Below are 144,179 nucleotides of genomic sequence, written 5' to 3' on the forward strand. Positions count from 1 at the left end.
GGTAGTATGACTGAGCTTCCAGATCAAGCCTTGCCTTATGCTAGTCTTCCCTCTGATCCTTCCAGATATATTAGCTGACACATTTACTGTTTTAGCTTCTTTGAGGTGGAATTCCTGGTGCTTTTAACAAAAACATAGCAATTGAAACTTTTTTTTTTTTTTTTTGAGACGGAGTTTCACTCTTGTTGCCCAGGCTGGAGTGCAATGGCACGATCTCTGCTCACCGCAACCTCCACTTCCCGGGTTCAAGTGATTCTCCTGCCTCAGCCTCCCAAGTAGGTAGGATTATAGGCATGTACCACCACGCCCAGCTAATTTTGTATTTTTAGTAGAGACGGGGTTTCTCCATGTTGGTCAGGCTGGTCTCGAACTCCTGACCTCAGGTGATCTGCCTGCCTCGGCCTCCCAAAGTGCTGGGATTACAGGAGTGAGTCATCACACCTTGCCATAAATTTCTCATGCATAGTCCATGCCCACTGGCTCCATTCCCTTATCACTTCCTCTTGACCTACCTAAAATCAGCTTGGCTAAGGGGTAAAGATATGAACCAATTGCCTCTCTATGGGTCCATAGCCTTTTATTTATTTACTTATTTTTTATTTTATTTTATTTTTGAGACGGAGTCTGGCTCTGTCGCCCAGGCTGGAGTGCAGTGGCCGGATCTCAGCTCACTGCAAGCTCCGCCTCCCGGGTTTACCCCATTCTCCTGCCTCAGCCTTCCGAGTAGCTGGGACTACAGGCACCCGCCACCACACCCGGCTAGTTTTTTGTATTTTTTTAGTAGAAACGGGGTTTCACCGTGTTAGCCAGGATGGTCTCGATCTCCTGACCTCGTGATCTGCCCGTCTTGGCCTCCTAAAGTGCTGAGATTACAGGCTTGAACCACCACTCCAGGCCTATTTTTTATTTTTTTGAGACAGAGTTTTACTCTGTCATCCAGGCTGGAGTGCAGTGGTGCGATTTCAGCTCACTGCAACCTCCGCCTCTCAGGTTCAAGTGATTCTCCTGCCTCAGCCTCCTGAGTAGCTGGGATTATAGGCGTGCACCACCACACCCAGCTAATTTTTGTATTTTTAGTAGAGACGGAGTTTCACCATGTTGGTCAGGTTGGTCTTGAACTCCTGACATCATGTGATCTGCCCGCCTCAGCCTCCCAAAGTGCTGAGATTACAGGCGTGAGCCACTGCACTCAGCCTTTTTTTTTTTTTTTTTGAGACAGGGTCCCACTCTGTTGCCCAGACTGGAGTGCCATAGTCTTTTTCACAACGGCATTTATTTCACTTTGTCATGTGTTGTCTAAGTCTAGCATTCCTTATCTACAATTTTGAAATCCAAAATGCTTTAAAAAAACAAAAAGCTATTTTAAAAAACATAAGTTTGCACTTTCACAACAAAACTTAACTGAAGGTGGTGTAGAGATATGTATCTCTCTTTATCCCACTTAGTGTGAGTATGTATGTGCAGAGATGATTTCACTGCAGAAATATTAAGTTGTTTGATTCTGAGGTGCTCTCTCACATCCTGCTGGGGATGTTATGGATTATAGATACCTAACTCTTAATCCACAACCTTTGGGGCCTGGTGCATTTGGAACTCAGTATTTCAATAACTTTCGGAAAGTTTTACAGTGCACATCACATATATTACCCTGCTGGGAGTATGACATAATATTCAGTAGTTCTTTAGGGAGAAACTGCCTGCAAAGCAGGAAGAACATGCAAAGCTTCTGGCAGAACACTGGGAATCCACTGATAACATTACAGGGACAGATACCTGGTAGTCAAAGAAAATTCCTTCATTGATACAGCAGTAGTCTGCACTGTCTCTGAGAAAGAAATTAATGTCTATGTGATACTGTAATGGTGGATGTATGACATTAGTCAGAATCCACAGAGTGTACAACACAGAGTGAACTCCAATGTAAGCTATGGACTGTCAAATGCAGACATACTGTATTGGGTAGTATATTGGATCAGATAACTGCAAAGATACCATCTAGCCTGTCCACAATTCCCCTCTGTAAGCCCCCCACTCTTTTAGAATATCTCAGACTCATCTCATATCTGTAAGCCCTGCCCACACATTCTGTCGAAACTCACATACGCCTCTAATCTCCAACTTGAACTCTTCTCTCATAGTCTACACTATACTTCCAGATGTGCTTCTCTAACCTACTGCATGCTTCTCCCTCCTTCTTCCTCAAGACCTTCAGTGACTCTATTGCTTACTGAGCCAAGGCCAGAGAGTTCCCCTGGGCATTTAAGGTCTTACGGAATTCAGTAGGTATTCCCTTACCCATGCAAACTTTTAGATCACTCTTCCTCCACAAGGGCCCTCTATTCAGAGAAAATACCTAAGAGAATATTTGTCAAAGGGGCCCTGACCCCTATTCCTCTCACACCTCTCCACCATTTACCATTGACCGATTTGAAATGTGTCCCTTTAGGTTCTTTTTGTCATTAGCACGGTCACTCAATTCTTTTTTTTTTTTTTTTTTTTTTTTGAGGCAGAGTCTGGCTCTGTCGCCCAGGCTGGAGTGCAGTGGCGCGATCTCGGCTCACTGCAAGCTCCGCCTCCCGGGTTCACGCCATTCTCCTGCCTCAGCCTCCTGAGTAGCTGGGACTACAGGCGCCCGCCACCGCGCCCGGCTAATTTTTTGTATTTTTGGTAGAGACGGGGTTTCACCATGGTCTCGATCTCCTGACCTTGTGATCCGCCCGCCTCGGCCTCCCAAAGTGCTGGGATTACAGGCGTGAGCCACCGCGCCCGGCCAATTCTTAGGCATGAATCTTCTCTTAGCTCCTCCGAATTGCTCTACCCTTTCAAAAACTGTTTGGTTGTTCTAATCTAATATTTCTCTCACGATCATTGTACTTACTGAAGTAGTGCTCTCTGAGCTTTTAAACATCGTTTTCCATAGGGGAATCCTTGGTGAATTATACTCCCTCTGAATATCTGGTCTGTATAAGAAACTCTAAATTTGCGTTCCACACATTTAACAGTGCATTTTATCAGATTCATCATTAGGAAAAATTAATTATCCCACTGTTTTTAATAGAAGATCAGGGAGAGAAGGGATCATTTTCTTGACATATAAAAGCACCATTCAATCATGAACAATTTAGCTAAAAGAAAAGAATTAACTTGTATTTGAAATATGTCATTTTCTGTCATTCCTGGAACATAGAGAGAAGACTTGTTTCCTGAGATCAAAACTCAGAATGCCATTTTTCTTGATTTTGGTGTACTTCATCTTTCATCTTTGTCACCTACATGTTTTATTGTTTTGCTTTTTGTCGAAGCACATGCCAATAAACTAATACGAAGCTTTAGGCTTCTGTAGCATCTCATCTAAACATAAATCTAAGATTTCAAAGAGTGAATCAATGTCCCTCTAGTCTTTAGTGTTTTTTTTTTTTTTTTTTTTTTTTTGCTTGCTTGCTTGAAGACAGGGTCTTGCTCTATCAGCCAGTCTGGAGTGCAGTGGTGCAATCATGGCGCTCACTGCAGCCTTGAACTGCTAGGCTCAAGCAATACTCCTGCCTCAGCCTCTTGAGTAGCTAGGACTTCAGACATGAGTCACCATGTCTGACTCTTTTTTTTTTTTTTTTTTTTAATAGAAATAGGGTCTTGCTTTGTTGCCCAGGTCGGTCTTAAGTTCTTGGCCTCCAGTGATCCGCCTGCCCTGGCTTGCCAAAGCGCTAGGATTACAGGTGTGAACCACCATGCCCAGTCCCCAGTCTTTGATTTTATTTACTTTGATTGCCAAAAATAAGCCAGAGGAAAATTATTGTGAAATTTCTTTTAAATGTCAACCCATTTCTTGACTGATTTGCTATAGAAGAAGACTTGAGGATTATTCACATCCAATAGCCTCAAGAGAAAAGAACTTTTCTAAAAAATAGCCTGGTCCTTCAGCAATTATCACCCAAACTTTTTCTAAGCAAATAAAACCAATGTATCAAGAATTTGGACAATATTGAAGGAAGATCTGCCAATGACATACATTGACACAATTAGAATAAAGTAATGACTTCCTAGATGGGATGGTTAATTTTATGGGTCAACTTGGCCAGGCCCCAGTACCCAGTTTTGGGTCAAGCACCAGTCTAGACATTGTTGTGAAGGGATTTTTATTTTTATTTTTTGAGACAGGGTCTTGCTCTGTCACCCAGTCTGGAGTGCACTGGTGCGATCATAGCTCACTGCAACCTCAACTTCTTAGGCTCAAGTGATCCTCCTGCCTCAGCCTCACAAGTAACTGGGACCACAGGCATGTGCACCATGCCTGGGGCTAAAATTTTTTATTTTGTAGAGACTAGGTCTCACTATGTTGCCCAGGCTGGTCTCTAACTCCTAGGCTCAACCTATCCTCCCACCTTGGCCTCCCAAAGTGCTGGAATTACAGGCAGCAGCCCCCATGCCTGGCCAAAGAGATTTTTTAAAGTTGTGATTAACATTTAAATGACCAGACTTCAAGTAAAGCAGATTACTCTCTATAATGTGGGAGGGCCTCATTCAATCAGTTGAAGGTCTGAAAAGACTGAAGTCACCAAAGGACTTAAGACTACAACATCAACTCTTTCCTGGCTCTTCAGCCTGCTAACCCTGCTCTGCTGATTTCAAACAGCCAGCCTCACAACAGTGTGAGCCAATTTCTTCAAATAAATCTCTCGCTTTCTCTCTCTCTCTCTCTCTCTCTCTGTGTGTGTGTGTGTGTGTGTGTGTGTGTGTGCGCATGGGTGCGTTTGACTCCTTGGAGAATCCTGACTACTAAAGCAGATATGCATACTTACAGTTGAAGCATACAAGTGAGAACATAGCAATGTGATACAGAACAAACAAACAGTAGTGCTTACAAGTAGGAAAATGTCTTGAACTCATCCCCTTCTCCTCCAGCTAAGGTCCACACTTTGCTATGATGACAGTACATTATTTCATAAAATAATAAGTATTTGAAATTATTATAAAAACTGGAATGATCTCTTCAAATCAACAAATGTGCTGCCCCTGAATTCGCAGGTTCATACTGCTTGCTCGGGTACTGCCCCGAGTCACCTTTGAGCCAGCACTACGCTGTCACTGAGTCGAATCTTGCAGCTTCTGGAATGTAGGAATTTACTTGGTGAGGCACAAATCTGGGTTTTCAAGTTGTGGATTAATGGACCAAAGGAAAATCAAGAAATGAAAGAGCATCAAACTTGTAAATTCAATAACTAGAGGTGAGAGGAATAGAGACATCTGTTGTTAGTAATTGACAGTTTGTCAAAGAAACACGCATTTAGAAGTGAAGGTGATTATCTCAGTTTTTAACATGAGATAGACGTCCTGGAAAAGTCTACACAAAATTGGGAGTACAGGCAGAAACAGGAAGTATAGTAGGCACAAGCTTTTTTTATCTGCTCAGAATTTCTTTAGGCAACTACCCTTCCCCCAGTCCCAGTCCCCATCATTCTGAGACTGACTCAGTCTCCAGAATTCAGGAGTCCGTCATCCTTTTGGCCATAAGTGATTGGCATAGGGATTAGCTTGCCAAGTTCAGCAAATAAAAATACAGGATGTTCAGTTACATTTTAATTTTGGGTAAACACAATTTTTTTAGTATAAGCTTGTCTCAAATATTGCATAAGGCATACTCATAGTAAAAAAAAGTTGTTTTTCTGAAATTCACTTATAACTGGGAGTTCTCTATTTTATCTGGGAATCCTACTTAGTGATGAAAATGTGACATTAACCAGGCCAATCAGAGCCCTTCCAGAATTGGTACCGGAACTCCTGGGAAAAGTCTTTCTCTTTTCCTTAGACTTTCTATCAGGACAGTGAAAACCTAGAGCTGCCACGGACTATATTTCCCACCACAGAGAGCGAGCTTGCTGCAGGTATGAAGCCAATACAGAGAAAAGCACAGTCAAGTAATGGAGAAAAAGAGCAATTCCTGGAGGTGTCATTTTCATCCCACGATTGAAGCCAGAATACATTTTGTTTATTTGTTTGCATCACATTGATTTGAGTTTCCATCACAACCAAAGTGTCCTAACTAAGTACAGGGTAAGCAGCCAGGGCTAGAAAAGATTTTAAAATTCATTCATGTTGATGGAAGCTGCCAGGTATAGCAAGTTCTTGAATTCAGAGAACCCTTGGGTTTCTAGATCTGGGACTGGTTGCATTTGGGGATGGCTATTGTAGGTCTATACCAGGAAAAATAGAAATGCTTCCTGTCTTAGGGGGGCTTCTCAAGAACTCCATGGTCTTTTCACCTCTGAGTGTATATTTCTCCTTCCTGATTTTATAGCCCTGCTCTCTCTGGGCTTTCAGCTTTTGGGGATTCGCTGGCTTCCAATTTTTGTCCTGGCTGTACACAAACTCTCTTCTCAGCTTGCTTTGGAATCCTCTTCCTACCTGTAAAAACTTTTTTTTGGTTCTCCTATCCTGGATTATTGCCATTGTTATGAATCCACTGTAGGGGTGAAGGGAATTTTCCTTCTCTGTCCCCCACACCTTGAAGATTTGGTAATTTAAATCTACAAAACAAAATTGCAATAGATAAACGGGAGAAAAGGCCTACAAATTTACTACAAGCACATATACACGGAAGCCACACAAAATATGAGACTCAAGGGAGGGTCAGATGACTGAAGGTTTTATACTGTACAGAAAGGGACAGGGGCTTGGGACTCCCAGAAGGAGGTGACAATACGTCACAGGATGGTGACGGAGGAAATACACTGCAAACAAAAGTAGTTGTCTTATGTAAATGAAGCCACTTGGCTGACAGTCCTCAGAAAGAATAGATGGTACACTATGCAAGTTTCTCTGTCAGATCTTTAAAAGGTCAGAGTTCTGTCTCCTTTTCCTCTGAGTTAATCTTTCCTAGATCCGGACAGGGGAAACTCAGAGAAAGCCTGGGCATCCGCTGTTTACTTCACTAATGTAGATTTCCTCTACAGATGTAAATCTCCCCCACAAAAGGATAGCTTTTCAGAGCTATTCCTGCGTCTGCAGCCCCTCTGAATTGCCATCTTGAAATATGCCAAAAGAAGCGTACTTTGGGGCGTCAGATTTTAATCTCCCACACCAGAGTTCCCTATATTCTAATTCAGGGGCATATTAAAGGACTAATTAGTTCCTTATTAGAAATTAATCAGGACTCAGTAGCTAGCCCTAATTCAAGGACAGATTAAGATTCTAGAAGCTAGGCACTGAAAAAAAAAAAGATGACCCTTCTATATAATTAAAATAAAAGGGAAAATGGAGGACACCCAATATAAGCATGCTTCTTTTAAGGGGAAGGATTCACACAGACCTCTTTGAATCCTAGCTCTGCCCCTTCAAACTGGGCAGCACTGAACATGTTATTGAACCTCTCTAGGCTTTAGCAGCATGTTGAAAAAAATCAAGAAAACGATGCCCAGCAGAGTGAAAATCAGGGGAAAGCCTGGGTATGAAGGACCTGGTATGTGGTAGTTACTCAGTAAATGTCAGTTTGACTTCAGTCTCACAGTTTGCTTCAACCTTATTGGCTTTTCTTCATTTAAGTGATGGCTCCTTGCCAAACATGTATCTGACAAAGAACTCAGCATATATACATAGGAGAGCACGAGTGCTGCTATAGCATGGCCATCCAGCAGTTCTCCGCCAATCCCACTCTCTTCCCTCATGACTGGTTTCACAGAATGGAGAAATGTGTCCAGTGAAGTTCCTCTTTCCCCAAGTTAGTGTGAACGATACTCACGTTGGCTCACTCAGCATCTATTCCCAACCTCATCATCCCACGTCATCCTCAATGATGGAGGTCGGAAAGCCAAATGCGAGCTTTTCCAGCTTCTCTTGGTACTTGTGGTAGCCACGTGATACAATTCTGAGCAGTGAGATGCAGCTGGAAGTCGGGTTGTGAGGGTAAGGGGCAAAAGGATCTGGGAAACCTTTTGCTTTTTGCTAGCCTGCCTCCCAGCGTTTGGCCTTGAACTTAGATGTGATGGCTGAAGACAGAGAAACTCTCTGGCAACTGTTAGCAAGGATAAAGAACCACACGCCAAAAAGGGCAGAGTGGGAAAATAGTCTTGAAAATACAGTCAAGGATTTTATGAGTGCTAATGACATTGTGTCTACTTTTTTCTTTTCTTTTCTTTCTTTTTTTTTTTTTTTTTTTTTTGAGACGGAGTCTCGCTCTTTCACCCAGGCTGGAGTGCAGTGGCATGATCTCGGCTCCTGCAAGCTCTGCATCCTGGGTTCACACCATTCTCCTGCCTCAGCTTCCCGAGTAGCTGGGACTACAGGTGCCCGCCACCACACCTGGCTAATTTTTTGTATTTTTAGTAAAGACAGGATTTCACCATGTTAGCCAGGATGGTCTCAATCTCCTGACCTTGTGATCCGCCCGCCTCGGCCTCCCAAAGTGCTGGGGTTACAGGTGTGAGCCACCGCGCCCGGCCCATTGTGCCTACTTTTCTAGGAGTCTTTATCTTTTCGTGATCCATACTGAAATATTTATAGATTAAACGTAATGTTTACAACTTGCTGCAGAATAGCCCCATGGGGGCTAGTGGTAAAGTAGATGGAAGTATAGATGAAATAAGATCAATAATTGTTGAAGCTGGATATAGATATGTAGGGGTTAACTATACTGTTTCTCTACTTTTGTGCATGTTTCAAATTCTCCATAATAAAAAGACTGAAAGATCAGTGATCAAGTTTAACATTACCGGCCGAGTATCACAAGGTTAACATCACTAGTGGTGAGTCCTTCTGATATCAGGACCTCTGGCAATGAGTAGGGCACTCCACCCCAAGTGGTATTGCCTGCCAACCCACAATTCCAGTCTAGTTATGAGAAATCACCAGACAAGCTCAAACTGAGGGACATGCTACAAAATACCTGAGCAGTAGTCCTCAAAAGTGTCAAGACGATGAAAAACAAGTGAAGATCAAGAAACCGTCACAGCCAAGAGATACCTATGGAGACATTAGAACGAATGGTACCCTGGATTAGATTCTGCAACAGGACAAGGATAAGAGAGGAAAAACGGATGAAATCCCAATGAAGTCTGTACTTTAGTTAATAGTAATGTACCAATATTAATTTCCACTTTTGACACGTGTACCAAAGTTATATAAGATGTTAACATGAGAAAAAACTGGGTGAAGGGGATGTGAGAGGCCTGTACTGTCTTTGCAACTTTCCTATGGATCTAAAGTTATTCCAAAAGAAAAAGTTCGCTTGGAAAAAAAATAGTCTGAAAGAAAAGAAGAATTTGAGTTCCCAATGGCATTACTGAACCACTGAGCTCACATCAGCAATGGTCTATCCCCAAGACTTCTTGTTATGTGGAAAAAAAACCCCACATTTTTAAAAGCAAATGTCACTAAACTAGTCTGTTACTTGCAGCTGAATGAATATCAACTGATAAAATGTGTTTATCTTTGTCTTATTTTTTTTTTTGCTGATGCAATTAGCTCTTAAAACCCACAGCTGAGAACAATGGAACCAAGCACCTAGCAGCAAATGGTGCCCATTTCCTACCCTCAGGCATCCAGAGGTGTCATTTCAGCAGAACTCTCATAACTGACTGCCACTCCACTCCAGTCCCCTAGTTTATATAAGGGAAAGGCAGGAAGTGAGGAGGAAAGCATGGTCTCTTCTGGAACCTGCCTGAAAGCAAACAACTGTTAAGACCGTTTAGTAAGTAGTTCTTTACAAAATCAACACCCAAAAGCAACAGTTTTCTTTTCAACCTCAATTCATCTTCAATTATTTCTTTTCAACTTCAGTCCATCTACTATAATGAATTAGTAAACATAATGGAAAACAAATCTCATTCAAATAGCAAAAAAAGGGTACAAAATACCTAGGAATAAACCAGGAAAAAAGTGCAAGAAACATGGGAATAAAACCATCAAACTTTATAGGACACAAAAGACTTGAATAAATGAAAAAAGTATTATCATGCTTCCAGACATAAAGATGCTACATTGTAAAAAGTCAGTTCCTCCAAAATTAATTTATAACTTAAATCTCTTGCCAATCAAAGTTTCAATGTAAAGCCTAAATCTCATAAACTAGACAAAAATTAACTCCAAATGGATGATGTATCTTAATCTGAAACAAAGTGATAACAAATTTACAAGAAAACAGAAGTGAAACTTTTCATGATCAAAGAGCTCCTGGACATGACACCAAAAGTGCAATCCAACAAAGAAAAATTTGATAAACTGGACCTGATCAAAGTTGAAAACTTTGTTCTGGGAAAAGCACTACTAAGGGTATGGAAAGACAAGCTAGCACTGTGAACGTCTATTTGCAAATTCCATATCCAACAAACAGGACCAGCTACCTAATTTATGGGGCTCAGTACAAAATGAAAATGTGGGACCCCTTGTTGAAAAATTATTAAGAATTTCAAGACTGCAACTGTAGAACATCGAACAAAGCTCTGGCTCCCTTTGAGTGTGGAGCCCTGTGCGGCAGAACAGGTCACACTCCCGTGAAGATGCCCCTGCTAACAAAGGATTTGTATCCAGAAGATATAAAGGACTCTCAAAGTTCAAAAGTAAAAAGACAAATAACCCCTTTTAATAATGGGCAAAGGATTTGAACAGACACTTTACCAAATGAAAACATGTTTAACATTATTAGCCATTAGAGAAATACATATTAAAACCAAAGTGAGACACGACTATACACTGTTCAGAATGATCAGAATAAAAATATACTGACCATATTGAGTGCTGTAAAGGATATCAAGGAGCTGGCACGCTTATATACCGCTGGGGGAATGCAAAATGGTATAGCTACTCTAAAAATGTTTTGCAGTTTCTTACAAAGTTACACCTATGCTTATCATTTAACCCAGCAATCCCACTCCTTGGAATTTACTCAAGAAAAATGAGCTTGCGTTCATACAAAAACCTGTACATGAATGTTTAAGACAGCTCTATTCATAACGATCCAAAGCTGCAAAAACCTAAGTGTCCTTCAGCAGAGAGAAAGAATAAACTGTAGGACCTCCAAACAGTACAATACTACTTACCAAAAAAAAAAAGGAACTACTGATACAGTCAAGAACTTGGATGACTCTCAGGGCATTCTGCTGAGTGAAAGAACAGTCTCGGCCGGGCACGGTGGCTCACTCCTGTAATCCCGGCAAAATCTCGGCTCACTGCAACCTCCACCTCCCAGGTTCAAGTGATTCTTCTGTCTCAGCCTCCCAAGTAGCTGGGATTACAGGTGCCTGCCACCACACCTGCCTAATTTTTGTATTTTTGGTAGAGACGGAGTTTTACCATGTTGGCCAGGCTGGTCTCAAACTCCTGACCTCAGATGATCCGCCCGCCTTGGCCTCCCAAAGTGCTGAGATTACCAGGGTAAGCCACCTCACCTGACCTAGATATCTGTTTTTTAAAGTAAAGTTAAATTTTTACGTCACGTTACACATAAAAATAAATTTTACCTGCATTGAACAACCACTTGTATAAAACAAGATTATAAAAGTATCTTCCAGATACGTATGTGTATAAGTGTATATGTGCATATGTGTGTGTGTATAAGTGTAGAACAGAGTGTTGATTGGCGCATTGTTTGTAATAGCAAAACGAGAGAGAAAAAGAAGAAAGAGAAAGAAAGCAATGTTCATTGGAAGTTAAATAACATGTTTATAATACAGAATAGATATATCAATATATGTTCTGACATGAAAAGATTTTTGAGATGTTGAACAAAATGTTCAGAGTGATCTCTTTATTAAATTTTTTTGCATGAGCATAATAAAACTGCATAGAAATTGATCTGAAAGGCCACGTTCCAAACTGCTAAGAGTGGGACGAAGCGGAGAGAGGGAAAGGAGGACATTCACTTTTTAACTCTATATGCTTATATACTTAATTTTTACAACGTTATCATTGTGTATAGCAATGTATTGTTTATTGCAAAAAACCCTAAGTAACTTCCCCACCACATAATCAACATCAGAAAGCGATCTGAATAAAGGGCCATGTCCCACTGGAAAAAGGCTCAGTGGAGTCTGTGAGAGGCTGTCACAAGAGATGGGACATTTGTTCTAGGTCACTGCCAGATCCCTCTTGGACAGCAGGGCATTTTGCTCAGACCTGTCCCTCTGCCATCCAAGGCTTCAGTTCCCCAGTTAAGAAGTAGTTGTCAAGGAATAAGAGGATTCTTCTAGCTAAGATTCAGAGTCAGTAAGTGTTTACCAATTTGCCTTTTCCAATACTTTCTATTAAAAAAGAAAAGCAAAAAGCAAGACAGTGTTAAACTGTGAAAAGAATATCTTGTGCTTGCAAATATGAAGACCAACCATATTCAGTCTTACTAGCTGAGGCTTAGGGAGTGAATGACTAATGACTAGGTCCACTGAAATGCTTTGATAACCATTTCCTGTGGGATTTATAAAAGCAAGCCATTAAAGAATATCAGCAGCAATAACTTATATATGTGTATATTATGTAATATATATATATGTATACAGTCATGTACCACATATGGTTTCAGTCAACAATGGACCACATATACAAAGGTGGTCCCATAAGATTATAATGGCGCTGGCTGGGCATGGTGGCTCATGCCTGTAATCCCAGCACTTTGGCAGGCTGAGGCAGGTGGATCACGAAGTCAGGAGTTTAAGACCAGCCTGATCAACACGGGGAAACCCCGTCTCTACACATACACACACACACACACAGACACACACACACACTAGCCAGGCATAGTGGTGCATGCCTGTAATCCCAGCTACTCAGGAGGCTGAGGCAGGAGATTCACTTGAACCCGGGAGGTGGAGGTTGCAGTGAGCTGAGATTGCACCATTGCACTCCAGCCTGGGCAACAGAGCCAGACTCCATCTCAGAGAAAAAAAAAAAAAAGACTATAATGGCGCTGAAAAATTTCTATTGCCTAGTGACATTGTAGACCTTCTAGTGGGACAAGATGTGGAGATGGAAGACAGTGATATTAATGATCCTACGTAGGCCTAGGCTAATGTGTGTATTTATGTCTCAGTATTTAACAAAAAAGCTTTAGAAGTCAAAAGAAATTAATTTTAAAAATAGAAAAAAGCTTAAAGAAACTATTTTTTCAAAGTTGTACAACGTGTTTTGTGTTTTAAGCTGTGTTATTACCAAATAGTCAAAAAATTATAAAGTAAAAACGTTATGGTGAGCTAAGGTTAATTTATAACTGGAGAAAAATACATTTTTATAAATTTTATGTAGCCTAAGTATACTGTGTTTAGAAAGTCTGCAATTATATACAGTAATGTCCTAGGCCTTCACGTTCACTAACACTATTCACTCGCTGACTCACCCAGGGCAACTTCCAGTCCTGCAAGCTCCATTCATGTAAGTATCTGATGTTGGTCTACCATTTTTTAATCTTTTATGTCATATTTTTTACTGTATTGTTTCTATGTTTAGATATGTTTACATAATAAATACTTCCCATTGTGTTACAAGTGCCTCCAGTATTCAGCTTAGGAGCCTAGGAGCCTGGGAGCAATAGGCTAGACCATATAGCCTAGGCATGGAGTAGGCTGTACCACCTAGGTTTGTGTAAGTACACTCTATCTGTTTAATTATTGCTAAAAGGATTTTATTGTTCACTGCGCCCAGGCATATAAAAATGAACTTTGAGGTTATAAGATTTGGGTCCCTGAACGTACCCTTTCTTGGTTTCAAGCAGCAACCACTGTAGAACTTTAACCAGATAGACTGTTAGTAAAATACATCTGCAGTGATTGCCACTTCTCCGCTATCTTTATATGAAAATAGCATTTTTCTAAAAGAAAAACTGTTTATTGAGTATGATATAAAATGCAAACAAGTAAACATATCATAAGACGACAATTTGATGAATTTTCACCAACTGAGTACAACCAGCTAAGAAGTTTGATTCCGGGCCTAAACAACTATACAAAGAAATAAACATGCCTGTTGAATACATGGGCACTATAGGGATATAAAGGAGTATTAGCTTTCTATGGCTGCTGTAACAAATTCCCACAGACCTGTTTAGTGTTATGATGAAAGAGTGCTACTATATATATGTATATATATAGAATATATATGTATATATAGAATATATATGTGTATATATATAGAATATATATGTGTGTATATGTGTGTATATATATGTATGTGTATATATATGTTGTTATACATACACACATGCATAGGTATATATAGTTTTTCCGCTTACAAAACCCTTTGTCTTTCTCTGTTTCATGTTATAACAGTATATCCCAGACTGGATAATTTATGAATAAGAGAAATTTATTTCTCACAGTTCTAGAGGCTGCAAAGTTCAATATTGAAGCGCCAGCATCTACTGAAGATCTTCTTGCTTGTCATTCCATTGTAGAAGACAGAAGTGGAGGAGATCAGCAGAGAAGAAAGGAAAAAGATGCCCAACTTATCTCATCCTTTTATTAGGAACCCACTCTTGCAATAACAGCATTAATCCATTCATGAAGGCAAGGTCCTCATGTCCTAATCACCTCTTAAATGTCTCACTTCTCAATACTGTTGCATTGGGAATTAAGTTTCCAACACATGAACTTTGGAGCACACAGTCAAATCACAGCACCCTTATACACAATTTTTTATTTGATCTGTAAAGCAGGACAGGTGTTACAATTCTGGCCTTACATATAGGGCACTAGAAGCTTGGAGAGTTTCATGATTTAGCAATTCTCTCACCAGGTCTCATGGCTGTCCCAGGTGGTGGCTAGACATCTCACTACCAGAAGATACATCTCCCAGAACACATGAGAAAGAACCTTGCAGCTTATTTAGAAAAACTCATAGAAAAGACCATCTCATCTCAGCAATGGGAAGAAAAAGTTTGAAAAACACTGTTCTAAAAATACTAATTTAGTGATTATATAAATATAACATATATATTTATATATACCCATAAATACTTTTTGTTAGAATTATTGATGCCTATGATAATAAGAATGGAATTTAAAAGTACTTTGATAGACTAAACAATAATACTCTTAAGGTATATAAGTCTTGCCTTGTGTTTTAAAGTTATTCTCAGTCACTTTAATTTTACTTGTAAACCCAAGGAGGAAATTCCTTTAGCTGTGCTCCTAATTTTAAAAGCTCTCTAATATTGCTTGGGTAAATGTGAGCTATATTTGGAAGTCATGGTGAGTTAATTATCACAAGGTTGTTGGGTAAAATTATCCTCTTATGAAAAAGATAGTTTACCACTTTAAGGGAGCTAACACAACTTTCTACAAAAATAACAATAGGAAAATAGATTTAATGTAACATATATAGTTTTTCATAAAAATATTTGTAATTTCAAGGTTATAAGCGAGCAGTCCTTGGAATTAGTAAAATACGTTTTTCAATATTATGGGACATTTTTTGGTTTATCTTAAATAATAGACTTAGAGAGAAATTAAACTTCAGGTGAGGCAATACAGAGTAAGTATCACAATGGAGGGGCAGCAGAAGCTGTCAAAAGTTAAGCAACATGGTTAAGACCACACAGCAGCAAGTTTCAGAACCAAGACTTGAACCCTGCAGATCCATGTGAATCCAGAGCATGGTTCTTCATCAGTGAACATGAAAATAAATGCCTCAGAGTGGGATCTAATTTTTTTTTTTTTTTTTTTTTTGAGACGTAGTCTTGCTGTGTCACCCAGGCTGGAGTGCAGTGGCATGATCTTGGCTCACTGCAATCTCCGCCTCCCGGATTCAAGTGATTCTCCTGCTTCAACCTCTGGAATAGCTGGGACTACAGACGCGTGCCACCAGGTCCGGCTAATTTTTGTATTTTTAGTAGAGATGGGATTTCACCATATAGGTCAGGCTGGTCTTGAACTTCTGACTTTGTGATCCACCTGCCTCAGCCTCCCAAAGTGCTGGGATTACAGGTGTGAGCCACCACGCCTGGCCAGGATCTAATAGTTTTAAAGTAGTAATTCATGTGTTTAACTTTGTGTTTCCTTCTCCAGCATTCCATTTAAGAAATATTTATTGTGTCCACCAGCACCAGGAAATATCCTCAGTGCCGGTCAGATATGGTGGTAAATGAGATTTCCTTGACTTATGCTCTAGTGAGGAGGGAAGACAACAAACTCACCAATAAGCAAACAGATAAAGAAAGAAAAACATTGGAAAGGGCTCTGTCGAGCACTAAGGAGGATAAAGAGGGATTGTAGTTATTTGTCTTCCCTGCTCTCGTTTCTCTTCTTTGTTGTGAGCTCTTTGAGAGAAGGAACACCTTTCAGCATTCCCTGTTTTATCTTACACCACAATTTGCACGTAGTAGAATCAATGCATCAATGACACGCTATTTAAAGAGCAAAGTACACTCTCTGGCAACTTGCTATTTGAATATATATAATGGTCTTTTGGAAATCGGAGTCTGCTGTAGCTTTAGTTTATTCTACCTATGTTTTGAAGGTGAAAGGCAGAAGGATTTTCTTCCTTTATTCTGTAGAGTACAAGAGCTCATATTGTCCTCACTGTAGTCAAGAAGATCAGAAAACCCCAAAGAGCTCAACACGGCAAGTGGTCCTGATAGAACAAAAAAAAAAATGCAGGCCGGGTGGGGTGGCTCGCGTCTGTAATCCCAGCGCTTTGGGAGGCAAAGGCGGGTGGATCATCCGAGGTCAGGAGTTTGAGACCAGGCTGGTCAACATGGTGAGACCCTGTCTCTAGTAATGATACAAAAAATTAGCCGGGTGTGGTGCAGGCGCCTATAATCCCAGCTACTCCGGAGGCTGAGGCAGGAGAATCGCTTAAACCCAGGAGGTGGAGGTTGCAGTGAGCTGAGATCACGCCACTGCACTCCAGCCTGGGCAACAAGAGTGAAACTGTCTCAAAAAAAAAAAAAAAAGAAAAGAAAAAAGAAAGCAAAGTTTCCTTTACTTCGGTGAAGGCATTTAGGTTTCTAAATGCTGACCTTTTGGCTTGTTTTTCAAAATTCTCTCATAAGCCAAATCACTAGTTGGAGCTACTAGATGAGCCACAGGTGCATCGTTTGTTAAATAATTGATGTCTTGCAATAAATAGCACCTTCAAAGGGAATATTTATCTTCCAAAGGACTTGTATCTAATTTCTATAAAAGTCAGCAGACGCTGAAAAAGATAGTTGCGCAATACATGGGCCTCACAAATTGCGTTTCTTTCTTTTATTCAATAAATAGTTTCTGGCCGGGCGCGGTGGCTCAAGCCTGTAATCCCAGCACTTTGGGAGGCCGAGACGGGCGGATCACGAGGTCAGGAGATCGAGACCATCCTGGCTAACACGGTGAAACTCCGTCTCTACTAAAAATACAAAAACTAGCCGGGTGAGGTGGCGGGCGCCTGTAGTCCCAGCTACTGGGGAGGCTGAGGCAGGAGAATGGCGTAAACCCGGGAGGCGGAGCTTGCAGTGAGCTGAGATCCGGCCACTGCACTCCAGTCCGGGCAACAGAGCGAGACTCCGCCTCAAAAAAATAAATAAATAAATAAATAAATAAATAGTTTCTAGTCCAGACCATGTGTCAGGCACTAAGACAGGCCCTTGAGGTATAATAGTGAGGAAAATTGGACCCTACCTTTGACCTCATGGAGTTTCCCAGATGATGGTACTTTTTCCGTAAAGTTTTCTGAATTCCGCTCCATTTCTTCTGGATCAGAGTCCTTAGGACAATGGTTCTCAAATTTTAGTGCATTCCAAAATCATAGACTGCTGGGCCCTACCCCCCAGAGTTTCTGATTGTGTTGGTTGTAGGTAGGGCTTGGTAAGTTGCATTTCTAAGAAATTCTCAGGTGATACTGATGCTGCTGGTCCGGGGATCACACTTTGTGAACTGCTGGCCTGGGAAATAGAACCCAAGCATCTGCAGGTGATTCTGATGTGTGTTCAGGGTTGAGAACCACTGGAATACCAGATTCCCGTCAGTATGCTGGTTGCAGTTGAGGCAGGGAATTTCAAAATAAGCAGAAGTCCAGTGCCTGCTTCCAAGAAACCTGCACTGGGAAAGGAGAGATGAAACACAAAGTTGAAATGTTATGAACAATTGAAGCAGCTTGCTGGGTGTTATTACTATATGGACACAAAGGCTTCAGAAATGTGGAGTCTCAGTGGGGATTGCAATGGGTGGATAAATCTGCTGGTTCTTGAAAAGTGAGCAGCCTTTGGACTGGGAAAATAGGAAGTTATTAAGAAACAATTAACCTGCAGTTCATTTCCTTCTAATATGGTATAGGAACAAAACCCAAGTACTAGCAGTAGTGCTTGTGACTTCGTCACTTTATCAGTCACGGTTCTCCAGAGAAACAGAACAACTGAATATATGTGTGTGTCTGTGTATATCTACATCTATACTTATATCTACACCTATATCTCCTTGGCCCAGTCAATTTGATGCATTAAATTAACCATCACAGTCACCAAGATAAATTATAGTCATCAAGATAGATACTCATGTCATATTTCAGTAGTTGTAAATATTTTATTTTGTTTTTTTGACAGAGCCTTGTTCTGTTGCCTAGACTGGAGTACAATGGCATGATCTTGGCTCCCTGCAGCCTCTGCCTCCCGGGTTTAAGTGATTCTCCTGCCTCAGCCTCCCAAGTAGCTGAGATTACAGGTGCCCACCACCATGCCTGGCTAATTCTTGTATTGTTAGTAAAGACAGGATTTTACCATGTTGACCAGGCTGATCTTGAACTCCTGACCTCAAGTGATCCACCCGCCTCGGCTTCCCAAAGTGCTGGAATTACAGGCGTGCCCAGCCAGTAGTTGTAGATATTTAAAAATATTATTTATAGGCATCAACACTTTGAAACTATAATACAGTCATGCACCACGCAATGGCACTTCAGTCAGCTGATAAAAACTTTCTGTTCCTAAGTTTTTGCCCACGAGACCTGAGTAGCTCAACCAACATCACGAGATTCAATTGAAGATAATTTCCAGAATTCAATTTATTTCACTTAAATTATTGATTTTCCTGAATGCCAAGTTAGAATCATTTGCTTTAATAAGATCTTAGCAGGGAGCACTTATCTATCTAAACACCCAGCTACCCCCTGATGAGTCTGAATCATCCAAGAACAATAAGTAGCTCCGCTGTTCCTGCCTTTCTCCTAATTGCAAAGGGCACTTCGAGTCAAGCACATGCATGAGTGCTGGGCACACATAAACACACAGCGCACCCACATGTACACACGCCAGCATCTGATCTTTGTTTCATCCATTCTTTCCATAATTTTTACTTTGAAGACTGTTCGAGATCGGCCAGGTAATATTTTCCTACAAGGATATGATATCTCTTGGGGGTTTCCAATGATCATTTTTGTTCTTATCACTCAAAGAAGAAAAAATTTAGAACATTAAGCTAGAGTCTTCCACAGAGCAATCACAACAGAGCAAATGCCTGTGTTCATGAAGGTTTATAAAAGGGACAAAGGGTGAGAAAATCCATGAAAACGTCTGCCATCATGGTTTTCAACTAGACCAGAAGAACGACTGGGTCTCCAGCCTTTGGCTTCCTGAAGCTTGGCCTTTGGCCGCATTCCTTTTGAAGTGCTTCTTGAGACATGCCAAGTAGCAGCTTCTGCAAAGGACTAGTACTTTGGATGACATTACCATCCTTTCCTTCAAAAAAAAAATTCTTCCTCAAGATCTAAAAATACTCCTCGGCCTTGGAATACAGCCTTGTTTTCATCAACTCCTGTCCACTGGACCAGTTGCTTGACCTGGGACAAACCAAAACCACAAAGAAAAAGCAGCAGTTTTGAGGAAGCTGATTCACATTTGGGTCTCTTTGAAATGTCCAGCTCACAGAAATAGCAAAAATCTTTCCTCCCTCAACCATGAGAATTCCATTCCCACTCTAATTCATACTTCTTTTTTTCTTTTCTCTTTTGGGATTTGGGTTTGCATTTGTTTGTTGGTTTATTTGTAGGGGCATAATTTTGGCAGGACAAGATGAAAATGATTTTGATCCAGTTTTTATTCTTGCAACTGAGAGAAGGAAAATAGAATTGGGTTAATTGAATACTTTTTCCATTCCTAAAAATTGACTTTAAAAGGCATCATAGTCAAGCAAAATTAAAATTTCTCAAAAAGTGTTGGTAGATTTTATTTTAAAGTAAGTATGAAATAATTTTGGTCCCCAATGATACAGCATTCTAAATTCATAGAAGTGTTGTGTTGGCTAATAGCCTCATATTTAGGGGTTAACTTTTAATTTTTGTAGAGATGGGAGGGGTCTCATTATGTTGCCCAGGCTGGTCTTGAACTCCTGGACTCACACAGTCATCCCACCTTGGTCTCCCAGAGTGCTGGGATTACAGATGTCAGTCACCGTGCCCAAGCCAAGAGGGTTAAATATTTTATTACAGTCACACCCTGGTGCCAAGCATTCAAGGCTCGTTGTTGTCACAAGCTGAGTGGGCCTGGCAGGGCAGGAAACACAACCCATAACTGTTTCCAGCTTCTACAGGCATCAGCAGGAGGAAGGACATTGGTCATGGAAGTAGGAGAGGGGTTAAGTGCCCTGACTAATAGGATCAAGTATGGTCAAGGGTGGGAGATGAGCAGAAGGAGGCCAAAGGAGGAGGTCAAAGTGGCTGTGTGGATATGGGGGATGGAAAACTAACCTGAGAGTGTAGAACTGAGTGAAAGATAAGGAAAGAAGGGGTCTGTGGTCTGAGAACAAAGATAAAAAGAAGCTGCTCTGGTCAGCCTCATTTGGAGTTCTGGGCCAGAACATTTCTTCTTAACGAGTGAGGCCTGACAACAGCTTCTGATGCATCTGGCCTCAACTGTCTCCCTAGACTTCTTCCTTACACTTATGTTAGACTCCAGTCAGACAAGACTGCTCTCTCCTCCTCAAACCAACTTCAACTTTTCTTCCTCCTACCTCAGTTCTTCCGGTTTCTGTTCTTGCACCTAGAACTTCTTTCTTCCTGGATCCCCATCTGTTAAATCCTACCCATTCCTTCATGGACTATCTCAGATGACACTTCCATGAGGCCTTCCCTGATCCTTCAACAAAATGCGACTTCTTCCTTAAAGAAATCTGCATATACTCTCACAGTCAATGTGCTAATTTTGAAGAGACTGAGCAAACAGGATAGCAAAGGGTTTGTGGGGAATGCCCTCTCCTTTGGAGATTTACACTTAACATTTTCTACATTCTGGAATAACTATTGGCATATTTATCATTTTATCTTCCCCACAATATTGTAAGAAGCCTGAGTAAGGCTAGCAGTTTATGAATGTACATCCTAACAGTCAACCTAAAGGCGTTAGAGCATTTCTGGAGTGAACAGCACTCAGGGTTAAATATATTAGGCATTAAAAGCGATGGAGAATGGGGCAAGAAATCTTTGAGTTCCGCCCTGATTAGGTAAGCCATATAATACCCCTCTAGGCCAGGCGCGGTGGCTCAAGCCTGTAATCCCAGCACTTTGGGAGGCCGAGACGGGCGGATCACGAGGTCAGGAGATCGAGACCATCCTGGCTAATACGGTGAAACCCCGTCTCTACTAAAAACTACAAAAAACTAGCCAGGCGAGGTGGCGGACGCCTGTAGTCCCAGCTACTTGGGAGGCTGAGGCAGGAGAATGGCGGGAACCCGGGAGGCGGAGCTTGCAGTGAGCTGAGATCCGGCCACTGCACTCCAGCCTGGGCGACAGAGCGAGACTCCGTCTCAAAAAAAAAAAAAAGAAAAGAAAAGAAAATGAAGAGAATTTATCTGTGCTATCCGTACCTCAGAGCTGTTGAAAGAGGTTCATTTTACAGGCTATAAAATGCCAGGTAAGTAGTGGCATTATCAGAACAATGCTTACTCCTTTGTTATCCAACCAACATGTATTGATGCCTAATATTTGACAGGCATGAGGCCTATAGAGTTCATATACATACTGATTATGCCTCTTAATTGCCTAATCAAATTAATCTAATAAAAGATGGTAAGCGAATGTTGAAAGGTGCAGAAATGAATGCATTTTTTTCTTCACTCACTAGTAAGAAATCATTTCTCTTAACTTTCACTCTTTTGCTGTGCTTTTTCCAAATTTCTAGAATATCCATGTACCTATTTTACTTTTGTGGATAGAAAAACAAACAGACATTAATTTTAGTCTTAAGGGAGTTAGTTTTGCTTCTCCCAAATTTTTCCATGAAGGATCACCACACTCCCTTATTTACATGCAGATTAAGTGCTTTGTGCTGGTGGAACTGCTGAGAGTTAGGCCCATCTTCCTCTCTCCTAAGCACTTAATAGAATGCTTTACATATAGCAAGTCTTTGGATTCTTGGATTTTGATATAGCACCCCCTCCAGCCACTTCCTGTGCAGTTCTACCCAAAAGTGCAAACAGATACAAACTTTCCTTTTTCCACTTATTTCAAATTAGGACTAAATAATGTATTCTTTGAAAGCTAAATCTGGAACTAAAAGGAGTAATGCAATGTATGATAAAAACTATATTTGTAATTTATATATAAATGTATTTAAATACTTAAATTTGAATATATGCATATATTTTTATTCAAATTATAAATGGCTCTAAATTATGTCTCTCAGTAACTTCAAATTATGAGCTCTCCTACAGGCCTCTTACTAGCCAAGTTTTTTCTTTATAAAGCAAATTTTCAGAAAGTTCTATGACTAGACATTTGGATGTATAGCTCTCTATCAGTGGGGCTTTATACATGTGGGTTACTGGTGCAAATGTACGAAGTTTGAAACAGAAAACCAATGCATTCCTAGAAAACAACACCAACACTCATTAACAATGTGGATTGATGGGCCTGGAGTTTAGACTATGGAAAAAAGACAGAAGTGGTCACTGGGAAACTTTCCTCTTGAGTCCCGACTCTTCTAGGGCTTAATCTGCCATCTCTTTAATTCTTCTTTTAATCCCATCTGTTCCTTTCTTCCAATATTTAGGGGGGATCCTGTTTTGACAAATCATCACTTTTAATTTTTAAAACAATAATACATGTACCCAGCATAAAATTTTGAAAATACAAAAATGGTATGGTATGAAATGTCAGTCTCCCCTCCACCAAGTTACCTAATATTCAGTTCCCCTCTCCAAAGATCACCTGTTAACAAATTTCTTGATCAGTTTTCTATTTCCACCACCAACTCCCTAGCCTGGGCCCTCATTTCTTCATATCTTTCTTTTTTTTTTTGAGACAGAGTCTTGCTCTGTCACCAGGCTGCAGTGCAATGGTGCCATCTCGGCTCACTGCAACCTCCACCCCCCCCCAGGTTCAAAAGCGATTCTTCTACCTCAGCCTTCCGAATAGCTGGGATTACAGGTGCCAGCGATCACACCCAGCTAATTTTTGGATTTTTAGTAGAGATGGAGTTTCACCACGTTGGCCAGGCTTGTCTCAAACTCCTGACCTCAGGTGATCCACCCATCTCAGCCTCCCAAAGTGCTGGGATTATAGGCATGAACCACCACGCCCAGCATCTTCACACCTTTCTTAATGTAATAGCTGACACGAGTTTGTCTCTCTGTCTGGGCCAAACTGCCTTTTCTCTATCTGATGGAATAATTGAGAAAAATGTCTGAATAGGAGCTGCATTTTGATAAAATCAAACAATAATAGGAAAGAGAAGAGGGCATGCCATGGTGGCCGTGGGGAGTTTACCCGAGAGCCTGCCATGTAGTCGTGCTGTGCAAATGTTTATTGAGTAACTGAAATGATCAAGGGGGCACGTCTAGTTATAGAGATCAGAAAGAAAACTAGTTTCACTTCCGCAGAGACTTCAGAATAAGAACTAACAAACTGTGGGGGGCAATAGTAATCACAATTGTTAATATCAGTTGAATGAGTGATGGGTACCAGTCACTGTTTTCACCTTCTAAGCACTTTCGTGTCTTACTGACTCATCACAAACCTCTATGAGGTAGCACTTCCTTATCCCTTGTATAGAGCAGGAGGCTGAGTCTTGAGAAGGTTTAGCAAGTTTCCAAAGATATCCAGCTGGTATGTAGTCAAAAGTTAAATTCAGGTCCCAATTTCAGTGGTTGGGGACAAGAATGATTAGGATACAGAAACCTGGAACATCTGGGAATTTACAAACTAGAATTCCGGGGCAATTTCTACATGTTAGCATTACCCTAAGTGTTGATGAGGATCGAGTAGATGCAGAAAATAAAGATCCTTTTCTCAAAGGATTTATACATTATATCTTTTAAAGGCCGCTGTCACTTGTTCTGAAGGTGACTTGAGCCATCTATTAGTGCTCTCTTGATTTCTCAGATTGTAATCTTCCTGAAGACCAGATCAGTGGCTGCTACTCTCTCTGAATCTCCTTGCATTGTCTATGCCATGCAAGGAGATTCAGAGAGAGTAGCAGCACTCTTAAATTAGCTCATTCCCAAGCTGTCACCACACCAAAATGTGACAGATATTCCCAGGTGCGAGCAATGCAAAGTAGAAAGCCCCTGACTTATTGCAGCAGTGGTAAAAAAATACAATGAAATCAAGAAAAGGACACAAAGTGAATGTAAGTCTTTGACCTGTTTACATAGTGGACATAGTGGAAAAGATGATCCCGAATGACATATTCCTTAAGCCCTCGTTCTCTGAGAACATTTAACAGTCACAGACCATGAGCCAAGTGGCACGGGAACAATTAAGTTGTATCTCTCAACCACTGGGAACAAGGCTTTGCATTTTCTTATTTACAGTCAAAAACAATGTATTAGACAGCTGCTACCTATAGAAGACAGTATTCACTGAAGGAGTTTACCAACTGAGGAAACAGAATACAGAACCATGGATTGGCTTAAAAGTGGAAGATCGGGCTGGGCGTGGTAGCTCATGCCAGTAATCCCAGCACTTTGGGAGGCTGAGGCGGGTGGATCACAAGGTCAGGAGATCGAGACCATCCTGGCTAACACAGTGAAACCCTGTCTCTACTAAAAATACAAAAAATTAGCCAGGCATGGTGGCATGTGCCTGTAGTCCCACCTACTTGGGAGGCTGAGGCAGGAGAATTGCTTGAACCCAGGAGGTGGAGGTTGCAGTGAGCTGGGATCATGCCACTGCATTCCAGCCTGGGCAACAGAGTGAGACTCTGTTTCAAAAAAAAAAAGTGAGGGTCATTTTGTAAATAACATAAGAAATATTTAATAAATCATAAGGAAAATGTCCATCGGCAGCAGAGATGGACAAGAGAATATTAAACTATTGCTGTGGGCACTAAAAATGGCTGTTTAGTTTGAAAAAGCAGCTCCACAGCTCACCTTAAAACAGAGCTTCCCAACCAGTGTGTCTTGGCATCAAAAAGATAACTGATGTGCCATAAAATGTTGATCTCTTCAGTCTTAGAATGGCTGGATGGGCAGGGGGGACCACAGCCTTGGGAGGTGGCTCCTAGCTGGGAGAAGGCTGACCAAGGTTTCCTCAGAGTGTTGACTGGGCTGCATTCCAGTTTGACAGCATAACCTATGATGTCCATGGGAGGCAAGCACAATGGTGGTGTTTGCCATGTGCTGGATGGACTTCAGCAGCCAGCTGAGAATGGAATGCTGTCTTCTGCAGTCAAGAGACCCCTGGAATTGCTGGGAGGATTGGTGTTCCAGGATGCCTGGGACAAGGCATGCTGCCCAGAGAGCACCAGCCAGAGTAAAGGTGCCAGAAGACTAAGTAGGTTGTACTGGAAGAGGTAGCTCATGGTAATAGTTCCAAACCTTAGACTTTGAATAGATCAGGTACTTCTGTGTATTTGCGACTAGTGTGCCCTTTGACCAATCTAGCAACTGATGAGTCCTTTAACCCATGAAGTTTTTGAAGATTAGAGCTTCATTATCCTTGGAAATATTTGATATGAAAGAGAGCGTTCAAATGGATTAAAAACTTATTTTCATTATACTAGAATATTCAACATTATATTTTTCAATGAAGGAAAAGAGCTGGTAAATTTTTAAAATACTTCAACAGTTGTAAATTCCTTGGTTTTCCATTTTCATCCCTCTTTCTTGGACAAAGAGCCCCACTGTGGTAATTATCAAGAACGCAGATACTGTTTGTATCATTTTTGAAAATCTGATCAGGAAATTTGTGTCATATTTCAAGAATAAAGTCAGATACAAACAAGTTTTATTTGTGGGATATAGCTGACATTTTTCCTTAGGATTTTCAAGAAGATATTATTTGTAAGTTTCCGACATATTCAGTATTTAATATTTTCCTTAATGCTATGCGTATCATAGTTATTATATTTATATTACATAAAGGAATGTAAAAAAATTAAAAATATTCTCCCCAAGCCCTTTACAGATACAGACAAATCCCTTCCCCATTACTCTAGCATGCGACACTAATATTGTCATTTTTTTCTCAGTGGGCTATGACATGAAAAAATGTTGAAAAGTACTCTCTAAAAACACCTCTGCTACTAGAAAATATTCAGCCTTTTTTATTGCAGGCAAGTCAAATGGGTAGGGGGGACAGGAAATGGTGCGCGGAGTAGAGTGAACAGCTTTGGCAAAAGCAAAAAGGTGAGACAGCAAGGAAATTCTGAAACTACAGAAATATTGGAACAACAGAGAGGACTTTCTGTCTCTTTAAGTTTTTGAAGGCACATCGCTTAATTTTGCAGGGCTGGAAAGAAAAGATCCACAGGTAAAAATTAACTGTCCACAAAATTAAAATACATAGTTGTATTTTATTTATGTGACTTAACATGTGAAATATGCAAAAGTGATGCAAGGCAAGCCCGAATGGTATGCCCAGCAAAGCCAAAAAGAAGTTCCGAGGGAAACCAGGTATCCTGGCTGCCCAGCCACGGCCTTTATCCCCCAGCTTGACTCTTTCTTTCAGATCATCTTCTCAAATTATCCATTGGAGATTTATTCACATACTCAATAAGAAAAATATTTCTAATTATATCCAACCATTCTTAATATGAATGAGAATTATGCGGGGACGCTAGATTGCCAAGAGGTATTTTGCCAAACAATTCCTTTTGACTTAAGAAAGAAGAGGCAGCTGCATTGTTTCCATAGCTATCCATATAAAAGAGCCCTTGGAATGAGGCTGACTCGTCCTGCTTTAAAAAGCTCCAAGGTAAGTGGGAGCAGGACGGGCCTTTCAAGAGGGACACCGGTCACACCGCCCAGTGTCAGCAGCAGCTGCTAGTTCTGGTACTGCTCCTTCTGGAACTGCACATTTTACCTCTATGAATTTTGTTACTTCTGTTTACAATAGCAAGTAATGCCGTAAATGGGATGTTTTTCCCTCTCTTTTTGGTTAACTAATCAAGTGCTTTTCCCTTTTCTTTTATAGAACTGTCTCACTCCCAGGCTGCATCTTCTCACTTGGTAACAAGGTAAGATTTGGACTAATCAGTTCCTGGAGGAGAATGTAAGAGGCTCTGGGATGGATTTCTGTCACTTAGCAACCTTTCAGAAAGTGCTTGTCTCAGTAAATACTGTCTAACAACTGTGCTTCAGGAAAGGGGTGAGAAAGGGAGGACTGTCTTTTCAGGACAATGCACACATCCTCATTTATGGCTCAAGCATTGGTGGGGTGACATTTGAGCAGGGGAATTGCTTTGAATAAATATACTGTCTGTGCAGGAAAAAAAGAGTCTACCCTCAGATTCCCTGGCTAAAAATCTCAAATTTGATAAAAATGCATCCTGCTGTTAGAATTCATTTAGTAAACATAATATCCAACAAAGTCAAAAGGAAGTAAGTAGGACAATCCTTCCTTTAAACTTCTTAAAGCCCTTGTAAAAAGTCGCCTTACACAATGCTGAGTGCTGTGGCATTTTTCTTATATATAATAGAGGTATTAATATGCCCTTCCACTACATACTGCATTTCTAAAGGGAAAGACTAGGAGAGATGATTCAAATGAGTTTCAAGTAATTTGATCATGTAATGACTGCGGTAGCGTTATTTTCCAAACCTTTCATTCTACTGATTCCACTGGCAATCTGCAGATCACATAGAATGGAGCAAACAGGGCCTGCATGCTTCAAAGAAAAATTTGGAATAGCAAAGGGAGCCCTTTGATGTAGAAGAATGAGGTTAACGTCGGCTACTGTTTTTATCCTTAATTAGTTTAAAGGGGTTAAACTGGTGAACTGTATTTAATATGCAAAAAATTGTGTCAGAGAAACTATACTAAGCACCTAACCTAAAAGAAAAAAAAAGGGAAACAAAATTATAATCTCCAATAAAACACTGAACTTGAACAAATCTGGCTGAACAGGTAAAGGAGGAAATAAAGTTCTCCTACATTACATTCAAAACATGGAATTTGGTGACATGATAATTCATGACATCTTATATATAAATGGTAGCCTGAACAATTTCAAATAACTTTCTCAGTCATCATTTGAACCTCTTCTTCAAAGTATCTTCACCATATATCATGGGTTGTGAATTAAGAAAGGCAGAATTTATAATCCCTATTCTAAAGATGGAGTCACTTAGGCTCAAAAAAAAAAAAAAATCAAGTGACATACCCAAGGTCACAAGCTACTTGACAGCAGCACTGGACTGTAACTCAGTTCCCGATGAGGATGTGAGTCTTGGAGGATGAAATAAGACAACAGATGCAAAGCCCTGAATACGGTATTGGGTACACAGAGACCACCTGATGCATTTTCACTCTTGTGATTATGTTTGTCTCAGTAACTATAGTATGGTGAACAGTAGACCTGTCTTAATGGAATTTCCAACTGGGCCTATGAAATACCACAAATATTAAGATTTATTGGTATACATGGCAATCCAGACTCTCTAATGTGAAATGTTTTATCTCCTTTAGGACCTCAGAGTTCAGCAGCCATGAGTTCAGACTCAGAAATGGCTGTTTTTGGGGAGGCTGCTCCTTACCTCCGAAAGTCTGAAAAGGAGCGCATTGAGGCCCAGAATAGGCCCTTTGATGCCAAAACGTCTGTCTTTGTGGCGGAGCCCAAAGAATCCTTTGTCAAAGGAACCATCCAGAGCAGAGAAGGAGGAAAAGTGACAGTGAAGACTGAGGGAGGAGCGGTGAGTAGGATCCCAGGAGCTTGCCACGTTTTATTGATTTTTGTTGTTGGTGTTGTTTGGTCACTCAATTAATGTAAACGGTTATCTTTCCTGTTTACCAGACTCTGACAGTGAAGGATGATCAGGTCTTCCCCATGAACCCTCCCAAATATGACAAGATCGAGGACATGGCCATGATGACTCACCTGCACGAGCCTGCTGTGCTGTACAACCTCAAAGAGCGTTATGCAGCCTGGATGATCTACGTGAGTACCCCCGGCCAGCGCTCTTTATAATCATCCTCATGTACTCTACCATCCCGCTTCTTCCACTGAGCATAAACAGGTCACAGGTAGTGACCCATTTCACTTTCATCGTAGCATAACTAGTTAAAAGGCTTCATGATTGCTATTGTAAAGCACAGCTCAACAGCCAGCACTTCCTTGTTTTTCCATCCAAAGCTGGGGAAGGCCACTGTCCATGTTGACTGGGTTTGCCATGAAACCCTTAAGCAGGCATTTGAGCAGCTACTGCTTATATTTCAATCACAGGTCATCTTCCCCATTCCTCTTCCCCACTCCAGCCGCAGAATCATCCAGAGTGAAAAGATAAACATGTTTTAACACTTGAAACTCTTTTAATTTTTTTTTTTTTTGAGACAGAGTCTCACTCTGTGTCCCAGGCTGGAGTGCAGTGGTGCGATCTCAGCTCACTGCAACCTCCGCCTCCTGGGTTCAAGTGAATTCTTGTGCCTCAGCCTCCAGAGTAGTTGGGATTACAGGCATGTGCCACCATACCCGGCTATTTTGTGTGTGTGTGTGTGGTGTGTGTGTGTGTGTGTGTATTTTTGAGCAGAGACAGAGTTTCACTATGTTGCCCAGACTGGTCTCCAAACTCGTGGGCTTGGCCTCCCAAAGTGCTGGGATTACAGGCATAAGCCGTCAGGCCCGGCCTAAAATGTTTTTTGTTTTTGTTTTTTTGAAAAAAACAAATTTCACTCATTTTCACTCCCCTAAAATAACAGCAATCTGTATCTGTGTGTTCTGGTACCTTCTATCTGGAATGTCACCTCCTTGATGAAACCTTCCCCACTTCCCCAAGCAGTGAGATGTTCTGTCCTTTTATTTCTGTCCCTGCCTTAACACTGACCATGTTTCTCCTTGATCATTCATTTACATGACTGTCTCCTACATAGACTGGGGATTCCTTGAGGGACATAATCTCATTTATCAGGTCTCATTTCTACTGTCTGGCAAAGACCTGCACATAATACACACGCAGTAAATATTTTTAAACCCAATTTATTATATTACATTAATATTTTTGCATAGTTTAGCCAGTGCCGATATTTAGCTAGGCAACACCTATACAAGTGTACCTAGTGTTGATGGTGGTCAGCATCCAGTCTAACTGGTTGGCGCCTGTCTTGAACCAATTGTCAAAGATTTTTAAAATCCCCCTATTGTAATCATGATGTATATATATCATTTTGTGTTCTGTTTCCTTATAACTTAAAAATGTTTTGTAAATATTTTCTGAGTGCTGCTGTATACTTTCATGTTTGCTTTTTTAAATGCCTGCATCATATTGTCTTAGAAGATTTACCATAGTTCACCTAACCATACCCTTACTGTTGGCCACTTAGCTTATGTCCAAATTTATGTTCTCATAAATTTGAATTGTCTTAATGCTGTAAAGAAAATATAAACCATTTCCATAAAACAATAAAAAGTTTCATAGCACATGTGTTTAATAACATGTATTTCTTCTTCTGCTATGCAAAAATCACTGTGAAAAGCCTTGAGGAGAGCAATAAGAAATCTGAGCTGTAGTCGTTTCCCTCAGGATTCTGCTATCACATTGTTGAACCCACCAACTAGTTTTCATGCTGATACCTTGAAGAAATAAGAGTACTCACTTAAAGTGCTCCTTTTTGTTAAAATTCAATTAATTTCCAGACTAGCCTGGGCAACAAAGTGAGACTTTATCTCTACAAAAAGCCTATACAAAATTAGCTGGGCATGGTGATGTACGCCTGTAGTGCCAGCTACTTGGAAGGGTGAGGTGGGAGGATTGCTTGAGCCCAGGAGGTCGAGGCTGCAGTGAGCTGAGGTAGCACCACTGCACTCCAGCCTGGGTGACAGAGCAAGACCCTGTCTCAAAAAAACATTCAATTCATAAGTTAATTCCACAAATAACAGGAAAGGTCTTTGGGTACTTATTCTTTCTTTTTCCTTCTCACAGACCTATTCAGGTCTCTTTTGTGTCACTGTCAACCCCTACAAGTGGCTGCCAGTGTACAACCCTGAGGTGGTGACAGCCTACCGAGGCAAAAAGCGCCAGGAGGCCCCGCCCCACATCTTCTCCATCTCTGACAACGCCTATCAGTTCATGCTGACTGGTGAGTGAGCCGAATGTTTTGCGAGTGCATAAACTTTTAGAGCAGAACCATAGGAGAAAGAGACTCGAGGCAATCTCAACACATTCTTTGAGATCATCCCTTTTAGTTGAGGCTGGTGTATTTATGAAGCAGAAGGTCCAGGAAGGGGAGAAAGGCTGATTTGTAATCCTTAATATCACATAATTGCTAATGATCTCTTAAACTTTGAAAAGATCAACAGAGGCTGGCCATGGTTAGTTAGTATACTTTTGAATGACTCAGAAACTCAAATAAATATGAGCAAAAATACAAATATTTCTGTGTATGTATACACACTCGTACACTCATGCACACACAATCACACGTACAAACTGTGTCTCTGTTACTATGAGCCAAAAAACGGAAGAGTAAAACTTGTCTCTCTAGTTTTAGCCTCAGCATCCTAAATTGTGACAGATTAAACAGTCTCTCTATATGAAAGACGGCACAATGCTATTGCCCTTTTCCCAGAACCAACCTGAACAGGCTCGAGATTTAAGGTGTATTTGGTATTAAGATAGTTAGATGTTGAATCTGCTTCCTACAATATTGTCTTACCCTAGCTAGACCAATCTAAACTACCTGTGGCACCCTGAGAAGGGGCTTAGAGAATTCCTGTTCAGAGAGAGTAAAACATCAAAACAAAATTTTACCTTTTCCTAAAAATATGACCAAAGCTGTATTTCTACAGCTATCACCTTCACTGTACTTACTCCTTCCCACACACTAGAAATATCTCTGATGCTCATTCTTCAATACTTCTTGGACCCACAATATATAAGGCCTAACTTAAATTGTCATCTAAACCTAACCAAAGAGCCAAGTCTACTTTCACTGTTTATTTAGTGATCGAGTATTAAAAAGAAAAAGTCTGGTGCTTCAGGAATACACAGCCATGTGGTCATCACTTACACGGTGGCTTTCAAACATTTTCCCTCATCTTAGAATTTTTTTCCTCAAATGAAATATTTCTTGGAAGATTTGAACATAAAACCGATAAAAGTGGTGGTGTTCTGTTTAAATGGGTAGATGTGTGCTGAAGTTGGGGAGGAGAAAGTGGCAGGTCTAGAGCCTGCCAAGCCCTAAAGGTTGCAAAGCCCAGACTGCATAATGCTAAGTTCATTTCATTTGACTTTACTTATCATTTGCAAATATGTAAGAAAACAGTATTAAATGCCTATAATTTCTTTTGTAGACCGAGAGAATCAGTCAATCCTGATCACGTAAGTACATTTTATGCTTTCTTTACACGGCTGTGATAGCTGCTAGCTTTGAGACCATATCTGATTGAGTTTTGATCTGACAGTGGAGAATCTGGTGCAGGGAAGACTGTGAACACCAAGCGTGTCATCCAGTACTTTGCAACAATTGCAGTTACTGGGGAGAAGAAGAAGGAAGAAGTTACTTCTGGCAAAATACAGGTGAGTCTGATTGTCACAGTCACAATCCAGGCTCTGTTGGGACTCTCAGGTAGGAAATTCCCAAGCTCCAGATGCAAGGACTGCTCTTGCCTTTGCAGGGAACTCTGGAAGATCAAATCATCAGTGCCAACCCCCTACTGGAGGCCTTTGGCAACGCCAAGACCGTGAGGAATGACAACTCCTCTCGCTTTGTAAGTCTCTTGGACACTCGAACAGATACTGCTCACTGGTGAACCTTTATGAGATGTTTGTAAATACATTCTCTGAATCTTGTTCGTTCCCATTGTATTACATCATTGTTCTTTCCTTTTCCTCTGAGCATGTAATAACGTGGATCAAACCCCATCTTGAAAGATACATGGCCTTTTTCCTGAGTTCTTTCTTACCTGTCGTGATCTACAATTATTCACAATTTAAAAATTTTTAATTTACAAATAATAATTGTACTTATGAAATACAATGTGATGTTTTGATATATGTTATGTGTACATTATGGAATAATTAACATGCTAATTAACATATCCATTACTTCACATACTTAATAAATGTTTACGATTTTTAAATCAAAGATAAAACTCTTCTACTTATAAGACGGGAGATACACCTTTTTCTACCTGATATTCTCTGAATTGATTTAATATTAAAGCACTAGCATCAAATGTTTTGAATTTCTCAAAGATTTAATATTATATAAAAACAAGGTAGTAATATTAGTTTTTCTTTCAAGGGTAAATTCATCAGAATCCACTTTGGCACTACTGGAAAACTGGCATCTGCTGATATTGAAACATGTAAGTGTTCAGATATCTTTAAATTCATTCCTGATTCTTATGACCTAAAAAAACTGACCAAAAAAATCAAATTCACATGTCACATGAATTTTTACACTTTTCTTATTTGTTATTTGTTTCCTTCCAGATCTGCTAGAGAAGTCTAGAGTTACTTTCCAGCTTAAGGCTGAGAGAAGTTATCATATTTTTTATCAGATTACATCGAATAAGAAACCAGAACTAATTGGTAAGAAATGTCATAATTCTTTTCCAGAATTACTGCATCAGTACCTATCAATGCATAGTCCAACCTAGTATTCTGTGACTGAATTTTGTCAAGTTTATATGCCATTTTATTTTTTAAAATAGCTTTGTGAGTTTGGTAAAAATTTATATGCGCTTATTAGAAAAATTCAAAGGAAAGTAAAAGGAAAAGTAAAAATAACATCTCTAATTCCTACTACTATGAAATAACCACCATGAACACTTGGATGAATATCACTCTAGTTATTTTCTATATACATATCTCTACATATAGACACATACATACAATTTTCATAACTGAAATTGTGGTTACATGCTCTCCTGTAATCTACTTTTTTACTGAGCAATTATATATCATAGCTTTTTCCATGTCACTAAATACAGCTCCACATCATTATTTCCAATGGTTGCATAGTGTTTTATTCTAGAAATAAGCACAATTTACTTAACCATACCCTCTTTGCAGATAGATTATTTCCAATTCTGGATTGTATATAATCAACACTATAGTGATACAACTTTTCCCACTATGTGATTATCCTCTTTGGATTACAATAATTTTGTTTGTTTGTTTGATGGTTGAGACGGAGTCTCGCTTTGTCACCCAGGCCGGAGTGCAATGGCGTAATCTCAGCTCACAGCAACCTCCACCTCCCGGGTTCAAGCGTTTCTCCCTGCCCCAGCCTCCTAAGTAGCTGGGATTACACGCATGCGCCACCACGCCCGGCTAATATTTATATTTTAGTAGAGATGGGGTTTCACCATGTTGTCCAGGCTGGTCTTGAACTCCTGACCTCAGGGGATCCACCTGCCTTGGCTTCCCAAAGTGATGGGATTACAGGCATAAGCCACTGTGCGCGGCCATTTTTTTTTTTAATAAGGATTTATAGGGGCACCATGACATCAACTTCAAGGCGTTTGCAATGGTACCTAATATCCTTTAAATGCCTCTTCAGTGCCCATCAATCATCAACCAAGCACCATATAGTGCCTCACAATTTGTCTAGAAATCTCTTGTTTTAATGAAGAAGATAATTATGCTTATCTTTGCTCTGTTTCCTGTACTTAGAAATGCTTCTGATTACCACGAACCCATATGACTACCCATTTGTCAGTCAAGGGGAGATCAGTGTCGCCAGCATCGATGATCAGGAAGAACTGATGGCCACAGATGTAAGTAGAACACAAGAAAGTCGGAATTATTATGGTCGGTCAGAGTAATGGTGATCCAGATAAATATTCAGTGTCTAGTAGAAATGGCAAAGGAAGATTCCAGGATGCAAATGGACATGCCCCATGGAGTCAAATGAAGAGAGTACGATGTGCCCCTACAGCATTTTACTTACCCGTTAACAGTCTTCTAAAGATCTGTCATTTCTGAATTTCTAAACAATTTTTTTTTTTTTGCAATTGACTTGCCTTAGATTCCTACCATCTCTCAAAATAACAAGTTCCTTAGAGTTACTATCCTTATTCTCTGTTAAGTTCACGTTTTGAATCTTCAGAGGGTGTGCACCTATAATTCTAATGCTCTGTGCTGGCCTTTGGTTGACCAACTCTCTATATACCCAATCTAAGGGGTTCCTTGTCTCCCATGAGTACTGATAATTTCCGCAGGCCAGCGACGGGAGCGTGCACTATTAATAGTAAGCGTGCGGATCACAACCTAACAGCTATCCTATTGGTTATATTGACAGAGTGCTATTGATATTTTGGGCTTTACCAATGAAGAAAAGGTCTCCATTTACAAGCTCACGGGAGCTGTGATGCATTATGGGAACCTGAAATTTAAGCAAAAGCAGCGTGAGGAGCAAGCAGAGCCGGATGGCACAGAAGGTATCAACTAAGTCACCCACACGATCTTGCATTTGTTTGAAAATCACATTCTTAACTTGTTACCCATGCATCTTCCTAGGGAAGGTAAACTCACTTTTAAGAAGTAAGTTTGAAAGTATCTGTATACCTAAATAATATGCCACGGGAAACATAAGCACCAGGTAGATGTTTCTTATAATAATTGAAGTTCTTTAGGGCAAACTACCCCATAATCAAAAACTTGAACTTAGTGAAAACATGAGTAAGGATACTCGGAAAGTATGTGAAACACTGCACAAAATACTTGTAGTTTAAAAAATATGCTTAAGGAAGTGGGTTTCTTTGGACCACAATAACACTGTTCTACTCTTTCTTCTTTTTAGTTGCTGACAAGGCGGCCTATCTCCAGAGTCTGAACTCCGCAGATCTGCTCAAAGCTCTCTGCTACCCTAGGGTCAAAGTCGGCAATGAGTTTGTCACCAAAGGCCAGACTGTAGAACAGGTAGGTGCATAATTCAAATTAACTGCCAAGGATGAAAGCATTTTCACAGGCCTCTAATAACTTCGAGAGTTATAACTTTGTCTTTTAAGGTGACCAATGCGGTGGGTGCTCTGGCCAAAGCCGTCTACGAGAAGATGTTCCTGTGGATGGTCACCCGCATCAACCAGCAGCTGGACACCAAGCAGCCCCGGCAGTACTTCATCGGGGTCTTGGACATTGCTGGCTTTGAGATCTTTGATGTGAGTTGGTAGCTGGTTGGTGACAGGATTTTATAGTAAGGCAATGGAAATATCTATATGAAGGAATTAGTGAAGACTATGACCTTTTCTTACCACCGTTGAAATTATTTTAAGCCTTAAAAGAGAGTAAGTGGGCAGTTACTGTAATAGCAATTGCACTTCTTTAAAAAAACAACAATGCACTTAATAAGGACTCCCCAACTTGCTATATGATCCAAAGGGAGTTCTGAATTAGCTTAGTGCAGTGGGATTGAAGGTCTATTCTAAGAAATACTCAGAGACAATAAGAGCTGAGAAACAGCCGGGCGCGGTGGCTCACGCCTGTAATCCCAGCACTTTGGGAGGCCGAGGCGGGCGGATCACAAGGTCAGGAGATCGAGACCATGGTGAAACCCCGTCTCTACTAAAAATACAAAAAAATTAGCCGGGCGCGGTTGCGGGCGCCTGTAGTCCCAGCTACTCAGGAGGCTGAGGCAGGAGAATGGCGTGAACCCGGGAGGCGGAGCTTGCAGTGAGCCGAGATCCGGCCACAGCACTCCAGCCTGGGCGGCAGAGCGAGACTCCGCCTCAAAAAAAAAAAAAAAAAAGAGCTGAGAAACAGGCCGGGCGCGGTGGCTCAAGCCTGTAATCCCAGCACTTTGGGAGGCCGAGACGGGCGGATCACGAGGTCAGGAGATCGAGACCATCCTGGCTAACACGGTGAAACCCCATCTCTATTAAAAACTACAAAAAACTAGCCGGGCGACGTGGCGGCGCCTGTAGTCCCAGCTACCCGGGAGGCTGAGGCAGGAGAATGGCCTGAACCCGGGAGGCGGAGCTTGCAGTGAGCTGAGATCCGGCCACAGCACTACTCCAGCCTGGGTGACAGAGCAAGCCTCCGTCTCAAAAAAAAAAAAAAAAAAAAAAGAGCTGAGAAACAGTAATAATTTAGAGTCAGCATTAACAAATGCAATTAGCTTTTAAGACTGATTAGTATGATATCATGAAATAAAAATTCATATTTGATTATGAAATATATTTTTCTTGATTATAGTTTTTAAGAAGTTTACTTTTTTTTCTAATTATACAAGCAAAACTTAGGGCATTGCAGAGGACATAGAAGGTCCCAAGGAAAAAGATTTCACATAATTCTACTATTTATATGTGATATTAACATTTTGGTGAATACCAAAATGGTGTATTTTGGTGTATTTTCAAAATATAAATGTGTATTGTCATACTTTATATAATACTTGGTATCTTGATCTTTTTTTATTCATTTCACATTAAATAACAACCCGGGTGGCAATTATTGCTCACTTGCCATGCTGATCATGTGATTGCCATGCAAGATAGACTCCTCCCAGCCAGCTTCTCAGGGGTTGCAAGTTGGCTTCTAAATGAGTCAACAGAAAACTGTAAACCTTCTGGAAAATGTAGAAGATAATGGGAATAAACACAGAATGATTAAGTAGGTACTCAGGAAAATACCTGAATAAATTTAAGCAAACACAGGAAAAGAATATCATAATGGTAGGATTTTCTACAAAATGACAGCAGAAAAATAGTAGCTTCCATACACCCTCAAATCTTCCATACTTTTCACCTTTCATTTCAAAGTCTCTTTAATCCAATGATTTTAACATCTATAATATGAAGGCTCTTGGACACACATTTTTAAAATGGAAAAATTCTGTATTTTAAAAGATGCTCAATTTGCTTAAGAGAGAAGTAAACATATCTATTTATTTAGTTCAACAGCCTGGAGCAACTGTGCATCAACTTCACCAACGAGAAACTGCAACAGTTTTTCAACCACCACATGTTCGTGCTGGAGCAGGAGGAGTACAAGAAGGAAGGCATCGAGTGGACGTTCATTGACTTCGGGATGGACCTGGCTGCCTGCATTGAGCTTATCGAAAAGGTTAGTTTTGCATTTCCGAAACCATATTTTGTGGCAACTATATTATTCGCTGCTTTTTATTTTAATTCTACAGACAGAAAGAAAAATAGAAGTGTGGTATTGTGTTGTGGTCTGCTTTTTAGCCTATGGGCATCTTCTCCATCCTGGAAGAGGAGTGCATGTTCCCCAAGGCAACAGACACCTCCTTCAAGAACAAGCTGTATGATCAGCACCTGGGCAAGTCTGCCAACTTCCAGAAGCCCAAGGTGGTCAAAGGCAAGGCTGAGGCCCACTTCTCTCTGATTCACTATGCTGGTGTTGTGGACTACAACATCACTGGCTGGCTGGAGAAGAACAAGGACCCCCTGAACGAGACCGTGGTGGGGCTGTACCAGAAGTCTGCAATGAAGACTCTAGCTCATCTCTTCTCTGGGACTCAAACTGCTGAAGCAGGTAATGCTCAAATGTTAATAATACTCTCTAGGTATTACAAAACATGATGTTAAATTTGAAGCTAGTGATCTCTTAGGCCTGCAGAAGGGTTGCAGACCAAGCCCCTGATTCCTCCAAGTATTGAATAGATAGTCAGCCTTGTAATCACATATTTGTGGCTCACTCCACTACTGACAGGAGCCCTATTGCAGAGTCAGAGAGGAATTATCAGACTGTCAACCAATGAAAAGCCTCAGCTTCTACGATTCTCTCCTACTTCTTCCTCCACATCTGCAGGATATAGAGTATCTGAGGGTATAAATCTTAGGCAACAGAGTGACAAACTTCTGCCTCTCAGTACTAGCTTCTATCGATGAATTTTGAAGTTAGTGCTCCCCACGTGAACTAATATTAGGGAATCCCTCTCTATACGGTCAGGTGAATATCCCTGGCCTCATTTCCCACTGGAGAAAGAATCACAGATAAGTGGCTGAAACTTAGTTGAAAAATAAGATTCATTCAGGCTCTATCAGAGAGGCCAGCTGGGTAGAAAAAAGGCTCCACTCGATGAACATGGAAATCAGCAAATAGCAAAGAAGTAGCCCTGCCAATTCAAAGCTGTAATTATTTTCTTCCTTTTTCTTCAGAAGGTGGAGGGCCCAAGAAAGGCGGTAAGAAGAAGGGCTCTTCTTTCCAGACAGTGTCTGCCCTTTTCAGAGTAAGGAAGAAATTGTTTTTGACATTCTCCAATTACTTTGAGATTTTTTTTTTTTTACATGGGTCTGTTTTTCTGAATTTCTATTTTTGTTCTAAGGATATATTTATCTATTCATGTACTAATATCACATTACATTTATTAAAATTACTTTATAATATGCTTTGACATCTTCCTGGGCAAAATTCCCCTCGTCTTTTCTTTTTTAAAATTTATTTTTTATTTCAATAGGTTTTGGGGGAACCGGTGGTGTTTGGTTACATGCATAAGTTCTTTAGTGGTGATTTCTGTGCTTTTGGTGCACCCATCACCAGAGCAGTGTACACTGTACCCAACGTGTTAAAATTTGCTTTGAAAAGTACAAGATCATTCCATGAGTAGTTTAGAAAAGGACTGATAGTAACTAGTGACTCTGTTGATCTAACTTTGGAAAGAAGGGATTTAAATTACTCAGAAATTATTAGTTCACTTTTCATGCTAAGTCAAATAATGAGAAATATTTTATAGAAAATTTTATAGACCATAATACTCTGTCATTCACAATCTAGCTGAGCCATGAAAAAGAGCAATGACATGAACTCAGCGAGACCAAAAGACATCAGTATGGCTAATGAACTCATGAATTCTAGCAGCAAATCTGTAGTGCAACTAATATAGTATCCTTGCTCTTCATCGAGTCAATTTTCAATTACAATTGGTAGGATTGCTCCCCTGTAGATAATCTTTATCCCCTAAAACTTGATAGAGCTGGAAAAGAGGAGCTGTACTATAAGGAAAAAGTCCAAATGTGGTGCAGGCTTCCATTTCCTTATTGGAGAACTATGGAATTGAGTAGAAGAAAGAGCGATCATCTTGCATGGGAAGGCAATGGCCTTGTAAATGTATGTGTATGGCCAGGGACCAGGGTAGGAAGAAGGATGGTGTTGGTATAAACTGAAAAGAAGCACATGCCAGGATGCTTTCTGTGTGTAACTCCTGGAAACTCAAGTGCAGAAAGATCTATTGAGGAGGAAAGTGCATCTCAGAAGAAGCATTCAAAGTGTTGCCTTATATGAACGCAGTCCATACTGGTCATTCAACTCAGCTATAGATATTGATTTTATAGACATCAATGACTGCTCATATGTATGTCTAGAGTCTAAGATGACAGGATTTCTCCCGATTTTACAGGAGAATTTGAACAAGCTGATGACCAACCTCAGGAGTACCCATCCTCACTTTGTGAGGTGCATCATCCCCAATGAGACTAAAACTCCTGGTAAGAAGTTCTATAATGAAAGGGCAAAGGGTGACTGCCACACCTCCTTTTTAACAGCTCTGCAGTGAAATAAATATGCATTTTTAGGTGCCATGGAGCATGAACTTGTCCTGCACCAGCTGAGGTGTAACGGTGTGCTGGAAGGCATCCGCATCTGTAGGAAAGGATTTCCAAGCAGAATCCTTTATGCAGACTTCAAACAGAGGTCAGTTTCTCCTGATGATGGTGTATTCTGAAGTTTAATATGAACAAATTTAATGCAAGCAAAACAATTTAGTGAACCACCTGCCTCTACTTGTTAGTTTTGTCACAAAAACAAGTCAAAAAATTACAAGCCTCAAGTCTCAAACACTTTTTTTTGAGACAAAGTCTTGCTTTGTCGCCCAGGCTGAAGTGCAGTGGCGTGATCTCAGCTCACTGCAACCTCTGCCTCCTGGGTTCAAGCGATTCTCCTGCCTCAGCCTCCCAAGTAGCTGGGACTACAGGCACGTGCCACCACGCCCAGCTAATTTTTGCATTTTTAGTAGAAATGGAGTTTCACCATGTTGACCAGGCTAGTCTTGAACTCCTGACCTCAAGTCATCCACCGGCCTCGGCCTTGGCCTCCAAAAATTTTGGGATTACAGCCTGAGCCACCATGCCCAGCTTCAAACACTTTTAAAATGTAAATATGCAACTTTTAAGCACCTTGTGGAATTTTAATTGGATTTGCCAGGCTCTTGGCTTAGCTCATAGATGTACACGTCACCTCTAATAATGATAAGAACGACCTTTTTGAGTGCTTAATATGTTTAGATTATCTTGTTTAATCCTCACAAAAACACAGCAGAGGTAGGGACTATTAAGACTTCATTTTATAGATGAATAAACTGAGGCTCAGGGAGATTAAGGTACTTGCCCAAAGTAACAGTTAATAAGTGGTTGAGCTAGAAACTCTTCCATACAAACATAACTATTCATTTTCTGTCATTTCCTTTGGTATCATCTATGTTTGTCTTTTTCTCTCACATATTAGATTCCCAGTGTTTCCCAGACACAGAAGGAACATGTCATAATGACTGTTCCTCAGGTCCCTTTTCTCCTTTCTAGATAAGCCCATCTTGAGAATCAAAGAAAAGGCAGAGGTGGGGAAGGACTGGGTAGCAGCTGCTAGGAGCTGATCTCTCCTAGGTTTAGGTCAGGTGGCACTGACAGAGAATTCCAGGGCTCAAGATCCAAAGCATGTCTAAGTTTGATTTTAGGTGATTAGGATAGATCCAAACACCTAAAGTGTACTCTCTACCAAATTCTGCAATGAAAAGTAGCTCTCTTGGATTCAGGGCCTTAAAAAGCAAATGTATCTAGTAAAGATAACACATTGCATTTTATTGGTTAGACACACCATAATGTGTGCCTTTCCTAAGGCAGAACCCTTTCCTAAGAACAGGGTCTGATGAGACAGAAAGGAAAGTTGCAACTGTGAGGGAAAGGCAATGGAGTAAAAATTGGTTGCCAAAGGGATGACCATTCATATAAACAATGTTCTCCCTGTGAACAAAGAATAATATTTTTTAAAACCTCTGCTTTAAAAAGTGAATCATTTAATGTTTAGCTACTATTTGTGTCATCAGTAAACTAGTTTTTAAAAGTTATATATACTTTAACAGATACAAGGTATTAAACGCAAGTGCAATCCCTGAAGGACAATTCATTGATAGCAAGAAGGCCTCTGAGAAGCTCCTTGCGTCCATTGACATTGACCACACCCAGTATAAATTTGGACACACCAAGGTAATACTCTGTAAATCCTACCTGATGCTATTCCTGTTCTTTTGAACTTCATTAAAGCTTCTGATCTGCAACTCTTACCACACATAGGTCTTTTTCAAAGCTGGTCTTCTGGGGCTCCTAGAGGAGATGAGAGATGACAAGCTGGCCCAGCTGATTACCCGAACCCAGGCCAGGTGCAGAGGGTTCTTGGCAAGAGTGGAGTACCAGAGGATGGTGGAGAGAAGGTATAAAACATTATGTTTATTCACATAGTCCATCTTCAAAAACATATTTGAAATGGCTTACAATTAAGACTCAGCTTATGATAAGGACACTAAAGAAGAAATGAATAAGAGTCCTATAATGAAGTGGGAATATACATGTACCAGAAAACTTAAGAAAGTAACCATCACCTTCTGATTGTATGGGTAAAAACTTGAGAAGCATAAAGTGTGTGTACTTTCTTATCTAACAAGATAAAACACACCAGTGAGTAAGCAGAAGCCAACTTTTGCCCTAGCACTCGTTTCTAATATGAATTTATTGGACAGAGCATTAGATAAGAATCAAAGAAAAGGCAGAGGTGGGGAAGGACTGGGTAGCAGCTGGACATTGACCTGCATTACAGACAGTACAGTCAAGAGTGGTTTTAACACAGGATGCAGAGACAACTTTTTCCTTCCGATCATTTATGTTATCAAACTATCATGATTTAAAATATTAGGGGCCATTTATCTGTGAAAGACTTTTTGCAGTAAGTTAGCAAAATGTCATCAGGGAATGTAGCTTTTTGGTCATCTAATCTGATGCAAGGACAGAATTCAAAGACTGTAGAGCCAGGTGTCTCAAAGTACAGGACGTATGTAACAAGGACTATTACTCCATGTTGAGAAAGGCATTTTACATTGCCACCTATACATCTACACATATACATATGTGTATGTAGATATATAAATAATTTACATGAAGCAAATTTTATTTTTACCACTTGTGATTATGCTGATGTTTTCAACTATATTCCATTTCATTAAAAATAATAAATTTTGATCCATGATATATATATATATTTGGGTAATTGTCTATATATGTGGTGATTAGTTGTAAAAATCATTTAGATGAAAACAAAAGTGGTATTAGAGAGTAGAATGCAACATTCACACAACATCAATATATAATGCCAGAGATTTTTGAAGAAATTCTGAGTTTTTAAAATCTCAGGCCCCACATATCCCTAAAGAGCTGTGTTCCCCCTTCACTGCCCTTAGTGGTGTTTTAGTAGCAACGTTTGAGAAGCACTGATGTACAGCAAGGCTCCTCAAAGGGTGCTCCTTGGACTTGCAACATCAGCGTTCCTTGCAAACTTGTTAAAAGTGCCAATTTTCAGGCCCCATCCTAGAACTTCTGAATCTGAATCTGTGGAGGTGAGGGTCAGGAGTCAGTATTTTCACAAGTCCTTCAGGTGATTCTTATGCATGCCAAAGTTTGAGAAGCAGTGATGTAGAGAAATGAGTGACCTTAGCAAGACCTCGACCATCATCCCAAAATAGAATTTCTTTCATCTGCATGTTTGAAAGCAGAGTAGGAACAAGGTGGAGCCAAATCTCCAACTCTCACTGCCAAGGTTTCATCTCATTTCATCAGCCACACAATACTAATTTGCATCAATTAAATTTCAGGGAGGCCATCTTCTGTATTCAGTACAATATCAGAGCCTTCATGAATGTCAAGCACTGGCCCTGGATGAAACTCTTCTTTAAGATCAAGCCTCTGCTGAAGAGTGCAGAAACTGAGAAGGAGATGGCCACCATGAAGGAAGAATTTCAGAAAATTAAAGATGAACTTGCCAAGTCAGAGGCAAAAAGGAAGGAACTGGAAGAAAAGATGGTGACGCTGTTGAAAGAAAAAAATGACTTGCAGCTCCAAGTTCAGGCTGTGAGTTGGAATATCACCCTTGGTATCACTAACCAGGATGCAAGTGCTAGGACTTTGGCCACTGTGGGCCATGAGTTTGGTAATTGCATGGGAGACACTCATTGGAGGGAAAAGGTTAAAACACTCCAATGGCACGAAAAGGTCCAAACGTTCCTCCATTGCCCAATAACCCCCAACAAACCAGTACCAGGGCAGTAGGTAGAAAAGTCCCTCATTTTCCACTGTACACAATTTCATCAAACCACAAGATTTTTGACTTATTTTCCCTTTAAATACAGTCCTTAAAAATGATTTTAATATAACACAGTCCCAAATAAAATATGAAGGGGAGGATAGCATGGAGAGAGTAATATTTTTCTGAAACTTCCTTGAACTTCTAGATGTCCACAGGTCTTAAATTAGAATAGGAACAGCTGACAGCACTCTACATCAAATTTTACTGAATTATCATGTGATATTGATCTCAAAAACTCAGACTCCCTTTCTAATCTGTCTCCACAGTCAGTGTCCCATCATGTCACACCCACATTGTTGTATCAGCACCAAAGTTGCTCAACCTACTTCCCAATTCTCTCTTCTTCCATTCAGCCTGCTCACTGTCCTCTCCTGAACTAATCATTTGAGAACTGCTTCCATCAACTTGAGACTATAATTTATAAGACTATGTTTTATTTGGAGTGAATTGAATTGGTCTACTTATCACAAAGTCATATTTTTTTCTGTTAAGATTGGTCTCTCTGTCAACGTTGAGCAGTGTAATAACTCCTTCTAGATTACAGAAGGAAAGAGAGCCCTCCCAATCTATCCTGTATTCTCTTCTGCTGCCCCCAGAGATTTATGCGGAATCTGTACTAAACCACTGTATTCATGACATGGTTATACACAGCACCCTGCATTCCTTAATGTATTCAAAGGCTGATATGGAAGATTACTGATGAGTATATATTCTAGTGTCTCCTTCATTTCCTGCCTGCCCTGACCCCCTTAATTGGAAACAGCAGGTTGCCAGGAATTTCTTGATTACTTTATGTTTCAACTTGAATTTAGTACATCATAATCAGGAGCATCCTCCAGTACTACAAAAAAAAAAAAAAAAAAAATCAGTAGCAGCTGTATCTTGAATTTGTCCTGCTAGAATGCTTCCCCACACCCCTCCTGCTCCTCTCCACAATAAGTTGATTTCTGCAAAAGCAAATCCTGCCCCTCTCTCAAGGCCCAAATCAAATAGCGGTTCTTTCATGAAACCATCTCTGATCCAAATTCTCTGATCTGTTATGTCACTAATTACTTTCTACATTCATGGTAGCTTTGGGGAAATAGGTTTTCTAATCTACTGTAGAATACATTCTTTTAGGGGAACAGAATAACAACTGGTACATTTTGGCTTACCCACATGTAGAAAATGTACACAGTAGGGTGGTTCATGAAACAAAAATTTGTGAAGGCATAAATAAATGAATGAATATAAGAAAGTCAAAAGATCAAATGCAGAAACATACACTCTTATCATTGTAAAGTATTTCGTTCTTTCTTCCCAATTTTGATCTTGTTTCCAACTTAAGGAAGCTGAAGGCTTGGCTGATGCAGAGGAAAGGTGTGACCAGCTGATCAAAACCAAAATCCAGCTAGAGGCCAAAATCAAAGAGGTGACAGAGAGAGCTGAGGATGAGGAAGAGATCAATGCTGAGCTGACAGCCAAGAAGAGGAAACTGGAGGATGAATGTTCAGAACTCAAGAAAGACATTGATGACCTTGAGCTGACACTGGCCAAGGTTGAGAAGGAAAAACATGCCACAGAAAACAAGGTATCAATCATATTCTACAATATTGTATAGAGGTTCTGCCACCCAACTAAGCTGCTTTAGAACAACTAAGCTGCTTTCTTCACCTTTGTAGGTGAAAAACCTCACAGAAGAGATGGCAGGTCTCGACGAAACCATCGCTAAGCTGACCAAGGAGAAGAAGGCTCTGCAGGAGGCCCACCAGCAGACCCTGGATGACCTGCAGGCAGAGGAGGACAAAGTCAACACCCTGACCAAAGCTAAAATCAAACTTGAACAACAAGTGGATGATGTAAGTCTAGTATCATCAAGGACGTTATTTTCTTCTAAAGGAAGATAAGCATTCCTTCTGATTCAACATTATTTATATTTAGCTTGAAGGGTCCTTGGAGCAAGAAAAGAAACTTCGCATGGACCTAGAAAGGGCTAAGAGGAAACTTGAGGGTGACTTGAAGTTGGCCCAAGAGTCCATAATGGACATTGAAAATGAGAAACAGCAACTTGATGAAAAGCTCAAAAAGTAAGAAAGAAAGAATTGCTTATGGATTTGCTTCCAACATTGGATACGGACTAAATTGTTGTCCTTTGCTATTTTTCTAAAAGGAAAGAGTTTGAAATCAGCAATCTGCAAAGCAAGATTGAAGATGAACAGGCACTTGGTATTCAATTGCAGAAGAAAATTAAAGAATTGCAAGTAAGTGCATGATTTTCATCAGTCTGGCTCGGAGGCAGTTATGATACAAAGAAGCTGAGTTTGTATTTTGCACCATTTCCAGGCCCGCATTGAGGAGCTGGAGGAAGAAATCGAGGCAGAGAGGGCTTCCCGGGCCAAAGCAGAGAAGCAGCGCTCTGACCTCTCCCGGGAACTGGAGGAGATCAGTGAGAGGCTGGAAGAAGCCGGTGGGGCCACCTCAGCCCAGATTGAGATGAACAAGAAGCGGGAGGCTGAGTTCCAGAAAATGCGCAGGGACCTGGAGGAGGCCACCCTACAGCATGAAGCCACGGCAGCCACCCTGAGGAAGAAGCACGCAGACAGTGTGGCCGAGCTTGGGGAGCAGCTTGACAACCTGCAGCGAGTGAAGCAGAAGCTGGAGAAGGAGAAGAGTGAGATGAAGATGGAGATTGATGACCTTGCTAGTAATGTAGAAACGGTCTCCAAAGCCAAGGTACTACAAGTTCTGGGAAATTGTTATTGAAAACAATGCCTTACGGACACATCATAGTTTACACAGGGCACTTTTTACACATAAAGTCATTTGTTAATTGCAGTAATTCAGGGAAGTAAGCACAAAAAAATCAGTATTTTTACTATTTCCATTTAACAAATAAAGGATCAGAAATTCAAAGAGGCCAGGCACTTTGACCCATCACACCATTAATAAATGACAACACCAGTTTTTGAACATAAGCCATCTGTGTTCTCCAAGTCTCCAGTTAGAGAACAAAGGTCTCCAATAATTTCAAGGCAATTGAAGTGAGGAAAGTTTCATCATACATAAAAGCAATGAAGTATTTTGGAACATGCTTTTAGAAAATGTACACTATACAATTTTAACAAAATCTTAAAATTAGAACATAACCTTAACATTTTCAAATTAATATTGAACAGAGCTTCATGATTAGCTTTCATAAAATATAAGAAAAATTAGCCAGACATGGTGGCGCGTGCCTGTAACCCCAGCTATTCAGGAGGCTGAGGCAGGAGAATTGCTTGAACCCGGGAGGCGGAGCTTGCAGTGAGTCAAGATCGCACCACTGCACTCCAGCCTGGGGACAGAGCAAGACTCTGTCTCAAAAAAAAAAAAGAAGGGCCGGGCACGGTGGCTCACGCCTGTAATCCCAGCACTTTGGGAGGCCGAGGCGAGTGGATCACGAGGTCGGGGGTTTGAGACCAGCCTGGCCAACATGGTGAAACTCCACCTCTACTAAAAATACAAAAATTAGCTGGGCGTGGAGGTGTACGCCTGTAATCCCAGCTACTCGGGAGGCTGAGGCAGGAGAATTGCTTGAACCCAGGAGGCAGAGGTTGCGGTGAGTGAGCCGAGATCACGCCATTGCACTCCAGCCTGGGCGACAGGACGAGACTCCGTCTCAAAAAAAGAAAAAAAAAAAACTTTTATGCATTACATTACATACAAGACAATTTGGTTTATTTTCTATATTAAGATAAATTTGTATTTTTTATTTTGGGGAGAAGGTATAGCAACTGCAAAGGTGATTATTATTTGTTTAAAAGGTCTCTGTTTTCTTCTTTTACTTTTTCTTCCATAGGGAAACCTAGAGAAAATGTGCCGGACTCTAGAGGATCAAGTGAGTGAACTGAAATCAAAGGAAGAGGAGCAGCAGCGGCTGATCAATGACCTGACTGCGCAGAGGGGGCGCCTGCAGACTGAATCTGGTAACTCTCCCCTCTTCTGTGCAGCTTCAGGGTGGAGAGGATGCGATTAAGAACAACTGATTTGGTGACGTGGGAGCCTAATAATAGCAGCTGAGAACATGTCTGATTCACCAAACGACTCAGACACCTGACCTGTGTGCAAGGTCATCTTGGGACAATGCTGGAGATAAAGGTTTCAATTGAACAGGATCAAGCTCTGTTCCAGAATGTCCTTGAGTATTTGCTCATTGTGAGGACGTTGGGATTAGGGGTTACTCCAGCATGAGTCCAGGGCTTCTCTTTCAGGCCAAGTTTCTCTTTATTTTATGTGGGTCAACTAACTTCCAGAATGGGGCAACGAATAGCCCAGTCTCTCAAAAGTCTTATGGAATGGGGACTATGTAGAATTAGACATTTTAGCTTACTTGTTGACAGTCATCACGAGGTTTCATACGATATTATAGAATCCTGAAAGAATCAGTTATGGAAAGGACAAAAAGAATTTAAGCTGTATTTATTCATCCTGATGGATCTGAAAGTTTCACCATAAAAACTGAAAACTTGGCACTGAGCATGAAGATGTCAGCATAGAATTCAACCATCTGAGCACTCAATTTGGGAAAATAAGAGTCAAAATTTCTTTCTAACATGGGCTTGCAGAATCTTCTTTTTCACTTAAAAAATGGTGCCATTTCTTTTGTCCATCAGGTGAATTTTCACGCCAGCTTGATGAAAAGGATGCTCTGGTGTCTCAGTTATCAAGGGGCAAACAAGCTTTTACTCAACAGATTGAAGAATTAAAGAGGCAACTTGAAGAGGAGATAAAAGTAATTATGACTCTAAGACAGACTTTTCCCATATGAGCTGATTCTACATGGAGCCTGTTATACCAGCTTTCAAAAGGTTTTGAAAGTTAAGAGTTAAATATTTAAATATCCAGTAAAACGAAGGTGTAACTGTCTCCATAGGCCAAGAACGCCCTGGCACATGCCCTGCAGTCTTCCCGCCACGACTGTGACCTGCTGCGGGAACAGTACGAGGAGGAGCAGGAATCCAAGGCTGAGCTGCAGAGGGCGCTGTCCAAGGCCAACACCGAAGTTGCCCAGTGGAGGACCAAATACGAGACGGATGCCATCCAGCGCACAGAGGAGCTGGAGGAGGCCAAGTATGTGCACAGATAGCAGAGAATGAGCAGAAAACTTTGCATATTGAATCAGAAAGACATGACCTTTGAAGATTCAGTGAATTAGTCCACAGATGCTCGTTAATTGGCTTCTATGTGCCAGTCACAATCAGGCCCTGAGAATAAGATATGAATAAGTCAAATATGGTCCCTGCCTTACGATCCTAAAATCTAGTTAAGAATACAAAGAAAAGCAAATAATTACACTGATAATTAGGGGCCTCACTGCTGTTTGTCAAGCACAATGAGTTCATTGCTGCATCAGGGGCTTGTACCTGCTGTTCCCTCTGTCTGAAATACTCTCCCCACAGACTTCCCTGTGGTTCACTCTCTGACTTCTTTTAGCTCTTGACTCAAATATTATCTCTTCATGGAGGCCTTCACTGAACATCTAGAGTAGTTGCCCGCCATTTACTCTATTTTATTTTGCTTCACTGCACTTATATCTGTAAGGTATTATTACGATGTTCTGATTTGCTTATTGTTTACCTCTCTCACTTGTTTGTGATCTTCATGAGGCAGAGACCTTTTTTGTCTTGGTCACTGCTATGTAGCCAGTGTCTGGTTCATAAAAGAGGCCCATCGATATATGTTGAAAGAATGAAAGGTGGCTGGGTAGCATTATTGTGAAGTTTCTAATACTCTTCAGCGTGTGTGGTAATAGCTCATAATTCATATTATGGTTCGCTTCTCTCTGAAAACATGTATAATCTTCAAGGAAGAAGCTGGCCCAGCGGCTACAGGCTGCTGAGGAACATGTAGAAGCTGTGAATGCCAAATGTGCTTCCCTCGAAAAGACGAAGCAGCGGCTGCAGAATGAGGTCGAGGACCTCATGCTTGACGTGGAGAGGACAAATGCCGCCTGTGCCGCCCTTGACAAAAAGCAAAGGAACTTTGATAAGGTAATTCCTCCAGCATCCTCTGCTCTGTACTCTACTCTTTTGTCTTTACAGCAGGTAACAGGTCTTGGTTTTTCAGATCCTGGCAGAATGGAAACAGAAATATGAGGAAACGCATGCCGAGCTTGAGGCCTCCCAGAAGGAGGCCCGTTCCCTTGGCACTGAGCTGTTCAAGATGAAGAATGCCTATGAGGAATCTTTGGATCAGCTAGAAACCCTGAAGCGAGAGAACAAAAACTTACAGCGTGAGTCCCTATCACATTCAATAATATTCATAACTTGGAAGAATCTTTCCCTTACGTCACGTGTTTAACCAAATACCTACCTGTCCTTTACTCAAACAACAGAGGAGATTTCTGACCTCACGGAGCAGATTGCAGAAGGAGGGAAACGTATCCATGAACTGGAGAAAATAAAGAAACAAGTGGAACAAGAAAAATGTGAACTTCAGGCTGCTTTAGAAGAAGCAGAGGTATATGTAAAATTGTGCATTATAAAAAAATTTGGAAAAAAATTAGGTACATCTGCAAAGAGTGAATAAAAAGACACATAGCACAAAATTATTGGTGTCCAGAAAAACCTCATAAAGCTTTTGGTTCCTTACTAATGTCACCTCTTGCTGTCATTAAGGCATCTCTTGAACACGAAGAGGGAAAGATCCTGCGCATCCAGCTTGAGTTGAACCAAGTCAAGTCTGAGGTCGATAGGAAAATTGCTGAAAAAGATGAGGAAATTGACCAGCTGAAGAGAAACCACGTTAGAATCGTGGAGTCCATGCAGAGCACGCTGGATGCTGAGATCAGAAGCAGGAATGATGCCATCAGGCTCAAGAAGAAGATGGAGGGAGACCTCAATGAAATGGAAATCCAGCTGAACCATGCCAACCGCATGGCTGCCGAGGCCCTGAGGAACTACAGGAACACCCAAGGCATCCTCAAGGTAAATGGGTCCCAAGAGATGGTCCCAGGACAATTGGGGTGCCTGCAACCCTGAGAACATGGTGTCTCAATGACGGTTTGTTTCACAGGATACCCAGATCCACCTGGATGACGCTCTCCGGAGCCAGGAGGACCTGAAGGAGCAGCTGGCCATGGTGGAGCGCAGAGCCAACCTGCTGCAGGCTGAGATCGAGGAGCTGCGGGCCACTCTGGAGCAGACAGAGAGGAGCAGGAAAATCGCAGAACAAGAGCTCCTGGATGCCAGTGAGCGTGTTCAGCTCCTCCATACTCAGGTGGGATTCAGCACAAAGAACTCTCCTGTAGTGAATTTTGTATGTCCCAGAATAGATAAGCCTGAGTTTTTATAAGACCTAATATGTCTATCAAATTTTCTTTTCAAATAATACAGAATAGTAATTCTGCATTATTGAGAAATCTTTCCCTGTTTTGCTTTGAAAAACTATTGTTGATTTGCTTCCTATAATAGTCTAAGGCTGCCCATATTCTATTGTGTTAATATCTTTATTGGCCCTCATTATCAATATTCACATTTCATTCTGGAGAAATGGAATGTTATGTGCATGTCCATTATACTTTTATCCCTGTGAATGGTCTATGGGTAAATGATAATTATAAAATTATAGAGCTATTTGGTCTGCTTGTGACCTATGCACTTGAAGATGCTGAATATTCTGTAATATTTCTATTTTATTTAATTGTACTACAAAACACAATCCTTTAATTCTTTAATATTAAAAGGCATTTTTTGACTTGCAGATTTCTATCTGAATTTTTTTTCAAGAAGTGGTTACCAATAAATACTATGGTAATACAATTTTTAAAATGTACGAACTCTTTTTAAACAGAACACCAGCCTGATCAACACCAAGAAGAAGCTGGAGACAGATATTTCCCAAATGCAAGGAGAGATGGAAGACATTCTCCAAGAAGCCCGCAATGCAGAAGAGAAGGCCAAGAAGGCCATCACTGATGTGAGTGGCAGGCACACTTGCCCACTGATTTAGCAGTAAGATTTCCTGACATCTGTAACTTTCTTGGTTTTCTTGATTTATTTGCTATTTAGGCCGCCATGATGGCTGAGGAGCTGAAGAAGGAGCAGGACACCAGTGCCCACCTTGAGCGGATGAAGAAGAACATGGAGCAGACGGTGAAGGACCTGCAGCTCCGACTGGATGAGGCTGAGCAGCTGGCCCTGAAGGGTGGGAAGAAGCAGATCCAGAAACTGGAGGCCAGGGTGGGTCTCCCAATATCTGTCTATTTCCATCTGCTTTCAGTGCCTGATTGGATCAAAGTTCTTAAGAGCCTACTTATTTGTAGGTACGGGAGCTGGAAGGAGAGGTTGAGAGTGAGCAAAAGCGTAATGCTGAGGCTGTCAAAGGTCTGCGCAAACATGAGAGGCGAGTGAAGGAACTCACTTACCAGGTACGGCAGTAGTTTTTAGCAGCTAAGCGCTGGTCGAACTCTATGTGAAACACTCATATGCAATGATGCAATAGTCATGTGCTTTAGTAATTAAGGTCCTGGACTTTTTATAATCTTTCAGACGGAAGAAGATAGAAAGAATATTCTCAGACTTCAAGATTTGGTAGATAAACTTCAGGCAAAAGTGAAATCTTATAAGAGACAAGCTGAGGAGGCTGTAAGTATTTTTAAGACTGAAGTCCTCAAATTAAGCTAATAAATAATTACTACCTCTTGTAGTGAACAAGCTATTTGCTTTATAGACTTCTGCATGTGTACTTAACATTTGTTTTTGTACAATAATTATTGTGTATCATTTGTAATATCAGTAGCTTCACTTTAAAAGTAAACTTTCAATCCACTAAGAAACCTGAAAAAAATTAAAAGCAGAAATAATACAGGCCATATTCTCTGGCCACAGTATGATGGAGTTGTAAAGTGATAACAAAATATAAGCAAAAATTCTTGGGTACTTACATATTTAAAAAACTAACTTTCTTAAATAACTCTTGGTTTAAAGTGAAAATAAAAATATAATTACTAAATAATTATTAATTATAAGTAAAAATCACAAGGAAGATGCTACTTTTACAAACCTACAGAATGTAGTCAAAGCTGTGCTTGGAGGCTGATTCATTGCTTTAAATGCTTTCATGATGAACCAAAAGTAAAAATAAATAAATAAACGGACAGTCCAATAAAGAAATTATAAATAATAATAAAACAGTAGAAGAAGTACTGTTAAAAATAAAAGTAGAAATTGGTGAATTAGAGTATACTATTTTCTATTTGATAACTTCATTAATATTTGTAACTTCTGGGGAATTAATAAAATAAATGTATTATAACTAGTTTAATCAAGGAAAATGAGACAAAATGCAAACAACATTAGAAGTGATAAAGGGAATAAGCTATACACATAGAGGATTACTTTTTAATATAAAACATACATCTATCAATAAAGTTGAAGCCCTGAAAAAAATTGATGATTTTTCTAGGAGAATATAAATTACCAAGTTGGCTGACTTACTTCTGGAAATGGACCCAAGTCCAGATAGATCTTTCAAAATTTCAAGGAACAGATAATCCCCCAGCTATGTAAGCTGTTCAAGAGCATGGGAAAAGATGGAAAGCTGTCCAATTCATTTTAAGAAGCTCACATAGCCCTCATACCAAAACCTGTCCAAGAGAGAACAGAGGGAGAAAAACTAAAGGCAGTTTTACTCATAAAGACAGTTACAGCAAAGATAAATTACTAAGTAGTAAAAGTCTTACTTTATTAAAGGAATCGTCTTCCAGTGACTAAATAAGGTTAATTCTTACAATGTAAAGATTACCTAATATTAGGTAATCTGTCAATAGAATCATTACATCCAATGCAGGTGGAAAAAAGTAACCATTTTGAAATGTGCCAAAATGATACATTTATTTCAATTAAAAAAATTTTTTAAAACAATAAATTCATTCTTTTTTTTCTTTTTTTTTTTTGAGACGGAGTCTTGCTCTGTCGCCCAGGCTGGAGTGCAGTGGCCGGATCTCAGCTCACTGCAAGCTCCGCCTCCCGGGTTTACGCCATTCTCTCGCCTCAGCCTCCCGAGTAGCTGGGACTACAGGCGCCCGCCATCTCGCCCGGCTAATTTTTTGTATTTTTTTTTTTTAGCAGAGACGGGGTTTCACCGTGTTAGCCAGGATGGTCTCGATCTCCTGACCTCGTGATCCGCCCGTCTCGGCCTCCCAAAGTTCATTCTTAATAATGATAAAAAAAACTAACCCAAGTGAAAATCATCAACTTACAGCAAGCATTAACAACTATGACTTTAATATTCTTGCCTTCCTCTCTAAGCTTATATTTTTCTTCTTATTCTACTTGTGGTACATATATATTATGTGTTTTGGTTGCCAAAATAGAGATGTAAGATATATATCATATAATAATATATATATATATGACACCAATAAATAAATCTTAAAATTAATTTCAATGATAAGCCCTAGATGTTGCTTCTCCATAGATGCCTTTCTTCTCTTAGGTCTAAAGAAGAATCCTTTCTTCTCTTAGGTCTAAAGAGTCTAGAAAGATGCAAGTGTGAGTTCCTTACAATTCCATTTTTATTCTCAGGAGGAACAATCCAACACCAATCTAGCTAAATTCCGCAAGCTCCAGCATGAGCTGGAGGAGGCCGAGGAACGAGCTGACATTGCTGAGTCCCAGGTCAACAAACTGCGCGTGAAGAGCCGGGAGGTTCACACAAAAGTCATAAGTGAAGAGTGACCATGTCCTGATGCCATGGAGTGACTGAAGACAGGCACAAAATGTGACAACTTTGGTCATTTCCCTCTGTCATTATTGTGTATTCTACCCTGTTGCAAAGGAAATAAAGCATAGGGTAGTTTGCAAACAATATCCTTAGACTGGTCTTGTCTTTTCTCTTTCCTGAAGCCATGTCAAAGTTTGAATAGTCACAGAGCTGCCAAACAATCACGTTTAGTAGGTGACGAAGTATTTATGTACTCACTTTTATTCTGGGTCTACAGCAACACCTTAAGGCTGTAAAGGTGTCACTTATCAAGAAAGACTGCTCTAATGAACAGAAATCTGGAAGTCTGTTTTCTTTCTTTCTGAACTTTCCTTATATCTGAGTACCGTAAAATCTTAGAAAGCTCCTGCTTCCCCTACCATGAACCTTTTTCAGGATGGTACGAGCTATATTCTCATATAGGGGATTCAAACTGAATTGTATCATTAATTCTCTTTGTTGAATAACTGTTATCAAGAATATAAATCCAAAATATTCTTAATTAGCCCATGGATATTTACATTATTAATTCCAATGTACCATATGCCCACAGTATGTGCACTGGGTAATGGGTTTGACATGACCTTGCTCTTCATGAAGCAAGTTTCAAAATTAAATTAAATATGACTCTTCTCCCTGTGAAAACTACAGGGTGCCTATCAAACCTGGAGACATAGAGAGTATTATTTTACGTGTTATAATGTAGTATCCATGAGCTATTAGCCTATGTTTCTAGTCTTCATGGTCTCTCGTATAATCATATAAAGAGCCAAAATAAATGCCTAAAAGTGTCAAGAAAACATGATCTCAAAGTAGATTATTCAAATGTGTATTCAACACACATAATGATGGGTATGAGTTTGGTACAAAAAGTAGATATCATAGCAATCTGGACTACTCAGAGACGTTTCCCTAGAGGATCAAGATTTTTTAACTGGATGCAGCTGAGATGCATAGCCAAAAATATAACCTTCCTCGACAGAATAAAGGAAAAGCTACATGGTAACTTCCCATCAAATAGAAAGTAAGAGTATCTTGGTCTAAATGGCACTGTGTGAAAATAATGTAAATTAGACATGGTAGTTTAACAGGTAAGTTGAATTCACACTGTCGCACTGGCCTTAGAAAGGGTGTGGAATTGCTCTTCTCACAGCATAAGCCTTTCACTTTATTCCTGTATCACCTGGAATTGCTTAAGTGCTTTATAACATGGCAGTAATAAACAAAAACAATATCTTACTTCCTACTTATTGAAAAGTTTACCCAGAGCAAGACAAAAGGTTGTCTGAAAATTCCCATCAAATCCTATTGAGAACATTATTAAAATGTTCTGTCATCCTGAAAATCATTACCCACATTTTGCAGGTGCCTAGTAAAGAAACAGACAAGTAAGAAAGTAAAATTATGTACCTGTGGTAACAAAGCAGGCTAACAGATGGCTAGGAAAGGCCCTCTCAGATGCACATCCCTGCAATACCCTTCCTGATGGCTTTAACCTACCCCAGGTAGAAGAGTGTCACAAGCGAGTATGCTGGACTGCAAGTCAGGTGACCAGAGTCTAAACTGCTGTGTGATTTGTGGAGATTCTCTTCTATTCTTTGGATCTCAGTTGCTTTATTAGTACAATGAGGAAGATGAATTAGATGATCCCTTATGGTAATAAAACGATGTGACCTTTACAACTAGTATATCCAGATATCTCCTTTCATAAGGCAAGCTATAGCCATTCAATCAATTGAAATGTAAGTACAATAATACAGATGTGGCTGCAAAACCAGGTATATTAAGCAAATGTGGTCCCAGTCCCAGCCAGACAATGCTGACAGAGAGAGATGCAAGGCCACAAAGACAGTAAAATAAACTTAAAAAAAAATTAAAATTAAAATAGAAAACACTGTTCAGGTATTGTTTGTAAGCAAAATATTAAATATATCCCATGGACAGTTGATAGAGGAAAAATCATCGATGCTGCATATTTAGACAGAGAAATGCCCTGTTTCCAGCATTTTCTTATGTTGAGTTTCATAGAAGAAACTAGATTTCACAAGCAACTTGGGCATCGAAAAAAATGAGAGAAGCAGGACATCTCTGCTTGGCAAGGCAATGCAATTTCGGAGCAAGTCTGAAGTGCCGGTGGAATGATTTGACAATGAATCAGAGGCGACTGATTGAAGGAAACAAAAGAAGCTATGTTTGGCTGCTCTTCATGAAGCAAGTTTCAAAATTAAATTTCCAAGCATCCTTGAAAAAGCACAATAAATTGCAAAAAAGAAAAAAAAAAAAGGAAATCTTTTTGAGAGAAAGCAACAATGTTTTTATAACACTCTGCTAAAGAGCAGAAGCTTTCCTCCCGAGTATACTATCATAACTGTGCAGGCAGTTGAAAAGACTTCACACAGGCGACTCTGTGAAACAGAAGAGCAGTAGGCAACAAAGTCCAGGGATTCCAGAACTTAGCTGTCTTTGAAACAACACCTTACATTATTCCAAAGGCCAACAACTTTAAGATTGCCAACGACTCAAATTATTTATAGGAGATTGATTCATATACTTAACCCAATGTGAGAGGAAATATTTCTAATTATATCCAAACATCTTTAATATGAGGGGAATTAGGCTTGGAGACTGTCAATGCCAAAAACATGTTTTGCCAAATATGTTTTAAGAAAGAGGAGGAGGTTACGTGTTTTCCATATTTGAGCCTATAAAAGTACCCTTGGAATGAGTATGACTTGTCTCTCCTCATAAAGCTTCAAGGTAAGTGTGTGTGAGGACAGGGTTCTGTCTGGAGGACGGTAAGGGATGTCTGGCTGCCCCCGTGCATGCCACACATCCTGGCTCCCACTGCCCTTGGCAGCCCTGCCAGTGAAGCACCAGCTTACTCTGTAGCAATTTTAATTAGATGTTGTAGTCGTCCCAGTCATTTCCTGGTTCTCAGTTAAGAATTATTCTATAATTGGGAATTGTTATAATTTAATCCGAAGAGATTTGCTCTTTTTCTTACAGTTCTGATCCACTTTAAGGTCGCATCTCTACGGTAAGATTCTGATTTTTTTTTTTTTTTTTTCTCATTGCTCACAGAGTGCAAGGAATCTTCTGCAGTGATTTGGAAGTGGTAGGGGGCGGGGTGAGGAGAGTGATTTAAAAAATCATTTCCATTTCATGGTTGATCGTGCTTCTCTTAAAAAATGGAGAATGACTTGAGAAACTGGTTCTCATTAACTCATATCCCTTGCAATATATGAAAATGTTTTCTCAGAGTCTTTGGGAATTTTATTCACAATAGTGAATTTCATTCACTATTTCCAGCATTGTAGCTTATCTTTTAAATGATTGCATTACAACATGCAATGTAACATTTCAAAGTGTTACTCAATTATCGAGAAAATTTAAATTTTCTATACTATGGCTTTTCCTCAGCCCTATAAATACAAAAAACTATGAGAGATGATGTCTAAATGGATAAATAGAATGGTCTGAATCTTTGCCTTGGAAAAGTTGCTTAAATCTGCATGTTGTTTCACAATCTGTAAAATAAAAATTAACGAATATATATATATATACACACACACACACACATATATATACACACACAATATGAAATATCATTGTGAGCATATTCAGCAAGATGAAGCATTTTAATTGTGTTATCAGAGTCAATATAGTTTCAATAGGAAAAATGTGAAAAATGTATCCAAATGAGCTTTCCCGGAAAAGGTACTTTTATTATTACAAATTAGAATATACATCAGGATTATTGACAACATTAATGAATGCTAGTTAATGTGGATCCTGAAAAGAACAAGTCTTGTGAAATTGTTATAAAAATGTTAACAATAAAGCAAGAAAACATAGGTAAGAATGTTTTATAATAAATATTTGAGAAATGCTAAAGACCAGGGAAGAAGCTGAGTTTGTCAAAATTATTATACAGAGACAACAGAAACTGATAGATAATAGAATATTTTTTAACCATGCAAAACAAAGATCCATGCATTTCTGCTTTCCTGTATATTAGGAAGTCTTTGTAACTCCCAAGTTTATAATGAAAATATTTCCGTCATGTACAGAGTAGTTCCTGAAATTATAGCAACATATTCCTATTGTTCTTTTAATTCACCAAGCCAGCTTTGAGCCCTTCTCTGTGTCCAGCATGTGTTCTAAGAGGTGTGAAGGATACCATAAAAAGAAGAGAACTCCCTGCCTGCAAGGTGCTTATAATCCAGTTGGGAAGATAAAAAACTATAAGTGAAAGAACTAGAGACTATCCTGCCACCATTATAGCTTTATGTTCTCCATAAGCCAATGATAGACGGCTTATAAAGATTAATATACATAACAAATGAAACAGAGAAAGCAGCTAAGAGACTGCAATAGGTGAGCCAGAAACAACAGTCTCTGTCCAAATGCATGATTAAGTATCTGTCAGCGCTGGCACAGAACAAAGAGACTGACATTTTATCCTCAACCAAGCCAGGGAGGTGGTCATACCCAATGCAATACTAAGCACTCAACTGGTCAGTAAACTTTTTAAAAAAGTTTTAAATGTGAATCTAATGGTCCAGTTTCTTAATTTCTACAATTTCTTTTCTTCCTCTGCCAGCCAGGGTCCTTAATTGGGCTGCCATCAGTAACCTGCAGCCATGAGTTCCGACTCTGAGATGGCCGTTTTTGGGGAGGCTGCTCCTTTCCTCCGAAAGTCTGAAAAGGAGCGAATTGAAGCTCAGAACAAGCCTTTTGATGCTAAGACATCAGTCTTCGTGGTGGACCCTAAGGAGTCCTTTGTGAAAGCAACAGTGCAGAGCAGGGAAGGGGGCAAGGTGACAGCCAAGACCGAAGCTGGAGCTGTGAGTAAAAACATCTGGAGCTGAGTAGACTCTGCCTCACTTTGGGTTAAGTTAGCAGACACTTATTTTTTGATCTGGCCTCTCTTGTTTGACTGGACAGACCGTAACGGTGAAAGAAGACCAAGTCTTCCCCATGAACCCTCCCAAATATGACAAGATCGAGGACATGGCCATGATGACTCACCTGCATGAACCTGCTGTGCTGTACAACCTCAAAGAGCGTTACGCAGCCTGGATGATTTACGTGAGTTCTTTCTCATGGCCTTCTACTCATGAGAGTAGTTAATAGTTTTTGACAAGTAGTAGATGATTAAGGTCCCCATCAAATAATTCTGTTCCCCCCCTTTTTTTGGGTGCAGACCTACTCAGGCCTGTTCTGTGTCACCGTCAACCCCTACAAGTGGTTGCCAGTGTATAATGCAGAGGTGGTGACAGCCTACCGAGGCAAAAAGCGCCAGGAGGCCCCGCCCCACATCTTCTCCATCTCTGACAATGCCTATCAGTTCATGCTGACTGGTGAGTGGCTCAGCTGGTTTTCATATGAATTATTTTACCACCCATAATCACAAAATGTTAGAACTAAAAAAAGACCTTTAGAAAAAAATTCAATCCACCCCGCTGGTTGTTCAGCAGAGGTGACTAAAGCACAGAGAAGTACATACTGTCAAAGCTGGTATTAAAACTCTGCTCTCCTAATTACACCTCCCTGATTTTACTAGGCCATGCTATTGCTCCATCCCATTAAGTTTAATTTGTTTATGGTCTCCTTGCTTGGAAATGCACAATTTATTTTATATATTTAAGTAATAAGAGCCAAGATTAAGTAACAACTGAATCATATAATCATATATTATCTGAATAGAAATGAAAAATAGGAGTTCAATCCTTTTAGTGCCTCAGTTTCTTGTTCATTATAAATTAGATACTTTCACAAGTACTGTCATCTCTTTAAAGTCATCAGAGTGCATCTCAGAGATGATATCCTGGCCGGGCGCGGTGGCTCAAGCCTGTAATCCCAGCACTTTGGGAGGCCGAGACGGGCGGATCACGAGGTCAGGAGATGGAGACCATCCTGGCTAACACGGTTAAACCCCGTCTCTATCAAAAAATACAAAAATCTAGCCGGGCGAGGTGGCGGGCGCCTGTAGTCCCAGCTACTCCGGAGGCTGAGGCAGGAGAATGGCGGGAACCCGGGAGGCGGAGCTTGCAGTGAGCTGAGATCCGGCCACTGCACTCCAGCCTGGGTGACAGAGCAAGACTCTGTCTCAAAAAAAAAGAAAAAAAAAAAAAAAAAAAGAGATGATATCCTTTGAATGAAGATGATGTTTTAGAGCTACACACATGTAAACAGAAACTGTTTTCCTGCCTTAGAAAGATTTTATTTTGATTGAGGCATCCTCTCTTACCTCATCTTTCTTTAACATCATGGTACACTTTTGGGAGGGCTGATCGAAGTTAGGGCTATAGTCTGTGGCCAAAAGACACTAAACATTTTCTGTTTGTCTTAGAAACAAAACCTCAATCACGGCTTAACACTATTTCAATCTATTAAATGACAGTCCAAGCCTTTAGCATATTAATGCATTTTTCAGCTACATGCATTAATCAGCAGACAGCATGCCATTGAAATCTACAGGTGACAACTAAGGAATGTACCTAGCTTTGGAGAATATTGCTCTTTATATCAAACCAACAGGACACACTTTCTTTCTGTATTAACTTAAGGAATTTAAGATATGACATTTTTATGTGTCTCTTCCCCCAATTTAAGAGGCTTAAATATAATACCATAACTTTACCACAGTATACTGAAAGATCCCATTGAATACATGACACTTATACTCAAATGCTCTATTTCCCTATAGAAAGTTTTGTTTGTGTAACTGATACATATGCTGATTGTCCACTGTTTTTCTTCTAGATCGGGAGAATCAGTCTATCTTGATCACGTATGTATTCCTATTCTGAGATTTATTGGCAGTTTATTCTCACTGGAAAAATGACAAACCGAAAGAAGAAATTAGTTAATGCTCCCTACTAAAGCAGTGAATGATCAACCTGGAACGAGATATAGGTTTAGCTTTCTTATAAGGTTTACATTGCATTAGAATGTAAAATAATAATGTTCTAAATCACCTCATTTGCTAGCTCAGTCTTGAAAGTTCCACAGAACTTTTCAGTGAGTAGAAAGTGTAAAATGAGCTTGGCTGGAACCCAGTATAGTGCAATGAGCAGCATACAGCATTCGAAAGGTACAGCAGTTTGGAAACATTACTAGCAGTTCATTCTTAAGGCCCACTTAGAGAATGTCTGTTCCTTCAAAGACCAAACTTGAGCCATGTCTCTAGTACGAGGAAATGGGAAAACACATGCACGTTTCATAGAGTTTCCTACTAACTGTTTCATTCAATAGAGGTGCTGAGTAGCTGCTTTTCAGACTCCTCAAGTCCAGGTCTCAGCACCCAGAAAAAAATCTGACACATTATAAACACTCAAGAAATACGTGTTAAATGAATAATGACTGATTTTTTCTACTTCTTGTCAGTGCAAAGCAATAGAAATAATATGAGCTATATGTAGGCTGAAAAGAAAGATGTAAAAGGCTCTCTGATAGAGATATAAAGACAAAGGCACGAGGTAGTTGTAGTTTCATTTGTCGCAGTGCTTAATTTCTCATGAGTTTGGTCTCTGACAGTGGAGAATCTGGTGCAGGGAAGACTGTGAACACCAAGCGTGTCATCCAGTACTTTGCAACAATTGCAGTTACTGGGGAGAAGAAGAAGGAAGAAATTACTTCTGGCAAAATACAGGTGAGTCTGATTGTCACAGTCACAATCTAGGCTCTGTTGGGACTCTCAGGTAGGAAATTCCCAAGCCCCAGATGCAAGGACTGCACTTGCCTTTGCAGGGGACTCTGGAAGATCAAATCATCAGTGCCAACCCCCTACTGGAGGCCTTTGGCAACGCCAAGACCGTGAGGAATGACAACTCCTCTCGCTTTGTAAGTCTCTTGGTTGCCAAAGGGTCTTCTCTGCCTTCAGATGCCAGAGAAAGCATGTCTGAATTATTTCAATGGCATCCCTATTATGTACTTCAAGTTTTGGGTATAACAACATCTTTTTTACTTACAAGGGTAAATTCATCAGGATCCACTTCGGTGCCACAGGGAAACTGGCTTCTGCTGATATTGAAACATGTGAGTAACAGGACCTCCTAAATAGAATCCAAGAATGGCAAATATTGGTTTGGAGGAACACTTTGCAGCTCCTGCTGAATATGGAGCTTGTAAAGCACCAGTCTGCTGCCAAACATGCCTGTGGTTAACGTCAGTCTTATCCACAGCCCACAGTGTGCTTTACCCACTCCAGTCATGAGGTAATGCTTCTGTGGGAACTGCCAGGAACTGCTGGGCATGTCCAAAGTATTCCAGCCCCAGAATGATTTCAAATTTTTTTTTTTTTTAAGAAAAAACTAACACTAGGAGTAAACAAGTTGTCCAGGGCTTGAGGATATGTGATATCTTCCTAGCCTGAGCTTTAATACTGTTGCTTTTAGTAGTCCCTCTATTATATGGCAACAGGATGCTGCAGAGGGAGTCTCAGGACTCGATTATATTCCAAATGTCAAGGATCTTCTGTATGCGAAGCGAATGTCTTGATCCAAGCATATTTCACTTTTTTTCCCAGGAGGTAGGAGGAACTGCAATAGTGTTTGTAGAGACATAATATGTGGTACTTCACAGGAACATTCAGCTGAAATCTCAAGAGGCCAATGAGATTTAGCTAATGATCCCAAGTCCCCAAACCACTCCAGGACATTGTGTAATTTCCCCCCGTAATCTGATGTTTACTATCTGTTGCAGATCTTCTGGAGAAGTCTAGAGTTACTTTCCAGCTAAAGGCTGAAAGAAGCTATCATATTTTTTATCAGATCATGTCTAACAAGAAGCCAGATCTAATTGGTAAGAAATAACTTAAATTCACAGCTAGAAGATTGTCACTGTACTATCTTCTTTTTTTTTTTTTTTTTTTTTTTTGAGGCGGAGTCTCGCTCTGTCGCCTGGACTGGAGTGCAGTGGCCGGATCTCAGCTCACTGCAAGCTCCGCCTCCCGGGTTTCCGCCATTCTCCTGCCTCAGCCTCCCGAGTAGCTTGGACTACAGGCGCCCGCCACCTCGCCCGGCTAGTTTTTGTATTTTTTAGTAGAGACGGGGTTTCACCGTATTAGCCAGGATGGTCTCGATCTCCTGACCTCGTGATCCGCCCGTCTCGGCCTCCCAAAGTGCTGGGATTACAGGCTTGAGCCACCGCGCCCGGCCTACTGTACTATCTTCTAATGTAAAACAAATGCCCTGAATTCTGTGACTCAGAAATGCTCCTGATCACCACCAACCCATATGACTATGCCTTCGTCAGTCAAGGGGAGATCACAGTGCCCAGCATTGATGACCAAGAGGAGTTGATGGCTACAGATGTAAGTTATACATGAATTTTCATGGAAAATCCATTATGCATGGGAATGGCAATAACAGCCGTCTCTATGTGTGTAAAGGATACAGTATAAATTCTCTTGTGCCCTAATCTTTGTCTTCTCATCTCTCCTGGTAGAGTGCCATTGAAATTCTGGGCTTCACGTCAGATGAAAGAGTGTCCATCTATAAGCTCACGGGGGCTGTGATGCATTATGGGAACATGAAATTCAAGCAAAAGCAGCGCGAGGAGCAAGCTGAGCCAGATGGCACAGAAGGTACCAAATGAATCTCCATCTGGGTTTAATGAGAGGATATAGGCAAAAACGTCCATTCCAAAACTCAAGTCTTCTTTACAGCTGAGCTCCTGACGGACATACTTAGATGTACCCACACACAGACTTTCTACAAAGTTATTCACTCAATACTCTGCCCCTTTGAACTGTGGGTCCCACAGTAGGTCATACTGGGTATCTGAATTATGTTTCTGCAGTTGCTGACAAGGCAGCCTATCTCCAAAATCTGAACTCTGCAGATCTGCTCAAAGCCCTCTGCTACCCTAGGGTCAAGGTCGGCAATGAGTTTGTCACCAAAGGTCAAACTGTGCAGCAGGTAAGTGCATGACCTCAATGAATCACACCCATCCCAGGCCTTCATGACATGCCTTCAATAACACCAATAAACTTTATCTGTGAAGGTGTACAATGCGGTGGGTGCTCTGGCCAAAGCCGTCTACGAGAAGATGTTCCTGTGGATGGTCATCCGCATCAACCAGCAGCTGGACACCAAGCAGCCCCGGCAGTACTTCATCGGGGTCTTGGACATTGCTGGCTTTGAGATCTTTGATGTGAGTTAGCAGAAAAATTGTACCAAAAAAGTTTCCAACAAGCAAGCTTGTCGCTGCAGTCATATAGCATGACTGTAGTCACTTATGGAAAGGGTCTATGAAAAATAGCTGGACTATAAACTTAACTGACACATGAAAGAGCACCAAAAGACCATGAAAGGAAATGAACTTTGGAATGAGATAGACCTGGATTCAAACTCTTGCTCTGCCAATTACTAACTGTGTAATAATGGGAATGGTACCTGATTGATCATTGGGCAAATTCAACTAGGACCTATAGGTAAAGCACTTAGCATTCCAGATCACAGACTCACTTCTGAGATCTGTCTGCTAGTTTCAAGATTTCTGAATTTTCAGCCCTCAACACAGTCCCCAAGCATGCAGGCAGCACTCAGTAAACAGTAAGATAGTGAAGGCAATAATAGGATCAAAGATGGCAGTGGAGAAGACAAAGTCTTTAAAAGTAAGACTTTGAGATTCTGTTTGCCGAGAAATGAAATGTGTTTAATTATTAGGATAACCTCTGCAATACCCAGGTATTGAGTATAGAAATGGCATCATAAGTAAACTCAAATTTGTCTGCCTAAGAAAGAATATCTGCTACACAGCTTAGGAAATAAGGTTACTGAAATCCTCCACTTGACAGCAGTATCTTGGATGTTTCTCATTTAGAGGTCGCACTTCCAAACTTTTATCTATGTATGAAACTGGATGAAATTTTCATACATATGATTGAAACTGGAAGAAATTTTAGAAATGGAGGCACTTCCAGACATTTCCAAGCCAACATGGGAAGAAAGGAATAATCTGTCATCAAGCAGGAACAGAAAAAGCAATCCACACTTTTTAAAATAAGAAAACTAATAACAGGGTACTTGCAATCATTTTGAGCTTTTTTTTTTTTTTAAGTAACAGCTTTATCGAGATATAATTAACGTATCATACAATTCACCTATTTAAAGTATAAAATTCAATGGTTTTTAGTATATTCACAGGTACGTGCTATCATCACAACAATTTCAGAACATTTTGATCACCCCAACAGGAAATTCCATCTTGTCCTCCCCCTAGGCCACAGAAACCCCTAATCTACTTTCTGTCTCTGGATTTGGCTGTTCTGCACACGTCATATAATGGAATCAGATAATATGTGGTATTTGTGACTGTCTTCTTGACTTAGTATGTGCTTGCCAGATTCATCCCCCCTGTAGAACTCCTTTGACTTTTCTGTATGGTGATAGTGCCTTTAAACAAGGGCATCCTCAATTGTGTTTCCATGTAAGTGCCCTGAATAATGAAGCAGGGCAGGCCTACTCAAGTTCTGGGAGTAGTTACAAACACTGGCTCTGGTATCAAAATGTGGGGTTTCTGCCATGACCCTTACTGCCATGGTCTTACACAAGTTACTTAGCCTCTCTAATAGTGTTTCCTCACCCATGAAATGAGCAAATGATACCACCTACAAAGGTAGCTGTGAGGATTAAATGCAGTAACTTATACAAGGCACTCAGTATAGTGTCTACTGTAGAGTAAATGTTCACCAAATAGTAGCTGTTGAATTTTTAATATTAAGGACAATATACAGACCGTAATGGCTCAGATCTAACAAACTTAGCTAGTTTACAACATAATCATAAATCATTAAGAAACCTCTGACCAACAAAAACAAATACTGGAAAAACCAAACAACCTTTTCAAAAAAACTTTTAAGTTCAGTGATACATGTGCAGGTTTGTGACATACGTAAGCTGTGTTGCCCACATATTAAGCCTAGTACGCATGAGTTATTTTTTTCTGATCCTCTCCCTCCTCCCACTCTCCACCCTCCAATAGGCCCCATGGTGTGTTGTTTCCCTCTATATGTCCATGTGTTCTCATCATTTAGCTCCCAGTTATATGTGAGAATATGCAGTATTTGGTTTTCCGTTCCTGCATTAGTTTGCTAAGAATAACGGCCTCCAGCTCCAAACAACTTTTTTTATTGCATAGGAAAGCATCATTCAGAGCTTGTTGACGGGTGTTGAAGAGACCATTTTAACAAGTATGCTAACAGCAGCAAAAACTTCATTGCGTAGGTATAGGTAGGATAAAATGATACCATCCTAAGAGGGCAATTTGGCTAACTAAAAAAACATCACTTTCAAAGAGAAGATTTCATTATAAATGGCATGCTAATTTGTATTTTCCACTTATTTAGTTCAACAGCCTGGAGCAGCTGTGCATCAACTTCACCAATGAGAAACTGCAACAGTTTTTCAACCACCACATGTTCGTGCTGGAGCAGGAGGAGTACAAGAAGGAAGGCATCGAGTGGGAGTTCATTGACTTTGGGATGGACCTGGCTGCCTGCATCGAGCTCATTGAGAAGGTTGGCTTGCTTTTTGCAGATCACAGATCATACTGCTGTACAGTATTTAAAAGAAAATCATAAAATCTTGATATAGGCAATGGCTAAATATTTCTACTTGTGAAAAACACAAGGAGAATTCCTTATTTTGCCAACTCTGAGGTAGATATTCTGATAAAAGGAGATTAAATATTTTCTATAGAGTCCAGAACTCATCACATACCCACAGTTTGCAATACAAAGTCTTACATTCAAAGTCATCTTTCCTTACAAAAAGTGCACTGACTAGAATATTTTTTACTTTTTTTTTTTGTCATCCTAAAGTCATCATTATTGCATTAGAAGTATGAATTTCTACTAATGTACGTTAAAGCAGAGGCTTTTAAAATCCAGTGTGTGAAAGACTCACCAAGAATGCGCGGTACAGTTGCAGGTTTCCCTCATCTCACCCCTAGAATACTTTCTGGTAAGTGTAGGATGAAGCATCAGAATCCTCATTTTGAACAAGTGATTCGGATGCAGCTAATTTGCAAGTCACACTTGGAGAAATATTGCTTTAAGGTCTCTGGGGTAAAGACACAAACTCCACAGGAGCACAGCCCTCATCTGTCTTACTATGTCATATCCCAGAGCCTGACACAGCACGAGGCTCCTGATCAGCACCCAATAAATATTTGTTAAGTTAACGACTTCTGACCAAAGGAATGAGTTTTCATTAACTCTGTAGAATTAAAGGGTGAATTGATTCAGATGGGATCATTATTAATGTCATGTGTTATTTCTATAAGCAGACAGAATTCAAATGGCATTTCTTTCTTTTCATGCTTCCAGCCTATGGGCATCTTCTCCATCCTGGAAGAGGAGTGCATGTTCCCCAAGGCAACAGACACCTCCTTCAAGAACAAGCTGTATGAACAACATCTTGGAAAATCCAACAACTTCCAGAAGCCCAAGCCTGCCAAAGGCAAGCCTGAGGCTCACTTCTCTCTGATTCACTACGCTGGCACCGTGGACTACAACATTGCCGGCTGGCTCGATAAGAACAAGGACCCCCTGAACGAGACTGTGGTGGGGCTGTACCAGAAGTCTGCAATGAAGACTCTGGCTCACCTCTTCACTGGGGCAACAGCAGCGGAAGCAGGTAATTATCAATATAATTAATCTTTTACCTAATATATAAAACATAACCAGAGGTCGGATGCAGTGCCCGTAATCCCAGCATTTTGGGAGGCCAAGGTGGGTAGATCACCTGAGGTAAGGAGTTCAAGACCAGCCTGGTCAACATAGCAAAACCCCATCTCTACCAAAATTACAAAAATTAGCCGGGTGTGGTGGCAGGTGCCTATAATCCCAGCTACTCGGGAGGCTGAGGCAGGAGAATCACTTGAACCCGGGAGGTGGAGGCTGCAGTGAGCCGAGATCACGCCACTGCACTCCAGTATCTCAAGAAAAAAAAAAAAAAAAAAGACAAAACAAACAACAAAAACCATAACCAGAGAAAGGCCGTCCTATGATTGCTTCTTTTTTTTCCCCTTAGAGGCTGGTGGAAAGAAAGGTGGTAAGAAGAAGGGTTCTTCTTTCCAGACCGTGTCTGCTCTCTTCAGGGTACAAACTTCATTTTCTCTGTCTAATTAGATTTAGGATATTAAATGTACTCTATGGTGTGGGGGAAAAACTGATCTTTCAAGGATTCTAGAACTGGATGTAACTCAATGAGATAGTTCAGCTGGTAGTGGTAAAACTGAGTTTTAGGGAGCTTGGGGATAATTTGGAAGACACACCTCACTATTCAGAAGACACAGGAGTCAAGGGAGATGAAAGTGAATTGCAGAAGTCAGTATCAGACAGCAAAATTCAATTCTGGGGCCTGAGAATGAGGTCATATAACACTTAAAAGGCTCCACTGGGATAGGATTACGTAAAGCTGAGATTTGCTTGAGGCTTTGGGAGCCTCCGAGTGATTTAGGTGCTTAAAGATATATTGGTATAGAACAGAAATGAGTAGATTTTGAAAGCTAAAGATAAAACAGTGGTGGGAATTGGAGCCCCTGTCAAAAGAAGGAAATAAGAAACCAGATGTGATTAAAAAAAATAGCACTTGAAAAAAAAAATACGGCCAAGTACAGTTGCTCATGCCTGTAATCCCAGCAATTTGAGAAGCCGAGGCAGGCAGATCACTTGAGGCCAGGAGTTCAAGACTAGCCTGGCCAACATGATGAAACCCTGTCTCTACTAAAAATATAAAAATTAGCTGGGCATAGTGGTGCACGCCTGTAATCCCAGCTACTCAGGGGGCTGAGGCATGAGAATCGCTTGAACCCAGGAGACGGAGGATGCAGTGGGCTGAGATCATGTCACTGCACTCTAGCCTGGGTGACAAAGCAAGACTCCATCTCAAGGAAAAAAAGGAAAGTCTATTTTTCCTTTGGCAATCCCAATTCTGATTCCATCTCTAATAACTGATGCTGTAGATATTTGGAAAAACCAGGATCTCCAAAAGATGGAAAACTTTACACGCTTGGTAACATGGCTGTCAGTTTTCTACCAATTCCCAGAATAGGCATTAATAAAGGCCACTTTCTGTGGAATAAGCAGGACACGGCTCTGTATCTATGGCAAAGAATAAGCATGTGATAGACACACAAATACAAGTGAAAGTCAGGTAAAGAAAGAAGTGGGTGTGACTGGGCGCCATGGCTCACGCCTGTAATCCCAGCACTTTGGGAGGCTGAGGCGGGTGGATCACTTGAGGTCAGGAGTTCAAGACCAGCCTGGCCAACATGATGAAACCCCGTCTCTATCAAAAATACAAAAATTAGCTGGGGGTGGTGGTGTGTGCCTGTAATCCCAGCTACTCAGGAGGCTGAGGCAGGAGAATTGCTTGAACCCGAGAGGCAGAGGTTGCAGTGAGCCAAGATTGCACCACTGCACTCCAGCCTGGGCAACAGAGCAAGACTCTGTCTCAGAAGAAAAAAAAAAAAAAAAAGAAAGAAGAAGAAGAAGAAAAAGAAAAAAGTGGGAGAATGAGAGGAAGGCATTGATTAGTAGTAAAATTAGACCTTGTATCTAGGCAAAAAGAGAATGGGTAGAGTATTTCCATGTACTTAGAGTGTCATAGTGAATTTAAAACATATACTAGGAAATTCAACAGCAGTGAACAGTCACTTCAACAGCAAGTAGAAATCTATGTTTCAAATGCACACCAACAGAAAATAGGAGGACATATTGCGAATGTGGAAATTCCAGAGATAACTCTTTGAAAATTTTCATCTGGATACTATTCATAAGAATTAAACCAGTGTCATAGATCACAATGATTAGGTCTATAAATATGAATGTAGAAAACAGTACACTTTTAAAAATGTAAACTCACATGGTTCCACAGGAGAATTTGAATAAGCTGATGACCAACTTGAGGAGCACTCACCCCCACTTTGTGCGGTGCATCATCCCCAATGAAACTAAAACTCCTGGTAAGACATTTCTGATATCCAGACAAGCTCCAGTGTGTGTGCAATAGACCAGGAAGTATGGCATGTGGGTTCCTTCTTTTAGGTGCCATGGAGCATGAGCTTGTCCTGCACCAGCTGAGGTGTAATGGTGTGCTGGAAGGCATCCGCATCTGTAGGAAAGGATTCCCAAGCAGAATCCTTTATGCAGACTTCAAACAGAGGTCAGACATTTTTGCTGTAAATTATTTTAAGGTTTCTATTACTTCTTAAACATTTTTCAATGAAAGAATCCTTTATACCTCCTCTTAAAATTGAAGAGAAGATAAACTCACTTAACAAACTTCATACTGACATAGGAAAAATCTGAAGTCTTTTGAATATACAGAGGATAGATAAAGGGGTAGATATGAGTTCTTGTTTATTTCAGATTGCCCAGTGGCTATGTTGTTTCTATAGCCAGACAGGAAGATTTCTTGTCTGTGACAACAGCCATATCATTGTTTTGTCTGGCTTAAACAGATACAAGGTATTAAATGCAAGTGCCATCCCTGAAGGACAATTCATCGATAGCAAGAAGGCTTCTGAGAAGCTCCTTGGGTCCATTGATGTTGACCACACCCAGTATAAATTTGGGCACACCAAGGTAATATTCTGTAAATCCTACCTGATGTTATTCCCGTCCCTTTGAATTTTATATAAATTTTCTGAAATGAAATTCTTCCCACACATAGGTTTTTTTCAAAGCTGGTCTTCTGGGGCTCCTAGAGGAGATGCGAGATGAGAAGCTGGCCCAGCTGATTACCCGAACCCAGGCCATGTGTAGAGGGTTCTTGGCAAGAGTGGAGTACCAGAAAATGGTGGAAAGAAGGTATTAAGTAAAGAATTCTTTACTTAACCTCATCATCCTAGGCCTTTTAATTCTGCTTCTTATTATAATCTGATTTGAACATTTCTGTTCCTATGACAGAGAGTCCATCTTCTGCATCCAGTACAATGTCCGTGCCTTCATGAATGTGAAGCACTGGCCCTGGATGAAGCTGTATTTCAAGATCAAACCCCTCCTCAAGAGTGCAGAGACAGAGAAGGAGATGGCCAACATGAAGGAAGAATTTGAGAAAACGAAAGAAAGCCTTGCAAAAGCTGAGGCCAAAAGAAAAGAGCTGGAAGAAAAAATGGTTGCTCTGATGCAAGAAAAAAATGACTTGCAACTCCAAGTTCAAGCTGTGAGTATCCAGAAGTCATTTCCTGCAATCTGATGCTAAAACTTCAGCTCAGTGGTCACTAAGGAGAGGTCTAGATTCCACTAAATAAGGGACAGGTTATGAATCTTTAATAATCCACAACTTCTTAGAATGTTCTATAAAATTCCATACACAATATTACTAAAAATCACTGTGGTAGGATTCTTTGCTGTCAAGAAGGGAAAAATAAAAGCATTTTTCCTTCCCCTCTGTTGTTTTCCATAGCAGAATGTGAACAAGAAATAAAGTGAGCTTTGCTCCCTAAATTCTCCCTACTGAAAAATGCAAGTAAGAGCTGTGAAAAAGAAAAATATTGTCAGTGAAGAGGAAGGAGACTTTGATGAAAACGCATTAACCTGAAATCGATATTCTGAATCTTGTATCTACAATCCCCGAGCAACTTTCTGCTCAACTTTATTTTTAGAAACTTTTTAGTACCTGAAAGAGTAGGATTATGGCAAGAATAATGGCAATGCTTTCTGGTAAGGATAATGGCAATGCCTTCCACAGATAATGCCTATTTTTATGCAAAGTATGAGAGATAGGGTTGATATTCTCATTCGAATGTCCCAGTAACTATCCAGAGGCTTGGGGAGAAATATTTGCTCAAGAGTCACTACCTAACCCATTTTTGTAACCCAAATAACAAGACAGTTCAATTGCTGCCACCAAAACCAACAGCAGAAACATTAAAAGTTACCCTCCTAGTTCTCTGAATTCAGAAAGGGAATTGACTAGTCCCATTGTGCCTACAAGTTTGGGACACATATTTAGAAAATCTAAAGAATGATGAATTGCGAATACCTAGGTTGGCACTGTGACTTTCCTGTACTTTGTATAGATCGGGGTTTTCCACACTGGGGAGTGGTTCATCATGCCTTCAAGAAACAGGAGATAACCTATCCAAGAATACTCCTCTCCTTTGAGGATAGTATTATATAACCTGTGTTTAACAATATTCTATCAACTATCCACTAATAAATATTGGGTGAAGTTCCAGACAGGGATGTAAGTTTGAATGAGAGACATGGTCCTTCCCTCACAGTTTATCCCAACTCCTATTTCTTCTCATGAGAAATACGTTTGCTACTTCTCTAAGCATCACCTTGAACATATTCCATTCCCTTTGGTGCTTCCAGGTGTTCCTTTAGTTCCAAGCTACTCTGTCACTGGATGACACTTCTTCCTTTTAAGGCACTTTTCTGATTGTACCCCTCTCTCCTAGCAACCTGCTAGAAACCCAATCCTTCTGTCTATTGGTTTTTCATATATTGAATGCTCCTGAAAATAAATATTAAAAAAAGAAAATTGGCTGACCTGAAATTATATACCAACACATTATATATGTTATAGCAAATATAATTGTAACAGAATTTCACCAGGAACCATGACTTAAGTTCCTTTTTTTATCACCAGACTCATAAGTGCCCAATAAATATTTGCTGAATGGTAGAAAGCTAATAAAAATTAACCTGAAGCCTTAAAACAATTCACTTGTTTGGTTTCAAAATATTAATAAAATCTGAAAATGTCTAGGAAACTAAAATCTATAAGTATCCATTGCCTCTTCTCAGGAAGCTGATAGCTTGGCTGATGCAGAGGAAAGGTGTGACCAGCTGATCAAAACCAAAATCCAGCTAGAGGCCAAAATCAAAGAGGTGACAGAGAGAGCTGAGGATGAGGAAGAGATCAATGCTGAGCTGACAGCCAAGAAGAGGAAACTGGAGGATGAATGTTCAGAACTCAAGAAAGACATTGATGACCTTGAGCTGACACTGGCCAAGGTTGAGAAGGAGAAACATGCCACAGAAAACAAGGTATCAATCATATTCTACAATATTGTATAGAGGTTCTGCCACCCAACTAAGCTGCTTTAGAACAACTAAGCTGCTTTCTTCACCTTTGTAGGTGAAAAACCTCACAGAAGAGATGGCAGGTCTCGACGAAACCATCGCTAAGCTGACCAAGGAGAAGAAGGCTCTGCAGGAGGCCCACCAGCAGACCCTGGATGACCTGCAGGCAGAGGAGGACAAAGTCAACACCCTGACCAAAGCTAAAATCAAACTTGAACAACAAGTGGATGACGTAAGCTTAACATTATATAAAAATGATTTTTAAAAAATTTTGTAACAAACTAAGTAAGCGTGAGTTTGTGTTTTTATGATGTAGTGAGTATTTATCAAGTACCTCCTATGAATGAGGAATATGGAATACCATCCCTATTACAAGGACTAAGATGTACACACAAGAAAGTTGTTAAAATCAATAAAGAAAGTTAACTGTGAATAATAGACAATATGGGTAAAAAGAATTGAGGGAAAGGAAGCTTAACGTGTTCACAAAGAAAAGCTATACAAGCAAAACAGGTCTTTAGCTGGGCTTGAAAGACAAGTGGCTATGTGCAGTTACAGGAGAGGGTGGGTGTTTTAAGCAGGCAGCATAGCAACAGCAAAGAAGTTGTAATGATCAATAAGGTTTTCTCTCACAGAAACAAAGGACACTCAGAATTAGGAATGTGGAAGATGAAGAACCCACTGAAAATGCCTGAGTAAGGGAGACATTAAAAAAGTCATGGTTTGGAAGTATTAGCATGGTGTCCATCCCAGCTGGAAAAGTAGTGGATTCCAGTGGGGAGATGCAGAAAGCATAATGTCTCACTAGTAACTTATTGTAACAATGTGACAAAGAGGCACATTTTACCTTTTAAACGATGACTCTTTCGACTAGGTAAATACCAAGGAGAATGGAATCAATGGGACAAATCTGCCTAATTCATAGAAAAAATAGTTTGCTGAATAGATATAATGTTGAAAAATTTAATCTGGGACAAAACGTGGTACCCTTCTGAGAACCATATTCATGGATTATTAACTTTTAGCTTGAAGGATCTTTGGAACAAGAAAAGAAAATCCGGATGGATCTAGAAAGAGCAAAGAGAAAACTAGAGGGAGACCTAAAATTGGCTCAAGAATCCACAATGGATATAGAAAATGACAAACAACAACTTGATGAAAAGCTTAAAAAGTAAGCAGTTTCAGGACAACGGTTTTGTGGGGAAATTACTCTTAATATTTCTGAGACTGACATAAAGTGCTTTTCTAATAGGAAAGAGTTTGAAATGAGCAGTCTGCAAAGCAAGATTGAAGATGAACAAGCCCTTGGTATGCAGCTGCAGAAGAAAATCAAGGAGTTACAAGTACGTTAAATGATTTTCACCAGGCTAATTCAACATCAAAAAGTTACTGACACCAAGAAGTTGAGTTTATATTAATAGTTTTCACCATTTCCAGGCCCGTATTGAGGAACTGGAGGAGGAAATCGAGGCAGAGAGGGCCTCCCGGGCCAAAGCAGAGAAGCAGCGCTCTGACCTCTCCCGGGAACTGGAGGAGATCAGTGAGAGGCTGGAAGAAGCCGGTGGGGCCACTTCAGCCCAGATTGAGATGAACAAGAAGCGGGAGGCTGAGTTCCAGAAAATGCGCAGGGACCTGGAGGAGGCCACCCTACAGCATGAAGCCACAGCGGCCACCCTGAGGAAGAAGCACGCAGACAGTGTGGCTGAGCTTGGGGAGCAGATTGACAACCTGCAGCGGGTGAAGCAGAAGCTGGAGAAGGAGAAGAGTGAGATGAAGATGGAGATTGATGACCTTGCTGGTAACATGGAGACCGTCTCCAAAGCCAAGGTACAATCAACACTTCACATGGATTATTTGTTTTTTTTGTTTTTCCCTTTAGCACAAATATGATTTGTATCTCAAAAACATCTCATGAACTAAATCAGGTGCCCTTTTATTCATATCATGGATAGTACAATTTAGTAAAGTAGTTAGATTAACAAGCAATTCAGTGGCAGTATGCTTGGACTATGTATTAGTCTTCCCATCACAATCTAAGACTTTTGCTGGTTTTGTTTGTAAAGATAGTTTCTTCTCAAAATAAATGAGTACTGCAACTCCTATGGAATGTTTAGATTACTGAAACTTTCTTTGGTCCAACTACTGACTTGAGATGCCTTCTACCACTTTTTGAATGCAGGGAAACCTGGAAAAGATGTGCCGCGCTCTAGAAGATCAACTGAGTGAAATTAAGACCAAGGAAGAGGAGCAGCAGCGGCTGATCAATGACCTCACAGCACAGAGAGCGCGCCTGCAGGCAGAATCAGGTGGGCCATTTACCAGTACTGACCTTGAATGACGAATTCACCCTGCATGTGCGATCTGCTGAAAAACTCTGCATTTAGTTACTTGAGGTCATATACTACCTCCCCGGGAGATCCCCACTAATATGAAAACATTATTGACCACTGGCATGAGGTTGCTTTCTTTCATATATATATGAGAGAAATATATGTGTATATATATATGAAATATATATGTGTGTGTGTATATATATATAGAGAGAGAGAGAGAGAGACAGAGAGAGAGAAATAGAATCAGGTCCTTTTATTTTTGAAGACTTTAAGGAAGATTTGGCTTTAATCAAAAAGTTATCAAAAACAAAGTGTATCCTTACAGTACCTCTTTTCACTTTTCAAAATGCTTTCGCAAGCTGTGTGTTACTTTATTTTCCTCATTAGTCTGTGTAATACTATCCCCATTTTAAAGACAGCAGATTATGGTAGTGATGAAGCGACTTGTCCAAGAATGTTTACTCCAGTCTTTTTCCTGAAGTCTTGCCAATTACTGGTAACTAACATGGTTAAGTAGGGAAATATTCAAGACCACAACCCAACTGAGAAGCATTCAAGTAAGATTTGTAGATTTTTGATTAGAGAAATCGGAAAGTTTCTGCATTTATTCCCCCTCCTACTGACCTGTCCAACTTTCTACCAAAGTTCTATCTCCCCAAGTACAGATAACAAGATGGAAATTGTTTTATGGGTAATTTAGGCTATTAAAGTAATAGGCAGGTTAAAGTGTTGGAAAATCACTCTACATCTTTGGTATTCAAATACGTTCTTTCTATAACAAAGTTCAGAATAAGTTTTTTTTATTATTGTTAAAAGGTGGTCACTACACTTCATGAAAAAGAAAAACTATATCCTCAAGGAGTCAAAATGTTCCTTGTAGTTTCTCTTCCTCAATACATGTTTATTCCTCCTAACTCAGTGGTGTTTTAAAAAAAAGATAATTCTTATTAAATGCCAAAGAGATAAAGTTCAAGATAACTAGTTTAAAAATGGTGTGGAAAAGTTTTCCTACCTTTCTAACATAATATAGTGTATCTTCTGCATTATGGTGCTTAAAAAATTAAAGACATGTGTAAATGCCATTTAGTTTGGAAAGTACTTATCCAGAAACCAATTCATTCTGGGGATGGGAGACCACTTAATCATTTCTTAATATAAAAATCCTTGCAGAATTTCTTTTGACTATCACTTCTACTTACAGAAGAAAATGCCCAAAGTCTCTTATTTTCCACAGTATAAATCCTTTGTTTCAACCAACTTTCAATGGAAGGCAAATTAGTCAACACTATTGCCTTACATAAAATAAAAAGTACTGGAATATTTTGTTGGCTTGATTTACATTGTTTTCACGTTTCTTCGTCAATTCTGACTATGATCAAATAATCATAAATATCTCTTGAAATCTTTTGTGCTGTACACAAGCATGTAATCTCCCTCAAATTTCTCCATGCTTCTAATTTTTACATGGATTTGCTTATCAGGGTTAAAGCGGATGTTGGTGGTTTGTTGTCACCCATGCTCTCCATCAAGTTTCAGACTTGGCTCCCTTTCCCTGCTCAAGCTTTTATTTTAGAGTTTTAATTTCCAGAGTAAGGTTGAGTTTTCCGGACCTTGGTCTTTTATAGGTGAATTTTCACGCCAGCTAGATGAAAAGGATTCATTAGTTTCCCAGCTCTCGAGGGGCAAACAAGCTTTTACACAACAGATTGAGGAACTGAAAAGGCAACTTGAAGAGGAGATAAAGGTAAGTTCCACTTGTTGTCGTTCTTGTCATTATTGTTCTTGTAGTTGTTTGTTTTTCACTTACTTTTACAGACTTTCTTCTGGTGGCCTATAGATCAGGAATCAAACATCACTTTAAATATATAAAATTAAGTCACCAACCTCTATGTTCTCAGGCCAAGAGTGCCCTGGCACATGCCCTGCAGTCCTCCCGCCACGACTGTGACCTGCTGCGGGAACAATATGAGGAGGAGCAGGAAGCCAAGGCTGAGCTACAGAGAGCAATGTCCAAGGCCAATAGTGAGGTTGCCCAGTGGAGGACCAAATATGAGACAGACGCCATCCAGCGGACAGAGGAGCTGGAGGAGGCCAAGTATGTTCCAGACTTAGTTAAAATGGAACTATAAGGGCAAACAGTTTCCTTGCTCCCAAAACATATGAAAAACTAGGGAAAAAAACATTCTGGGACCATATACAGCCTTGTTGTTGGAATTAATGTTTTGGTAGATGCCTTAGAAAAGATCCTGAGAGGAGTTCTCAATGCAAAATGTATATCGATGTGGGAAGGCTTCTTTATTATTTATGGATTAATTAAAAGCTAGCACAAATAAGGGACATAATTAGACAGACAAAATCAAATATATTTCATTTGAATTCAATGTACCCAACATTTGAGCCCTTAATATGTTGGACAGCCTACAAGAATACAAAGATCAGTACAGTAGAGACTCTCCCTCTGGGGATTAAAATTATGTGGAGACACAGACATACAAAGCAGTAATTCAAGGTAGATATTAATATTCTATAGAAGAGGAATAAGACAGCTACCTGGAAGGGTAAAATGTTAGCTCATGCTTGTCATGGATGGCCTTAAAGTCACTCTATGAAGTATGGCAATACCAAAATTAGAGTTGTTTTCAGTATTTGGTGGTAGGATAATGGGAATGCGTTAATACAGAACTGGACCTACAGAACAAGCTTGAGAAGCAAAGTATTAAAGAAGTCTGATTGTGGAATTCACTCTCTTGTACCCACTTTGAAACACCCAATTCAGTTGACAGCCATTCACTTTTATTGTCCATATTTCACTTTTTAGGAAGAAGCTGGCTCAGCGTCTGCAGGATGCTGAGGAACATGTAGAAGCTGTGAATGCCAAATGTGCTTCCCTTGAGAAGACGAAGCAGAGGCTCCAGAATGAAGTTGAGGACCTCATGATTGATGTTGAGAGGACAAATGCTGCCTGTGCCGCCCTGGACAAAAAGCAAAGGAACTTTGATAAGGTATTTTCTCCAGTTTTTGCTTCAACTTTCAACATAGAATTAACAATAGCCTACTACCTTCAGTGTGCCCAATTCAAATCATCTGAGGGCTGTCCTCAGTGGCTCTCGACCCATCAGCTGCTGTCTGTGGAGAGGGGAAGTGCTGCTGTGGTTTCTATTCTTCTCACTTGTAATTTTTTTTTTTTTTTCAGTCCCAGAACACCTCAACTCAGAGTTGCTAGAATAGATGGTTTTTATCTCATCAAATTTTCTCCACTAAATTTCTTGTCCATTCCTTGACCTTCAGATCCTGGCAGAATGGAAACAGAAGTGTGAAGAAACTCATGCTGAACTTGAAGCTTCTCAAAAGGAGTCCCGCTCCCTCAGCACAGAACTATTCAAGATTAAGAATGCTTACGAGGAATCCTTAGACCAACTTGAAACCTTGAAGCGGGAAAATAAGAATTTGCAACGTGAGCACATTTTACCTTTACTTTAACAATAAAAGATTTGAAAGACTCTTTTCCATCGATGAACAAATTTCTATATTTTTTGTTCACCAATAGAGGAGATTTCTGATCTCACCGAACAGATTGCAGAAGGAGGAAAGCGTATCCATGAACTGGAAAAAGTAAAGAAGCAAGTTGAGCAAGAAAAGTCTGAACTTCAGGCTGCTTTAGAGGAGGCAGAGGTAAGCATTTTATTGCATACTCTAAAACAATTACAAGAGGAATTGGGCTCTATTAAATGCAAGGAATGGTGGATCAAGAGAAACGGAAAATCTTTTTTGCTCCATGTACTAGGGATGAGAATGGAGAACTGACCATGCATACAACCACCATAACCATATGTCAAGAACTGTGCTAGACACTGAACAAACAAAGATGAATCAGTTAAAGGCCCTGCTTTCAAGGACACAATTTAGGGAGATAGAAGCATATAAAACCAATAATAACATTCAATAATTTGTAGAAATTTCTATAATAACAAAATAAAAATGTATGATGGCAGCACAAAGGCAGAAACTGTGTTAGAGAATAGTAAAAAAAATGCAAGGGCATGAAAATGCCACTCTTGCTTAAATCTTACTACTATTTAGAAATCTATTTATAAATAAGGTTTCATGAAGGACAAATCATTCTTATCTCTAGAATACTACACACTTCCATTGCCCTACTAATGTCACCTCTTGCTGTCATTAAGGCATCTCTTGAACATGAAGAGGGAAAGATCCTACGCATCCAGCTTGAGTTGAACCAAGTTAAGTCTGAGGTCGATAGGAAAATTGCTGAAAAAGATGAGGAAATTGACCAGCTGAAAAGAAACCACATTAGAATCGTGGAGTCCATGCAGAGCACGCTGGATGCTGAGATCAGAAGCAGGAATGATGCCATCAGGCTCAAGAAGAAGATGGAGGGAGACCTCAATGAAATGGAAATCCAGCTGAACCATGCCAACCGCATGGCTGCCGAGGCCCTGAGGAACTACAGGAACACCCAAGGCATCCTCAAGGTAAATGGGTCCCAAGAGATGGTCCCAGGACAATTGGGGTACCTGCAACCCTGAGAACATGGTGTCTCAATGACGGTTTGTTTCACAGGATACCCAGCTCCACCTGGATGATGCTCTCCGGAGCCAGGAGGACCTGAAGGAGCAGCTGGCCATGGTGGAGCGCAGAGCCAACCTGCTGCAGGCTGAGATCGAGGAGCTGCGGGCCACTCTGGAGCAGACAGAGAGGAGCAGGAAAATCGCAGAACAGGAGCTCCTGGATGCCAGTGAGCGTGTTCAGCTCCTGCACACCCAGGTGCATGTAATAACAGAATAGTAAAAAATACAAGGGTATGAAAATGACATTCTTGCTGAAATCTTGGTACTATTAAGAAATCTATTTATAAGATTTCATGAGGGATAAAGTTTAAAATATTTTATTTTTTGATTATCTATATTTTTGCTTATCTGAACTATAACATCCATAGTTGATTGTCTTTTAAACATATGTCAACTTAGACAATTTATGAAACAAGGAGGAATATTAATGAATTCATTTAGTTAATTAGTTTATGGGTTCATTAGAACATCAGGCTTCCTAATTTTTCTCTCATGTGTCTAATATTTCTAATTTTCACATTTTAAACAGAACACCAGCCTGATCAACACCAAGAAGAAGCTGGAGACAGACATTTCCCAAATCCAGGGAGAGATGGAAGACATCGTCCAGGAAGCCCGCAATGCAGAAGAGAAGGCCAAGAAGGCCATCACTGATGTGAGTGAAGGGTAACACAGTGGTGGTCAAACTTGAATCTTAATTTGCTGTCTTAGCTATCTTAACCCATTCTGTTTTACTGCTAATTAGGCTGCCATGATGGCTGAGGAGCTGAAGAAGGAACAGGACACCAGTGCCCATCTGGAGCGGATGAAGAAGAACCTGGAACAGACAGTGAAGGACCTGCAGCACCGTCTGGATGAGGCTGAGCAGCTGGCCTTGAAGGGCGGGAAGAAGCAGATACAGAAACTGGAGGCCAGGGTGGGTCTCCTAATCAGCGTGTATTCCTATCTCAGTCCAATCCAACGCATGATTCTGAATACCTAGCACTACTAGATGATGTGGGGCATACTGAGGCGAGGGAGAGCTATTCCATCATGCCCAAAAGCTCATAATAAGGAAAACTGAACTAGGGCATTAAAAACTACATACAAAGCAGAGTAAAAGAAGTATGTGTGTCATTTGAAGAAGTAAAAATTCATCAAGTGAATGTCCTTAAAATGTCCATCTTCTTGTAGGTTCGTGAACTTGAAGGTGAAGTTGAAAGTGAACAGAAGCGCAATGTTGAAGCCGTCAAGGGTCTACGCAAACATGAGAGAAAAGTGAAGGAACTCAGTTACCAAGTAAGGAAAATGGCCTGTCTAGGTTTTCACTTTAGTCTACATGGGATTAAAAGCCATATATATGACAAAATGTGATATTTGTACTTTCAAGAAACTTACTCTTAAAAATATTATTTCAGACTGAGGAAGACCGCAAGAATATTCTCAGGCTCCAGGACCTGGTGGACAAACTGCAAGCAAAGGTGAAAGCCTACAAGAGACAAGCTGAGGAAGCGGTGAGTTCACAACCCCTTGCAGTGATTTTTCTCAGACATGACCAGGCCAGTTTAGTTAAAGCGACAAAAGAAAAGATGAGTAAAATGAGGAAGGATCGAAGGAAAACAAATGACTACATGGAGGTCCGAAGCTAAGGTAAAACCAACAGCCTGACAAGCCAGCAGAAGATGTTCTAGAGATGGGGAAGAGCAAAGGCAAAGCTTTTGAGTGGAAAAGAGTCTGGCTCAAGAAGCAGACAAAAAAAAAAGGAGGCAAGTACCAAAGCTGGGGCTGGAAAGCCAGGCAGGAGGCAGCTCATAGGGTCTTCCAGGCCATGGTAAGAAGTCTGGATTTTATTCTCAGTACAATAAGGTACTGGGGAGCCAGGGAGGGTTTTAATGTGGGTCAGTCCTTACCTGATCTATATTTTTTAAAAAGAGTATTTGGGCTACTATGTAAAGAATGGATTATTGGGTAACACAAGTGGGTGCAGACAGACATGTTAGGAAGCTTTTCGGGTTGGTTCTCCGGCTTGGAAAAGAAAGTGGAGCAGAGAGAAGTGGAGAGATTCAGGATATATTTTGGAGGTAGAAACTATAAGATTGCTAATAGGTTGCACTTGGGAGATGAAAGAAGGCAATTAAGAGTAATTTATCAAGTTTATGATTTAAGTAATCAGGTGGATGATGACTTAAGTGGGGAACAAAGGGAAGAACAGATTTGCAGGGCAAGAAAGAAACAGGAATTCTGTTTTAGATACATAATACCATATATACACAAGTGAATGTGTCACGTAAATCATTAAATATAAGATTCTGAAACTCAGAAGGTCTTGGTTATGTTCAAATCAGTAGATTCTTCACACTCCACTTTATCTCATTTCCCTATCCCATGATTCATCTGGACTAATAATCAAATAGTATCAATTTCCTACATATAAATATGCATAGTTACATATCACAAATGAGTTCCTCTGTTCATTGACGGTTTTTATTTTACCCCTGACATCTAAGGTAAGAGAGAGAGAAAGATGGGGATGGAGGGGAATGAGGGAGGGAGAGAAAACAAATACACATGTGTACACGGACACACACGCGCACACGCACACACACACACACACACACACAACCTGTCCATATCGTGGACAAATTGCTTAATCTTTCTTCAGTTCCTGCTTTCCTCATCTGTAAGAGGAAAAGCTGAGGTTTTTTTCCTCAAGCTATACTATTTAATGATTCTAAGCTTTATGTCTGTTCTAAATTTGAATGCCACATTTTGGAGGTTCTTACTGAGACTTTTAAATAAGAATGATTACCAGAGACTAAACTAGAACTGACCTGCTCAAATTCTCTGCTATATATTTGAGTATAATCAGAGACGGCTCAGACTATTTTAAGAAACAAATTCTTGCTTAATTTCTAAACTTAAGTGGCAATAATTTATATTCACATGGCAATAACTTATATTCAAGCCTAATGGTTTGGTTTGGTATAGATTGCATACTTGCATTCTTAAAAGGTTTGGTTGCATACTTGCATTCTTAAAAGGTTTAGTTCCATTCTCAGGATTCTGAAAAACAACACAACACAAAACAAAACAAAACACAAAGCTGGACACCTGGCATATTTAGTAGTAGCTCTAGGATGTTTCGCTGTTCTAAAAGTTCAGATACAAATGTCACCTGTCCTTCCTTGTTATCTACGAGTTCAAGAAGCTAAGGCAAAAAAATAAAAATACAAATTCAAGAGCATTTCTCTAGGTTTCTTAAAAGATCTGCTAGAGTGATTCATTTTTAAGTAAAAAGGAAATTCAAGATCCATTGAATTTCTGAAAAATTCTGAACTTTTTCCCCTCATAAACGGATTTCCATTCACAGGAGGAACAATCCAATGTCAACCTCTCCAAATTCCGCAAGATCCAGCACGAGCTGGAGGAGGCGAGGAACGGGCTGACATTGCTGAGTCCCAGGTCAACAAGCTCCGGGTGAAGAGCCGGGAGGTTCACACAAAAATCATAAGTGAAGAGTAATTTATCCAACTGCTGAAAGGTGACCAAAGAAATGCACAAAATGTGAAAATCTTTGTCACTCCATTTTGTACTTATGACTTCTGGAGATAAAAAATTTATCTGCCAAAATCTTGTGAGTCTCTTTTTCCCCCTCTATGGCAATTTGTCTTTAGAAGTACCGAGAAAAGAAAAACATCTCAACAGTTTGGTTACATTTTGCAGAAAAGTGCTTAGTCACCAATATTAAGACATGATAGAGAGCAGCTAGGCCGACCCCGGTAAGTACCACTATATGCGTCCCTATGGGAAGTAGGTGAACCTAAAGGTATACCACAGGCACACAAAACATAGAATATTTGGTAAACCTTACTTGACAAAACATAGCTAGTTTCTGTCAATGAAATTATTGATTTTCTTCATAAAATGATAGGAAATCCTTCATCCTAAGGCTGAGTAAAAATAAATTAAAACATGTTATTTACAAAAAATAAGAGAAAAATTTAAAAATTAGGTATTTTTAAGTACCTAATTTTTTAAGTATTGTCAAAAATATTTAAAATGCAAACTCTTCACTATAACTATATGAACCATTAAATTGGGATTAGAATCCCTTGAGAGAGAAGCATGTTCTGTAGGTTTTCTGGCTCTTTCTAAATATAAGAGATTTTAAGCTTTTTGTTATCTACAGATGTTTAGTTTGCTTGATTGTGCCCCCTCCCTGGTTATCACAATCAAATGGTAACCAGGAGTTAAAAATTGTTAAGAAATATGTTTCTATTATGCCTTCTATCTCTTTGGATACCTCTGTATTTTACAAAGATTTCTTCCAGTATATTGATAGTCAGTTCATATTTTTTAAAGTCAGTACCCTACTCTCATTACTGTAGATTTCTGTATTGTGTCTTTCTATAGTGCTATGGCAATTATTGTCATCATTGTTGTAACTGTGGTATTACTACCACAGGTTTACCTGTACTGAGGGTAGCATGGGCCTTCCACCTATGTCAATTTTTCATACAACATGAGCAAGTAAAATAGCAAGTATCTTGTCTATTAAAGATATAACAAAGGTCTTGTGAGAATAGTACCCAGTCTACTTAAAAGGAACAATATACAATTAAATGTTTCTAATCTTACGATCCAGTAGGTTAAAATATCCAATCATACATCTCTGGACCTCAGTTCCTGGGGAAGATTCTCTCTGGGTCATTATGCACCTCCACTTATTTTCTATTGATTATTGGAAACAACTCATTATTGTAATGCTATATCTTGGGCCGGACTTTAAAATAATTTTAACAGATTTTAATATTCCGGTTTCTCCCAAAGTTTATATCCTAATATTCCAGTTACACACTGCCATTTCCTTTGGTTATTGACAATGAGAAAAATGGATAAATAAATGGGTATATGTTAAGCAAAGAGTCAGGAAAGGACAGAAGGACCTGATTATGGTAGCAAATCTTAGCCGTACCCTCACTTAATATTGACCCTCCTGGAAAACACGAGATCTCTTATGCTCTTTGGAATATTCCCCCCAATCCACTTCTTGGTTTAAATTGAAATCTGCCTCCCCCTGATAAAAATCCTTCCCTGTAAGTCTTCTTAAGAGGTGACCATTATTCTCTCATGGTTCAAGAACTCCTTAGTCCTAAGCTAGAAATAATACCCCTCTTAATTCCCCTTGTTGCTTATCCTCCTATAGAAGACTCTTCCTTCTTTGAAGTTCATGTTATTTAGCTATTCCACATACCTACTGTGGTCATTTACTAACTTTTCATTCATCAAAGATTTTGGCACCTGCCTTTCCTTTCCCTCCAATCCTTACCACATTCCTGGGAGATTTCAATGTCCACATGGATGATTCATTGAATACACTGACTTCCGCCTTGACTACCTTCTCTATCACTACCCCTCCTCCACACTCTCGTCTCACTCTAGAAAGTATCACAAAACTGCCCAATCTCCATTCTCCAAACTAACTACATAAAGCATCTCCTTTCTGATTTTCTAACTTGCTTGTTGGACTATTCCCAACATAACAGTTCTTCAACCCCACTGGCACCTGAGTATTTGGTCTCTTTACTTCTTATCTAAATCAGCATCTTTTTTATCTTTATTTCTCTTCCCATTTAAGGAAAAATCCATAACTTATCTTTATAGCCATTATCTTGAGAACTCCCTAAATTTCTCTGCCATTCTGTACACCCTATTACATTTGAGTGGAAAGAACTAAACCTGAATAAATTCAGACACCAATGCAGGACTACACAGATAACAAAGGGTCATGTAAACATGACACCACCAAATGAAACTAATAAAGCTCCAATAACCAACCCCAAAGAAATGAGATCTATAAACTGCATGAAAAAGAATTCAAATAATGATCTTAAAGAAGCTCAATAAGGAGCAAGAAAACCAAAATAGACAACTAAACAAAATTAGGAAAATAATGCATGAACAAAGTGAAAAATTTAACAAAGAAATAGCAACCAAAGTAAAGACAAAAAAATACCAGAAATCCTGGAGCTGAATAATATAATAAAAGAATAAAAAAATTCAATAAAGAGTTTCAACAACTGACTCAATCATGCAAAAGAAAGAATTAGTGAATTCAAAGATATGTCATCAGAAATTAGCCAATTAGAGGATCAGAAAAGGAAAAAGAGAAAAAGCATAAAGGACTATGGACACCTCAAGCATACAAATGTATAAATTACGACAGTGCCAGAGGAGAAGAGAGAAAAAGGGATAGAAAGCTTATTTAAAGAAATAATAGCTAAAAATTCCCAAATCTTGAAAAGGATATACGTATCCAGATCCATGAAACTCAAAGAATCACAAGACAAATTAACCCAAAAAAAGAATATTCCAAGATACTGTAATAAAATAGTGAAAGTCAAAGATGGAAAATTTCGAAAGAAGCAAGAGAAAAGCAGCTCATCACATACAAGGGAACCTACATAAGGCTAACAATGGACTTCTCAATAGAAACCCTGCAAGTCAGAAAGGAGTGGGATGACATAGTCAAAGTGTTGAAATAAAACACTACAAGCAAAAATACTGTACTTGGCAAAGTTATCCTTCAGAAATGAAAAAGCAATAAAGACATTCCCAGACAAACAAGAGCTCAGAGAGTTCATCACTACAAGACTTGCCTACCAAAAAACACTAAAGGGAATTCTTCGGATTGAAATGAAAGAATGCTAAGTAAGACATGAAAACATATGAGGTCAGAGATTGTGGTCCATGCTGGTAATCCAGCATTTTGGGAGGCCAAGGCAAGTGGATCAATTGAAGCCAAGAGTTTGAGACCCGCCTGGCCAACATGATGAAACCCCATCTCTACTGAAAATACAAAAATTAGCCGGGAATGATGGCACATGCCTGTAGTCCCAGCTACTCAGCAGAATTGCTTGATTCTCCCTCAGGCAGGAGAATCACTTGAACCTAGGAGGCAGAGTTTACAGTGAGCCGAGATCATGCCACTGCACTCCAGCCTAGGCAGCAGAGCAAGACAAGGAAGGAAGGAAGGAAGGAAGGAAGGAAGGAAAAGAGAAAACACATGAAAGTATAAAACTCATAGGGGAAGTTAAATACACAGTCAAAATCAGAATACTCTAATATTGCAATAGTGGTGTGTATTTCACTTCCAATTCTAGTATAAAAGTTAAAATACAAAAAATATGTTAGGGGGCGGAGCAAGATGGCTGAATAGGAACAGCTCCAGTCTCCAACTCCCGGCGTGAGCGACACAGAAGACCGGTGATTTCTGCATTTTCAACTGAGGTACTGGGGTCATCTCACTGGGGAGTGCCGGACAATCAGTGCTGGTCAGCTGCTGCAGCCCGACCAGCGAGAGCTGAAGCAGGGCGAGGCATTGCCTCACCTGGGAAGCGCAAGGGGGAAGGGAATCCCTTTTCCTAGCCAGGCGAACTGAGACACACAACACCTGGAAAATCGGGTAATTCCCACCCCAATACTGCGCTTTAAGTAAACAGGCACACCAGGAGATTATACCCACACCTGGCCGGGAGGGGCCCACGGCCACGGAGCCTCCCTCATTGCTAGCACAGCAGTCTGCAATCTAACCGCAAGGCAGCAGCGAGACTGGGGGAGGGGCGCCCGCCATTGCTGAGGCTTAAGTAGGTAAACAAAGCCGCTGGGAAGCTCGAACTGGGTGGAGCTCACAGCAGCTCAAGGAAACCTGCCTGTCTCTGTAGACTCCACCTCTGGGGACAGGGTGCAGCTAAAAAAACAACAGGGAAAGCAGCAGAGGCCTGTGCAGACCCGAACGACTCTGTCTGACAGCTTTGAAGAGAGCAGTGGATCTCCCGACACGGAGGTTGAGATCTGAGAACGGACAGACTGCCTGCTCAAGTGGGTCCCTGACCCCTGAGTAGCCTAACTGGGAGACATCCCCCACTAGGGGCAGTCTGACACCCCACACCTCACAGGGTGGAGTACACCCCTGAGAGGAACCTCCCAAAGTAAGAATCAGACAGGTACACTCGCTGTTCAGCAATATTCTATCTTCTGCAACCTCTGCTGCTGATACCCAGGCAAACAGGGTCTGGAGTGGACCTCAAGCAATCTCCAACATACCTACAGCTGAGGGTCCTGACTATTAGAAGGAAAACTATCAAATAGGAAGAACACCTATACCAAAACCCCATCAGTACGTCACCATCATCAAAGACCAGAGGCAGATAAAACCACAAAGATGGGAAGAAGCAGGGCAGAAAAGCTGGAAATTCAAAAAATAAGAGCGCATCTCCCCCTGCAAAGGAGCACAGCTCATCGCCAGCAACGGATCAAAGCTGGTCAGAGAATGACTTTGATGAGATGAGAGAAGAAGGCTTCAGTCCATCAAACTTCTCAGAGCTAAAGGAGGAATTACGTACCCAGTGCAAAGAAACTAAAAATCTTGAAAAAAGAGTAGAAGAATTGATAGCTAGAATAATTAATGCAGAGAAGGTCATAAATGAAATGACAGAGATGAAAACCATGACACGAGAACTATGTGACAAATCCACAAGCTTCAGTAACGGACTTGATCAACTGGAAGAAAGAGTATCAGCGATTGAGGATCAAATGAATTAAATGAAGCGAGAAGAGAAACCAAAAGAAAAAAGAAGAAAAAGAAATGAACAAAGCCTGCAAGAAGTATGGGATTATGTAAAAAGACCAAATCTATGTCTGATTGGGGTGCCTGAAAGTGAGGGGGAAAATGGAACCAAGTTGGAAAACACTCTTCAGGATATCATCCAGGAGAACTTCCCCAACCTAGTAGGGCAGGCCAACATTCAAATTCAGGAAATACAGAGAACACCACAAAGATACTCCTCGAGAAGAGCAACTCCAAGACACATAATTGCCAGATTCACCAAAGTTGAAATGAAGGAAAAAATCTTAAGGGCAGCCAGAGAGAAAGGTTGGGTTACCCACAAAGGGAAGCCCATCAGACTAACAGCAGATCTCTCGGCAGAAACTCTACAAGCCAGAAGAGAGTGGGGGCCAATATTCAACGTTCTTAAAGAAAAGAATTTTAACCCAGAATTTCATATCCAGCCAAACTAAGTTTCATCAGTGAAGGAGAAATAAAATCCTTTACAGATAAGCAAATGCTTAGAGATTTTGTTACCACCAGGCCTGCCTTACAAGAGACCCTGAAGGAAGCCCTAAACATGGAAAGGAACAACCGGTACCAGCCATTGCAAAAACATGCCAAAATGTAAAGACCATCGAGGCCAGGAAGAAACTGCATCAACTAACGAGGAAAAAAACCAGTTAATATCATAATGGCAGGATCAAGTTCACACATAACAATATTAACCTTAAATGTTAATGGACTAAATGCTCCAGTGAAAAGACACAGACTGGCAAACTGGATAAAGAGTCAAGACCCATCAGTCTGCTGTATTCAGGAGACCCATCTCACATGCAGAGACATACATAGGCTCAAAATAAAGGGATGGAGGAAGATCTACCAAGCAAATGGAGAACAAAAAAAAGCAGGGGTTGCAATCCTAGTCTCTGATAAAATAGACTTTAAACCATCAAAGATCAAAAGAGACAAAGAAGGCCATTACATAATGGTAAAGGGATCAATTCAACAGGAAGAGCTAACTATCCTAAATATATATGCACCTAATACAGGAGCACCCAAATTCATAAAGCAAGTCCTTAGAGACTTACAAAGAGACTTAGATTCCCATACAATAATAATGGGAGACTTCAACACTCCACTGTCAACATTAGACAGATCAACGAGACAGAAAGTTAACAAGGATATCCAGGAATTGAACTCATTTCTGCACCAAGCAGACCTAATAGACATCTATAGAACTCTCCACCCCAAATCAACAGAATATACATTCTTCTCAGCACCACATTGCACTTATTCCAAAATTGACCACATAATTGGAAGTAAAGCACTCCTTAGCAAATGTCAAAGAACAGAAATTATAACAAACTGTCTCTCAGACCACTGTGCAATCAAACTAGAACTCAGGACTAAGAAACTCAATCAAAACCACTCAACTACATGGAAACTGAACAACCTGCTCCTGAATGACTACTGGGTACATAACGAAATGAAGGCAGAAATAAAGATGTTCTTTGAAACCAATGAGAACAAAGATACAACATACCAGAATCTCTGGGACACATTTAAAGCAGTGTGTAGAGGGAAATTTATAGCACTAAATGCCCACAAGCGAAAGCTGGAAAGATCTAAAATTGACACTCTAACATCACAATTAAAAGAACTGGAGAAGCAAGAGCAAACACATTCAAAAGCTAGCAGAAGGCAAGAAATAACTAAGATCAGAGCAGAACTGAAGGAGATAGAGACACAAAAAACCCTCCAAAAAATCAATGAATCCAGGAGTTGGTTTTTTGAAAAAATCAACAAAATTGACAGACCACTAGCAAGACTAATAAAGAAGAAAAGAGAGGCCAGGCGCGGTGGCTCAAGCCTGTAATCCCAGCACTTTGGGAGGCCGAGACGGGTGAATCGTGAGGTCAGGAGATCCAGACCAACCTAGCTAATATGGCGAAATCCCGTCTCTACTAAAAAATACACACACAAAAAAAACTAGCCGGGCGAGCTGGCGGGCGCCTGTAGTCCCAGCTACTTGGGAGGCTGAGGCAGGAGAATGGCGTAAACCCGGGAGGCGGAGCTTGCAGTGAGCTGAGATCCAGCCACTGCACTCCAGCCTGGGCGACAGAGTGAGACTCTGTCTCAAAAAAAAAAAAAAAAAAGAAGAAAAGAGAGAAGAATCAAATAGACGCAATAAAAAATGATAAAGGGGATATCACCACCGACCCCACAGAAATACAAACTACCATCAGAGAATACTATAAACACCTCTACGCAAATCAACTAGAAAATCTAGAAGAAATGGATAATTTCCTGGACACTTACACTCTTCCAAGACGAAACCAGGAAGAAGTTGAATCCCTGAATAGACCAATAGCAGGCTCTGAAATTGAGGCAATAATTAATAGCCTACCAACCAAAAAGAGTCCAGGACCAGATGGATTCACAGCTGAATTCTACCAGAGGTACAAAGAGGAGCTGATACCATTCCTTCTGAAACTATTCCAATCAATTGAAAAAGAGGGAATCCTCCCTAACTCATTTTATGAGGCCAACATCATCCTGATACCAAAGCCTGGCAGAGACACAACAAAAAAAGAAAATTTTAGACCAATATCCCTGATGAAAACATCGATGCAAAAATCCTCAATAAAATACTGGCAAACTGGATTCAGCAGCACATCAAAAAGCTTATCCACCATGATCAAGTGGGCTTCATCCCTGGGATGCAAGGCTGGTTCAACATTCGCAAATCAATAAACGTAATCCAGCATATAAACAGAACCAAAGACAAGAACCACATGATTATCTCAATAGATGCAGAAAAGGCTTTTGACAAAATTCAACAGCCCTTCATGCTAAAAACGCTCAATAAATTCGGTATTGATGGAACGTACCTCAAAATAATAAGAGCTATTTATGACAAACCCACAGCCAATATCATACTGAATGGGCAAAAACTGGAAAAATCCCCTTTGAAAACTGGCACAAGACAGGGATGCCCGCTCTCACCACTCCTATTCAACATAGTCTTGGAAGTTCTGGCTAGGGCAATCAGGCAAGAGAAAGAAATAAAGGGTATCCAGTTAGGAAAAGAAGAAGTCAAATTGTCCCTGTTTGCAGATGACATGATTGGAGGAGGGAGTTGGTGGGAGGTGACTGGATCATGGGGGCAGATTTCCTCTTTGCTGTTCTCATGATAGTGAGTGAGTTCTCATGATATCTGATAGTTTAAAAGTGTGTTGGATCATGGGCGTGGATTTACCCTTTGCTGTTCTTGTGACAATAAGTGAGTTCTCATGCGATCTGATGGTTTAAAAGTGTGTGGCATTGTCTCTTTCTTTCTTTCTTTCTCTCTCTCTCTCTCTCTCCCTCTTGCCACTATGTGAAAAAGGCCCTTGCTTCCCCTTTGCCTTCTGCCAAGATTGTAAGTTTCCTGAGGCCTCCCAGCCATGCTTCCTGTTAAGCCTATGGAGCTGAGTCAATTAAACCTCTTTTCTTCATAAATTGCCAAGTTCCAGGTAGTTCTTTATGGCAGTGTGAAAATGGACTAATACACTGTAGTAATCCAAATAGCATGGTACTTGCATAAAAACAGATGCACTGACCAATGGAATAAGAATAGAAAGCCCAGAAATAAAGCTGCACATTGATTTTTGACAGTCAATTGATTTTTGACAAAGATGCCAAGAATACATAATAGGGAAAGGATAGTCTCTTCGATAGTGTTGGAAAAATTGAACATTCACATGCATAAGAGTGAAATAGACCCTTATCTCATCATTTATAGAAGAATTAACTCAAAATGGAATTAAGACTTAAACATAATACCGGAAGCTGTAAAACTACTAGAAGAAAACATGGGGAAAAAATCTCCATGACAATGGTATGGGCAGTGATTTCTTTGGTAGGACCCCAAGAGCATGAAAAACAAAAGCAAAAATAAACAAATGAGATTGCATCAAGTTAAAAGGTTTCTATACAGCAAAGGAAAGTTAATGGTGTGAAGAGCCAACCCACAGATTGGGAGCGATATGGTTTGACTGTGTCCCCACCCAAATCTCATCTTGCATTGTAGTTCCCATAATCCCCACACATTGTGGGAGGGACCCAGTGGGAGGTGACTGCATCATGGGGGCAGTTACCCTCATGCTTTTCGCATGAGAGTGAGTTCTCACGAGATCTGATGGTTTCATAAGGGAATTTTCCACCTTTTGCTTGGCACTTCTTGCTGCTAGCATGTGAAGAAGCACATGTTTGCTTCCCCTTTGGCCATGATTGTAAGTTTCCTGAGGTCTCCCCAGCCATGCTGAACTTCGAGTCAATTAAACCTCTTTCCTTTATAAATCACCCAGTCTCAGGTATGTCTTTATTAGCAGTGTAAGAACTGACTAATACAGTGAATTGGTACCACAGAGAGTGGGATGCTGCTGTAAGGCTATCGAAAAATGTGGAAGCGACTTTGGAATTGGGTAATAGGCAGAGGTTGGAACAGTCTGGAGAGCTCAGAACAAGACAGGAAAATGTGGGAAAGTTTGGAACTTCCTAGAGACTTGGAGAGCTCAGAAGTCAGGAAGATGTGAGAAGTTTGGAACTTCCTAGAGACTTGTTGAATGGCTTTGACTAAAATGCTGATAGTGATATGGACAATGAAGTCCAGGCTGAGGTGGTCTCAGATGGAGATGAGAAACTTGTTGGGAACTGGAGTAAAGCTGACTCTTGCTATGCAAAGAGACTGATGGCATTTTGCCCCTGCCTTAGAGATCTGTGGAACTTTGAACTTGAGATGACTTAGGGTATCTGGTGGAAGAAATTTTTAAGCAGCAAAGTATTCAAGAGGAAGCAGAGCATAAAAGTTTGGAAAATTTGCAACCTGATGATGCAATAGTAAAACTCCATTTTTTGTGGAGAAATTCAAGCTGGCTGCAGAAATTTGCATAAGTAATGAGGAGCCAGATGTTAATCACCACGACAATGGGGAAAACGTCTCCACAGAATGTCAGAGACCCTCACAGCAGCTCCTCCTATCACAGACCTGGAGGCCTAGGAGGGAAAAAATGGTGTTGTGGGCTGGGCTTAGGCCCCACCTGCTCTATGCAGCCTTAGGACATGGTGACCTGCATTCCAGCTGCTTCAGCTCCAGCCATGCCTAAACAGGGAATGGGGCCAAGGTACAGCTCAGGCCATTGCTTCAGAGGATGCCAGCCCCAAGTCTTGGTGGCTGACTCATGGTGTTAGGCTTGCAGGTGCACAGAAGTCAAGAACTGAAATTGGGGAACCTCTGCCTAGATTTCAGAGGATGTATGGAAATGCCTGGATGTCCAGGCAGAAATTTGCTGCAGGGGCAGAGCCCTCATAGAGAACCTCTGCTAGGGCAGAATGGAAAAGAAATGGGGGTGCAGAGCCCCCACACAGAGTTCCCACTAGGGCACTGCCTAGTGGAGCTGTGAGAAGAGGGCCATTGTCCTCCAGACCCCAGAATGGTAGATCCACCAACAGCTTGCACCATGCCCCTGGAAAAGCTGCAGACACTCAATGCCAGGCCATGAATGCAGCCAGGTGGGAGGCTGTACCCCCAAAGCCATGGCAGCAAAGCTGCCCAAGGCCATGGGACCTACCACTTATATCAGAGTGACCTGGACGTGAGACATGGAGTTAAAGGAGATTATTTCAAAGCTTTAAGATTTAATTCCTACCCTATTGGATTTCAGACTTGCATGAGACTGGTGACTCCCCTTTTTTTTTTGCCAATTTCTCCTATTTGGAACAGATATACTTACCCAATCCACGTACCTCCATTGTATCAAGAAAGTAACAAACTTGCTTTTGATTTTACATGCTCATCAGCAGAAGGGAGTTGCCTTGTCTCAGATGAGACTTTGGACTTGGACTTTGGGGTTAATGCTGGAATAAGACTTTGGGGGACTGTTGGAAGGGCATGATTTTGTTTTGAAATGTGAGGACATGAGATTTGGGAGGGGCCAGGAACAGAATGACATGGTTTGGCTGTGTCCCCACCCAAATCTCATCTTGAATTGTAGTTCCCATAATCCCCACTTGTCATGGGAGAAACCTGACGGGAAATAATTTAATCATAACAGCGGTTACCCTATTCTGTTCTTGTGATAGTGAGCTCTCATGAGATCTGATGGTTTTACAAGGGGCTTTTCCCCCTTTTGCTCAGCACTTCTCCTTGCTGCTGCCATGTAAAGAAGAATGTGTTTGCTTCCCCTTCTGCCATGATTGTAAGTTTCCTGAGGCTTCGCGAGCCATGCTGAACTGAGTCAATTAAGCCGTTTTCCTTTATAAATTACCCAGTCTCGGGTATGTCTTTATTAGGAGTGTGAGAATGGACTACTACCAGGAGAAAATGTTCACAAATCATAAATTGGATAGGGAGCTAATATCCAAAATGTAAAAGGAACTCAAACTACTCAATAACAAGAAAACAAATAACCCTATTTAAAAATGGGCAAAGGACCTAAATTTCTTAAAAGAAGACATACAAATGGCCAATCAATATATGAAAAGGTGCTCAGTATCTCTAATCAGAAAAATTCAAATCAAAACCACAACTATCACTTCATGTGTGTTAGGATGGCTATTATGAAAAAGAGAAGAGATAGTAAGTATTGGCAAGGCTACAGAGAACAGTGAACACTCGTATATTGTTCCTGGGCATGCAAATTGGTATAGCCATTTTGGAAAACAGTATTGAGGTCCTTCAAAGAATTAAAAATAAAACAGCAATTCCACCTCTGAGCATACAAAGGAGATTAAATCAGTAACTTAAAGAGACACCAGCACTCCCATATTTACTACAGAATTATTCACAACAGCCAAGATATGGAAACAACCTGAGTGTCTATCAATGGGTGAGTGGATAAAGAAAATGTAACACACACAAATATTATTCAACCGTATAAAAGAAGATAATCCTGGCATTTACAATGACATGGACGAACCATAAGGACATTATGCTAACTGAAATAAGCCAGTCACAGAAAACCAAATACCACATGACCTCATTTATACGGTGGAATCCAAAAACGTTGAATTCATAGAAGCAGAGAGTAAAACAGTGGTTGCCAGGGGCTGAGAGTGGGGGGAATCAAAAAGATGTTTGTCAAAGGGTAAAAAATTTCACATATAAGAGGACTAAATAAATGCTGGGGATCTAACGTACAGCATGGGTCATGATGGATGTGTTAATTTAATTGATGTAATCATTACACAATGTATGTGTATAGCAAATCATCAAGCTGTACAACTTGAAAATATACAATTTGTCAATTAAATATTTTAAATTAAAAAAAAAGAAAAAAATAGATGTCACCAAAAGGAAATGGGCTCACATTTATACTGCCAAGCCATCTTGCTCCTTCCAGTGAGGAGGTGTCTCCTCCAATTTAAGGTCATCTTCTCTTCCTGGCACTAAATCTCATTCCCTCCCTCCTTTCTTTTTTGGAAGATTTAGATAATAGACTACTTCTCTTTCATTTTCATCCCCAATATCTCCCACTCTACTGAATCCTTTCTTAAACGCTCTGTTGATCCTATTTCTTTCTCCAGATTTTGTCTCACTTCTCAACTTTACAACAAAGTGTCTGAAAAGAATTGTGTATACACAGTGTTTTCATTTCCTCACCTCCCACCTACTCTTTAATTCACTTCAAAGTAGTTTTTGCTCCCTCCACCTCACTGAAATGGATCTCACTATGATTCAATGATTCATTTGTTGCTAAATCAAATGGACACTTCCCAAGCCTTAACTAACATAATCTTCCAATTATATTTTATACATCTGACCATTCTTTCTTTCTGAAATTGATCTCTTCACCTGATTTCCAAGACTTTTTACTGCCCTGGTTTTCTCCAGAGCTTTGGCTCTCTAGTCTCTCCTTCTCTTTCCTTTGTCAGTTCAACTTCCTCTCTGTAACCTTCAAGTGTTTATGTAACCTCAATGTGATATGATTCAAAGTCCCATCTTAGACGCCATCTCTTCTCACTTTACACTTTCTCCCTAAATGATTTCATCCACTCCCTTAGCTTCTATTACCATTCATAACCTATGAATTCCAACTTTATATCCCAAGCCTAATTCTCTCCCCTGAGAGTCAGACTCAATCTCTCTACTAATAGGCACTTCAAACACAACACAGCTAAGAGGTATTCATGACCTTCCCCTCCCCTCCTTAAAACTTGCTTTTGTTCCCATACCACTCTATCATAGTGGATGGCAACATTACCCACTCGGTTGGCTCAAGCTAAAAACTAGGAATCAGCCTTGAAATCTACATGTCCTTCATTCTCCCATATCCAATCAATCATTAACTTTTTCTTTTACTACTCTTAAACATCTTTCAAGACCATCAATTTCTCTTTATCTTTGCTGTCATCTTCCTTGACCAAACTACTATCATCTACTGCCTGGTATTCCACATACCTATTCTTACTTCACAAATCTATTCTAAACTGCAGGCAGAGAGAGCTTTTTAAAAATAATAGGCTGATCACATCACTCTCTAGCTTAAAACCATATCTTTGCTGTTAGCACAAAGGCCAAAATCCTAAAGAAGTCTTTTCCCACCTTGGAAGTTTCACCTTGTGATACTCTTCACTTCCTAGTCCCTCCAGAAGAGTTAAGATTTCCCTGTTATATGATTTCATCATGTATTACTTACAACAACTATGATAATATCTTCTCCCTCATTAAAATACAAGCTACATGAATGTAAATTGGGGTTCTTACTTGTTTATCCTTGTATCCCTCCACTTGGGATTGTGCCTTGAACAGAGTTTATGCTCAATATTTATATTTTGAAAGTATAAGTAAATGAATGTTTCCAATTTTTACCCAACTTTCATGCCTTCTTTAGGCATCAAATTATTCACTTTTATAAATTCTATGATACCCAGGTAGACTTAAGTGCTCTTTCCCCATATTTTAATATCACAGTCAGATTCTTCTTTCTCCTGTTGTCATGCTTTTTCCTCCTCTTTGCAAGTCCACCCTACTTATACTTCGTTACCAGCTTCAAAAAGCATTCCCTAGTAGGAAGGAGAATCTGTCTGTAATAACCTAATATCTTTCCCCTTTCAGTTATTACTTCCTATCTCACACCTCCTGTTGATTTACTCCATCCTGATTCTCTCTCCTGTTCAGTTATTGCATCCTGTCTTATGTCTCCTGCTTAGCTATTGCATCCTGTCTTAACTTTCCAATCCAGATATTCCACTCTTTCTTATCTTTTCTGCCCTTTCATTGCATCCAATCTTATCTTTCCATTTCACTTACCGCATCCTGTCTTATCTTTTCTGACCAGTTACTCCTGCTTGTCTTATCTTTCCTATTTAGTTATTTCATCCTGTCTTATCTTTCCCACTCATTTACCATATGCATCCTGTCTTATCACTCCAGTTCACTTATTGTATCCTGTCTTATCTCTCTTTTTCATTTATTGTATCACATTATCTTTTCCATTCAGTTATTCCCTCTTGTCTCTTCCATTCATTTTTGTACCCTGTCTTATCTCACCTGCTCATGCATTGCATCCTGTCTCACCTCTCACATCCATTTATTGCATCCTGTCTTCTCTCTCTTTCTCTCATTTGTTGTATCCTGTCTGATCTCTCCCTCTCATTTATTACATCCCATCTTGTCTTTTTCATTTATCACATCTTTTCTTATCTCTCCTCTCCAATCACTGCATCTTGTCTTATCTCTCCCATTCAGTTATTTATTTATTTATTTATTTATTTATTTATTTATTATTTTGAGACAGAGTCTCGCTCTGTCGCCCGGGCTGGAGTGCAGTGGCCAGATCTCAGCTCACTGCAAGCTCCACCTCCTGAGTTCACGCCATTCTCCTGCCTCAGCCTCCCGAGTAGCTGGGACTACAGGCGCCCGCCACCTCGCCCGGCTAGATTTTTGTATTTTTTGGTAGAGACGGGGTTTCACCGTGTTAGCCAGGATGGTCTCGATCTCCTGACCTTGTGATCCGCCCGTCTCGGCCTCCCAAAGTGCTGGGATTACAGGCTTGAGCCACCGTGCCCGGCCCCTTCCCATTCAGTTATTATATCTTGTCTTATTCCTCCTGTTCAGTTATTCCATCCTGTCTTATCTTTTACCTTCAGTTATTGCATCCTGACTTACCTCTCTTCTTGAATTATTGCATCCTGTCTTATTTCTCCTGTTGAGTAACAGGAGGCAAATCCAGATTTCAGATAGATACATTTCTTTTACTTGTTTAAAGAAAAATAGCTGTATTTATCCACATTTTACTTCTGCATTTTCTCCAGCTACAATCTGTTTAAGAAACAATTATTTTTTTCAATCTTTTCTCTTAGTTTCAACACCTTCAAAATCAATAGGCAACTGTTTACCCAGTAAAATTTATAGAAATCCAAAGTACTCACAAACAACTAGTACATGAAAAAGAAAACATTTAATCCATTTTCCCAACATAACTGCCCTTATTTTTTTACAGTTATCTTTCATTGCTATCCCACAACTTGGAAATAGAGTGTATTCTTTTCCTATCTCTAATTCCAACTCTATAGGAGATGCTAGCTGTCGGCAGGAACAGCAGTGACTTCCTGGCACCTCTTTTCTTGATTAAAGGTATCTTAGTGCCATACCCAAAACTTGAACACAAAAATGATTCCTGAAAGGAAGCATAACTTTCAACATAAGAGTCCACCTCCTGGAGCAAGATGCCTAAGCAAGTCTTGCTCTCTAACTAGAATTGAGGAAGAGGTGAGAATTTAAGGAAATCGATGATATAATTAAGTTTGTCCACTGATTTATTTGTACTACTGTTCATCAATACTTGGAAAATCAGATTCTCAAATAAGTAAGTATTAATATTGCCTGAGCAGTGGAGTTAGCATAAGATTTTTCATACCTTAGGGTAGAAATGTCAGATAACAACAAGGAAGGAAAATAAGAGTAAGCCACACAAATAAGTATCGACCCTTGGAAATCCAGGTCTTAAATAATAACACAGAATAACTAGAAAGAGTTGAAAGATTCTATCCCCTCATTTTTTCCCATTTAGATTTGCTTGCCCAAGAAAATGTGTGCCTCTGAGTTAATTATAACATCACATATATACTTCTCTATTCATACAATGGAAGAAGTAACAGGAAAGGTGTAGACAGCCAGGAGGGGTAAGTGGTGAGTGAGCAAAACTGTTACATGTGTTGGGTCCAAATGATGAATATGTCACCAAGATAGAATTTTTGAAAAACAGGTTCAAGGCTTCACTTATATCCTGTAGCAAAGAAAACATAAGTCTCTATACATTTCTATCTTTTCAGAATCATGTACTTTCCATATTTCTATGTGTCATGATTTTAATTTATTTGTGGCATCCTGGTTTTGAAAATGTCTGCTTCTGGTGGGTAAGCATTATGGTATTTGCAACAACTGAATACCATAACATCACATGAAGTTCCCATACATGTAGGTTTTCATAAAGTGTAAGTCATCTGACAGGAGGTCCCTCACTTATTATCCTGTTAGCTTTTTACTTCTGGTGTTGCCTTTATTGTGTCAATAAAATACCACATTAGATAAATATAGAATCTTTGAGTTGGAAGGGCCCTTAGAGGCCATACAGTAAAAGGATAAGCAATGCGCCAGGCATGGTGGCTCACACCTGTAATCTCAGCACTTTGGGAGACTGAGGCAAATGGATTGCCTGAGCTCAGGCGTTCAAGATCAGCCTGGGAAATGGCAAAACCCTGTCTCTACCAAAAATACAAACAATTAGCTGCGCATGGTGGCGCATGCCTGTGGTCCCAGCTACTCAGGAGACTGAGGTGGGAGGATTGCTTGAACCTGGGAGGCAGAGGTTGCAGTGAGCCGAGATAGCGCCACCGCACTCCAACCTGGGTAACAGAGGGAGACCCCATCTCAGAAACAAAAAAGGGAAGGGGAGGGAAGGGAAGGGGAGGACAGGGGAGGGGAGGAGAAGGAAGGAGCAGGGAGGGGAAGACAGAGGAGGGAAGGGGAGGGGAGAAAAGGATAGGCCATGGTGTCTGGGGTAAACCTGCCTGAGCTGAGTACTAACTCTACCACACATTTGTGGCCTGGGCAATTTACTTACCCAGACTGTGGCTCAATTCCTTTTCAGTATATGGCAATAATAGTACTTTCTACTCTTCAGGTTTGCATAATAACATGAAGCAATGTATATTAAATGTTTAGAATATACACATGGTTTGTAGTAGGCATTCAAAATATGGAGCTATTTTTTTCTCACTCACTTCCCCCAGATTTTCCCTACCTGGAATGCTCTTCATTTAGAAATTTGCATGGCTAGTTCTTTCACATTATTCAAGTCACAGTTGAAAGAAGCTTACCTCTTGTGGTCCTCTCCCCACATCAATCTCTATCTCGTTACTCTAATTTATACCTTCCATGGTCTAGCACTCGAATATGAAATTCTTCTTTAAGTATTTTTATGAGCATATTGTCTCCACTACCACCCCCCATCAAAATGTAAATTCTATCAGAGCAAGCACTTTGGTTTTTAAACCATTGTATATCTGCTCAATAAATACCAATTGAACAAGTAAATACTAACATGGAAAGAAGCTCAAAATACAGTATAATGAAAAAAAACAACAACAAGTTGAACATCATCCGTATAATACAATCCCATTTGTATAAATACATGCACTATATATGTGTGCACAAAAGTGTGTTTGTATGTATAGAAAATTGCCATGGCCGGGCGCGGTGGCTCAAGCCTGTAATCCCAGCACTTTGGGAGGCCGAGACTGGCGGATCACGAGGTCAGGAGATCGAGACCATCCTGGCTAACACGGTGAAACCCCGTCTCTACTAAAAAATACAAAAAACTAGCCAGTCGACGTGGCGGGCTCCTGTAGTCCCAGCTACTTGGGAGGCTGAGGCAGGAGAATGGCGTAAACCCGGGAGGCGGGGCTTGCAGTGAGCTGAGATCCGGCCACTGCACTCCAGCCTGGGCGGCAGAGCGAGACTCCGTCTCAAAAAAAAAAAAAAAAAAAAAAAAAAAAGAAAATTGCCTCTGGGACTCCCCAGCATTTAGATTCAGCACATAGTCATCCTTGACTTAGTCATCATCACTATGTGTGTACCTCCTCCAAAACCTCAATTTCAATCATACTATTCAGCCTCTGCACAAACTTGCACAAGGAGAAGCAGATCATCTAAATAGGACTATATCTGTTGCGGAAGTTGAATCAAGAATTAATCACCTTCCCTAAAGAAGCACCAAGCTCAGATGGTTTCACTGGTGAATTCCATGAAATATTTAAGGAAGAAATAATACTAATTATCCACAATAATTTCAGGAACATAAAAGCAGAGAAAATGTTTTCTGACTCATTCTTTGAGGCCAGCATGACCCATACCCAAACCAAATAAAGATATTATAAGAAAGAAAAACTACATACCAATATCTCTCATAAACACAGACGCAAAAATTCTCAGCAAAATACTAGCAAATCAAATCCAACAGTGTATAAAAAGAGTTACACATCACAACCAATTGGGATTTATTACAATCAATCTCTATCCAATACCTTCTCTTCTTCCAGCTCACCTACTGCAGATTTTCATCCCTACAATTTCTTTGATATCATCAAGACCTTCTATTCATTGATGCCCCTCCACGTTTTCATTGTTCTGATGTGTCCCCTCATATTCTCACTTCCTTCCTTATTCAAGCTTAAATTTTATGGCACATTATTATAATTACACACTTGAAAAGATTCTTAGCTCCCTTGCCCATCTCTCCCTATATTGCACTTACCCGATAAACTCTCACCTTGGTTAGACCCAAATATTCATCTTTTCTGTGGACACATCCAAGCAACCAAAGTTGTGGGAAAAAAGCATATAACTTTGCTAAACAGGTCTCACTTTAACTTCATGATTATCATTCAATACTCTGGGGACGTGTCGTATAGCTCTCACTCTCCAAAATGAACACTTCACAGCTTCTCTCTATATACCCACTACATCTCCTCCCTTGCCTTGCACTCAGTCAGTGACCTTGCTGCATACTTCACTGAGAAAACAGAAGCAAGCAAGTACCAAGTCCCTCGTCTTTTCACCATCAAATCTACTAACTAAGCTAAAACTTGCCTTCACTCTCAGTCGACTTTCCTAATACACAAAGTGTTCCTGCTCCCATCAGAGTCCAATCCTTCCATTTGGCCTCTGGATTCTAGCCCCTCCCTCTTTTGCATTATCAATTTGTTTAACTCCACAGAATTTTTCTCCCCAACACAAATATACTTAATCTTGCCCATCTTTCAACATTATGCTTAGTTTCTCCTATCTTGACCTCATGTCTGCCTCCAGATAACACTTCATTTATTCGCTATCCTTCTCAACAATCCCTTTTTTCTCTAACCATTATTATGAGACAAAGTACTTGTACCTAGGTGTTGAATCACCTCCAGGATTTGGGATCTTAGGGGCCCCAGATATTGAAGAACAAAGAGACCACTGTGTCGTTTCCAAATTATTGACCCACAGAATGCACGTGCCTATTAAAATGGCTGTTTTAACCCACTGTATTTGGGGTAATTTGTTATGCAGCTATAGTCACTAGGACATAGTCCAAGCCATCACTCTATTCCATCTGCATTGTGGCAATGCCTATCTATCCTTGGCCCAGCTACCCCCTGTTGGCCTACCCTTGATGCCTGCAGGCTACACTCAACATAGAAACCAGGGTGATTTTTAAATTCTGTCAGATTTTATTGCTTCTCTTCCTAAAATTCTCACTGGCTTCCCATATCACTCAATTAAAAGCCAAAGTCCCCATAGTTCCATAAGGACCTACATTATCTGACCCTTCCTAACTCATCTCCTGCCACTCTTCTCTTTGCCCATTTTGCTCCTGTTACAGGTTTTCTTGCTGCTTTTTTAAATTGACAAATAAATTATATATATTTACACATATCATGTTGTACAACATGATATTTTAAAATAAGTATACATTCTAGAATAGCTAAATTCAACTAATTAACATATGCATTACCTCACATACTTATTTGTTGTGGTGATATATACATTCTAGAATAGCTAAATTCAACTAATTAACATATGCATTACCTCACATACTTATTTGTTGTGGTGATAACACTTAAAATTGACTTTCTTACCAATTATCAAGTATACAATACATTGTTATTAATTATAGTTATGATGCTGTACAGTAGATCTCTTCAACTTATTCCTCCTAACTGAAATTGTATATCCTTTAATCAACATCTAATTCCCTCTCCCAAGCCTCAATCCCTGGTAATCACTATTCTACTCTGTTTCTGTGCATTCAACTTTAGATTCTACTTGCAAGTGAAATCATGTTGTATGTGTCGTCTTTCTGTGCCTGGCTTATTTCACTAATATAGTATTCTCCAGGTTCATACGTGTTATCACAAATCTGACATTTTAGTTGTACTCCTACTTTAGAGACTTTGTACTTTGTGCTCCCTCTGTCTGAAAATTCTTCTTCCAGATATTCATATGGCCTGCTCCTTCACTTCTTTCAAACTTCTACTCAAATGTCACCTCAATACAGAAGCCCATCCAGGTCACTCCCCTTGGTGCAGTATGACTCCTTACTCTGCTTTATTGTTCCTTTTATAGCAGTTAATACCATCTGACATACTACATATTTACTTGTTTATTTGTTTAGGTAGATTCACCCCTGCTGACTGAAACTGCCATAAGGGCAGGGCTTGGCCAGTTTTTTGCATTATCCCTTGTGCTAGAACAACAGCTGACACATAATGGACACTCAGTAAGTATGTACTGAGTAAACAAGTGAGTCAATGACCTACCCACATGATGAAATATAACTATGTAGAATGTAATAAGTAGTTGACTTGAAAGTGACTATACAACCTCTTTTCAGTAGCGATGGCCCTTTGGAGTCTCAGAGCAATTTAAAAGAAGACAAACACCAGTCTGACTTGCTGAATCTTAAGTGTTTTTCAAATTAATGTCATGCTGCCATACTGGACCACTATAGAAGCTAAGACACGAATATCTCCAACCTAGGTCCCAACTGTATTTTTAAACAAAATTTATAAAAGAAAAAAAATCTTGCTCATTAGACTTTTCCTATCTACCATCTATCTTCAGCTCTTTACTACCACTTTAACTCCCTGGGTATATTTGGGAGAATAATCAGCAAGCCATTGTGACTTTCATCTCTAGTGAAGAAATGTTTGCCTCAGCTGCCCCGGTGACACTATGCTAAGCACTTTACATACGTACATGTATGAATTAAATAAGATTACATATAATAAAGTAGATATAATCTCCCATATGTGATATAATAATATAACAATTTCTGATACCTATATATATAAAATCTAATTTAATTCATACAAGCCTGTAAGGTGAAGGCAGCATTTGATTTTCACCAGATTTCTGTTTTTAATAGATAAGGAAATGCAAGGTTATAGAAGCCTATAATATTTCCTAATCTGAGGAAAATAGGGAGCGAGCAGCTTTTACACGGACTGCTTAAACACAGCTTCCAAAATAACTTTCCTTATTTGGATTGGAGCCATTCTTCCCACTCATATCTAATCACAAAGAACCATACAAATACAAAAGCCTTCGTGTTAATCTCCTATGTTTTCTATGTAGACAATCCTTTAACAAGTAAGTCTAAGGGAAATGTGTACTCCCTCACTCAGTGTTGCTTCTCCTCTCCTTGTCCAACCTCTGCAAGGTCCTCTGATCCACTCCTGGTGGCCCATAATAGGGATCCCACTAGAATATCATGGTCTTGTTTCAGAGCTTTCAAGATCTGAGTGATCAGTCTATCTGTAATTGATCAGAGTTCTAACTGTTATGTAAAGAGTCCTCATTGTCTGTGGTCCTATAACTCATTATCTGTGGTCCTATGTATCTTGGTCTCATTCATATTTTCTTCTTTCATCTTTCAACTTCAAATACAGTAAATATAATACATACTTATTATGTCTGCAAGTCAGATGCTAAGTTCCAAAAGAAGTAAAAAAAATGAGTTGTGAAAATCTGAGAGAAAAAATAGAACAAGTTTCCTTCTGGCTTAGAGCCTAGCACTTTGGGTAAGTCGCTAGACTTCTGTAAGTTATTTTCATGGAGATTTTGTTATTAAAGGCTGATCACCTATTTCACAGAATTTTATCAAAATAAATTTTAAAAGTATAAAAGATTCAATCTATCAATGTGTCAGAGATAAATTCTAAGTCAACAGAATTATAAAAACAGTGATCTCATTAATCAGTAATGTAAACCAGCTGATGATAGTTGAAAATATCTCACCAGATCTCAGTTAGGGTCACACTTAGAGTAGGTATATTTCCTGTCATATTCAGTAACAGCTGTGTATGTAGCAAAACCATCAAAAGCCAGTTTATGAGTATTATGGGCATATGTGATGGCCCATCCATCTTTTCAATCCACAGGGAGAATATTGTGGATACCATGACTTTCCTCCCACCTTAAATAAAAATATGCGGTACCCACCTCATTAGAGCTATAGCTAGTCATGAGAGTCTGCCCATGAACTAGGAATGCATGTTTGTGTCTCCTTCCATTATGCAGTGGAAACATGCATGGAACATCACACAGCATCCTGTTGTTCCTTCAGTGAAAACATACAAGCTGGAGATATCCATGGAAAGTCCTCCAGAAAAAGAACAGAGTGTTTATATCTATTCTAAATCCCTTATGCCTCCCCCAGTGGTCCATCACCACTGCCTAATCTGAGAATTCACTTTCACCTTCATATTTAGACTTTCAGACTTTAAAAGAATCTATCACCAGTCTTTCTAAAACCCAGACTGTGGCTAGGAATCTTGTCTTAATATCCATCACTCACTGCTTCCAATCATAGTGTCAGATCTAAAATTCATTCCAGACTCCTTAATGGCTCTAAGAACCAACAAATTAATTAATCCTAAACTCCTCACGTCAGACTCATTCTGTTGGACCAATTTTATAGGCAGAGGAGTAAATAGGAATCTGGTTTTGAATTCTGTGATGAATGATGCAACAGTCAAACTGGAGAAACAGCATTAGAAGCCCTGAATCCCCATCCCCTATCAAATGCCTATAAAGAACCCTAGATCATCCTCTGTCAAATTATTTATAGATGTCAAGAAATATTTCTAATTATATCCATTCACAGCCACAGTCAGTGAATATTGTGCAAAGAGATTGCCAAAAACGGTTTTGCCAAGTAGGTTCCCAGCTAGGACAGCTGAGGTGGCTGCTGTGTTTGCAGAATGGTCTCTATAAAAGTGAAGCTGAGATGCCTCTGTCCCGTCCTTCCTCAAAATTCTTGAAGGTATGTATATGTGGAAGAACACTTACTTTTACATTCCTGATGATAATGATTTTTCATTTAAGGGATATCTACTGTTTCCCAAATTTTAATTATTATTTCCAACATTCTTAAGGATGACATTGTACACAATATAGTTACTAGTATTTTGTGATTAAATGGGGAAAAAAAGAATCCCGCATTCTTTTTATTTTTTCTTTCAACAGTAGTTGTCTGCTTTGAGCCTGCCACCTTCTTCATCTGATAATAAAGAGGTAAGAATAATTTATTATTACGCTCTAAAGAACAAAGGAATCTCTATATTGCTACATCTTAATGAGCTACCATTTTATTTCCTAGTTTAGTATTGGGAATAGGATATCAGGGCAGCTGTTCCTTAAAAATGACTTCTCATAAAATTTTGACTTTTCAGGACACTTAATCAAACACAACTTAATGAAACTTCTCTTTCACATGTTGTTAGAACTTCAGAAAGAATGCAGCCATCATATGTAATACTTAATATGAACTACTACTCCAACATAACCCATAAGGATATATCAGAGAGACCGCATGATAAAATCAAGATGTGTTTATCTGGAAGTTGATATTTCTAGGTGCCAATCCAAGCTTTTCACTGATTCTATTTGCCTGGGTCAAGCCAGTTAGCCGTTATGTATCTCGAAATACAGTGTGTTGCAGTGGAATTAACAAATCTGCAGTTAGCGGAACAGGACTCATGTCCCAGCACTACCACTTATCATCCACCTCTGTGACAATGAATGACCCTTAACCTTTCTAGGCCTCAGTTTCCTCATCAGTAAACAAGGAGGCTGGATTCTATTGACTGCTAAGGTCCTTCCAGCTCTTGCCAACTGTGATTGAAGTCAGTGGTTTTCAAGGACAACTCCACAGAATCAAAACATTTAATGGAACTCTGCTGATGGAGAATTGAAACATGTAATGGAATCCTGCTAACTGTGCATGTGCAGACGTGTACTTTTAGTATTATGTTAAGGGTATATATAATCATGAAAACCTATTTTACACTTAAGAATTATTTTAAATGAATTTATATTTAACATGGCAGCTATATTCACTTAGAAAAGAACAGAAAACACTGTTCATGTGGAAATGCTGCTTCCTCAAACTTGAGGCAATGATCACTGTGTAGGTGGATTCAAGGACCCCTTGCAACAACCTGAGGCTCTGTGGGGGCTTGATCCACAAGTTGGGAAACAATTAATCTGTAATAAGACAGGAGATGGGAAGGTTAGCAACCATCTTTCTGTGTTTCCTGGATTCGCTGCATTATAGTAATCTCCACGTGGCAGTGTGTTGTTAATTCAAAGTTGTCTGGTGTAAAAACAAACACAGAAACAAAATATAATGTAATATAATAACATTTCTTCTTCAAAGAAAAAAAACCTGACATTAAATGTTCCAATATATGTTCCCTGAAAATACGTCTCAGTTTCCCAGTGTCATCAGGACACTTTTACAGATAAGACTGATTTTGAAAATAGAGTATGTGGAAATTCTATACTTAACATTTTAAGTTGAGGGAAAGTTTAAGGCGGATGACAAAAGATCAAGACTCTGGAAGGTCTGCAGAAGGTGGTGGCTATTGCTGTTGTCTCCATCATTGCTGTCATTGTCGCTGGCAACCAATACACTTCTGCTCCCCCGAGGTCACCTTCTTTTATTCTGGCTGCTCACCCTGTCCTTGCCATCAAGACAGCAGGACTTATTTTATTTTCTCATAATTAATTTGCCAGTGGCGAAAATTTTTAAAGTTCATTTTGGCTTGAAACTTTATACTGGCTATCCATATCAGAAAAAGTATTTAGAAGATTAGTTGGTATTTTTACAAAGAGGAGAAGAAAGAGATTATAAACCTAAGACAGTAAGAATCAGATTTTTCAAATCTATTATATTGAAATCCAACTAAAAACAAAGAGAAATACAGACTAAACATATACAATCACTATAAAATTTTATTAAAAATCAAGAAGTTCTTTTTCTCCAAGAATATTTTAAAGTTGTTTTTGGTTTAGATAATACTTCTGACTTTCAAACAATTTAAAAACTAATCAAAGAGACTTTAATTTTTACTTAGGGCAAAATTATACTTTGGATATTCAGTTTTCATTACAGTTATTTTTTTCCTTTACTTAACTGTCAGTTAACTAGGTGTTTATTTGTAATTATTAGATCCGGACTTATGTCCTGAAAGAACAGGTGTACCTGTCCACGTTCAATTTTAGTAAGTCTGACATCCAATTTTAGTAACTGGGGATGAGAGGAATATTTGCCCAAAGATCTGTATTTGAGTTTTTAAGACAGGTTCATTTATATTGTAAAGCCACTGGAAACAGTTATTGCCCATTTCTTCATATCATCACAATGTTAAGAGGGGGAAGTTGGAAATAAGAAAAAAAAGAAAAGCAGCAAGAAAAAGAAAAAATTCTGAACATGCTTGGAGCATCATAAATGTTGCTGATTGAACGTTGATTCCTCCACATTTCTCAACTAAGATTTACAACATAGAGGAATGAACTTAGGCTTAAAGTATCACAAAAATTAAGCTATCAACATAGTGCTTTCAAATCAATGAGCTGATCTCTCAGCTCCTTGACATAGTACACAGGAGTGGTCCCTAAAGGCAGGGGTGAGGAAACAAGCATGGAAAATTAAGCACATTAATATGAAATCAACAGAATAATTCTCCACCCCAACCCTGAATCATCATTTGGCTCTGTTTCTTCCTCTAGGTACACCTAGTCCAGAACTGCCATCAGTAACCTGTAGCCATGAGTTCCGACTCTGAGATGGCCGTTTTTGGGGAGGCTGCTCCTTTCCTCCGAAAGTCTGAAAAGGAGCGAATTGAAGCGCAGAACAAGCCTTTTGATGCCAAGACATCAGTCTTCGTGGTGGACCCTAAGGAGTCCTACGTGAAAGCAACAGTGCAGAGCAGGGAAGGGGGGAAAGTGACAGCCAAGACCGAAGCTGGAGCTGTGAGTAAAAACATCTGGAGCTGATTAGACTCTGCCTCATTTGGGGTTAATTTAGGTGATACTTATTTTTTGACCTGGCCTTTTCTACTACTTATTTGATGTGCACTGGCTCCTTCTTTTCTTAACAGACTGTAACGGTGAAAGAAGACCAAGTCTTCTCCATGAACCCTCCCAAATATGACAAGATTGAGGACATGGCCATGATGACTCACCTGCATGAACCTGCTGTGCTGTACAACCTCAAAGAGCGCTACGCAGCCTGGATGATCTACGTGAGTACCCTTTCAACATGATTTCTCACTCACTCCATATACTACACATTAGCCAAAATAAATTAAGGGCTTTAAATAAATTTGGTTATTGCAGTGTTCTTTTATGACCAATCATTTGGTTAATGTTGTAAACTCTGATATGTTTTAAAATGTACATGTGGAAAGCCATTTACTTAACTGAATTAGTTGAAAAACTGAAGCATTTTGTGCAGCAGCAATGATGGAGGGAGGCAACAAATGAATGAAACTTTATGCGAACTAACACAGTACTTAGGTCCCGCTCTGCTTGCCCTTAAAGCAGTATTTCCAAGGTAGATAAATAAGGTGATTGCTGATTGAGCAACCCTGTCCTTTCCCACAGACCTACTCGGGCCTCTTCTGTGTCACCGTCAACCCCTACAAGTGGCTGCCGGTGTACAACCCTGAGGTGGTGACAGCCTACCGAGGCAAAAAGCGCCAGGAGGCCCCACCCCACATCTTCTCCATCTCTGACAATGCTTATCAGTTCATGCTTACTGGTGAGTGAGAATTACAATTTCCATAATCATTTGTAAAACAGTTGTATACTGATATCAGAAAAAACATGGGGCTAGTATTCTGAGAATTAATGTTCAGCACAAACATGATAATAGAAATAATAAAATTAAGGAAATATATTTAGAATCAAATGCACTAGTTCCAAACAGAGAAGAAATTTTGTTTAGATTTCTATGCTAAGTACTAGTTCCAAAAATAGGGGAAATTTTGCTTAGATTTCTGTGCTAAAATCCAAATTAACTAATGCTAGTTCCATCTCAAAATTAATTAAATTTAGGCATCAACTCTGCATTTGAATTATAGATAATACATAATCTCTCCTAAAAAGTAAGTTTTGAAGTCTCACAGTGACAAGCTATCACAAGCACAGTATAAAACTTTAAATTGGACATTAACAACATGACATAATTTTGAACTATGAACCAGGTGACAGGATGGGACACAAAATTGTTATTAATCTGATATTGATAGATTATTCTCATGGATAAAATGGTAAAATGATGCATTACATAATCTATACATTAGAAAGGTAACGGGATTATTAATTAGCAGATCTTTGATACTTATTTTTAGAAAAACCTTACGAGAAGCAAAGCACAAATTCATATAGTTATTTTTGCAAATGGGGAGTTTTAAAAGACAATTTTGAGTTTATAAGTACTGTGTTGACCTGTGTGTTAAGTGTGTTTTTCTAAATATTATCTTTGGTTTCTCTTTCACAGATCGTGAAAACCAGTCAATCCTGATTACGTATGTATATTTCAATACTTTCTTTCTGTTTTGATCATTGTAGTGGCTACTACTACCTTAGATTCTGAACTTTTCTTCTGTTTGAACTTGATAGTGGAGAATCTGGTGCAGGGAAGACTGTGAACACGAAGCGTGTCATCCAGTACTTTGCAACAATTGCAGTTACTGGAGAGAAGAAAAAAGAGGAACCTGCCTCTGGCAAAATGCAGGTGGGCATGATATTCATCTAAGGACAGAATAACAGATTTTAAAATCTAACCACGTGCCCATCAACAGTAGACTGTATAAAGAAAATGTAGTATGTATACACCATGGAATACTATGCAGCCTTAAAAAAGAACAAAATCATATTTTTTGCAGCAACCTGAATGCAGTTGGAGGCCATTGTCCTAAGCGAATTAATGCAGGAACAGAACACCAAATACAGCATGTTCTCTTATAAGTGGGAGATAGATATTGAGCATGCATGGGCATGAAGATGGGAAGTACAGACACTGGAGACTACTAGATAGGGAAGGGTAGAAGGGAGGCAAAAGCCAAAAAACTACGTATTGGATACTATCTATGCTCATTACCTGGATGACAGGATCATTCATACCTCAAATCTCAGTGCCATGAAATACACCCATGTAACAAACTTGCACATGTATCCCCTGAATTCAAAATAAAGGTTAATTTTTTTTTAATTGACCATGGTGCTTCAAAATCATAGCAGCCAATTGCAAGTGACGCCAGAATTTGGAAAATAACTCTTGGAAGGGCTTGTGAGAATGAGATGAATAGGGCAACGTATTGGCAAGTATAATAGGAAAAATTCTCACAATCATGTTTTAGGTGCTTTTCTGGGCCTGGGGGATGCAGAAGTCAAGACCAGGTCACTGGAGTGTCCCCCTCCCCTTCCCAATTTACCTTCCTTTTAACTCATTTTAGAAAGCCTTTCTCAAAGCTACAGAATACTGTTCAGGGGCAATGGGGAACGGAAAGAGGTCAATGGGAAATTACTTACTGCAACTTTTTTCTTTATCTGATTATTCATTTCTCTTAAGGGGACCCTTGAAGATCAAATCATCAGTGCTAACCCCCTACTGGAAGCCTTCGGCAACGCCAAGACCGTGAGGAATGACAACTCCTCTCGCTTTGTAAGTCTCTTGATCTTCATTTTCACGTGAAGATCAGCACTGGCTCTTCTGTGCATCCAGTGTCAACATTTTTTCCATCTGTTTGGTCCACAGATGTTTGGTCCACAGAAAAAAATAGTTTCTGACTTTTAATGTGTACAATAATCCCTCCTTTTCCTTTTTAAGGGTAAATTCATCAGGATCCATTTTGGTGCCACAGGCAAACTTGCTTCTGCAGATATTGAAACATGTAAGTTAATAAATATTAGTGATTAAGAATCTTTTTCTTTGTGGGTACATGTTGGAAAATCCTGTACTTATTTCTGTTGTGGGAAATTTTCAAACACTAAATTTTTCACTGTGGTATTTGCTTTCAAATGAGCTTAATCTGACTTTCCAGATCTGCTAGAGAAGTCCCGAGTTACTTTCCAGCTAAAGGCTGAAAGAAGCTACCACATATTTTATCAAATCATGTCCAATAAGAAACCAGAGCTCATTGGTAAGAAACATCTTTGATTTATTTCTACCAAAGAAGAATAACAGCCCTTCTAAGAAGCCCCTCTGAAATGTTTTTAATGACCAAAGTAACGCTGTCTATATATTGTTCGTTTCCATGTGTTCAGAAATGCTTCTGATCACCACCAACCCATATGACTTCGCGTTTGTCAGCCAAGGGGAAATTACTGTGCCCAGCATTGATGACCAGGAAGAGCTGATGGCCACAGATGTAAGTAATAGGCACAAAGTAGTAACAAGTAAATGTGTACAACACTCTCCTCTACTAGGGTGGAAAGCAGTGGCAGAAAGACTATAAATAGGTAATACAACCCTTTGGACTTTCTTACTCTTGGAAACAAATTATAGGATATTTCAAAACCCTCCCCCTACATGTGTTAAAAAGCCTGTAATAAATGTTGGGTCTTTAGTATTCCTTAGCTAGTAGGTTCCTTTTATTCTATCTTATTAGTCATTTTTGGTTGATATTTATGGTCCAATATTGATGTTTCTCTGCTATTTTATGCCAGACCCCACACCCAAGATCCTGGGAAGGAACTGCAATATTATTACAACTAAACATGGAACTCCCACTGTTCTTCTACAGTCACCTGTAAACATAAGCCTCATTTTGAATAAACCTCTGTGGGTTAATAATATGTCCCTCTCTACTCCCCAAGCAACATTAGAAGAAGTGGGTTGTCTACTTCAAAAACATGCACTTTGGGGACTCCTTAAGCCTTTATATTTATTTTTGAAACTACACACTCTTTCCCCACTACCACCTCTTTTTTAAGGAATATTACTTTTTGGCTTACTTTCTTTATATGTAAACTTTATATATATTTCATCTTTTCTTTTGATTTCTGAAATATATAATCTTCTTTATTTTTAACTTTAATATCAGTGGGAATATCCCAATACCCCCAAGTTAGGGTTGACAGTGCTTTTGCAAAAATGCTTTTTCTATTAAAATATTATTCTCAAGAAGTCAATAATTCATTTGTGTGGCTTCATCTTATAAATATCAGCTTGTACTCTCTATAACTTACTATTATCTTTGTATGTCCAAAAGTGATAGGGAGTTAAGAAACACACCCTAGTCTGCGAGGTTAAAAAAATGTAGCAGTCTTGCTCTAAGACTTCCGTAATAATGTCTAGTTTCTGTAAATAGGTAGGGTTAGTGAGCCAGAAGCGGAAGGCAATAATCTGGGGAAAGAGTCTTGGTAAGAATGGTAAATAAACGCATTTTCCTCTGCCTGCTCTGAATCCTGCCCCCATTTAAAAGCCTTTTCAAAGCCTTTGTGGGCAACTAAAAAGGTAATCAAAATTCTATAGAGAAAAAAGACACAGAAATATTACATTAAACAGCAAAATTCCTTCTTTTCACAAATGTCTCTTCTCTGCATGAGAAATAAATGACTAGGTAAAGTTTGCTACCCCAGGCATGTCATGGTCAGCTGAGCTGTGGCTTGCTATCAGAGACGCATGTGGAAAAAGACTCACAGCCACTGCTGTTCTCCTCATACCCTCTTTCCAACTTTATCGCTCACGCCCATTAGGGTGGGAAGGTAGACTGGGATTATGTATTAGGATAGGACAAATAGGAGAAGAAGGAGCAACAGAGAGACTTGCGAGACTGGAGAAGAGAAACAAAAATAGCCAAGAGACCATGAGGAGCATGTGCCTGAGAAGGAAAGGGGGGCTGGGGTGGAGAAAAGGGGCAAAGTACTAGTCTTGGCATCCAAAGTCATGGCTCTGAGTCCTGGTTCAGTGAGTGTGGACAAGTCACATCATATTCTGTGACCAAATGGACTCCTGACTCAAATGGAAAGACTGATGCATACCTCTTGGTATTGCCATGTGGATCAAAAGGTGAAGCATATGAGTACCTTTTGAAGATGGCAAAGTGCTAGTCAAACATAAGGCAAGGCAAGATGAGAAAAAAGTGGGAGACAGCCCCGGTGTTCTGAGGGAGTCTTCCATGGTGCTAATTGGGGATGAGTAAATTCAACTCTTTTGACAGAGTGCTGTGGACATCCTGGGTTTCACTGCTGATGAAAAGGTGGCCATTTACAAGCTCACTGGAGCCGTGATGCATTACGGGAACATGAAATTCAAGCAAAAGCAAAGGGAAGAGCAGGCAGAGCCAGATGGCACAGAAGGTACCACCCCCCGTTGGTATCTTCCACTTGACAGAACTGACACAGTGAGCTTTTCAGAGGCGGAGACCGTGTTTTTACTTTCTCTGACCTAGTTCGTGAAGGGCAAAAGTATTATGAGAAGGAAATTACACACAGACTGATGTTTTACATTATTGAGCAGATTTGTGATTTCTGCTCATTCCATTCTTCATTGGCTTTTCATAAGCTCATATTTGCTATTTGACTAATACATTTTTTATTTCAGTGAATAATCTGTGTGCCCACATGCACTGGAAGAAACAGAGATCTGAATATTTCTGTCGCTACTCCTCTAGGTTAGGGTTTCTCAAATTATTTTTATCTGTGGTCTACTTTTGCAACGTTAAATATCACAGAAAGTATCGATTCCCCAACCTCCAATTTATCATCACAAGAAATGACTAAAATTAGTGAAAGTGGTGGCAATGCTTTTGAGGTAATATGAACAAATGAATAGGTTTCAATGACATTTGCACATATTACTTTTTGAGTAAAACCTTTTTTCTTTGCTATCATCATTTACATTTTAAAGTGTGTAAGCCATGGTCAGTTTCACCATTCTCACCTTGTTCACACAGTTGCTGACAAAGCTGCTTATCTGACAAGTCTGAACTCTGCTGACCTGCTCAAATCCCTCTGCTATCCCAGAGTCAAGGTCGGCAATGAGTTCGTCACCAAAGGCCAGACTGTGCAGCAGGTAAACATGACTTAAACTCTCTGATTTATTTGAACCGCAAGTGACTCAGGAGTTCATCACTATTTTCAATTTAAAAAACTAAACTATCACTCCTATTGAAGGTGTACAATGCAGTGGGTGCTCTGGCCAAAGCCATCTACGAGAAGATGTTCCTGTGGATGGTAACCCGCATCAACCAGCAGCTGGACACCAAGCAGCCCCGGCAGTACTTCATCGGGGTCTTGGACATTGCTGGCTTTGAGATCTTTGATGTGAGTTGTGAACTGACAGAAGATTAGTAAGTGCAAATCCTCAGTCATTTTATCAATCTTGTTAGAACATACAAAATCACTTTTACAAAATGTACCTTACAAAATGTTCAAATGTAATTCCTACTGAAAAGAGTCTTTGAAAAGATATGAAAAGTAATTAGGTATAAATAGGAAAAGAGAAAATTCTATTCTTTTCAGTCTAGAAGTCTCAAAAGTTGATCTCTGAGAGGTTAAAATAGTCAAAATCTATCCTGGATCCAAGCAGATGAGCATAAAAACACCTTTTTAAAATTACTCTAAGGGAATATTTTAGAATCCTCATTTAACAGTATTTTGCCTAGTATGCAAGATCTCATGCAGTTACTTGGAAAACAAGTATTCAAAGAATCAATTCTACTTTGTTTAGAATTATGTACTAGGAAAACAATCTGAAGGTTTATAATTTAATAAACCAAAATGCCTTAAATTCACAAGAAAATACTAATAGATACTCTGTAGATAGAATACTTAAGTTATGAGTAATTTCCTATATTTATCTTGTCCTGTAGTTCAACAGCCTGGAGCAGCTGTGCATCAACTTCACCAACGAGAAACTGCAACAGTTTTTCAACCACCACATGTTTGTGCTGGAGCAGGAGGAGTACAAGAAGGAAGGTATCGAGTGGGAGTTCATTGACTTTGGGATGGACCTGGCTGCCTGCATCGAGCTCATCGAGAAGGTTCATATGACTTTTCTAGCTTTCAAAACATGAAAACCAAATTGCTTGCCTCTCTATGCTTAATCACACTCCCTGTTTTCAAAGAACAAGCAGTGCTCTTTCCTGACACACTCGTATATTCTGATTGGATATGAGGTGTCCCAAGCGATCTGTTATTAACAAGTAGACCAGTTTGTAGAAAAATGATTCTCACTCACACACACATGGATTCACATTTATCCCTCTAAAAACTTAATTCTCTCTTTTATTCCTACATGATTTCATGCATATGGGAGAAAGGGATGAAATTACAGCTATTCCTCTGGGTGTGTAATTAACCCTGGTGCACCCATGACAGTGTATTGTGCAGGTATCATCATCCCTCATGTGTAACAAGGCAGGCTCTGTCAACATGTCTTAAAGATCGGAAGGTTAGTCCTTCAACTCTTGCAGTCATTAAGTCTTTCTCCATTCATGATAACTACTGAATAAACACCAAACCTCTTTATCACTTACCTAGAAAATGGGCCCTGAATTCTCCATTATTAAGGGGGTGGAGCAATAGTTACATCAGATCTAGATATGTTAACACTCATCAAGCAATCGGTAAACACTTCCAAAAGTATCTTGGGAGCTTGTCATGTACTTGTTGATATCAATAATGTCTATGTGTGAACCCTACCCTAAGCAGTGGGAAGGGAAGAGTAAATGCAATTGCCACCCAGGAAAACTTAAAATACTCAGGTTAAAATTCACAAAAATATGAAAGATAAGAGTTTAACAGAAGACTACGTCTGCACAATTTGGGGAAAAGATATATTAATTTGGTGATATAATATCTCTACTATTCATGAAAACTTTATGGTCCTCAGAAAAGGCATTTATTTTATTCTCTAGTATTTCAGTTTCTGTGTCACCGAAATACTCTTAGGGATACAATTTGTGAATTTGTTAAATCATCAATGTTGAATTTTCTTTCACTCTTTCCTATCAAATACATTAAGAAAAAAGCCAAACTCTTAGAAAGCAAAACCAAATTACTATCATTTAACTCCACAGTGGTGGAGAACATAGGCTAAAGTACAGAATTTTAATGATACAACATAAGATGCACTTTTCCCCTAGGAATGGATCATTTTTAGTCCTTACACATAATCTCTCTTCCCTTCATACTTCTGTCACCTCTAGATTCGAGGTAAAGGAAGTTATATTGTCAGTAGGAAAGAAAGTAGTCAGATATATACATTTATGGAATAAAGAATTCAATTTTGAAGTGACGTTTTCAGAATCTGGTTTTATACACTGAACATAAAGTGTGCCAAATGGTTCAGATGTATTTTTTTTTTAACTGAGTCTTTCTAGCAAGCATATTTCCCATATGTTCTGGGTACATAATGATTACTTTACATGTCATGCCTGTTTAATTTATCATTCAAAGTCTTCTTTTGAAACATTGTATTTTCAGTTTTCCATCAACCACATGGAGCATAACATTCTGAGGGGCTCATGATATATCATCCCTTTTTTCCTGTTCTTAGCCTATGGGCATCTTCTCCATCTTGGAAGAGGAGTGCATGTTCCCCAAGGCAACAGACACCTCCTTCAAGAATAAGCTGTATGAACAACATCTTGGAAAGTCCAATAACTTCCAGAAGCCCAAGCCTGCCAAAAGCAAGCCTGAGGCTCACTTCTCGCTGGTGCACTACGCCGGCACCGTGGACTACAACATTGCCGGCTGGCTTGACAAGAACAAGGACCCCCTGAACGAGACTGTGGTGGGGCTGTACCAGAAGTCTGCAATGAAGACTCTGGCTTTCCTCTTCTCTGGGGCACAAACTGCTGAATCAGGTCATGTTTAATAGCATTAATATGTTACAAGAGTACAAAATAGATATACACTGTTCAACAGAGACATATGTGGTTACAGCAAAACCGAACACAAAAACACTGGCCAATAGGCGCCTAATGAAAGAAAGTGTATTTAGGCCGGGCGCGGTGGCTCAAGCCTGTAATCCCAGCACTTTGGGAGGCCGAGACGGGCGGATCACGAGGTCAGGAGATCAAGACCATCCTGGCTAACACGGTGAAACCCCGTCTCTACTAAAAACTACAAAAAACTAGCCGGGCATAGTGGCGGGCGCCTGTAGTCTCAGCTACTCGGGAGGCTGAGGCAGGAGAATGGCGTAAACTCCAGAGGCGGAGCTTGCAGTGAGCTGAGATCCCGCCACTGCACTCCAAGCCTGGGCGACAGAGAGAGACTCCCGTCTCAAAAAAAAAAAAAAAAGTGTATTTAATAACTGCGGTACAGTTTTACAGTCATAGACTTTCAGAGCTAAGTGACACTGGATCATTTAGCCCACAGCCTGATTTCATTGATGAGAAAACACGAATCTCAGAGAGGTTAAGTGATTTGCTCAGGATCATAAAACTAATGTGTATCATTTTAATAGTATTGGTTCTTTCAAGGTTCTCCAGCTAGGCTGGAGATAAGGAAATCCTTTGTCAGGGCCCTAGTGCTTGCGGAACTGAAGTTCTGTTCTCTTAAGTGCCCTAACACCAGATGTGCAAGAAACACAGGCAAATGGGAGCCAGGATTTCCCTGCAGGCGAGCAGAGGCTCACCTACCTGGGACCAAGTGTGCAACTCTGCCTGTTCTCCGAGTGATACCTGCACTCACGAGGCATTACTACTCTGTCTCCTTGGTCCTTCCTTCAGAGAACAGACATTGCTGACTTGGAGTAGGAGAGTCCCATCCCCTACCCACATCTACCCTTTACACTCGCAATTCTTTTGTTGTTGGTTTTTTCCTGAATGCCTATCACGTGAGACAAATCTATGATTCTCTTAATCTACAACTGAGGGAACAGAGATATGGAAAGAATAGGAATGATGTGAGTGAATGAGAGCAAATTTAAATTCTAAAGGGAATTTTGGCAGTCCTGATGTCTATGGATAGTACTTGAAAGGCTGTGGCAAATAACTTTAATTTTTCCATTTTGTTTTTTAGAGGGTGGTGGTGGAAAGAAAGGTGGCAAGAAGAAGGGTTCTTCTTTCCAGACAGTGTCAGCTCTTTTCAGGGTACAGTATATTCTTGAATTACAGATAAATACTTTCATTAAAAACCTAAAGTATCAAAACAGAAAATTTTTTTAAAGATATCTATGGTGAAAGTGAATAAAGTAGTATAGTATATTTTTTAGTATACTACTAAAGGTTTTGTAAACTTTTTAAATGCCTTAGGGAAAAAATTAACAACAACAACAAAAAACTATGTATCTCTTCACATCAATCTTTATGATACCTGAACCATTGCCCCTGAGTCCTACATCCAAGAGATCTGGTATTGCACAAATTTCACATGAAATCAAACAACCACTGTATTCAATTACATCTCCTTCATGTGACAAAAATCTCAATACAAAGTTCCTCTGACTGGTGGTGCTTGAGAATAACAAACTTAAATTAACTGATTTTGTGTAATCCGTAATTTCCTACCTATGCTCCATATATATGATTCCTCGCTGTTATGATAATTTGTTTTTCCTTGAGACAGCTCATTAAAATATGAAATGAAAGACAAACATTGATAGGGACTGTCATGTAGATGCAACTAGAAATGAGTTTAAAACTTTTCATGTGGTTCCACAGGAGAATTTGAATAAGCTGATGACCAATTTGAGGAGCACTCACCCCCACTTTGTGCGGTGCATCATCCCCAATGAAACTAAAACTCCTGGTAAGACATTTCTGATATCCAGACAAGCTCCAGTGTGTGTGCAATAGACCAGGAAGTATGGTATGTGGGTTCCTTCTTTTAGGTGCCATGGAGCACGAACTTGTCCTGCACCAGCTGAGGTGTAATGGTGTGCTGGAAGGCATCCGCATCTGTAGGAAAGGATTCCCAAGCAGAATCCTTTATGCAGACTTCAAACAGAGGTTTGTGTCTCATTATTTTTCGCTTTCAGTGTCTTAGTCTACATCAAAATCACTGTATAATTCAAACATTTTATAACTTTTCCTTGAAAAGTGACATGCAATTATTTTAAAATTGATCATAAAAGAAAGAATCCTAGGTTTATATTATCATAAGTTTGTCATAATATCTTCCCAAGGTTTACATAAAGCACTGTCTGACTTTTTAAATAGCATTTTGTTCACAAAAAATCTATCATCTTTTCAGTGATAGTTACCAAATGTTCTACTGTTTTTTTTCAGTGAAGAAAAACCACATTTTTATATTCTTTTTATTCTGACAGATACAAGGTTCTAAATGCGAGTGCTATCCCAGAGGGTCAGTTCATTGACAGCAAGAAGGCTTCTGAGAAACTTCTAGGGTCTATTGACATTGACCACACCCAGTACAAATTCGGTCATACCAAGGTATCACCAGTCCAAATTTCTGTCTGTCATAATTCTATCACTTTTAGACTTTCTCCTAAGTGGAAATAACATATTTAACTTGTTCTTTCATAAGGTTTTCTTTAAGGCTGGCCTGTTGGGAACTCTAGAGGAAATGCGAGATGAAAAGTTAGCTCAACTCATCACGCGCACTCAAGCCATATGCAGAGGGTTCCTGATGAGAGTGGAGTTCAGAAAGATGATGGAGAGGAGGTGAGAGCCCACACACAAGTCTCCCTTCTCCACACTTTCATAAATGAATCCACTGCAGTCATTACTTTTGTTGAATGATGATCACTTTCCACGTTATTCTCCATTTGCATTTTTTTTTCTTTTCCTACAGAGAGTCCATCTTCTGCATTCAGTACAACATCCGTGCTTTCATGAATGTGAAGCACTGGCCCTGGATGAAGCTGTATTTCAAGATCAAGCCCCTCCTCAAGAGTGCAGAGACAGAGAAGGAGATGGCCAACATGAAGGAAGAATTTGAGAAGACCAAAGAAGAGCTGACAAAGTCAGAGGCAAAAAGGAAAGAACTAGAAGAAAAGATGGTGACGCTAATGCAAGAGAAAAATGACTTACAACTCCAAGTTCAAGCTGTAAGTACTATACATTGCACAGTTCAGCCATATCTTATTGTTTTTAATGTTTTAAAATGAATGGTTTCCACTGAAACATTTGTTCTGATTGTTTGCTGTTCAAAAACACCAAGACTCGGGCATAAAGAAGCAATAGATGCAAAGTCACATATTATGCTGCACATGTCCATATGTGCATTCATACACAGTTTGCTCATCAGTGAGCAAAATCATAAAAATATCAATAGACATTTTCCTTTCTTTATGGAACCTTCTCTCAGATCAGATTACTCTTTCTTTAGTATATTTTTGTGCATAAAAGAGAAGTTACATTGTTTTTACCAGGGCAGTGAAATGGCTAAATTAATCCCCTCTTAAATGTGAGAAAACTGAGTCCTACAATGAATGAGTGACTTTTCCAAAGTTGCAAAGGTTAGTATAGAGGCAGATTTTTGCCAAAGGGCTAGTTTTCCTGATTTGGCCTTCCACACATGAATATCTGAAGGAAATTTGTTATACTTGATCAGTAGATGACAGTATTAACATTTTGTCCATTTCATTTTAAAAGTTAGCAACTTGTATACATGTTGACCAAACTGGCAGTCACTGAAGTTTCCACCTTTTAATAAATTATTGTGTGCTTGTAGATATAGCTCAAACAAATGAAAATGCTTTATTTTTCCCTTTAGGAAGCAGATGCCTTGTCTGATGCAGAGGAAAGATGTGATCAGTTGATTAAAACCAAAATCCAACTTGAGGCCAAAATCAAAGAGGTGACTGAAAGAGCTGAGGATGAGGAAGAGATCAATGCTGAGCTGACAGCCAAGAAGAGGAAACTGGAGGATGAATGTTCGGAGCTCAAGAAAGACATTGATGACCTTGAGCTGACACTGGCCAAGGTTGAGAAGGAGAAACACGCCACAGAGAACAAGGTACAAATCATGATCCATTTTAGAATATTTATAAGTACGTTGATACTGAAGTATTTTAATTAAAAATTTAATCTGAAGATGACTGAATATGAAAAATACCACTGTCATAACTATGTCATCTCTTTAGTCTTCACCACCTCAATCTACTTACTTGACCTTTACCTCCTATTTTTTCAGCCATTATAAGCCTGGGTTACCTTCTGGTTCTCATTTTCCATCTCAAGCTGACATTATCCTAAGATACTACAGTATCACGTTTTTCATCAAGATAATAGGTTGTCATTGACATTCCTCCCGGTCATCTGTTCAAATCTAAAGGTGAAAAACCTCACAGAAGAGATGGCAGGCCTGGATGAAACCATTGCTAAGCTGACCAAGGAGAAGAAGGCTCTCCAGGAGGCCCACCAGCAGACCCTGGATGACCTGCAGGTGGAGGAGGACAAAGTCAACACCCTGACCAAAGCTAAAACCAAGCTAGAACAGCAAGTGGATGACGTAAGTGTGAAAAAGAAAATGTTTCCCCTTGCAACAAAATAAACAGTTGTGACATAAAACCAGCAATGATGCTCATAATGCTTGGTCTGTGAATCAAGTTCTTGTGCTATTTGTTGTATCTTTAAACATTTTTCTTATGTATCTTTGAAGGCTACTAAGCATAGGGTTCCGTGCTTAAGAGCTGAAATAAATACAATGCATTATAAATTTAGCTTGAAGGATCTCTGGAACAAGAAAAGAAACTTCGCATGGACTTAGAAAGAGCCAAGAGAAAACTGGAGGGTGACCTAAAATTGGCCCAAGAATCCACAATGGATATAGAAAATGACAAACAGCAACTTGATGAGAAACTCAAAAAGTAAGTATGGCATAATTCAGCTATAATCTGCTTGTTGTATGTCAATGCAAATGAAACATACGCTAAAAAGATCTCCAAAACATTACATCATGGCATATGGAAAAAAATAATGACATCTTTGACCTTTTTATTTAATTAAACTAATACATTATTAATCTGTAAAACATTGTACTACTCACTCCTTCAACACCAGTAGTATACAAAAAAAAAATTTAAATTATACATAGAAAAGAAGATTGGTAAGAGAACTGATTATAAGCTAATGTGTTGCTCTTCTAATAGGAAAGAGTTTGAAATGAGCAATCTGCAAGGCAAGATTGAAGATGAACAAGCCCTTGCAATGCAGCTACAAAAGAAGATCAAAGAGTTACAGGTAAGCTATAAACTCCACCTTTTCTGAGCATTACAGGAAACAGCATTGACATAAATTCACATTAATGTGGACATATCACAACCAGGCCCGCATCGAGGAGCTGGAGGAAGAAATCGAAGCAGAGCGGGCCTCCCGGGCCAAAGCAGAGAAGCAGCGCTCTGACCTCTCCCGGGAACTGGAGGAGATCAGCGAGAGGCTGGAAGAAGCCGGTGGGGCCACTTCAGCCCAGATTGAGATGAACAAGAAGCGGGAGGCTGAGTTCCAGAAAATGCGCAGGGACCTGGAAGAGTCCACCCTGCAGCATGAAGCCACAGCAGCTGCTCTTCGGAAGAAGCACGCAGATAGTGTGGCTGAGCTTGGGGAGCAGATTGACAACCTTCAGCGGGTCAAGCAGAAGCTGGAGAAGGAAAAGAGTGAGCTGAAGATGGAGATCGATGACCTTGCTAGTAACATGGAGACTGTCTCCAAAGCCAAGGTCTTCATTAACTTGTGCCCTTTTCATCTTTATTTGCAATAATTCAAAATGACCAAGTTTATATATGACTATTTTTAGCCAAATTACACAAACATTAGATGTCATCTGAAGCTTAAACTTACTCCTAGTGCACATCATTGTATTGAATCACTTAAGTTCTCTTAACTTCTTTGTAGAAAACACTTTAACCTTTGATACTATTACCATGAAAAAAATATATAATTACAAAAAAGGTTTATCTAAAAACCATATTCTATATGATGCAGAATTTAAATGATGTTCACACTTTCAAAGAGAATATAATTTTGACAATCATGTGTTCATTATTTAGCCAAATTAAATGCCTCTACTACTGTATAGCCACCATGCAAGATTGATAGAAAAGTAAATAAAAATCAACCTCTTTCCACAGGTAGTTACAGATCTCTAAATCCCAGCCTCTGGAATAAAAATGTATTGTCTCTTCCTGTTTTCTACTTCTCACCCCAGGGAAACTTCGAGAAAATGTGCCGCACCCTAGAGGACCAGCTTAGTGAAATAAAAACAAAGGAAGAGGAGCAACAACGCTTAATAAATGAGTTGTCAGCCCAGAAGGCACGTTTACACACAGAATCAGGTCAGTAAATAAATAACATCAGCCTTCAGAGAGGTGAGGAATGAAAGGCAAGCCTTTACCTATCAAATACAAGTACTTTCTCAAGCTCTGTACGTTCATTTATCATGTCTTACCTATTCCTCCATCTTTTTGTTATGAGACAGTAAAATGCAATGATTCTAAGCTACAATTGAGGGAAAAAATTAAGCTCCCTGGGCTCAGGAGATTTTTGTTGCCTCAGCATTGCTCAAAACGTCTTGAATTCTAAAATATGAAAGAAAACTCACACATTTTTTAAAAAGCAAGAAATAACCTTCTCAACAGCACTGAAAATCTTGAGGATTTTTTTCATCATATGAAATAAGAGGGTTACAATGTTATTCCATTCTTTAAATTATTGTTTACCTAGACAACAGAACTAAATCATTGATGTTTTGTCTTCCACAGGTGAGTTTTCGCGACAGCTAGATGAAAAAGATGCTATGGTTTCTCAGCTATCCCGCGGCAAACAAGCATTTACACAACAGATTGAAGAATTAAAGAGGCAGCTAGAAGAGGAGACTAAGGTGAGAATTCTCCAGCTGATACTTTCAATCACTTGAATCGTGCAACATAACACACTATTGAACTTTGCAGAGAGAATTTCAATGATCAGAAGATAAACTTATATCACATACTTTTTGGTTGGTCTAGGCCAAGAGTGCTCTGGCCCATGCCCTGCAGTCAGCCCGCCATGACTGTGACCTGCTGCGGGAACAGTATGAGGAGGAGCAGGAAGCCAAGGCTGAGCTGCAGAGGGGAATGTCCAAGGCCAACAGTGAGGTTGCCCAGTGGAGGACCAAATACGAGACGGACGCCATCCAGCGCACAGAGGAGCTGGAGGAGGCCAAGTATGGGCTTTTCGTGCGGGGCAGTGGGCGGAGGAGCAGGAAGAAATAAAAGTGAAGGCAGTGAAGGAAAAATAGAAGAAAGAGAATATTCCAGGCATGGGGAGGAGAGATGAAAGACTTCAGCTTATTTTATTATAGGGTGGTGGATTCCACCATATTCTTCTTCTTAAAGTCCAATGTATGTCCACTGGAGAATGGAATGAGACCAGATCCTTCCACCCATTCTGGTCCAGAGCATCTTAAATTTCTTTCCACAAAGATGGATTATTAATTATCAGAATATTCTTTATGAATTAAATAGAATTAGTATCTTTTAATAGAAGGAAAAATTGAGACATTGAGACTATCTGGTAAATTATTATGAGTATTACAATTAACAATAATTGGTTTTTCCTTACCTGGAGTATTGAATGGTGAGATTAAGGTTGTCTTACGCTGTCATTATTTCAACTAACAACCTATATCAATGAATGTATTCACTAATTACACATACTGTTTGTGGACTACAAGTCATGAGATTTACACATTTACACATAGAAGGAAAAAAAAGCATTATATTCCTAGTGAAGGAAGTCTTTCTAAATTTAATTTATCTCAGTAGTTGCTAGAATTAAACAGAATGAAAGTGTTTAGCAAGCATTTCCAGAGGGAGTTCTAGATAAGAGCATGGGCTGGGAAAGGTCATGAATTGCGTAGGTTGGTGAAAAGAGCAGTAGATAAGATTTTGGAGGAAATTTGGGAAATGCAATAATGCAGTAGTATTTATTATCTGAGGCCACCAAACCCAGAAAGTTACTGATTCATTGTATGACCTTGAACATATCACTCTGGGCTGCTGTTTCGTCATTTGCAAAATAAAGAGACCCATACTAGAAAATGCTTAAAGATACTATTCAATGCTAACCATTCCTTGGTGATACGCTTCCTGTTCATGATTGCCATTTCTTCCTCAAAGTAAATACAACTCAGTCCTTTTCCACAAGTAGTTACAGATCTCTAAATCCCAGGCTTCAAAAGAGAAATGTATTCTACTTCTGTTTTCTACTTCTCACCCCAGGCAAACTTCAAGAAAATGTGCCACACCTTAAGGACCAGCTTAGTGAAATAAAAACAAAGAAAGAGGAGCAAATTTTCACATTGTTCACTTAGCCCTAGTGCTAACTTATATTCTCTCTCTCTCTCACACACACACACACACACATGCTTTGTAAATATGTTTGGCAGTACCTGAGATGGATAACAATAAGAACTCAACAGGAAACCAGAATTCTAAGAGAGTGAAAATGTTTAGAAAAATTCAACAACTTGTAGACAACTCTTGAGGAAATATGCTTTCCTAGTCAGCAGCTTTATAAAGGACACTGTGGTGACCCTGAGTCCGCTCTTGGTCATTCACACTGACCCAATTTTCAGGAAGAAGCTGGCCCAGCGTCTGCAGGATGCTGAAGAACATGTAGAAGCTGTGAATTCCAAATGTGCTTCTCTTGAAAAGACAAAGCAGAGGCTACAGAATGAAGTAGAGGACCTCATGATTGATGTGGAACGATCTAATGCTGCCTGCATAGCTCTCGATAAGAAGCAAAGAAACTTTGACAAGGTGGTCCACAGTACCAGCTCCCCGGGGGGAAGCTGACATCATTCTTGGCTTCAAAGGCTTATTTTCTATATACTTCCAGATTCTGGCAGAATGGAAACAGAAGTATGAGGAAACTCAAGCTGAACTTGAGGCCTCCCAGAAGGAGTCCCGTTCTCTCAGCACTGAGCTATTCAAGGTGAAGAATGCCTACGAGGAATCCCTGGATCATCTTGAAACTCTAAAGCGAGAGAATAAGAATTTACAACGTGAGTCATTGCAATCGTTCCATTTCAAAAATGGTAGGGAGATATCTTTTCAATTTTTCTTTCTACTGAACTGAAATTTGGTACTTTATTATTATAGAGGAGATTTCTGACCTGACAGAGCACATTGCAGAGGGTGGAAAGCATATCCACGAACTGGAGAAAGTAAAGAAACAACTTGATCATGAGAAGAGTGAACTACAGGCTTCCCTAGAGGAAGCAGAGGTATATTTTTCATTTGCTTAGCTCTGCATTATAAATAAATTGAAAATTAATAGCAACTGAGATCTCTATGATGTTGCAAATCTTTAGGGGATAACACATGTAATTCAGTGAAAAGTACTGAATTGTACCTTGAGAATGCAGAGCTAATAGGATACATTAAGACGTATGATAGTTTGTGGGTTTTGTAATGCCTTCTTGGAGAAATTATCATAATGTGAAAGAAATAAAAAGCTCTTTAGGTAACCTAAATAAATGTTGCTTTTATTAAGGCATCTCTTGAGCATGAAGAAGGCAAAATTCTTCGCATTCAACTTGAGCTAAATCAGGTGAAATCTGAGATTGACCGAAGAATTGCTGAAAAAGATGAAGAACTCGATCAGCTGAAGAGGAACCATCTCAGAGTTGTGGAGTCAATGCAGAGCACGCTGGATGCTGAGATCAGGAGCAGAAATGATGCTCTGAGAATCAAGAAGAAGATGGAGGGAGATCTTAACGAAATGGAAATCCAGCTGAACCATGCCAACCGCCAGGCTGCTGAGGCACTAAGAAATCTTAGAAACACACAAGCAATACTGAAGGTATGCTGGGGAAAACACACAGAGTGTTGTACAGTCTCAGTGCCATTGTGTAACTCAAATTTTAATGTTTTACGAGGACTATGTGTCATAAATCACCTAAGCAACATGGTAATCAGTTCAAAAGTATACGCACAAAACTGAAAAAGAGCTTAATTCTGGAAGGCCCATGACAGATTTTGCTTTGTTATCTGCAGAAAGCACTGTGGTGAGGGGTAGGGAGATAGAGGAAGTGATGAAAGAGTTTGGCTACATGCCACTGCTTAAATCACTTCATTAATCTGGACTTCAATTGCTTAATATGTAAAATAACACCATTGGACTAACTGAAGTCTAAGGATACTTTCCTGATCAAAATTTCATAGAGCTAGCCATGGTACTTTTTAATGATTCGGGGTCTAAAATAATAAAACATCATATTCTTTTGAGTAGAACTGCAACCCTCAGCTACAAAGAATTTATTATTAAAGGTACTTGCAGATTGTTCCTATCTAATCACACTCTAAGTCATTAAGATCAAAGAGTGTACATAACCATAAGTTTGCACTTGCTTTAAGTGGAGCATAAGTAAGAGGCTTTTCTCTTTTTCCTTTCTGGGTAGGACACTCAGCTACATTTGGATGATGCCATCAGAGGCCAAGATGACCTTAAGGAACAACTGGCAATGGTTGAGCGCAGAGCTAACCTGATGCAGGCTGAAGTCGAAGAGCTCAGGGCATCCCTGGAACAGACTGAGAGGAGCAGGAAAATGGCAGAACAAGAGCTTCTGGATGCCAGTGAGCGTGTGCAACTGCTGCACACTCAGGTGAGGTTCAAGACTATGGTTTAGCAAATGTACTCCCTGAAGCTGAAGACAATTTGAGAAGGTAAGCTTGTTTATAAAGCAAAAAATAATCTTGGCAGGTGCCCCTTCCTGGAGCTCTAGAAAACGTAGAGGGTGCTGTAGGATTTCTGGGACCTAGCTGGTTCACGAGTATATTTATGGGTTTTACAATCATGTTCATTTGAAATAATCTGGAATTCTAGAAATTTTTATTAAAAAAGCACAGAAGACCACCTACAAATAAACATACACACAATATTTGTAGCTGCCTTGTCTTATGCAACTCTAAGCTACAAAAAGATAGGCAAATAAAATAGAGGAGAAAAACAAAAAGCCACTAAATTATATTTATGTATCACACATATGCACAGAATGCTAACCTCGTGGGATACAAAGAGAAGCTCTTCAGTTCAGATTTGTGGAGGCCATTATTAATACTAGCTAGCATTTGTTGTATATTGTGAATGTGTTAAATAAATGGTGGTATATCCTCACAATGGCTAATATGTAACCACTCTAGTATGCATTTATTGCCATGGGAAGATGTTTACATTATAGTAAGTTAAAAAAGCAACTTAAAAATAATATAGGATGTGTGATCTTTTTTCCCATATAAACATAGAGGAAACATCCAGAAAGATAAATAAAAGCTTATCCTTTATCTCTGGTGAGAGCACAATAATTATTTTTTGTCTCTTGTCTGCTAATTTGTATGTTCCACTATCTTTTACAATAAATATATACTTCAGAAAGTTGCACTGTATAGACATAACTATTATAGAAGTGTTAAAATCACATGCTTTATATAACTTTAAAATCAAATTAATATGCAACCTTTTCCTTATTAACAGTATCTGAAATTGACTATTCCAAATACTGTCAACTTGCCAAAAACAGAAGGGATTCTTGGTTCATTTTTATCCCACAAGACTACTACTTATGCATTTGTAATATGGAGCCAACAAACATGAGTTAACAGCTAAGAATTATGGATTCATTTTAAATGAGCTATGGTGTGGTACTGCATGGCACAGCACTTTGAGTTTTGCGGGTTGTGTTTCATGCTTACAGATGGCAATTGGTAATAGTTGAATATGTTTGATATCAGAAATTAGATTTTACCCGGAATAATTTAGAAGTGTGATTAATAGAGATATATATAGAAAGGAGAAAAGGCATAAACTTAGAATTATCTTCTAATTTGGTTTTTATTCTAAACATTTCTTATGATCAATAATTTATGCCTGTGTACACTAGGTAAAATGACAGTGTGAATTGTTATTATTTAATGTGCTTCTCTTCTCTTTCATTAATTTGAAACAGAACACCAGTCTGATCAACACCAAGAAGAAGCTGGAAACAGACATTTCCCAAATCCAGGGAGAGATGGAGGACATCGTCCAGGAAGCCCGCAATGCAGAGGAGAAGGCCAAGAAGGCCATCACTGATGTAAGCAAGATGAGCATTTGTCTTACTGACACATGGGCTGCTGCCTGCTATCATCAGAATTCATTATTTTCATGATTTATTTGCTAACTAGGCCGCCATGATGGCTGAGGAGCTGAAGAAGGAGCAGGACACCAGCGCCCACCTGGAGCGGATGAAGAAGAACATGGAGCAGACGGTGAAGGACCTGCAGCACCGTCTAGATGAGGCTGAGCAGCTGGCCCTGAAGGGCGGGAAGAAGCAGATCCAGAAACTGGAGGCCAGGGTGGGTCTCCACAACTTCACTCAATTCCTAGCCTACTCATGTGGCCAGTTACAGCCAAACTGGTGAATGTCTTTGTTCCCTTCCAGGTGAGAGAGCTTGAAAGTGAAGTGGAAAGTGAACAGAAGCGCAATGTTGAGGCTGTCAAGGGTCTTCGCAAACATGAGAGAAGAGTGAAGGAACTCACTTACCAGGTGACCAGTGTTTTCATATCTTCCAGGCCTACAACTTTCAAGAAAATAATGAGTTGTTTTAAAATAATGGCACTATCTATTTGCCCCCTCTTTCAGACTGAGGAGGACCGCAAGAATGTTCTTAGGCTGCAGGACTTGGTGGACAAATTGCAAATCAAAGTCAAAGCTTACAAGAGACAAGCTGAAGAGGCTGTGAGTATCTCCACAGTGGAAATGAAAGGTTCAGATGCAGATCCAGGTTTTGTGGGGCTGAAAGTTTATAGAATTTAGGAGACTTTCTTCAAATTGGGAATGCATAATTAGGTATAAACATGAATATTTAGAATGAGAAAAATGAACCATAAATTACTGAAGCCTTAGCGATTTGAGTTTATTTCTTCTGAGACCTCTTTAAGCAATTTTCCAGACAGGTTAACATAGAAATGTTTCTTGGTTGCAATCCACTTCCCTCCCTATCTAGAACATTCTACAACCCCCAACTCATATGAACCTGTGCAAATGAGGGTATGAATTCTAAGCCTCATTTAACTTCATGATAAATCCATCTTGGAACTTTTGTTTTTCAATTCGGCTGCAGTTATCTTTTTCATTCTGTTAATTCTGAAACCTTCCTTAGGATTCTTGGCACCAAATGCCACTACCGCACCTATTTTTTAAAGTTTGCTTTTTAGAAACAAGATTGAATTCAGATCCCTGCTACTTTGCTCTTCTGGTTATCATTGCAGCCTCTTCAGTTTTCCAGAAAGAGAGTCAAGTAAGAAAGAGACTTGAGGAGGGTCATAAGCACATTCATTTACATAGGCGAGTTTGTGGGATGGGCTGCTCTCAAATAACTATGTTACTAAATAATAAAGCCTTTTTCTTCTTCTTTTTCTTTTTTTTTTTGAGACAGAGTTTCGCTCTTGTTGCCCAGGCTGGAGTGCAATGGTGCAATCTCAGCTCACTGCAATCTCTGCCTCCTGGGTCCAAGAGATTCTCCTTCCTCAGCCTCCTGAGTAGCTGGAATTACAGGCATGCACCACTACGCCGGGCTAATTTTAGTAAATACGGGGTTTCACCATGTTGGCCAGGTTGGTCTCCAACTCCTGACCTGAGGTGATCCACCCTCCTCGGTCTCCGAGAGTGCTGGGATTACAGGTGTGAGCCACCACGCCCGGACAACAGACCCTTTTCCTTTCTCATTCATGAGGCAAATACTGAAGTAACAAAAGCAGTAACAATCAGAAAATGTCCAATTTTCTTGTTATCTCAAATGCATCTCTGTTTTCAGGAGGAACAATCCAATGTGAACCTTGCCAAGTTCCGCAAGCTCCAGCACGAGCTGGAGGAGGCCGAGGAACGGGCTGACATTGCTGAGTCCCAAGTCAACAAGCTGAGAATGAAGAGTCGGGAAGTTCACACAAAAGTCATAAGTGAAGAGTAATTCATTTTAATGGAAGAAAATGTGGCCAAAGAAATGCACAAAATGTGAAGTTCTTTGTCACTGTCCTGTATATCAAGGAAATAAAATTGTTAGATAATTTTGCATCTAAAAATACATTTGTCCCTTAATTACAAGCTCTTTAGTGCTAATAGAACTAATGCCTTTATTCAACATTTGTGGAGCTCCTACTATGTGCAATCAGAGATGATAACAAAAATGAATGTGGGCAGTAAACCCAACTTTAAAAGAAGGTAAACGAACTAAGATATTCTGAGGAGACATGAAGGTGACAAATGCACTCTCAATTCCATTCAACCAAGTTTACTGAGTACCAACTATATGTCTGGTCCAGAAATGGACACCAAAGATATGATAGTTATCCCTCTTTGAGGAGTTTAATCCAGTGTGGAAGACGGCAATTCAAACAGATACATGCTGTATGTATGTCCAACATACATGCTCTGACATAAGTGTGAAAAACAAGTGTGGCAATAACATAGACTGAGCTGCTAACATTGGAAATCCAGAGAGGCTTCTCGAAGGAGACTATGAGCTAGTTCCTAAAAGATGACCAGACAGTTATTAGGTGAAAGAGAAAAAAAATATGTGATCATTCAAAGAAAAGAAAACAAGCATGAGATTTCAGCATAGTTTTAGCATAGGCTTCATGAGCAAAGGGGAGCAGATGAGGCCAGATACAGAAGTTAAGGCCTGGCTGTGAAGGGTATGGCCTCACATGTAGTGCTAAGGAATAAGGACACACATCAAACTGGTCCAATTTCTTGAAGAGTAGAGTTGACACAATTATGGCAGCAGTATGAAGGAATGAGTAAGGTGGGAAAGATCAAAGCCTACAAAGACTATTTAGGAGGCTATTAAATGGTCAAAATTAGAGATGGTGGTGATGGAAATGAACAAGAATGGCTGATGGTGATGGAAATGAACAAGAATGGATGATGGTGATGGAAATGAACAAGAATGGATGATGGTGATAGAAATGAACAAGAATGCAGAATGAATGCACAGTTCTAACAGTATAAAGAAAGAGCTTGAAAGAACGGAAGAAGTTAAACAGTTTCACAGCATTCAAACCTCCCAGTTACTTTTTTGGTTACAGATTTCATTTCCCTTTGGAATAAATTATTTTCCTCTGAACTGTCTCCTTCTCCAAGAAAAATAGACAGAACTTTTTAGATAAATCTTTTTGTTGACCTTCTAATTCTACATACAGTTTTGCTTACTTATTAGGAATACTTCACCTAGGCCATGATGAAGATGAAGTTCTGCTTACTGTATGTAGAATTAGAAGGTCAAGAGAAATACTTATCCAACAAGTTCTGTCCATTTTTGCTCCAGAAAAGGAGTCTGACTTTTCTCAGTATCTTGTATATTTTAAGGAGGAACCGTAAAGGAAATTTAATTCTTAATTTCAAAAAGAATATGACCAAAATTTTATCATAACCATTGCCATAGTGTTCTTCTCTTTGATATTTTCTTAAAATTTAATATTTTGCTTCTTCCAAAAATAAGATAAGAGAATACCAATTTATTCTTTTATAGTGGTGCTGTCTTTTCAAAGTTAGGCTTTTCTAATGGAGGGGCTGCTTTGTGAACTCTCCTTCCCCAATGTGGGAATCCTAACTAGCAGTGAGAAGCTTGCTTCATAAGAGGAGAATTTTAAAGGGGTAGAAAATAATGATTAGGAATACTTCACCTAGGCCATGATGAAGACTAATGAAACATCCTCCCTAGAGCAGGCATTTATTATCGCTTTTTAATTAAGCTCTGGAGAGTTAATCTACTGACCTCAAAAGCACTGAGCAATTGCTTCATTATTCTGACTCCTAACTTAAATAATTGCTTATGTAGAGAGTCGAGAGTGTATTCTATTACCTATGGGTCAATTATTATGGGTTTCCTGATTAAAGGAGCAAGCACATAGAGTCACAGTTATTCTGGTTAATATTTTTCCTCATTTTCCTCAGACTAGCTGATTTATAGACTTACTTCCTTATCTACTACAATAAAGCCACACATAATAATCTAGGACAGCTTATAGCACTCTTCATCTTTCCTTTAATTGATACGAGGTATTACTGAGATTTGGTGACTGTTTCTAACCTAGTGCTGCTGGATCTGAGAACCCAAACAGGATGCATGCAAGGAGAAGGCAGAGGCTGTCTCCAAGAATACACAAGTCTGAATTAGGACCAAGACAGGTAGTTTAAGTTCAATTCCTACCTGATTGTAACACTAACACTTAGTGTGACAGAAAGAAATGGAGACTGGAAAAAGACTGAAACATTAAAAAAAAAAAAAAAAAAAAAAAAGCAAGGGACTTCTTCTCTAACTTACAGATAAAACTATTTAAAGCACACACAGAGAACTAGGCAAAGATGACCATACCCTAGTGTTTTTGGTAAGTCAAGCATCATGACGCTAATAAAACCCCCTAAGAATCTGTAACAACGCCAGTCCCTTTTTTTCTCTCTGTTCTGAGAACTTAAAAACCATGGTTACTAGAAACAAATTCTGTGACTAACACTGGAAATATCATAAATCTTCTTCTTTCCACTCCATTCACAAGTGTTCAAATAACCAAACAGGTATTAAGAATAGAAGAAATCTCAGGATCCTTCTATTCCACAGCATTACCTCTTCTATCTATCTTATATCCCAATCTCCTATTAGAGTCTGAATTCTTGGGACCCTAAAGGATGGTCATTTTATTTAATCTCTTTTTTTTCTCTTTTTTTTGAGATGGAGTCAAGCTCTGTAGACCAGGCCGGAGTGCAGTGGTGCGATCTCGGCTCACTGCAAGCTCCGCCTCCTGGGTTCACGCCATTCTCCTGCCTCGCCTCCCGAGTAGTTGGGACTACAGATGCCCACCACCACGCCTGGCTAATTTTTTTTTTTTTTTTTTTTTGGTATTTTTAGCATAGACAGGGTTTCACCATGTTAGCCAGGATGGTCTCAATCTCCTGACCTTGTGATCCGCCTGCCTCAGCCTCCCACAGTGCTGGGATTACAGGCATGAGCCACCGTGCCCGGCCTGGGCTTGTTTTTTTATCCTTGCATTTAGGAGGTTGAGCTAAAAATAATCTCTAAAATATAATCTAAATGTTTTTTATTCCAAGTTAGATAGCACTGGAAGTAATAATGATACAATTATAATATCTTACATCTATAGAACCCTTTGCTTCATTTGTAAAATGCTTTTTTATGTGTAATTTGTCAGTCACTGGATTCTCACAACCATGTGAGATAAAGAGAATCCTTTTGGAAACTGAGGTACAAAGAAGACTGTGCTTTGTCAAAGGTTGTATGACTAATAGATGGGAAAGCCAGACCTAGGGCATGATCATCTAACTCTTCCTTCTGGAAGTAATACGCTGTTCTGAGTTCCACCATACCCTAACAAGCAAAAGGTTCTGATGACATTCTTCCCTTACAAATAAGGTCAGTCATCTGTCATTTCACCACAGCAGAGGCTCTTCACCCAGATATCCATGTGGCTTGCTCCTTAATGTCTTCAGGATTCTGGTCAAATTACACCTTATTAGAGAAACCTTCCCTGGCCACCCAGTATAAAAAAAACAACCATTTCTCCCTACCCTGCCACTTATGCTTCTTATCTCCTTGATTTGCTTCATATCTGTCCACGGCACCACTTAACTATTAATTTATTTAACATCTGTCTCCTTCTGCTAAAATATAAGTTCCATAAGGTCAGGGACTTTGTTACGCTCCCTGTTGAATATCTGACGAACATTGCCTGACATGTAATGGGTGCTCAAGAAATATCTGTGGGATGAATGAATAATAAGAACTTAACCTGTACCAAGCACAGTGCTAGGCATCTTACACATATTATCCATAAGTACATCCTAAAGTAGTGTATATTTTAACATCTTTTCCTCAGTAATTGATAGAACTACAAAAAAATATCTGTAAGGAGTCTTCCACTTCCAGGACGATAATTTGTACTTTTCTCTATTCCTCTCATTAAGTACAATAAAAAACCCTGGGCGTTATATATAAAACTTACGTAAGAGGTTCTGAAAGATGGAGAAAAGATGGAAAAGCCGGGGACCTGATAGGGTTTCACTGTGTCCCCACCCAAATCTCATATTGAATTGTAGTTCCCATAATCCCCATGTGCCATGGGAGGGAGGTAACTGAATCATGGGGGTGGTTACTCCCATGCTGCTGTTCTCGTGATACTGTGGGTTCTCATGAGATCCGATGGTTTTATAAGGGGGTTTTCCTCCTTTTGCTTAGCACTTACCCTGCTGTCATCATGTGAAGAAGGACATGTTTGCTTCCCCTTCTGCCACAAGTTTCCTGAGGGAAAAATGGTTTCCTGGACTGGGTCCAGGGCCCCCCTGCTGTGTGCAGGGTTGGAACTTGGTGCCCAGCATCCCAGTCACTCCAGCCATAGCTAAAAGGTGCCAAAGGACAGCTCAGGATGTTGCTTCAGAGGGTGCAAGCCCTAGCCCTGCAGAAATGTGAGTCAATTAAACCTCTTTCCTTTATAAATTACCCAGTCTTGGATATGTCTTTATCAGCAGCATGAGGACGAAGTAATACAGGACCTCAGGACCCAAGGAATGACATAAATTCCCCGAGTTTTCTTTTTGACTTATATGCCCCAGACTTGGAACTGAAGAAGCAGACAATACAAAAACACAAGTGGATAAAGATTTTAAAAGCCCCAACAAAGGCCTTTCTCTCTAGCCAGAGGAAAAAGAAACAGGCACCCTAGCAAGACAGAAAACTTAGACAATAGCTTTTTAGACAATAGCTTCTCCAGTGGAATCGAACAAGAGAGAATAAGACTGTGACCCCTTCCCATCCCCAGCAAAAGACGAGTGGAAAGCCTATACTTCTGCCTTTATGAGGCTATGATTAGATGCCCAGCACTTGCACTAGAGGGTGATGATGCCAACCAAGCAGAAAAATGGAATTTTCATCCCTGCTGGTCAGTAATGCCCTCCTACCGCATATCAGTAGTGATAATATTGGGATCTTTGACTCCCACACACAGGGAGTAACAGGGCACCCCCTTGTCCTTCCCATCATTAGAGGAGGCCTAGAGGAAAGTCAGCACTTTCACTGTTGTTCAGTGGTAATGAGCTTACCCCCTGCAACAGTAGTGAAAAAATACTCTCCATTCAAGTGCTAACAGAAGGGAAACTGGACTTTCAACTCTATCTGGAAACGGTAAGGTAGCATCACCAGCCCCCCTTCACTTACTTCCTGTATTAGTCTGTTCTCACACTGCTAATAAAGACATACCCAAGACGGGTTAATTTATAAAGGAAAGAGGTTTAATTGACTCACAGTTCCACTGGCTGGGGAGGCCTCACAATCATGGCAGAAGGCAAATGAGGAGTAAAGTCATGTCCTACATGGCAGCAGGCAAGAGAGCTTGCACAGGGGGACTCCCATTTATAAAACCACCAGATCTCGTGAGATTTATTCACTACCATGAGAACAGTATGGGGGAAACCGACTCCATGATTCAATTATCTCCACGTGGCCCTGCCCTTGCCATGTGGGGATTGTTACAATTCATAGTGGGATTTCAATGGGGACACAGCCAAACCACATCACTTCCCTTATTAGAGAAGTGTAACAGAAAGCCAATTCAAGGGTTTAAATAAGATCCAGATTCCAAGAACATAATACAAAAATGCCCAAGTTTCAACTGAAAATCACTCATTATACCAAGAAAATCTCATACTGAATGAAAAGAAGACAAATGAGTTTAAAAAAGCCAAAACCAAGATGATAGAGATGTTAAATTACCTGACAAAGATTTTAGAACAGACATGATAAAAGTGCTTCAAAGAGCAACTATGAACATGCTTGAAACAAACGGAGAAAGAGAAAGCCTCAGCAAATAAAAAGAAGACATAAAAAAGTGGAAATTTTAGAAGAGAAAAATACAATAACTGAATTAAAAAGCTCAGTGGATGGGCTCAACAGGAAAATGGAGAGGACAGAGAAATCAGTGAGTTGGAATAAGAATAATCGAAGTAATCCAATCTGAACAACTAAAAGCAGTAAATGAAAAAATAGTAGACAAAGCCTTAAAACAAAAGACCTAACATTCATGTTATCAGAGTGCTGGAAAAAGAGGGTGGGGCTGAAAAGTACTTAAATAAATAATGGTTGAAAACTTACAAATTTGTTAGGAAACATAAACCTACAGATTCAAGAAGGAGTTTATCTATACAGGATAAACTCAAAGAAATCAACACCAAGGCATATCATTAACTTCTAAATACTAAAAATAAAGCAAAATCTTGGAAGCGGCCAGAGAAAAATGACATCTTACCTATAGGAGAAAAACAGTTTAGATGACAGGGGATTTCTCATGAGAAATCATGAAGGACAGAAATAAATAGTACAATATTTTTCAGTAGTTGAAAAAAAATGTCAACTCAGAATCTTATGTCCAGCAAAAATAAGCTCCAGGAATGAAAGGGAGATCAAGACATTCTTAGATTAGGACTATTTTAAGTCTTAGACCTAAGTCTTAGATCAAGACTGTGAGAATTGTCATAGCCTAAAATAATGGCTAAAGGAAAGTCTCTAAGCAGAAAGGAAAAAAGTGAATAAAGAAACCTTAGAACATCAAAGAGGAAAAAATATGATAAGCAAAAATAAAAGCAGGTAGAAAAGATTTTCTGTTCCTGAGTTTCATAAATTATGTTTGATGATTGAAACAAAAATTGTATCACCTTCTGGTGTGGTTCTAAAAGTATACAGAGGAAATGTTTAAGACAGTTACAAACTGGAAGGATAAAAGGACTTCCAGGGAGGTAAAATGTATATGTTTCATTTGAACTGATAACATGACAACAGAAGACAGTGATGAGACGCACATAATGTAATACCTAAAGCAAACTACTAAAAATGACATACAAAGAAACACACACACACACACACACGTGTGCTATAGGGAGGATTTACTTCCAGCATGACAGTGTGAGGAGCTCCACTGATCCTCTTCCCACTGAAATAGGTGAAAATTATTTTAAACAAAACAACATTTAAAGTCTCTGAAAATAAATGGCCCTAAAGAAACAGAAAAGGAAAAAACATCTATCAAGAAAATCTGTGCAAATTCAGTAAGAAAGGTAAAGTTCTGTGGTATTGAACCAAAATCACTTCTTGCCTCTTACCATCCCAACACAGAGAGGTGGGACTCCACTCCAGATTGCTACAGCCAACTGCAGGATTTCCTCTTCCTCAAGCTCCTAGTCAGAGGGCTTTCTTTCTAGAAAGTGCAAAACATTGGTCTTTTTCCTTCAGCCTCCAGCTACCTGTCTCTGAGGCTAAGACCTGAGCAAGTGTGATTGAAAGGTTTAGGCTCTCTTTTCTGCCCAGCTACCACTCAAGGAACAGAGGCTCTACCCTAGATGCTGAGAACACTGGGGCCCTGATCACCCTTGACCTGACTTATGAGGTGGAGGTTCTACACAAGGAGAGACAAGCCAAGAGGACCTTAGGCTGCTGTTCATCCCCACCAAGTGCTCAGTTCCCAGAATGGAGGTGTCAATCAGACAGAGGATTAAAATTGTCCCCACCACCAGCTCCAAAGCTCTGGCTCAGATTTTGCCTTAGGGGAGAAGTCGGTCATAAAACAGAGCTCCTAATCTTTGCCCAAAGGAACTGATTTCATTTGCAACAGAAGGCAGAGAAATTAAAACCCAAGTACACTTTCAAGAACAGGGCACATTGTGTTAAAAACAAATTGCCATGAAATTAAATATATAGGCTAAAATGTATGCCAGCTAGTTTTTAGGAGAGAACCAGGTAATAAGATAGCTGGGAGAAGTCCCCCTGGGATCAAAACAAATATCAAACACTGACCTCAGAAATTATGTTTTCAAAGCAGATAGAATTTGATTGGATTCATTCACAGAGCAATTTATGCCCAAATGAATTATTAAAATCAATAAAGCTATCAGCCATCTAGTAGTGGAGTTTGACATCTGGGTGCGGTCAGAGAAAGAGAGGAAGAGAGCCCTCCCAAAACCATTGTCATCACAGGGTGGCTGTGGGCATACCAAAGCCGCACCTCCCTGAGGAGCAATTTCAGAAGCTTTAAACTGTGGGTGGGAAACAAACTTCACTGAAATAAACCAGCCAGTTAAAAACAAATAAGCACAAGAATAAGTTCCAGTGTTTGATAACACAGGAGCGTAACTCTAATTAACAACAAAATATTGTATATTTCAAAATAGCTAGAATGAAAAAATGGAAATCTTCCCAATGCAAAGAAATGATAAATATTTGAGGTGATGGATATCCTAAATACCTTGACTTGATCATCACATAGTGTATTCATGTATCAAAATATCACGTGTACCCCATAAATATGTACAAATATTATGTACTAATTTTTAAAATAATTAAAAATTTTAAAAATAATAAAGGTAATAAAGAAATTGTTTAATAACAAATAAGTAAGAAAATAAAACTGACAATCCCTGGAGAGGGCAACACTACCCAAGGTTGCTACAATACATTATCTAAAATGTCCAGTTTCCAACAAAAAATTACGAAACATGCAAAGAAATAAGAAAGCATGATCCATACACTGAGAAAATCAGACAACAGAAACTGCTTGTGACAGCAATCAATGTTGAATTTAACAGAAAAATACATCAAAGTAGTTATCATAAACATTTTCACAGAAATAAAGAGAATATGATGAAAGACGTAAAGGAAGGCATAATGACAATGTCACATTAAATAATGACTATCAATAAAAAGGTAGAAATTATTTTAAAAAAACAGAATTGCGGAATTGAAAATATAATAAATGAAATTTTAAAATTCACTAGAGGAGCCCAACAGGAAATTTGAACTGGAAGAAGAAAGAATAAGTGAACTTGAAGACAGATTAATAAAGCTTATGAAAGCCAAAGTATAGAGAGGGAAAAAAGAATAATAAAAAATGAAAAGAGCCTCAAAGGAATGTAGGACATAATTAAGTACACTAATATACACACAGTGAGAATACCAGAAGGAGAAGACAAAGAGAAAGGAGCAGAAAAAATATTCAAATGTATAATGGATGAAAACTCACTGAATTTATTATCTATATATTTAATATTCAAATGTATAATGGATGAAAACTCCCTGAATTTATCAATTATCTATACATCCAGGTAACTCAATGAACACCAAGTAGGATACCTGCAAATAGTTCAATAGATATATCATAGTAAAAATGCTGAAAATTAAAGACAAGGAGAAAATCTTGAAAGCAGTGAGAGAAAAACGACTCATTACTTACAAGAGAACAGTATGATTAACAGCTGACTTCTCAGCCGAAATAATAGAGGCCAGGAGAAATAACATATTCAAAGTGGTCAAAGATTAAAAAAAAAAAATGAAAAAAAAAACCATCAACCAAAAAATCTCATATCCAGCAAACCTATCTTTCAAAAGCGAAGGTGAAATAAACACTTTCCCAGATAAAAACTGAGAGTATTTGCTGATAGCAAACCTGCTTGATAAGAAACACTAAAGAAAATTCTTCAAGCTGACAGCAAGTAACTCCAGAGGGCAATTCATATCCACACAAAAAAAGGAGTACCAGAAAATGTAAGTATGTAATTATAAGACAGTATAAATTCACATTTTTTTCTCCTTTCTTCTCTTAACTGACTTAAAAAGCAATTGTATAAAATAATACATATACATTGTATGGTTGGGCCTGGAACATAAAGAAATGTAATATATGTGTAACATACTGGCCAACACAGCATGAAGGAGTTTTGTGGGAACAAAGCTGTCCTGGGCTAAGGAAATGACTATAAATAGTAAAATAATAACTTTAACAATGTACTGTTGGGTTTGTAACATTAAAAGCGATAGGGCCTGTAATCCCAGCACTTTGGGAGGCCGAGACGGGCGGATCACGAGGTCAGGAGATCGAGACCATCCTGGCTAACACGGTGAAACCCCGTCTCTACTAAAAAAAATACAAAAAAGTAGCCGGGCGCGGTGGTGGGCGCCTGTAGTCCCA

The 144,179-nt window shown here is 39.7% G+C and overlaps 3 protein-coding genes across 4 annotated transcripts; all 3 read left to right on the top strand.

Annotated features, from left to right (window-relative positions):
- Positions 1-27,006: 27,006 nt before the first annotated feature.
- LOC117067691 (myosin-2) lies at positions 27,007-55,444 on the top strand. 2 transcript variants are annotated; one of them, XM_033184544.1, is made up of 40 exons: positions 27,007-27,066; positions 27,286-27,328; positions 28,780-29,003; positions 29,105-29,248; positions 31,227-31,383; positions 32,597-32,624; positions 32,708-32,822; positions 32,921-33,013; positions 33,550-33,613; positions 33,741-33,839; positions 34,926-35,029; positions 35,554-35,692; positions 36,055-36,173; positions 36,263-36,412; positions 38,145-38,315; positions 38,438-38,747; positions 39,374-39,444; positions 40,612-40,699; positions 40,787-40,904; positions 42,346-42,469; positions 42,557-42,693; positions 44,125-44,380; positions 45,943-46,185; positions 46,277-46,453; positions 46,536-46,681; positions 46,765-46,855; positions 46,938-47,327; positions 48,433-48,559; positions 49,247-49,365; positions 49,507-49,703; positions 50,440-50,623; positions 50,700-50,865; positions 50,968-51,092; positions 51,251-51,559; positions 51,648-51,851; positions 52,425-52,550; positions 52,643-52,813; positions 52,897-53,001; positions 53,123-53,218; positions 55,160-55,442. In XM_033184544.1, the coding sequence occupies exons 3-40, from the start codon at positions 28,800-28,802 to the stop codon at positions 55,310-55,312; spliced, it is 5,820 nt and encodes a 1,939-aa protein (XP_033040435.1). In that variant the 5' UTR covers positions 27,007-27,066; positions 27,286-27,328; positions 28,780-28,799; the 3' UTR covers positions 55,313-55,442. The 2 variants fall into 2 exon arrangements, with proteins under 2 accessions (XP_033040435.1, XP_033040433.1); XM_033184542.1 differs by lacking the exon at positions 27,007-27,066 and adding an exon at positions 27,067-27,143 and having other exon boundaries at positions 55,160-55,444.
- Positions 55,445-58,040: 2,596 nt separating this feature from the next.
- On the top strand, positions 58,041-84,922 carry LOC117067692 (myosin-1). The gene is made up of 40 exons (XM_033184545.1): positions 58,041-58,094; positions 58,344-58,374; positions 59,941-60,184; positions 60,285-60,428; positions 60,544-60,700; positions 62,106-62,133; positions 62,880-62,994; positions 63,093-63,185; positions 63,317-63,380; positions 64,047-64,145; positions 64,553-64,656; positions 64,791-64,929; positions 65,145-65,263; positions 65,349-65,498; positions 67,696-67,866; positions 68,677-68,986; positions 69,383-69,450; positions 71,231-71,318; positions 71,401-71,518; positions 71,817-71,940; positions 72,029-72,165; positions 72,265-72,520; positions 74,113-74,355; positions 74,447-74,623; positions 75,417-75,562; positions 75,644-75,734; positions 75,829-76,218; positions 76,571-76,697; positions 78,350-78,468; positions 78,623-78,819; positions 79,543-79,726; positions 80,013-80,178; positions 80,272-80,396; positions 80,909-81,217; positions 81,306-81,509; positions 81,843-81,968; positions 82,059-82,229; positions 82,487-82,591; positions 82,711-82,806; positions 84,663-84,922. The coding sequence occupies exons 3-40, from the start codon at positions 59,981-59,983 to the stop codon at positions 84,771-84,773; spliced, it is 5,775 nt and encodes a 1,924-aa protein (XP_033040436.1). The 5' UTR covers positions 58,041-58,094; positions 58,344-58,374; positions 59,941-59,980; the 3' UTR covers positions 84,774-84,922.
- Positions 84,923-111,007: 26,085 nt separating this feature from the next.
- Positions 111,008-134,240, top strand: LOC117067694 (myosin-4). The gene is made up of 38 exons (XM_033184547.1): positions 111,008-111,246; positions 111,375-111,518; positions 111,880-112,036; positions 112,778-112,805; positions 112,900-113,014; positions 113,852-113,944; positions 114,110-114,173; positions 114,324-114,422; positions 114,547-114,650; positions 116,445-116,583; positions 117,180-117,298; positions 117,400-117,549; positions 118,098-118,268; positions 119,786-120,095; positions 121,255-121,325; positions 121,896-121,983; positions 122,066-122,183; positions 122,504-122,627; positions 122,722-122,858; positions 122,989-123,244; positions 123,913-124,155; positions 124,474-124,650; positions 124,863-125,008; positions 125,291-125,381; positions 125,467-125,856; positions 126,346-126,472; positions 126,899-127,017; positions 127,145-127,341; positions 128,755-128,938; positions 129,018-129,183; positions 129,281-129,405; positions 129,675-129,983; positions 130,582-130,785; positions 132,127-132,252; positions 132,344-132,514; positions 132,601-132,705; positions 132,802-132,897; positions 133,976-134,240. Exons 1-38 carry the CDS (start codon positions 111,043-111,045, stop codon positions 134,126-134,128), a joined length of 5,820 nt encoding a protein of 1,939 aa, XP_033040438.1. The 5' UTR covers positions 111,008-111,042; the 3' UTR covers positions 134,129-134,240.
- Positions 134,241-144,179: the final 9,939 nt, after the last annotated feature.

This window comes from Trachypithecus francoisi, unplaced genomic scaffold, assembly GCF_009764315.1.
Source record: "Trachypithecus francoisi isolate TF-2019V2 unplaced genomic scaffold, Tfra_2.0 Lachesis_group20, whole genome shotgun sequence".
NCBI classification, from domain to species: Eukaryota; Metazoa; Chordata; class Mammalia; order Primates; family Cercopithecidae; genus Trachypithecus; species Trachypithecus francoisi.

Excerpts from the sequence above, each read along its gene's own strand:
- LOC117067692 (XM_033184545.1), top strand. The coding sequence starts at position 59,981 with ATGAGTTCCGACTCTGAGATGGCCGTTTTTGGGGAGGCTGCTCCTTTC. Across the intron at positions 60,185-60,284 it reads CCAAGACCGAAGCTGGAGCT|ACCGTAACGGTGAAAGAAGA; the intron begins GTGAGTAAAAAC and ends TTGACTGGACAG. Across the intron at positions 71,519-71,816 it reads TATGCAGACTTCAAACAGAG|ATACAAGGTATTAAATGCAA; the intron begins GTCAGACATTTT and ends TGGCTTAAACAG.
- LOC117067694 (XM_033184547.1), top strand. The coding sequence starts at position 111,043 with ATGAGTTCCGACTCTGAGATGGCCGTTTTTGGGGAGGCTGCTCCTTTC. Across the intron at positions 122,859-122,988 it reads AGAAAGATGATGGAGAGGAG|AGAGTCCATCTTCTGCATTC; the intron begins GTGAGAGCCCAC and ends CTTTTCCTACAG. Across the intron at positions 132,515-132,600 it reads TCCAGAAACTGGAGGCCAGG|GTGAGAGAGCTTGAAAGTGA; the intron begins GTGGGTCTCCAC and ends GTTCCCTTCCAG.
- LOC117067691 (XM_033184544.1), top strand. The coding sequence starts at position 28,800 with ATGAGTTCAGACTCAGAAATGGCTGTTTTTGGGGAGGCTGCTCCTTAC. Across the intron at positions 33,840-34,925 it reads TAAGAAACCAGAACTAATTG|AAATGCTTCTGATTACCACG; the intron begins GTAAGAAATGTC and ends TCCTGTACTTAG. Across the intron at positions 46,856-46,937 it reads AGAAAATTAAAGAATTGCAA|GCCCGCATTGAGGAGCTGGA; the intron begins GTAAGTGCATGA and ends CACCATTTCCAG.